The following is a 144,179-nucleotide window of genomic DNA, read 5'->3' as shown; positions in this document are numbered from 1 at the left end:
GTCTTTGTATTAATTTTGGCGGGCAGAGATCTCTGCAGGGGCGCTTTGTCTTGTAACGGAGCCGGTGATAACTTGAACTGGCCTTCCTGGCCGATAATGTCTGTTAATGTCCTTTGCATTGTCACCGCGGCTCGGTTCGCATATTGATCGGTCCGGACATTTTCCTTGATGGCTGCTAAATGGTTTTTCCTTTGTACAATAAATGGGTATAAGTGTTTTTACATTGTCCGCCCATATCTTGATGGGCCCCATCCTGTACTTATAATCCATTGAATATGTATGCTGTTGCTCTGAGTTTCGGTTCCCAGATACTGGCTTTCGCGGGTTTACTGTCTTCAATCCACAAGCCTGTCTAGCTTGCAGTAACAGAAATAAACTGGTTCAGAAACTGATCACGGGGCCTGGTGGCCATTTTGTATGCCCTTTTATCAAAGGTTTTTCTGTGCAAGCTTACTTTGGTCAATAAACAGTCTTATTTTATCCAGTTTTCTTGCGTGATTTTTGCTGAAAATTTTCGAATCTTACAGTTTCATACTGAAGGCGTTCCAAGTTAGATTAGCAGCTGAACTGACTAGCTGGCTGATGTAATAAAGGAGAAGTCTGGCAGAACAAAGACCATTGCTGACAGTTGGAAAAAGCATATTTCACGATGATTGGGGGAGTGAAAGAAGGCGAGGAGGCCATGCATTGAACAATGGGCCGCCAATCAGGGACGTGCGGTCAATACTTGGAATGGAAGGAGAATAAATGAGATAATCAAGATATGATTTGCGAAGATGTGGTTAAGTGAACGTACATTGGATAAGAGCTAAAGAGTAGAAAAATGGCAGATGCGGAAACAGGGCAAATGAGATAAACAAGATGTGTTTTGTGGAGATGTGATTAAGTGTACATGACTTGGACAATTAATTGGCCAAGTCCCGAAGATGTGAAGGAAACAAGCTGCAAGATTGTATATAAGCCAACAGCTTGAATGTAAAAATTAGACTCTCATCTCGGCTGTGGCTGAGAGAGCCTCTCCCTGCACGTGCTTGAATAAAGATCACTTGAAACCAGTACACGCTCGTCTCCGTCTGCTTTGGGGCAGAGAGAAAACCCCCAACACATACTAAACCAGATTTGAGTTTCGGTGTCCAAATGAAACACTTCACAACATGCAATGAGAGTAGTGTACTGGCCTCGCTAGACGTGCTCCTATCTAGTTATCCAGCAAGTTAAACACTCATTCACATAATTCCTCGTGAAGCCGTTTCGCTGTTTTAAAGCTTTACTTGAACAAATTTGTGAAACTGTAAACAAAGACAAAGTATGTTTTGTACATAAACTGAGTACTATACATTCGATATTACATAAGATATAAACATATTTACAACAGTAGAATAGACTAATTGTATAACTAACTAACATTTGGACTGTACTCCTGTAAATATCAAATATTAACCTTTTATAAACATAGTGTTATCAAAATACTACGCTGACAAAGTTACTATCATGCTAACAGACAAAGATACTCACAGATATTGCACCTGGCCTAACATATGAGGTCAGATTACATTGGATTGAGAATCCCTCATGGCAGATTCTCCATTGCTCTGCTAGGTTCTTTCTGGAATTCTACTTCCTGGATCAAACAGGAAGAAAGGTAGAAAGGTCAAAGGACCTCTGCTACATACAAACACTGCTAACACAATAACCACCACCAGAGGGTGCTATCTGCATGTAAAATATCCATAATGTCCATAAGTCCAGAACATCACTGCTATACAATAGCTACCACCAGAGGGTGCTATCTGCATGTAATAAGTCCAGAACAAATAGGATTGTGTTATTTAATGTATATCTCGCAACCAAATAAGTAGAAATGAAATTAGAGCAAAAAAGTGTAACTTTATGGCACAGCCAATTACTTAAAACAAGAGATGTTTTATTTAGCTTTTCCTTCAGTATGGAACTCCTGTAGTTTGAAACTGGCACTCATGTTTAAGCATTGAACAAAGCTTTTGTGGATAGCTGTAGCATTATCTAAAAAAACCCAACCATATCATTAAGTCTACTGAGGAGGTAAGCTGATATTACCTGTGTGTTTGGAACTAAAGAAAAACTAGAAAACAATCTTCTAAACATAGCGAGACTTCTGCAGAAGTAAGTTTCTCTGGAGAAGTAAGATTTTTACTATCTCAGTTTGGACCAGTGTATTGCACAAGTGTACAGGAGCTGGAAACAGCGGTCTGGAGTTTCCTCCTTGGGCATAAACCGGAGGTTAGAACTGAAACTGCACCCGAAGCTGCACCCATTTTGCCAATGTCAAGTTACATCCAAATATCCTCGCAATCTAACGCGAGGATACTTGGCCAATCCTACACCAATCTTAAAATGGGCATAAATCAGCGGATTCAACACAAACAAGGAAAGTGCAGAACCCAATCCATATATTTATTCTTGAAAGTTTATGAAAATTTAAGTTTCAACTCATTTCACCATCATTCATGCACATCAGGCACAGCATGTTTAGGAGCCTGCAATTGGGAAGATTTTCAATTTTTAACATGAGTAATGCCATAAAAATGCATGAAAATAAACAGAAAATAAAGAGCAGGTGTCAGTGAGAATAAATAATTCTAAAAACGCTCAAAAAATTGCAATAAAACACCAGAAGAGTGACTTTCCTTCCTATTGCACCTGAAAATCTGGTCGCAAGATAAAGAGACCCTCTGAACAAATGCAATTGGAGGATATTTTTGTAGCAGAAATTGGTTCCAGTGAAGGACTTGATGGATGGCCGTAAAAGATTGAGGAGACTTGGATGTATTGTAGTTCCGTGCATAACTCACTTACGCCCAAATGGTCACGACCTTTTTTAAGCCACGTAATTGGTTTGCGCCCAGATTACGTGGGGGCGATTTTAACCCAACTTGCCCCCAGCAGAAACCTGGTGGGTGGGCAGTTAAAATCGCCCTGGCTCTTATCTGTCCGAAAGTCGCCATGATCGCAGCATCTGCAATTTTAACCTGCTCGCCTGAGCAGGCGGCAAAGACACGCGCCCAGAGCCAACCGGGTCCTTCTTTACAAATGCATGTTGCGGCCTGATGGTTATCATCACTGCTCTGGTGTGACCCACAGACACTGCCAGCTGTAACTATCACTGAGAGTAAGCTTTGAACAGCTGAATTCTGAACACATCACTTTACGATGAGACATTCTACTTTGAATTAAGATTTCCATTAACTCCAGAAGGATTCCAGCTTTACCTTTTACATATCACTATCACAGTTCATTTGATCATTTGTTTACAAAAAAAAACTTAATGAAAATATATTTTCCACAAGATTGATTTGCCTCTTATTTGTAACGTTGTTTTAGATGCACTTTAGCATTGGATTAAATATACAATATTAAACTGGCTGAGCACTGAAGAAAGAGTGTTTGGGGAACATTTAATGCTGGAGAATGAAATGTCATGCCTGAGTTAGAAACTCTGTGTAATGAGTGAATAGAAAATGTTTTATGCATTCTAATGAGGAAATCTAAAAATAAATCCAAGAGAGGAATTTACTAGATTTAATATAAGTAAAACAATAGTAATGGAGAAAATAATGAGACTGAAGATAGACAAATCTCTGGGACCCGATGGTTTCTATCCCAGGGTATTAAAAGAAATAGGTGAAGAAATTGTAGGTGCCTCTAGTGATGATCTTCCAAAACTCTCACGATTCAGGAATTGTCCCCTTGGATTCGAAAATTGCCACCGTCACTCCATTATTTCAGAAGGGTAGGAGAGATAAACTAGGAGATTATAGGCTTATTCATCTAACGTCAGCTGTGGGGAGGTTACTAGAATCTGTTATTAAGGACAGAGTGACTGAGCACTTGGAAAAACTATGAGCTGATCAGAGAAATTTGTAATGGGTAAGTCGTGTCTAATGAACCTAGTTGAATTTTTTGAGGAGGTAACTAACGTGGTAGATAAGGGAGTGTCCATGGATGTTCTTTATATAGACTTCAAGGGGACTTCGATGTAGGAATAGAGAGCCATATATCCAAGTTTACTGATGATACCACAGTAAATAATGTAGATGGGAGCAGAAAGTTACAAAGGGACATTGATAGATTCATTGAGTGGGCAAAACAGTGACAAACAGAGTTCAATGTGGGAAAATGTGAAGTAATCCACTGTGGACCTATGATAGATACATCAGAGTATTTTCTAAATGGTGAGAAACTAGGAATTGTGAAGGAGCAGAGAAATTTAGGGTCCAAGCACAGAAATCACTAAAAGCCAGTGACAGGCACAAAAATAATCAAAAAGGCTAATGGAATGTTGGCCTTTATATCGAGGGCTGGAATACAAAGGGGTGGAAGTTATGTTCCAGTTATATAAAGCTCTGGTTAGATCCCATTTAGAGTACTGCGTTCAGTTCTGGGCGCAGGATCTCTGGTCGGGGAGCCTAAAACCAGGGGGCACAACCTTAAAATTAGAGCAAGGCCATTCAGAGGTGATGTCAGGAAGCACTTCTTCACACAAAGGGTAGTGGTAACCTGAAACTCTCTCCCCAAAAAGCTGTTGAGGCTGGGGGGTCAATTGAAAATATCAGAACTGAGATTTGATAGATTTCTGTTAGTTGAGGGTATTTAGGATTATGGAACCAAGGCGGGTAGATGGAGTTAAGATACAGATCAGCCATGATCTAACTGAATGGGGAACAGGCTCGAGGGACTGAATGGCCTACTCCTGTTCCTAATTCTATATTTGTTTCAAAATTATGCTTGATCATATTTTGCTCTGAAAGAGAGCTGACTGTAGTTATAGACATTGCAATGAATATAGTTGACTCCAAAATACCATAGACTCTTTGATATAGCTTGCTCTAAATCTAGATACTGTGCTGCTTATCTGAATTAATCTTGTATTGAAATTCCATATCGTGAGATTATATTTTAAAGATTGATTAAAAAGATAATTGCATTGAGTTTATTTATTTTGAGGGGAATCCATATAGTTGCTGTGACATTTGCCTAAGAAAGTAGCCTTTTTGCAGTTGAAAGATCTTTAGAAGGAAACAGATGGTGTGATGCATGTTCTTCAGAGAATTGTCCACAAAACTCTGAATATTTTCTGCGTATACCATTTCTAACTTTAATAAAAAAAGCCTTACTACTCTGACAATTTCACATTACTGTAAATCCCTCATGATTTGTTGAATAGTTGTTACGAATGCAATATCTTGATTGAATCACAAATCAATCGGTGTCAGATAGTATATCTATTTATCTATCACATTAGTGTTTAACTAGCTATCCGTATCAGAGTGTAGCTGGTTTAAAATTGCCATCAGATGGCAAGAATTTTACTTCAGATATCAGATGAAGATTTCTCTCGTTCCCAGTGGCCATAAGCCAATGACCAGCGGTATTACTGCTGTAAACTTGCCTCGCATGAATAACGAGAGGCATTCCAAGAAACAGCAGCAGCCTTTTCACCAATCAGAGGAAATTCCTGTCCTAACTGTGATGCATGATATGCAAGACTTTTAATTATATAGATAGATTACTACCATTATGTGAAGAAAAATGGTCAAAAACTGATTTGACATTTTAAGTTATGAAAAGGTTAGCGATGTTTTTTAAATGTGGATAATAATACAAACATTTGGTGGTTGCCATGGTGATGCGACATGTTCTATTAGTGGTCCTTTGTTTTAGAGGGCTCAGTACGTGGTGTGATACTTAGGGCTCGATTTTGCCAGGCCCGAGGAGGCCGGAATGGAGGCGTGTGGGGTGTTAAAATTGCAAAAAGTGGCGGGCGGGCGGGCGGGCCCGACCCCGCCTCCATCCCGCCTCCAAGCAATTTTCCCAAATGTGTGGTTTCTGATCCCGTCTCTGTCCTGCCTCCAAGAGGCGGGATAGGCCCTTAAGGCCCTTAACAACCACTGAATTGCCTCTATAATCCCATTTTGAGAGGCCTTTCTGATTTTAACACTTTTCCAACGTGATGCACGCCTCCTCTGAAACACAACGGTGAAACCTGACGGTAGCACAATTGGACTGCTGACTATCAGCTGCAGCTCCACCATTAAATAGGAGATTTGATCAGCCATCATTTGCAGGTGGCAGGACTTTGTTGTCTCAGGTCTGGGGGAATTTTTAGCAGGCATAACCATAGCTGTGGAAGTTTGGAGTCTGACATCCATCTCCAGTGTGACCTCCTGGGAAACCCCTCTCACCACCTTGACTGAGCACTTCCTCAACTGAGGCATATACCAGAAGCATGGTCTTATGTTCATTAATAAATAGACATTCTTATTATGAACACAGCTAGCTTCTAGCTAGTCATTTATTCAGTACACATTCTCTAGGTACAGTATCTGTAGAGATGCAGCATGTGTGCTCCTGTGTGCAGGCTGCCATCTTGACTGTTGCCTTGTGGGTAGCCTAGTGCCTCATGGGTAATGTAGTCTTAATATCTATACAGCTGGGTAGTGTAGTCTTATATACATACAGCTATATACAGCTCTACACAGCTCTACGGCTCCACCTAGTGTCCACTATAGAATGACATGTTATTGATCATTACATCCCCCTTTCTTTGAGGTTTAACAAAATCAATATCAATCAACTTTCAAGAAAACAATAAAGATAATATCAGTAACACTTTTGTTAGTACTCTATAAACATAAACATTTTCAAAACAGTCAACACATTTTCAAAGATTTACATTGTACTCAAAGATTAAGTCTATCAGGCTTTTTTACTTCACGTGTGGATCTTCTCAACACGGGTAAGTCTGATGTGTCTTCATGAGATTGTTCTGGCGGTGAATGACAAGATGCAGTTGCGGCATTGTCATCAATCTGGTCTTGAATAGATCGAGGTCTCCTTGCGATCTTTGCTTGGAGAGAGTTTCAGTGTTTCCTTCACTCTTCATGCCATAACTCTGAATGTAGTCAATGCACTCTCGAAAAACTGCTGGCAGCTGGATCCCATCATACAGCATAGTCCTCTCAGCAGCCTCGGCTAATGGAACACCAAAGATTGGCCTGAGGAAAGAAGGAGTATCCACCGGAACTGCTTCCTGCTCTGGTGCAGGCTTCTTTTTCTTTTTCTCTTTCCACTGCTTAACAACATCTGCTGCAGTTATATCTTTGGACTTTTTCTCCTTGTGTTTTTCCTCTTTGTGCTTTTCTTCCTTTGGCTTCTCTTTGACCTTAAAGTCTTTTTCTTTCTTCTTGGAGAAACTAGGCTTTTTGAAGACATGGATACCCTTTGGCCTTTTCATCCTTGATGGGCTCTCTGCTTCATCACCTGAGTCATCTGGTCTGCTTATGGCACAGTTTATACGGTAGACTCTCTTGACCAGTTCTAAGTCTTCACAAGTTTTGTCACCTAGTATCGAATCAAGTCTTTCAGCCACAACAGAAAACATGAGATGATGCACTTTATCTTTGACTGTCACTTTAAGTCTGCATACACCTAAGCTATCTATTTTCTGTCCATTATAGCTTTTCAGTAGTACTGACTTTTTCTGTATTTTGGGCTTTTCTTTCATATTTTTTATGTCACTCATACTGATTAAGTTTGCTTTTGCCCCAGTGTCCAGTTTCAATGTAACTAATGCTCCATTTATCTGCAGTGGGATCATCCATTTGTCCACTTTTACTGCATTGACTTTATGTTCAGCATTGTCCATTTCTGAGGGCTGCACATTTTCTGTATCTTTTTTGATATCATCACATGACACCATTCCTACAAAAAATGTCTCACTTAAATCAGTGTCCTCAATCACATTAACTTGTTGCCCTTTCTTAGTTTTTACTTTTGAAAAGCATTGTTTGGCAAAGTGATTCTTTCCATTACACTTTGTGCACATTTTTCCAAACGCTGGGCATTGTCTTAACTGGTGTTTGTAACCACAGCGTTTACAATTAAAAATTTCATCCTCCGATTGCTTTTCATTTCTGTTCTGCCCACGTTTCTTCCCCTTGTAGGACACAGCACCAACAGCAGCATTATCACTCATTACAATCGCATCATTATTGATTTCACTGAAAGTCTTCACGTGCTTTCGAGCTAGCTCGCTGGCTTGGCATATTTTCACTGCATTTTCCAAATTTAGTTCGGTTTCTCTCAACAGACGTTCCGTGACTTTTTTATCATGAATACCAAACACAATCTGGTTACGAATCATGGATGATTTCAGCTCAGAGAAATTACATGTCTGTGCTTTCAGTTTCAGATCAGTTATAAAGCTATCAAAAGTCTCATTTTGTTGCTGTGTCCGAGAACGGAAGATATATCTTTCATACGTCTCATTCTTTTTGGGAGAGCAATGTGCATCAAATTTTTTTAGCACATCTTCTAATTTTTCTCTGTTCTCCGCTGGATTAAATACAAATGTATTAAATACCTCTATCGCCTGTGGGCCTGCAACCGTGAGCAGCAACGCTATCTTCCTTGCGTCTGGCTTCGTACCAAATCCGATGGCTGCAATGTAGAGTTCGAATTGTTGTTTAAAAGTCTGCCAATTGTAGTCGATTTTTTCTGTGAGTTTCAAACGCTCTGGTGGCTTCAAATTCTCCATGTCGCTTTTCACAATTTTCAGCAGATCTTCACCACCCTGGTACCATCTTATGTTCATTAATAAATAGACATTCTTATTATGAACACAGCTAGCTTCTAGCTAGTCATTTAGTCAGTACACGTTCTCTAGGTACAGTATCTGTAGAGATGCAGCATGTGTGCTCCTGTGTGCAGGCTGCCATCTTGACTGTTGCCTTGTGGGTAGCCTAGTGCCTCATGGGTAATGTAGTCTTAATATCTATACAGCTGGGTAGTGTAGTCTTATATACATACAGCTATATACAGCTCTACACAGCTCTACGGCTCCACCTAGTGTCCACTATAGAATGACATGTTATTGATCATTACACATGGGAACCATTTATTTTTTTTCCTCCTGGACATCAGATGAGGACGAAGGCCAGCTGTGGCAGCAGCAGAACCATGAACAACAGCAGCACCAACAGCAGCAGCAACAACAGGAGTGCCAAGCTGCTGCTCACCCACCTGAAGCTGCACAGGCCAGAAGGCACCAGCGCGCGACCACATTGCTGCCCGGGATGCAAGGGATGCACTCATCTTGGCCAGATTTGCTTAGCCTGCACAATCAAACAATTTTGTCTCGCACCTTCTTATCAGACCATCGACAATGGCCAAGAACCTGCGGATACCTCGCACTCTGACCACCATACTGACAATTGCAAGTAATCCTAAGCCCTCAATGTGGAAGTCCCATTAGCGAAATGACACACGCCACAACTGCAACAGTTGCCATCAGAATTTTTATTTACAATAACCAACTGATGGCTTTTCATCATTAAACATCACATTTCACCCAAGTGACTACCCTTGTGACTATTTGTGCAGTATCTTTCTCTTACGCGTGCTCCTAAGTGGTGGTTCCCCCTTGGCATCAGCAGATGTGGAGGCCCCTTGCTCACTTTCTTGCTGCTTGTGTCTCGACACCTTTGGCGGGCGTCCTCTGGGGTTGCGAACCTGTGAGGGCTCGGCAACAGTCTGCTGCTCCTGCGGCTGTGCAGGGGTTGAGACGCCGATCTCAGTTGGGTGGGGACTCTGGTGGGGCTCTGACCGAGGGCTCTGCAGTGGCATGGAAGTGTGAGCGCTTGGAGAGGAGCCCCCACTTCCTTGCTCTCTGCCACCAACATCCCTCTCATGGGTCAGGCCCACCTCAGCACTTGCAAGTGGCTTGAGAGCACCTTGCTGCACATCAGGGGGGCCATGGGGACCCGTATCTGCACTGGCAGTCCTACTCAGAAGGACTTCCATGAAGGTCTGGTTTCTCTGTTCAATAGCTGACCATCGCTCCTCCAGAGATGTCAGTCTATTCTGAACACTCACCATGTTTTCTACACTCTGGCGACTTAGCTCCTCCATGGCCGTAGCCATCCTCTTGTCTACTGTAGCCATCCTTTCCACGGAGGTTGCCATCCTTTCCGTGGTGCTGCGTTCATGCTCCAATGACTCCACAAAGGCTCTGCTCATGTTCGCGATGGACTCCTCCATTCGCTCCACACTCATAAGAACATAAGAACATAAGAAATAGGAGCAGGAGTAGGCCAATCGGCCCCTCGAGCCTGCTCCGCCATTCAATAAGATCATGGCTGATCTGATCCTAACCGCCAATCCACTATCCCAGAACCATCTCCTGAATCTAACAGAATTAGACACACGAAATAGGAGCAGGATCAGGCTACACGGCCCCTGGGCCCGCTCCGCTACCCACAGGGCCATGACCGATCCGAACCTAGACTCATGTCCAATTTCCTGCCCGCTCCCTGTAACCTTTAATTCCCTTTACTTCTAGGAAACTGTCTATTTCTGTTTTAAATTTATGTAATGATGTAGCTTCTACAGCTTTTTGGGGCAGCATATTCCATGGACCTACCACCCTCTGAGTGAAGTAGTTCCTCCTCATCTCAGTTTTGAAAGAGCAGTCCCTTATTCTAAGACTATGCCCCCTAGTTCTAGTTTCACCCATCATCGGGAACATCTTCCCCGCATCCACCCAATCCAACCCCTTCACAATCTTATATGTTTCAATAAGATCGCCTCTCATTCTTCTGAACTCCAATGAGTAGAGTCCCAATCTACTCAACCTCTCCTCATATGTCCATCCCCTCATCCCCGGGATTAACCGAGTGAACCTTCTTTGTACTGACTCGAGAGCAAGTATGTCCTTTCTTAAGTATGGACACCAAAACTGTACGCAGTATTCCAGGTGCGGTCTCACCAATACCTTGTACAACTGAAGCAATACCTCCCTATTTTTATATTCTATCCCCCTAGCAATGAAAGCCAACATTCCATTGGCCTTCTTAATCACTTGCTGCACCTGCATACTAACCTTTTGAGTTTCGTGCACCAGGACCCCCAGATCCCTTTGTACTTCAGTACTTTCCAGTTTCTTGCCATTAAGATAATAACTTGCTCTACGATTTTTCCTGCCAAAGTGCATAACCTCACACTTTCCAGTATTGTATTCCATCTGCCAAATCTCTGCCCACTTACTTAGCCTGTCTATGTCCCCTTGCAGGTTTTTTATGTCCTCCTCACTCACTACTTTCCCTCCCATCTTAGTATCATCTGCAAACTTTGATATGTTACACTCGGTCCCCTCCTCCAAATCGTTAATATAGATTGTAAAGAGTTGGGGACCCAGCACTGACCCCTGCGGAACACCACTAGTTACTGATTGCCAGTCTGAGAATGAACCATTTATCCCAACTCTCTGCCTTCTGTTAGATAGCCAGTCCTCTATCCATGCCAGAATATTACCCTCAATCCCGTGATTTTTTATCTTAAGCAATAATCTTTTGTGTGGCACCTTGTCAAATGCCTTTTGGTAGTCTAAATACACTACGTCCACTGGTTCCCCTTTATCCACCCTATATGTTACTTCCTCAAAGAACTCCAGCAAATTTGTCAAACATGACTTCCCCTTCATAAAACCATGCTGACTTTGTCCTATTAAATTATGATTATCCAAATGTCCTGTTACTGTCTCCTTAATAATGGACTCCAAAATGTTACCTACCACAGATGCTAGGCTAACCGGTCTATAGTTTCCAGCCTTGTCTACTGCCCTTTTTAAATAAGGGTGTTACATTTGCAGTTTTCCAGTCTGCCGGGACCTTTGCCGAGTCCAGGGAGTTTTGGAAAATTATTACCAATGCATCCACAATCCCTACCGCCACTTCCCTCAAGACCCTAGGATGTAAGCCATCAGGTCCAGGTGATTTATCCGCCTTGAGTCCCATTATTTTACCGAGTACCACTTCCTTAGCGACCCTGGAGACAAAACCTGCCAGAGACTCCTGCACCTGTTCCTGGAGTTCCAGCACCGCTGTTCTTCTGGATGGACCCAGAGGCAGAGGGTCGACATGCAGCTGAGCCGAGCTGGGAGAGTCCTGCGCCCTCCAACTAGGACTCTCCACTGCTGTCCCTGTCTCCACAATCTGCTGATGCTCACTTGTGAGCTGTGATACACCAGGTGACAACACTACTCTATCTCGCGATGGTCCCACCGAGGTGTGAGTGTCTGCGCTGGTGCTGGGTGCGGTGAATTCTGCTGACACTGCACCCTCAAAGGTTGCAGCTTCCTCTGAGGAGTCTGGAGGTTCAGGCTGTTCCTCCTGGATAGTGGGGACGGGTGCTTGCGATGGTCCTGTGGGGGAGTAAAGGAAAGAGTCAGAGATGTGAGGCCAAGGTTACATGCACATTGCATATTGCAGATGATCATAAGTCCATCTGTTAGAGCTTCAGAATCATTATCAGCGACTCATGCAATGTCAATGAGAGAGATGAAAAACTATTCTGTCACCAGCTTTCTCTGATGCACCCGTCTGTCCCTCCCCCACTTGCGCATCGTCCTTGAGTCCCACGATCTCCAGGACCGCCTCCTCCCAAGGGGTGAGGTGGGCTATTGAGGGTGGCCCTCCTCCTGTCCTCGCTCTTTCCCTCTTATTGTGAGCTCTCTTTTCCTGCAATGAGGGAGGCAAGTGGAGTTTGAGTGAGAATGAAGGAGTGAGTGTAGAGAATCCATAGCATAGATGCTTAGAAGGAGACAAAGATGGAGTGAGGTGGCAAGACCAAGGACCCTCCCTGTGTTTTGTAAGTTGTTTTCATAGCATCACAGTGATAGGGAGTGTGCGGGCTGCATAGTCGAATAGTTAGGTGAATGTGATCATAGAGAGAGAGGGAATGGATAAGGGTGCAGGAATGTCAGTGTCAAGTGGGATGTGGAGAAAGAGGTTGCTAATGCTGAGCGCTGGTGAGGAGAGGCAATGGGGATCAGATTGAGGGTGATGGGAAAGTCATACTCACTTTTCCAGTGCGCAGAAGGTCATGAAACCTCTTCCTGCACTGAAGCCAGGTTCTGCGGATCAGCGACAACGAGTTGACCTCCTGGGCCACCTGGATCCACACAGCCTTCGTCTGCTGGGGAGGCTTCTTCCTCCCTGAAGAAGGGAAGAGCACTTCCTTATTAGCTCTTGCTCCCTCCACCAAAGCTTGCAGGGTGGCGTCATCAAATCTGGGAGCAGACTTAGGTCTCCCGCTGCTCACATTGCCTCCAGGTCCCTCTCACAGCAAAGGCCAAAAGATTGGCAGTCTGCAGAAGAAGCAAGGCTTCTTGCAGACCTTAAATGCAGCAGCAATGATGACGTCATCGGAGGCGAGTTTCAGACTGAAAAAACGAATTGGGCCATGGGTTCCCACACACTGGAACTCAATTGCCCAATTAGGTGAAAAATCGCATCATTGTCCCACATCGATTTGGAATCGGGTGGATAACACGAAAAGCGGATGACACGACCCCAGCCCGCCCCAATGACAAAATCCAGACCTTAGTGTTGTGAGGTGAGCTCTCAACAGTCACAGAGCAGCACACGAAGAGTGCACAAGTGGTAGGGACTGTAACATTTGTTTCCCACGTGTGTGCTATTTTCTTCCTGTTGTAAATGCACTACGTGAAAATGAAAATAATATCATTAATGGGACATTTCTCCCATTCCTTCACACAGAAAAAGGTCATCACAGCTCAGAATCTGGGTGATGGGGCTATTGCAATGCACTATTGCTTTTCATTTCTATACATTTCTCCCTTCTATTCCTTCTTTTCTTGATTTTCTTAGTCTTTACATGCAATGTGTGAAAGGCATTGGTGTGTAGTAGAGGAAGCCAGCAATAGGAAAATTGCTCTTAAATATCACATCCATGCTTTATCAACCTTGATTCTGTGGAACAATGCAGTTTAAATTGATTTTTAAAATAAATCCGGAAAGGACAAGCAAATGATCTGATTTGAATTGACCTTTTAAAAGATGTGCATGAGTAAAGTGATATAAATGGCTAGACATTAAAAATGAGCTTCCACCAATCTTCAAGTTTAACTCCTCACAGTAAATGTAAATGAGAGGCTGCTGCCATTGCGTGGTGGCCTCACACAACTTGCTTACATTATTCTGACCTTTCAGCAGATGAGGATGTAAATCAGAATCTGTCAGCTATTTACTCAACACAAGGAAATCACTGTTGGAAAAAACAAACCGTAATATTATGGTATATGGTAGATGTAACATAGAATTACCTGACCATGGTAAAGGATAGCAAACTGAGAAAAACCTTGACAATGTACAGACTTAGTGAACATAGCCTGGCGATCGAAAAAGGTAGACACAGGCAGACCCGGCTACCAAGAGAGGACAGGATATGCTCTCACTGCAGTCAGGGAGTGGTGGAGACAGAGATGCACTTCCTCACAGCTTGTAGAAAATATCAGGGCATAAGGGAGAACTTCTACCCAAAATTCACAAAAATATGTCCGGAATTCAGAAATTTGAAGGACGACCAAAAACTCCCATACCTACTAGGGGAAGAGAGAAATTGTGTAACACTAGCGGCACACTATGTTACAGCTTGCCATAAACAGAGGGACAACCACTAAATATAAGAAAAGAGTATATATAAATTATATGAAAGTATATTTATACACTCAGGGATATATCTGTTTATACACTGTATGGATAGATCTGTATTTTTGTGTACAAACATGAATGTTTTTCGATGCTTTGGCAACATAAGATGTAACTTGTCATGCCAATAAAGCGATTTGAATTGAATTGAATTGAATTGAATTGAATTACATAGAATTTTACAGGACAGAAACAGGCCATTCGGCCTATACCAGTGTTTATGCTCCACATGAGCCTCCTCCCACCTTACTTCATCTCACCCTATCAACATATCCTTCTATTCCTTTCTGCCTCATAGTTATCTACTTTTCCCTTAAATGCATCTATGCTAATCGCCTCAACCACTCTATGTGGTAGCGAGTTCCACATTTTGATCACTCTCTGATAAAGAAGTTATCTTGATTTATGTGGAAAGCTCACTTTGATTTTTTGAGTACATTGTCAGAATATTCTTGAATATTCTTACTACATTAAGTCCTGATCAGTCCTATTAATTAATATATTGTATAATAAGATTTAGAATTCCACATGCTTATAGATACGATGTATCTTGGCCAAGGATGTGGGATAGGACTCTATGGTGTCAATCATGTCCTCCCCTTCCTCTTCCTCTATGGCTTCATCCTACTCCGCTGATCTGATCACGATATTTATTGAGAAGCATTAGACATAGCGTTGGATGCCAAGGAACCAGCTGTACAAATATGAAAGTCAAAATTATGAACATTTGTGACATTGAGCTCAGGTTTCAGCTTAATTTAAGGAGCTTTTTTTAAGACAGCTGTATGTTATTTTTATTTTTTCTTGGGATGTGGGCACCTCTATACCCATGGAAGTAGAAGCAGTACAGCATTGAATTTCTATGCCATTGGCTTTTGCCAGTCAAGTTCAGCTGCTGTGCATCAGGCAGGCGACTGATGAGCTGTTTGCCCAACCTGGTCTCCTATTTTATGGACCCAATGGGCAGGATTTTCATTGGGCCGTGGAGGCGGGATTGGAGGCGTGTGGGGGGTTAAAATCCTGAAATCGGGGGGCACGAACCCATCCCGCCTCCATGCCAGTTTTAAAGGAGGCGGATACCCGACCCGCACTGGGACCCGCCTCCCCGAGGCGGGAAGGGGATTAGTGCCAATTAACTGCCTGTTAACAGGTAGTTAACAGGCAGTTTTTAGCCTAATCCCTATTTTCATTGGTGAAATGTGAGATTCCCGACGGCTCCAAGCCACGCCAAGTTAGCAAGGCGGGCCGTCGGGATGAAGGGCTTGGAGGGGTCAAGATGTCCGGTGTTCAGGTGAGTGATGGGTGCATGAGTGCAGAGGTAAGTGTGTTTGGTGTGTGTAAAGTGCTTAAAGAAGTTTTACTTACATGTACTTACCTTTACAGCCTTCCTTCCTTCAGGTCTCGGGAGTCCCTCATCTCACTGGCTCAGAAAGCAGAATGGCCGCGAGCTGTCAAAAATTCCAGCATTCAGCTTTCTGTTCCGGAGAGATCTCTAAATCAGCCTGAGAGGAAGGAATTAACCTGGAGTACAGATTGTCAGTGTTTGACAGCTTCAAACAGCTGTCAAACGCTGATATTTCATCTGTCAAAAGGTCTTGACAGATGAAATATCAATCTGTGACGTCACCTGTTGCCGGGTGGCCCTTAATTGGCCTGCTGAGCCCGCTGGGCGGGCTCAACAAGGTCAAAGTCAAAATTGCGTGGGTTGGCTAGAACTCGATGGAGGCTGGACTACAACCCCGAAAGTTGTAGTCCCACCTCCTACCCGCCTCCTCAATGAAAATCCAGCCCAATGACTCAATCGGAGATGGCGGTTGGATTATTTTCAGAATGGCAGGGTTCCCCAGGATTCATTGGCTGTGGACAGGACCTATGTGACCATTTAAGGACCATTCGTAAACGTCCCATCATACATTAACAGGAAAGGGTCTCACACCTTCATTGTTCAGCTAGTTTGTGACCACAGACATAGGAGCATGCATATAAACATGCGTTATCCTTACAGCTATCATGTTGCGCTCCTACAGAGACAGTCTTCTGTAGCAGCTCTGGTAATGCAGACTGTAGGAAAGTATCCTACAGATGGCTTCTGGGGGATAAAGGGGTTGCCCTTGCAAATATGGCTCATGGCCCCAGTTCGGAGGCTCTAGTCTTCATTCCTAGCCATGGGTTGTGCGGGCTGGTTAGATTCCAAGCTATAATTCCCAAGAATAGACTCCAAATTGTATCTGGGATTTCCGATAATCTTCTGCCAATGTTCCAGCAGCTGATTGGGAGAACCCCTAAGGAAAGTCTTGATGTGAATTTCGATGGAAACATCAAGATATACAAAACAATTTTAAATATACAGGAAACTTTTTTTTATCCGGCATCGACGGGACCAACGTGGTGCCGGTTCATCAAAAATTCCAGATAACCGAGAGCTATAGTAAAAGATACGGAGAGCTGAGAGCTCCGTATAAAGCAACAAACCCGGTTGCTTTGCAACAGGTTCAGAACAATGGCCACAAGTTCCAAGCGTCTCTGCAGCTTAGCAACAGCTGCAGCCACACCCTTGCACAGCAACAGATCGAGGAAGGCAAGTAGAATATGAAGTAAAACTTACCTGAACCTACTCCTGAATTTTGCCGGTTAACCGAGATTTCCGGTTATTTAGGTGCCGGTAAATCGAAAGTTTCCTGTAATTGAAAATCTTAGGCGCCTATCAAGTAAAAGCTTTTCCACAGTTTTCAAACTACTTATACAAAAGTCCTGGAGTGTACAGAATGCGGCCTCTTTTTTAAATTTTGCTTTGATGATACTCATTAAGTTAGGAATGAAAAATTAAATGATTCTATCGAGAGTGTTGACCAAATGTTTCTCAAACTGAGAAATGTTCTTTCTCATATTCCATATAATGGTACTGTGGCAAAGCCACTAAGAGACTCTCACAGTGATTTGTATAATTGCCTTTAATCATGATTATTACCTTTCAGTGTTAGCTCTGGTTAAACAGAGCTAGATCGACAAAATCGCGATCTGACGCGATGACGTCATCACGTGGGTCATGTGACGTCCCCAACGGCGGGAAACGTGATGACGTCATGACGTCAGAGGTAGAGGGTGTGGCCAGCCAGTCCTCGTGTGGAGATATAGAGAAAAGACCTGTTTAGAGCTTCTCCTGCATTTTCTTGTTTTGTAAAGTTTTAATACATTAAACTCAGTTTGTTAACTTCCAGTGAGTTTACAGATTCTTTGCTAGGAGTGCAGAGACTCCTACATTGGTGACCCCGAATCCTCGCGATCGTTTTTCGCGGTGAACGCAGAGAACGGGCCAGTAATGGAAGACAATGCAGTGGCCTTGAAGCTCCCCCAATTCTGGGAACAACAGGCGGCCTCTTGGTTTGTGCAAGCCGAGGCGCAATTTGAGCTCCGCAACATCGTACAGGACCAGACCAGATATCTCCACGTGGTCTCCGCCCTCAAGAGCTCGACGGCGTCGAGCATCATCAGCCTTCTGGAGAGTCCCCCGAATGCTGACAAGTATGTTGCCATCAAGACACGATTGCTGCAGGTATTTGGTCTTACCAAAGCAGAGTGCGCTCGCCGGTTACTGATGCTACCAGGGTTAGGTGACTCCAAACCCTCGGAGCTTATGAGCCACATGCTGACTCTCCTGGGGTCCGAGCCCCAGTGCTTTCTGTTTCGCAAGCTGTTCCTTACTCAACTCCCCGAGCAAGTCCAGGCGGCCCTCGCCCGAGCAGAAACCGCAGACTGCGTTGCGCTCGCCGAAGAGGCGGATAAGATTTATGCGGTCCGGCAACAGTACTGCGCCCCGCCACGAGGAGTCCGACCCCGGCTCCGACCAAGGCGCCTCCGATGACCGGTTATTGCTACTACAACGCTCGTTTTGGACCGAAGGCCCGCTGCTGCCGCCCACCATGCAGTTTCGTTACCAGACCGTCCAATAGACCGCCACGAGTCAAGCACGCCAGTCCCGGTACTTCCCCCGCGGCCACGATGGCGATCGGCGCTTCCGGGAATCTCACCTACTTAACCAACTCCATCTCGGGCCGTCGTTTTCTATGCGACACGGGGGCACAATGCAGCATTCTTCCCGCCTCGGTCATCGACCTTCGCTCCGGCGGACGGGGTCCCCCCATGCAAGCGGCCAATGGGGGTTCGATCCGCACTTGCGGAACGCGACTCGTCCAAGTATGTTTCGGTGGACAGTTTTTCACCTGGAATTTCGTCACCGCTCAAATCTCGCAGGCCCTGTTGGGTGCTGACTTTTTGGGCGCCAACAACCTGTTGGTGGACGTCAAAAATCGACGCCTCATTTGCGCCGCCACACTCGACGATATTTCAGGGGCGCGCAGCACGTTTGCGTCACACACGATTTCATGTGCGCAGCCACAGCCCGACGATTTCGCCCGTCTCCTCGGGGAGTTCCCCGAGCTGACGACGCCCACCTTTTCGGCTCCGACCATCAAGCATAGGGTGGAGCATCATATTTCGACTACCGGCTCTCCCATTTACGCCAGGGCGCGACGTTTAGAGCCCAGCAAGCTAGCGGCAGCGAAGGCGGAGTTCGCCGTGATGGAGCAAATGGGGATCATCCGTCGATCCAGTAGCCCCTAGTCCTCCCCGCTCCACATCGTCCCCAAGCCTGGCGGGGGATGGCGGCCCTGTGGTGATTATCGCCGCCTCAATGAGATAACGACGCCTGACCGCTACCCCATTCCCCATATACAGGACTTCTCAGCCCATTTGGCAGGGACGTCAATCTTCTTGAAAATCGACCTCGTCCGTGATTACCACCAGGTGCCAGTGCACCCTCAAGATGTCAAAAAGACAGCGGTAATTACCCCCTTTGGACTTTTTGAATTCCTGCGAATGCCCTTTGGGCTTAAGAACACGGCGCAGGCGTTTCAGCACCTCATGGATTAAGTCCTGCGGGACCTTGACTTTTTATTTGTTTATTTGGATGATATTCTGGTTGCCAGCACCTCCAAGGAGGAACACCTTGAGCACCTTCGGGTCCTTTTCCGACGACTGCAGCAGCACAGCCTCATCGTTAACCCGGACAAATGCCGTTTCAGCCTAGCGTAACTTGATTTCCTGGGCCACCGCATAACCCCCGCTGGGGCTATACCTCTTCGAGTCAAGGTGGAGGCAATTGCGGCGTTCCCGAAACCGAAATCCGTGAAAGCCTTACAGGAGTTCCTGGGGATGGTGAATTTCTATCATCATTTCATCCCCAGGGCAGCTCAGCTCATGCGTCCGCTCTACGAGGCCCTCAGCGGCATGACGGGAAAGGAGCCAGTGGTATGGTCGCAAGACATGTATCGCGCCTTCGAGAAGATGAAAGCTGCGCTCGCCAATGCGACCATGTTAGCAGACCCCCTGCCGGAAGCTACCATCGCCCTCACGACGGACGCGTCAGACTACACGGTGGGGGCCGTCCAGGAGCAGTGGGTCGCCGGCGCGTGGCAACCTCTGGCCTTATTTAGCCGCCAGCTACAACGGCACGAGCGCCGGTGCAGTACTTTCGATCAAGAGCTGTTGGCTTTGTTTTTGGCCATCCTCCATTTTCATTTCCTCCTCGAAGGACGATGTTTCATCGCGTTCGTGGACCACAAGCCATTGATGTTCGCAATGGCCAAGTCTGCGGAACCATGGTCGGCTCGGCAGCAACGGCAGCTGACGTACATATCGGAGTTCACCACCGACATCCGGCATGTGGCCGGTAAGGACAACGTCGTCGCCGACTGCCTCTCCCGTGCCGCCGTCCAGGCTGTCCAATTGGGCATTGACTACACACAGATGGCGGTTGACCAAGCGGATGACCCGGAGACCCAGGGTATTCGTTCGGGTCCAACCAGCCTCCAGCCGAGGGATGTGCCGTTCCATTCCGCAGGTACTACTCTGCTCTGCGATGTTTCGCTGGGTGCACCCCGTCCGATCGTTCCGTCTAAATGGCGCCGAGCGGTTTTCAACGCCATACACGGCCTATCGCATCTTGGAGTGCGGGCATCGCAAAAGCTGCTGGTCTCCAAATTCGTATGGAGGGGAATACGCAAAGACGTCAGAGATTGGGCGAACACTTGTGTTGTTTGCCAACGGGCCATGGTGCAGCGGCATGTCAGGGCCCCACTTGCCACTTTTGAGGTTCCGGAGCGGCAATTTGATCACATTCACATCGACTTAGTGGGCCCACTTCCACCTTCCCGGGGCTTTACGTACCTTTTGACAATGGTGGATCGCACCACGAGGTGGCCGGAGGCAGTCCCCATGACGTCCACCACCTCTGCGGATGTTGCTCAAGCTTTCGTTTCATCATGGGTAGCCCGTTTTGGTGTCCCTGCGGATATTTCGTCGGATCGGGGGCCGCAATTTTCATCCGAACTGTGGAATGAAGTGATTTCCGTGTTGGGCGTTAAGCTCCACCGCACTACGGCCTATCACCCACAAGTGAACGGCTTGTGCAAGAGGTTCCACCGTTCCTTGAAGGCGTCACTCAGGGCCAGCCTGCTGGATGCATCCTGGGTCGACAAACTGCCGTGGGTGATGTTAGGACTGCGCACGGCACTGAAGGAAGATCTCCAGTCGTCGGCGGCGGAGATGGTTTACGGGCAACTGCTTCGAGTCCCAGGTGAATTCCTGCCGTCCCCTACGCGTCCATGGTCCGCGGCCAGGCAACGAGAGACCCACCAGGATGCGGCCCGCTGTTTCCGCCCAGTTCCGACCTCACAGCACGGTTTGCCTTCGTCCAACGTCCCGGGGGAGTTGTCGAAAGCCAAGTTCGTGTTTGTGCGCCAAGACAGCCATCGTGCCCCGCTCGCACCTCCTTATGCCGGGCCTTTCAAGGTTTTGCGGGCAGGGGACAAGAGTTTTGTGATTGACGTCGGGGGCAAGCCGGATCACATCTCTGTCGATCGCCTCAAGCCTGCGCACCTGGACCTCGAACGACCGATCGAGCTGGCGCAGCCTCTGCGCCGCGGCCGGCCGCCAGCCGCCGCCGCACCTGACAGCGCCGTGTTACCTACCAGCTCGCCGCCCGCTCAGCGTTTTCCCCTCCGGGAATTTAGGAGTCGGTCCCACAGACTTGTCCGACATCCTCAGCGATTGACTCCTTCCGTTAAAGACAATTCTGGGGGGGGCATATGTGGCAAAGCCACTAAGAGACTCTCACAGTGATTTGTATAATTGCCTTTAATCATGATTATTACCTTTCAGTGTTAGTTCTGGTTAAACAGAGCTAGATCGACAAATTCGCGATCTGACGCGATGATGTCATCACGTGGGTCATGTGATGTCCCCAACAGCGGAATCGTCATGACGTCAGAGGTAGAGGGCGTGGCCAGCCAGTCCTCGTGTGGAGATATAGAGTAAAGACCTGTTTAGAGCTTCTCCTGCATTTTCTTGTTTTGTAAAGTTTTAATACATTAAACTCAGTTTGTTAACTTCCAGCGAGTTTACAGATTCTTTGCTAGGAGTGCAGAGACTCTTACAGTACAGATGTTAAGGTACCTAGTTCACAAGCTTGTGGATATGATTTTGAATCCTAACAGTACTCAGATCTATCAGCCCAAACTCTTACTTTGAAGACCTTTAGTAGAAACACCACAGTCCTATTGGCATCATGAAGAAGTAGATGGGTGCAAAAGTCGTAAACTATTACCGACAGGCTCCAGGAGTTGTTTCAGATGCTATCCAGAAGAAACAAATGAAGAAAATTAAGAACTACAATCTGAACTATTTTCAGTGGGGAAAAAAACCCAAAATGCATTGAAGGGGAAGTTGCTTGGTGTTATGTTCTGACACTCTTTCGGTGTTCTGCCAGCCCTGCTGGAACAGCATTGGCTGGCTTGTCAGTAGAGCCATTAATAATTTATCTTTCATTTCATTCAAAGAGATAAGGTAGCAGACAACAAAAGCAATTTAAATTTTAATATAACCCTGTCTGGGTCCTCCCAGACTTCTATTAAAACTAAATGAAGATTTTCAACAGAAATGGACAAGCATCCACGGCTGGGATCAGCTAGGTATTAAAGAGCTAAAGATCAACCTTTTATTCATGTATCCACTACATTACAATTTCATCAAACCTGACTTTTAATCTATTTTTGTCATTACAACATTAAACCAAAAGAACTGTGATTTTTATACATTGGTTGCTTCATAAATTATCTTAAGATTTAGTTGTGATATTTTCCACAAAGTTTGAATTATATTTTTACAGGGAGTGTAAGATTTCTATTTTTATACAATTTCTTTTTCACTTTGGAAAAATTGCAGTAACATAATTTCACTTTGGAGAAAACAAACCTTTAACCTTTGTGGCTTTGGCTTAAAATTCAGAACAGGAGTCAAAGCAATGACGATCTCCATCACTCAGTAATTGGGTGATTCAGTGGTTTAGAACACCTTTGCACGGCAAACATTTTTGCAACTTGGAGTTAGGTTAAATTCCACTTCAGGTAGATAGGATGAAGGTGTCTATGCTAATGGAAGTGTTGGGAGGTGCACTGTGTCATAACAATCCTGTTTCTCACCTCATATATCTAGGTCGAGAAATTTGATCCACTGCGCCAGTTTTTCAGGCGCAAAATGGGTGCCTAAGGGTCCAATTCAGGAAGCTCATTATAATATTTTAGAAAGGGTCCTACATTGGTTCTAGGACCCTTTTGTGAAATTGGTCTGGCCCAGCGCCTGACTCACTACTTAAGAACATAAGAATTAGGAGTAGGAGCCTGCTCCACCATTCAATAAGATCATGGAAGGTAGCAGAACAGGTAGATAAGGTGGTTAAGAAGGCATACGGGATACTTTCCTTTATTAGCCGAGGCATAGAATGTAAGAGCAGGGAGGTTATGCTTGAGCTGTATAAAACACTAGTTAGGCCGCAGCTAGAGTACTGCGTACAGTTCTGGTTACCACATTACAGGAAAGATGTGATTGTAATAGAGAGGGTACAGAGGAGATTTACAAGGATGTTGCCAGGACTGGAGAATTTTAGCTATGAGGAAAGATTGGATTGGCTGGGATTGTTTTCTTTGGAACAGAGGAGACTGAGGGAGGATTTAATTGAGGTGTATAAAATTATGAGGGGCCTAGATAGAGTGGATAAGATGGACCTATTTCCCTTAGCAGAGAAGTCAATAACCAGGGGACACAGATTTAAAGTAATTGGTAGAAGGATTAGAGGGGAGTTGAGGAGAACTTTTTTCATCAAGAGGGTGATGGGAGTCTGGAACTCACTGCCTGAAAGGGTGGTAGAGGCAGAAACGCTCATCATATTTAAAAAGTACTTGGATATGCGCTTGAAGTGGTGTAACCTACGCTACGGACCAAGAGCTGGAAAGTGTGATTAGGCTGGATAGCTCATTTTTGGCTGGCACAGGCATGATGGGCTGAATGGCCTCCTTCTGTGCTGTAAATTTCTATGGCTAATCTTCGACCTCAACTCCACTTTCCCACTCAATCACCATATCCCTTGATTCCCTTAGAGTCCAAAAATCTATCAATCTCAGCCTTGAATATACTCAACGACTCAGCATCCACAGCCCTCTGAGATAGAGAATTCCAAAGATTCACAACCCTCTGAGTGAAGAAATTTCTCCTCATCTCGGTCTTAAATGGCCAACCCCTTATCCTGAGACTATGCCCCCTAGTTCTAGACTCCTCAGCCAGGGGAAACAGCCTCTCAGCATCTACCCTGTCAAGCCCTCTCAGATCTTATATTTTTCAATGAGATCACCTCTCATCCTTCTAAACGTCAGAGGGTATAGGCCCATTCTACTCAATCTCTCCTCATAGGACAACCCTCTCATCCCAGGAATTACGTGAGAAACTTGCCCAGCAACTCATAGGGCTAACAGTCAGCAAGGAGCCTGCAGGAGCGCTATTTAAAGGCTCATCCCCTCAAAACAGTTTAGTTGCTGGTTTGTCCTCTTAGTCTGCTAGGTAACTTCAGTGCCTTATTTTGGTTATTTTCTGCATTCCACAAGTGAATTGTGACTTCTGGGAAAAACTTTGTGCTGGTGCTGGACTGCTTTTGTCCACTTTGCAAATGGGTTATTCCAGTCATGGGCAGCCTGGTAGGAGGAGGGGGAACAGCGAAGAAGGCAGGAGAGAGCAGGAGCAACTGGGAGAAAAGGGAGGGAACTGCACAGGAGGCCATACTTACAATGGGTCTTCAGGGAACACTTCTCATACCTCAGCTTCACCAAGAAGGCTAGCCCGAGGTATGTCACCTGCTGCAGCCACAACTGGAGCCCCAAACCAGGGCATGGACAGCACTGCCTGTGGTTGTCAAAGTCTCCGTGGTCCTTAACTTTTATGCCACAAGGTTGCCCAGGCTACAGCAGGTGACATCAACAACATCTCACAGTTTGCTGTGCAAAGGGACCATGCCGAGGCTCTCTACACCAGGAGGAACATATGGGCTGGATTTTGTCAATGGGGAGCTTTTGGAGGCAGGACTCCCAGTTGTTGGGTTTTAGTCCTGCCTCCATCGACTCGTGGCCAACCCACGCTATTTTCCCTTGATTGACCTTGTTAAGCTCGCCCAGTGGGCTTAGCAGGCCAATTAAGGGAAAGCCGGTTACAGGTGACATCAGCGAGTGACGTTTCATCTGTCAAGAGCTTTTGACAGATGAATTGTTATCATTTGAGAGCTTTGTGAAGCTGTCAAACACTGACAATCTGTCCTCTAAGTTCAGTCCTGTCGCTCAGGCTCACTTGATCTCTCCTGAGCAGAAAGCAGAGGCTGCAGCTTTTGACAGTTCAGCGGCCATTCTGCTTTCTGTGCCGGTGAGATCAGGGACTCCCGAGACCTGAAGGGAGGAAGCCTGCAGGAAGAAGTAAAGGTAAGTAAAACTTATTAAAACATTTTAAACACACCTCACACACTTACCTCTGCACATGTGCACCCATCACTCACCTGCATCCCGGACATCTCGGCCCCTCCGACCCCCGCAGACCGACAGCTCGCCTCGCTGACCCTGGCGAGGTTCGGAGCCATCGGGAAGCCCACACTTCAGGGCTGAAAATAGGGATTAGCCAAAAAACTGCCTGTTAACTACCTATTAACAGGCAGTTAATTGTCACTAATCCCCTTCCCGCCTCGAGGAGACGGGACCCGGCGCGGGTCGGGTACCCTCCTCTGGGACGATGGCACGGAGGCGGGTTGGGGGCGGGATGGGTACCCGCCCCCAGGTTCTGCCATTTTCCCGGCAGTCCCGCCTCCAAACCCGCCTCCCCAGGGCTGGCAAAATCGCCCCCTCATCACATTCTCTGTGGACACAGTGACGCATTCCCAGCCTTTCCCAGGGTCCCAGGTGCCACGGACTGCATCCACATTGCCCTGCGTGCTACCAGATTGCCAGCTGCAAGCAAATGAGGTCCAGGCATCAAAATGGCTCGGGCCTCACAGCAGTTAGAAGAGGTGGGCAGTGGGTGTGCTCGGCTCGCTGACTGCCTATTGTGCATTGAAATTGAAATTAGCCCTTAAAAATTATCATTTGAAATGGTTGAAACATAATTATGAAAATTTTAGTCCATTCAGTGACCACGAACATGTTAAACAGTCCCTCTCCATTTTTCATTTTGTTTAGTTTATTTTGGTTGTTTCTGAAGCTTCCATCACTGATGATCACTAAAGCTCTTCACTGTGCCTCAGATTTGGATTTTTCAATGTAAACAAAAGAATTGGAGAAACATTAGCAGCCCGAAATTGTTCTTTTAATACAAATCAGGAGAATTCCCCCATAATTAATAAATGAAATCTGGGAAGGTATGGCTTTGAAATGTGCGATTTCTGAGAATACAATTTGATTACTGAGAAAAACAGACTTTCTCCTGCTTTTTGTTAAGAGGAATTTCATTTTTCAGATTGCAGCTTATTTACTTCACACCCTATTAGGTAGAATTGAGTGCCGTCTTACATCTTTGCTTTTGCCAATTACCATGGCAGCCTAATGGGACACTTTTATCTTTGTGCCAGTGTGTGGAAAAGTACTTAACATTTAGAACCTAATTGCTTTGGAAATAAAATTAACTAATTTCATAGCAATATCAATGACAGCCTAATGAAATACTAATAATACATTTAAAAATGGGATTTCAGTTGCTAATGTAAAATACTTGCATTCTATGACGTGCACCTGGTATAAATTCTCCCCTGTCATATTAATAAATGTCAAGCACTAGTAAACTGAATGTAATCTTTCAAGAGCAGCATGAAAGATAATACTACCAAGGTGGAGTAAGAATGCAATATAAAGTTAATAACTTGCAAAGCTAATGTTCCTTGTCTTGTGTAAGAATTCTTCAGCTGTATAATTTTTTTCTGGATAGTTATCAGATCAGAGAGCAGGTTCCTTATTGGCAGTGAGCAATAAGAATAAAAGGGTTGTCTTGACCTGGTGCAGCTGAAATATGTCTCTGTACACGATTTCGGCAACTCTTTTTCAGGTAATTGTAACTTACCATTTGTTACACATGGAACACAGGATTACATATAAGTAATTCTTTCAAATGTAAGAAGTGTTTTGTCCACAGTAATGGAAGATCTGTGTATACAAGTATTATAGAGTCATAGAATAGTACAGCACAGAAGGAGGCCATTCGGCCCGTCGAGTCTGTTTCGGCTCTTTCGAAGAGCAATCCAGTTTGACTCACTCCCCGCTCTTTCCCCATATCCCTGCAATTTTTTTCTTCTTCAAGTATTTATCCAATTCCCTTTTGAAAGCTACTACTTAATCTGTTTCCACCACCCTAACAGGGAGTGCATTCCAAATGCTAACCACTCGTTGCGTAAAATAGTTTTCCTCATGTCGCCTCTGGTTCTTTTGCCAATCACCTTAAATCTGTGCCCTCTTGTTATCGTCCCTTCAGCCATTGGAAACAGTTTCTCGTTATTAACTCTATCTAAACCCTTCATGATTTTAAACACCTCTATCAAATCTCCTCAGCCTTCTCTGCTCTAAGGAGAACAACCCCAGCTTCTTCAGTCTATCCATGTAACTGCAATCCCTCAACACTGGAATCATTCTAGCAAAGCTCTTCTGTACCCACTCCAAAGCCTTCATGTCTTTCTAGATAGATATTTCTGGAACCATACCCATGGTTTAACATGCCATACTGAGTTATTTTTGTGCCTTCAAGAGATTTACTAACCAACAGAGCTACTTTATGATATTTATTGAATTATTGATCTACTTGGTGATTTGAAAATAAATAATTATTTTTGTATGATTTCCCCATGTATTTGAGATGGAATTTGCCACAAGATCACTGTTGACTGGTGCACCGTGGCTGCAGTGTGTACCATCTACAAGATGCACTGCAGCAACTCGCCAAGGCTTCTTCGACAGCACCTCCCAAACCCGCGACCTCTACCACCTAGAAGGCAGCAGGCACTTGAGAACACCACCACCTCCAAGTCACATACCATCCCGACTTGGAAATATATTCCTTCATCGTCGCCGGGTCAAAATCCTGCAACTGCCTACCTCGCAGCACTGTGGGAGTACCTTCACCACACGGACTGCAGCGGTTCAAGAAGGGGGCTCACCACCACCTTCTCATGGGCAATTAGGGATGGGCAATAAGTGCTGGCTTTGCCAGCGATGCCCACATCCCGTGAATGAAGAAAAAAAAAGAAGAAAATATATTAAAGGAACCTAGAGGGAACTCAGTCAGCTCAGTTGAATGTGGTGATGCCCTAATTCCAATGGCCAGGGTCTTTTTACAGCATCAGATTTATGAACACTGATGAGGATCAAGATGGACTTAAGTTTTTAAAAATTATTTTTAGTATATTTTCAGTGCACTTTTAATATTATTTGTTTTTTATCCAGTACACACTTTTTTTTACAAATCAGATTAGAGCTTTTTTGTATTTTTTACAACTCGTATATGTTTTTTGATTATATTTAAAATTGTAAAACAGGAAACTCACTTCGGGCCAATAATTCCTCTCACCCACACAGACCAGTACATTACTGAATTGAAAGAAGGATCATAAGTGCTAATAAACTAAAGTAAGGGTTAATTTGTTTTTAAAGTACTAGAATGTCTATGTGAACATAAGCCACAAGCAAAGTACACTATGCTGAAACAATTTGGCTACTGAATGCAATAAAGGTTTTATAATAGAGGATATGAAGTTATAACCCCAGGCCCAACTAAATGTAATTCAGTTAACATGCGCTGTTAAAATGTGACTCTTTATCATTTACAGTCTGTCCCTTATACTTGCTGCATTTTGCTGCAATATCTGGGTGAGTAATGTTTGGTTCCTCAATCAGTAGTCAGCAGCATTCAGGCACTGTTGAAATTCTGTATAGCTCCTGGAATCGAACCGAAAGAAGCTTACATTACACACAATAAGACAGCATTCAGATTCTTGGATTTCAAACAATATGACAGTGCCATTTCACAGCACAACACTTGCACAGATGGAATACCTGCAGATGGGAAGCAAATCAAATAAATGCATCTAATTCAGGTGGCTAAGATTTGTACCTTATTTTTATTTATTTGTAAAAGTCCTATTTTGAAGAGTATAAATATTGTAAAAGTTGAGCCAATATATTGTGTATTACCTTCGCTGTGTTATGGAGGGGGAAGAGGAAAATAGTACTGTACTAACTGAGAAAAGTCCTCACATGTACATATCTTCAGTGTGGCTTACACTCAGCAATCTTCATATACACGGGGTGGGAGGAATAGCAGTTTAATTACACCAGTTATATATACAGTAAACTCTTGTTTAAATGGCACTTTATCATCTGGAATACTTTAATAACCGGCAAAATAGATATATCCCAATACAGAACACCACCTCAATAACCGGTAATCTTGCCGATTCTACCATACATTTAATGGAACATTCTGTAGGTGAGTACAGCACAGTACATTTCTTGATTTTTAATTTTTGTTTGTGTTATAAACTGCCTTGGTAGGTATACCTCTCTGTTATCCAGAATTTTTCACCAACCGGCACCATCCTGGTCCCATAAATGCCAGATAAGAAAGAGTAATGAAGAACTATGTTAGTGGATTTGGAAAAAGTTTACTTTTGGATGACTGTGCAATCAAAGGTTGGTAGATAATTTCATGCATAGATATACCTGTCCCATTCCTAGATGCAATCAGGTATGCTGTTATGTGTCTCTAATGCATCCTGAACATGCTAACATGTCTTTCTAGGTTTAAAAATGTATTTTTAATTTAGTATATCTTATAGTCAATACCTATAATAGGTTTACACTTCTAAAGACAGTACAACTGCAACAGTTCTTTAGCAGATTACACTACTCCATTGGGAAATAAAATTTCAAACACCACTTGTTTTAATAATGAGACAGAATCCCATTTTAAGATCCATTTGTTGATATGAAGTGGTCTGGGTGCCCATTGATGTGAAAAAGGCAGCAGAGGTCCCAAATCATATTCTGATCCTGTTCCAAGCTATACTAAAGCCAGATGGTGTGAGACCTCCTTGGGGAGCCCACCCACACTGCTCGGATTTGTCATTGTGTGGAGTATAATTCTAGTGCTGCTCCGGTGCTACCCTGGATCTGCTGGGAATTTAAAAAACTTACTGCAGTCTCTTTTAAACTTTTTGAGATAGTGAACGCTCTCACCTACACTCTCAAAACATAAACAATTTATTGTCCAGGGATCAGAGGTCTGTTCATGGGTGCAAGCAATGAGCAGAGCTCTCTCTTTATGTGTACAGTGCAATTTGCAGCAAAAGATACAGGGGGAAAAATTCGGTACCGTAGCACCTCCCGGTAGCATCAGCAGATGGCGCTAACGGGGCGCTAGAGCATTATCACCAGGGCGAGGTGAATCCAACGCCTCCACCAAATCCTGCCCCCCTGCAGTGCTGCCACTAACAGTTATCGCCGGGATCCTCAACGCCAGGTGGATCATGACGTCAGTGAATGTGCAATGCTCACTGGCCACCCAATCTGCAAAATTGATTGTCGCCACCTACCTTAGTGCCGGGAGCAAACAGCGACAGGGAGAGCTGGCGTGAAGCACCAGGAAGCTGGCTCCAGGGATGTTATTTAAAGGGATCATCAGTAATGAGTTGCAGCAGTAGGTTAGTGGAATTTCAGAGCTTTCTTGTCAGTTTCACATAGTTCAACAGTCTCATTCTGTAATTTCAAGGTTATTTAGCATCAGGAGTGTTGTGGCAACTAAAAAGTAGCTACATTTATTCTTTAAAAAGTCAAACTGCCACACTTGGTTACATTAATGGGGGCTGTACTGGTAGTCGACCTCGCCCTCCAGGATCTATGGTGGAGGAAGCGGAGGCAGCGAGGAAGACTGGAACATGTGGCCAGAGGGAGGAGGAGGGCCATCAGGGCTCTCAACAGGAGGCCTTACACTCCGAGGGTATTCCAAAAGCACTTCTTCTACCTCCAATTAAGCCAGGAGCAGTGTATTAGAAGGCTTTGCTTCACCAAGGAGGTAGTCACAGAACTTTGCACCTCCTGTAACCAGTCCTCCAACCTCAGATCAGGGCGACCACAGCTCTCTCGGTGGCAGTCAAGTTCACCGTTGCCCTCAATCTCTTTGCCAGCGGATCCTTCCAGTCTGCAACAGGAGACATAGCTAACATCTTGCAGTTCGCCATCCATTGCTGCATCTGGGAGGTCACAGAGGCTCTCTACAGTAGGAGAAGGGACTACATTTCCTTCGCCATCACCAGAGAGAAGCAGGGCAAGTGTGCATGTGGCTTTGCCAGGGTAGCGGGATTCCCCATGGTGCAGGGTGCCATTGACTGCACCCATGTGGCTTTGCGGGCACCACATAACAATCTTGAGATCTTCCGTAACTGCAAAGGCTACCACTCACTTAATGTGCAAATGGCGTGCGAACACAGACAGCTAATTTTCAATGTCAATGCCCACTATGCTGGCAACAGCCATGATGCCTTCATCCTGCACCAGACTGCCAGCACTCTTCCAGCCACCACGTCAAGCTAGCGGCTGGCTGGTCGGAGATAAGGGCTATCCGCTCTCCACCTGGCTCATGACTCCCCTTCGCAACCCCAACACTCCTGCCCAGCACTCATATAATGAGAGCCATGCTGCCACCAGGCACATCATCGAGCAGACCATCGGCCTGCTGAGGCAATGGTTCCGCTGCCTTGACTGCTCGGGAGGAGCCCTCCAGTACTCGGCTGAGTGAATGTCCCATTTTGTGGTGGTGTGCTGCATGCTCCACAACTTGGCCATCATGAGGGCCCAGCCCTTGCCACCAGGGATTGCAGGATCACCTCAGTAGGAGGAAGAGGGAGAGGAGGAGGAGAATGATGATGAGGAAGATGAGGAGGAGGAGCGAGGGAGGAGGCAGCCACTCAATCGGCATTTCGGAAGAATGGTCCGTGACCACCTCATCAGACTGTGGTTTGATTGAATTAAACCCCAGATCCCCGTTGCTCACCACATCCCTATCATTCCACCCCTGTTGCAGGCCATATCACAGTGCAAAAATGAAATGAGAGACACCACAAAAGAATCCAAACTGAATTAATAAATTTATCAAAAATCAGTGAACACATATTTAGAACAAAAATATTAAGTATTCACCCTTGTGCAATCTCTTAGTACCTCTCGTTACTATGCCTTTGCCTACTCTAGTGCTCCTACGAAGTGTTGGCCCAGTGGCTGCAGCACGGCTGCTGGAAGGCTGCTGAGTGTCCGTGCAGGAGACTTCAGATGGCCTTGCAGGACGCCCTCGACCAGCTCTGGGTCTGGAAGGCCCGGCTGTAGACTGCACCACCTCAGCATGGGCGGCAGCAGTCTGGATGACAGGCAGTGACAAGGGCAATGCGGAGTGCCAGTGGTGGGAGCAGGAATGCTGTGATCCTGAGAGAGGACAGCAGGCTCCTGCTCCACTGACCCACTGCCACTCCCCTGGAGCAGCACTTCAGCATCCCGAGCAATCTGTTGGAGCACAGATTTTTGGCCTACTGCGACACCGTGAAAGCCCCGGTCGATGGTGGCAGGCCCAGTCATGATGGCAGCAGTCAGAGCTTGCGTGGCATCAAGCTGAGACTGCATGAGAGCAGTCTGAGATTGGATGCCACCAAGCATAGATTGCATTACAGCACTAAGAAGTTGCGTGGCTTCTGCCTGTGCTGCAGAGGAAGCTGCCAGATCGCCCATCACACGCGGCACCAAGTCTGGGTCGCCACGGTCTCTCTGGGAGTCTACCATCCTTTGCAGACTGGAAATGATGGGCCCCATGGTGTGCGCAGAGCCTTGTGCAATGTTTGAGGCGGACTCCTCCATGCTCCTTATCATTGCTGAGAGATTCTCTGGCACCCTTGTCATTGCACCTATCATCTCCGTGTGTATGGTGATCACCCTTCTTCTAAAGGCCTCCCCATCGAGGTCCTCATCTGAGTCCTGTGCAGCAGAACTCGCCCTCCGGGGAGCTGGCCCTCGAGCTAGCCTTTCCCCCTGGTCTTGCTGCAGCCCGCTCGTCCCCGGTGCATCACCCTGTGCGGATCCCGCTACTATACTAGCCTCTAAAGAACGCGTGGTGCCAGTATCTGAGCTGGCGCCTGCGGGTGAGACATGCAGTGACGCGGTGTGTTCTTCCTCCTCTTCTCCCGCCTCACTCTCAATGGTGTCCTCAGGGACAGACTGTTCAGCTGCTTGCTCATTATCTGAAAGCATAAAGGCACAAGAGTTGGGTTAAGGTGAGGGGAGGGGGGCAGGAAGGGAGAAATGCATGCATACAGCATGATTAGCTGGAAAGTGCAAAAGGCTTGTGGGGTGAGGGGGAAGTGGGATGTGAGAAGAAGGAGTAGGGATGAACATACCGTTGTTGTCCCCAAGGGGGTCAACATCGCCAGTGGCCACGGCACCCACCTTCTGATGCCCAATAATCTGCAGCACTCTATTTTCCAGCACAGACAGTGGTTGGGTGTTAGCTTATTCCCTGCCTGCACACTCCTGCTCCCTCCTGTTGTGAACCATTATGGCCTGCAAGAGAAAGGAAAGTGTGTGAGTGAATGTGGAGCAATGTGTTTGGGTGATGTGCCTGCCATAGTTGAATAGCTGTCATTGTGTGCAAGGTGTGAGACGTGGGTGTGAGTGTTGGTAGGTAGAGATTGTTGGTGGGTGAGTGCTGGGGAAGTGGTGCTTTGGGCAGTGTGTGAAGACTGGATCAGATGGTGGTATGTATCATTTGTTGAAGCATTCACTCACCCTGACCACCCGAGTGAGGTCATTAAATTTCTTCCTGCACTGTGTGTGGGTCCTGGGGACCACAGTGTTGCCCAAGACATGCTGCGCTACCTCCCTCCACATGGTGCAGACGACTTGCGGCGAGGGCCTCCTGCCACTTGCCGGGTAGAGCACTGCCCTCCATCTCTCCACAGCAAACACTGACGCCTCCACTGATTGATCGCAGAATCTGCGGGCTCTCTTCTTGGGGCCTGGATCTGCCACGAGTACAGCTGCTTCAGTCCTCCGGTTCCTTCTCCTTGTCCTGCTTCTGCTTGCTGAGGCAGCTGCACAGCCAGCAATGCTGAGAATTAGGTTCTGCAGCATCAATGAACCTCCCCTTTAAGAACTGAAAAAAGCCTGTGGCCATTATGACTTGCGATTAAACTGCACTTGATATTGGTCCACCCTTTGAGTGTAACGCCAATGAGCTTGGGCTTAAAGACTTGAATTAGGACTCCAATCATTTCTTTGAGCAGTGAGCACGAATTTTGCCTGCAGTCTAAAGCATTAGCGCCCGGCGCTAATTCTCCAACTTTTTAATGATACTGCCAATTCCTGGGCTATAATGAATTTCTAGCCCACAAGTGTTTGGTTCATAGCAGACTCAGTCTGCTTATTGAAATTGCCTGCCTGCTGAACGGCAACAGACAATTGAAATAACTGAGATTTTAACTTATGTGGATCAAACTGAATTAGAAAATTAGAAGTGATAGAATGCGTATGTTTTTGTTTCTTTGCTAGTCATAGTATTGTAGATGGCATAGAGGACAAATTGACTTTTTACTTTCCTTATTGTCCTGAAGAGATGTATTAAATAGAGAACGGGTAATGAATTGCAACAGGTTCTGAATTTAAAGCAAGAATTTTTTTTTAGAGTTACTCCCCAACAGCTGTGGATAAACATACTGCATCTTACGGCACTGAGACGTATAGATAAGAACAATACCAGGTGTGATCCCTCCTCTATGATAAGTTCTTGTCTCAGCTGTGATTGTCAGCATTGCAGGAAAGTTACAAGTGAGATTTATGATCAAAAAAGTAAGTCAAATTGTAAATATATGTATATTTTTAAGAGTGACCAAAATAGGTGGGATTTTTAAGCCAAAATGAGTGTCTCTCCAAATGAGGGAGTTTTGATAGACATGCACAGCCAAGGAGCCCACAAACAGTTACTGATACCTGAAGACTGGCATGGTATTAGAAGGCCAATGTTCCCCAAGAACCTAAGCTCAGCAGCAATTGCCACCTTCAGAAAAGATACAAGGAAAAAAAAGACGGAAATGTGTCGAGGGAAAAATCATGCATTTCTCATCTACAACATTGTATTTTATACCTTTGTTAGAAGTAATGAACGTGAACCATACAGACCAGGGTGATCCCAGGCTCGAAGCTTTGGCTGTGCTATTGACTGCTCTTAGCTGGGTCAGTGGTAAGGCCGCTACAATTAGCTTCAGTGCCCCTGGGTTAGGGGAGTGAAAAATCAGTCGGGGTTCCCATTTCAGTTTGGACTCAGCTAATCCTGCCCTTATGGTCAAACTGCTTACGGTCAGGAATCACACAGTAATAACGGCAACTTGGAAAAGTACTGGAGGCTGTCAGCATCTGTGGAACCGTAGCTCAGCATCACATCAATACCTCCGGGAGAGAAGAGAAGGGGAGAAAATTGACAGGAAAATAACAAAAGATTCAAAGTAAAATAGTTTAGATGGCTTATGGCAACAAGTTACATGGCTGGACCGAAGAGCATGAAACTATTTTTCGAAAAGAAGTAAGGGCAGAATATATTACAGTGCTAAATCATTGTGTAATAGAATGATCAGAAATTGATCTTCTAATGAACTATTGCAGGGAGTTACTGGAGAAATCAGCTGCGGAATTAACCTGTGCCAATATCACTGACTCATCCTTTCAGGTAGGGGGTTGTGCCCAGAGTCAGTTGTGGCTCAGTTCATAGCACTCTCGTCTCTGAGTCAGAAGGTTGTGATTTGAGGTCCCGCTACAGAGACTTCAGCACAAAAATCTCAGCTGACACTCCTTACAGTACTGAGGGAGTGCTGCACTATTGGAGGTGCCGTCTTTTAGAGGAGACGTCTGCTCTCTCAGGCGGACGTAAAAGAACCTGTTGCACTATTTCGAAGACGAGCAGGGGAGTTATCCCCGGTGTCCCTCAATCAACATCACTAAAACAGATTATCTGGTCATTATCACATTGCTGTTTGTGGGAGCTTGCTGTGCGCAAATTGGCTGCCGTGTTTCCTACATTGCAACAGTGACTACAATTCAAAATACTACATTGACTGTAAAGCACTTTGTTATGTCCTGAGGTTGTGAAAGGCGCTATATAAATGTAAGCCTTTCTATTTTATTTTGGTGCAGAAGGACCTAAGAAGGGCAAGAAAATAACTTATAACTGGGGAATATCATTAAAATGAAAAACAATCCTGAAGAGTTGTTTGGATTGCACTTATGATGGTGTCAAATGTGTTCTAGCGGAGCAATGAAAACATTAGGTCAGATGGAATAAAAATAGAAAATGCTGGAAATTCTCAGCAGGTCAGGCAGCATCTGTAGAGAGAGAAATAGAGTTAACGTTTCAGGTCCATGACTCACCTGAAGCGTTAATTCTGTTTCTCTACAGGTGCTGCCTGACCTGCTGACTATTTCCAGCATTTTCTGTTTTTATTTCAGATTTCCAGCATCTGCAGTATTTTGCTTCTGTATTATGTCAGATGGACCCTGACTGACGAGCTTTGAAACATAGTTTGAAAGGAATTAAAAATAAGAACAGAATAACAATTAACATCAACTCAGTTAATGTTTAATTTAGTGACTGTAACTAGTATAATTACAAAATATGCACTTTACAATTGTCAAATAAAGAAATGTAAACAAAACATGTTTCCGCACAAAACTTTACATTAATTTAGTTCATTCGAATGTCCCAGCACATGAATAATCTTCCCCTTTGTAAATTCAAATTGTAATCTCGTTGTGTTCTATTCTGTTTAACGGCAGCAAACCTTTCTCAGGAAATATATAATACAACTTACCAGCTTGAGGGTCTCCTCACTCCTCCACTCTACTGTTTAACAGGCAAAATATCCAAAGTTAGTAGTTTTGAGTAGTAAGCCTGGAAGACTAGTTTATAATGCAAAATCAGACAGCAACCTCTGGGACTACGCCTGGGGATGGGATAATCAGAATTTAATGGTTTTGATTAAATAATTAACATTATTATTTACAAGCCAAAGTAAGTTACCTTTTAATTACAATTCCGTAATCGCATTTATGGTCATTTAATGATTTCAAATAAAGCTGTTGGACTATAACCTGGTGTTGTGTGACTTCTTTCATTTAAAATAGATTGCGTTTTTTTTTGTTGCCCTGGCAACTGCTTCACGCCACCGCAGGGATTTCACTTAAATATATTTGTATGTATTTCCCTTTTGATCGGAAGGCTTGGTATTTGATGCGAGCCGACTGCGGCTCTACGAGCATTTAAAGGGGCAGGAATAACACTGGGACAGGATAGCCTGGAGTGGGACCGATCAGTGGCTCTACCGCCGATTTCTCGGGGAAGATTGCAAGAGGATGCCTCAGCAACCTTTAATACATCCAGACCGAAATAATTACAGGGAAAAAAATCGCACTTTTGGTGACCTACAGATTGTAAATTCAGGGTAAAAGGGATCTGGCAAAGGAATACCGAGGCACCCAAAACTTGTGTCTTGACACATTTACTACAACTAGGATTCATGCTGTTCAATCGAATGTTGTTTCGCAAATTGTTACAGAAGATACACTTTCGCTTTTAGTGAGAGTTTGACCGCATCTTGGGTAGCCTCTCCAGTTGTTGAACTCACTTTTGGAAATGTCATTGGAAGCTCTGTAAGATAGCAAGATCGAAGAGCCGGATGGAGTCTGGGTCATGGTCAAGTTGATAGCTGAAGAGAATCGGTCCCTGTAGCTTTTCTTCATCCTTTTTACAGACCTGTACAAGTTCCCTATGAAACAGTAGCAGAGAGGGTTGAGGCTGGAATTGGTGAGACCCAACCACTGGGCAAAAGATCTAACGTGAAGGATCCAGCCTTGGTGAGCATCATCTTGCTGAGCATTGGGCATATTAAAGTCGATCCAGATATCAATCACATACAAGGGCAGCCAAGACAAGGTAAAGAGAAGGACCAAAGCAACAACTATTTTGACAATCTTCTTGCGTGTCTTCAGCCTGGAGCTGTTCCCTACTAAATGTCTCTTGTTGCCCTCCTGAAAGCCGTCATGGCTGCTCCAAAGGCGCCGGGCAGTTAGAAAACAAATGATGAGGTTGAAGAGCACAGGGAAGCCGTACAGAGCGCAGAAGAGTAAGAAGTTGTAGCCTTGCCTTAGTTTGATATACGGCCAGCTTTCTGTGCACACTGGGATAGTCAACCTCCCGTTCAAAAGCACCAAGTTTTCGGTTCTATTCATAAAGATTAAAGGCATGCAGAGCCCGGAGGACACAACCCAGACGGCAATTATCATCCAAAAGATCCTTCTCCAGGTAAAGAAAGACCTGGCGTTGAGAGGGTTATGCACACTGTAGTAACGGTTGAGACTGATCACGGCAAGGCTGAAGACGCTGGCGGAGACTGCAACTGCCTGGACAAATGGGACAGCTCTGCACATAAAGTCTCCGAATACCCAAGCGTTGTAGACCTGGTGCCCAAGAGTCACGGGCATGCAGATACACACCACCATCATATCGCAGATAGCCAGGTTGACCAAGAGACTCCGGGTAGCTGTAGTTCCAGCCAGTCGGTTCCTTCTCTTCCTGGTGAGGACCCTCAAAGCCATGATGTTCCCCGCTAACCCAATGATGAAGGACAGAGAATAAATGACCTCCAGGACAATGGTTGTGGGCTCATAGCCTGAAAACAGCAGATTGATGTTTAAATGGATCGTCTCCCAAAAGCTCAGGTTGCTGTTGGGAGGGAATAAGGAGAAATTCCTGGGAAATCCTCCAAGTAATTCCAAACTGAACTGGGTTTCATTCATGTTCCCAGATTTCGTTCACTGAAGCACTGATTGGCAAAGTTTGTCGAGCTCACCTTTACCAAACACTGCCGTTCCCTTCCAGCTGTGAGACTAAGCCGAGTGCCTTACCCAGTCCTGCCTCCTGGACAACACGGACCCGGCTCCTCACACCGAGATCCAGGGAGAATGTCAAGCCTTCAACACGAACAGTAGCAAGCTCGTCACATCAAAGGGCTGGATTCCGACTGAGGGGGATCACCGAGACTTTCTGCTGATTGGCATGGTGCTGATCCAAAAGTTTCGATGAATACATGAACCTTTCTATGTCTTAGCAAAAGTATCAACAACAAAAAACATTCAGCAGCCTGATCGCGTCAAGCGAATGATGGAGCTGAGAAAACTTCCCCTCAGTTCCTCAGAGGCAAGCTGCCGGCTGTATCTGACAGATAGAACTGTTCCTCTGCAGTGACCAGACTCAGGAGTGAGGAGATGGTCTGAATCTCGCTGGAAGCAAGCGAAGTTCCTCTTAGTCTTGGGTAGGTGGCGATGGCGAACAAACAAAGAGTCCAACATCAACTCGCCCTCTAGACATCATTTCGCTCACTCATTTGGGTTTTTTAAAACATTCTTTTTCTTAATCATATCTGATTTTGTTTCCACCATTTTCACTGTTTTCATTTATGGTTACGACAATGGTACTGTGAGTTCAACTTGTGTTTGGAAATCTGTTTTACACTGGCGCGTTTCTGTCTGGAGATATCTGTAAATGTGATGGACAATAAAATCAATTCAAGATAATAAGGTTAACACAGTAGTACAATATCATGGTTATCACCGCCATACAGTCCCATAACTTCTGATTTTAGGATTAAACCCAATTAAAGCTGATAATTACTCTTAAAGATTTGTTTTGCCTCTCCCAGGAGGTCACAGGGCTCCTGGTGTCTGTGGAGTCTGGGCGGTCATGTTGCTTCGTTGCTGGTCTTTATCTATCCGTCTTTTTCCTATGTTTCTATTATTGCACCAGGTGAAAAATAAAAGCGAAGAAGGAATATCACAGATTAGGGTGATTACGTTCATTTATAACACTCCCTCCCATCCTGCACAATCACTGCAGTATCGTTTGTTCCTGAATTCATTTCAGTTCCATGGTTGGAAAATTCCACTCATGAAGTAATCAGGAATGAAGTCGTTTCCACTGCTTGTAGGTTCCAAAATAGAACATTCCAACCGTTTCCAAGTAACATCGTGGTGTTTATTCTTGTCGAATTACTTTCATGCCAATTTTGCAGCATGGCCAGGCCTCGAGTGCATGAGCTAATATACGGCCGCGCAACATAAATGCTGAGGCTGCAAGCTCAGACTGTCGTTCGTCACAATTAATGCATTCTACATTGTAATCACTGCACATTTTGCGTGAACTGAATTTAATCCACGTGAACAATGTTTACTTTCAGACTCGTTTGATCTACAGTCCCGAATGCAGCATTGCAACATCAGAGTCTAGATTTCCCAGGAAGGTTTCCTTATTCCCCCGCAACAGCAATCTGAGTTTTTGGGCTCTATATTTAGTGAAGACTCGCTGGCCTAGGAACAATTAGCGCCACAAAGTAGAAAATGACAGTCTGTTAACACTGAATGCACAGCTGCATTTCAACTTGCACCTGCAAAAAAACACCAGAATGCGACCTTACAGATTTAATCTCTAGTGGCACACACGCCGGCATGGACTGGTTGGGCCGAATGGCCTGTTCCTGTGCTGTATATCCTGTGTAATCCAATGTAATAAAGATCTGAGAGGGGGGTGGGGGAATCCACTACAATATTAGAGTGTGTTCGCAAGTAAATTCAGAATTTTACAATGGGCTCTTTGTATTGCAGGAAGCACTTACACTTCAGTACAGCTTGATCTAGACGGAAGTTTGGAGAAAATGAACAAAATGGTCCAGAATATAACGAACATTTCAGTGATGTTGCTTATTCTATTGATGTATATCAGGTAAAAGATACAAGGGAAAAAAATGACAAAACTGTCACTTGTGTGAAATTACCAAGTCCAGATCACTGCCATTAAATGAAAAAGTCACTAAGACAAAATCTATTTATTTAAAGACACCAATAAAAGACTGTGCACGGGCAATGGTTATTTATATTGCCCATTTGTAATTCGTGCTGGAATTGAAAAGTGTAGGGAAATATTGCTTTTATATTTCTTCCTCTTGTTCTCTGACACTTTACTGCTTTTAATCTGTCAAATTTATAGTTTACTTTACAATTCTTATAAAGTGGAATTACATAGAAACATAGAAGATAGGAGCAGGAGTAGGCCATTCGGCCCCTCGAGCCCACTCCACCATTCAGTGAGATCATGGCTGATCATCCAAATTCAGTACCCTATTCCTGCTTTCTCCCCATATCCCTTGATCCCTTTAGCCTCAAGAAATATATCCAACTCCTTCTTGAATATATTTAATGAATTGGCCTCAATTGCCCTGTGTGGCAGAGAATTCCACAGGTTCACCACTCTCTGGGTGAAGAAATTCCTCCACATCTCTGTCCTAAATGGCTTACCCCTTATCCTTAGACTGTGACCCCTGGTTCTGGACTCCACCACCATTGGGAACATCCTTCCTGCATCTAGTCTGTCTAGTCCTGTTAGAATTTTATAAGTTTCAGTGAGATCCCCTCTCATTCTTCTAAACTCTAGCGAATATAAGCTTAATCGACCCAATCTCTCCTCATACGTCATTCCTGCCATCCCAGGTATCAGTCTGGTGAATTTTTGCTGCACTCTCTCCATGGCAAGAACATCTTTCCTCAGATAAGGCGACCAAAACTGCACACAATACTCAAGGTGTGGTCTCACCAAGGCCCTGTACAACTGCAGTAAGACATCCTTGCTCCTGTAGTCGAATCCTCTCACTATGAAGGTCAACATACCATTTACCTTCTTAACCGCCTGCTGCACCTGCATGCTTACCTTCAGCGACTGGTGCACAAGGACACCCAGGTCTCATTGCACTTCCCCTTTTCCCAATCTATTGCCATTTAGATAATAATCTGTCTTCCTGTTTTTGCCACTGAAGTGGATAACCTTGCATTTATCCACATTATTCTGCATTTGCCATACATCTGCCCAATCACCCAACCTGTCCAAATCATACTGGAGTTTCTCTGCATCCTCCTCACAGCACACACGCCCACCCAGCTTTGTGTCATCTGCAAACTTGGAGATATTACATCTAGTTCCCTCGTCTAGATCATTAATATATATTCTGAATAGCTGGGGTTCTAGCACCAATCCCTGTGGTACCCCACTAGTCACTGCCTGCCACTCGGAAAAAGACCCGTTTATTCCAACTCTTTGCTTCCTGTCTGCCAACCAGTTCTCTATCTAAGACAGTACTTTACCCCCAATCCCATGTGCTTTCACTTTGTACGCGGGACCTTATCGAAAGCCTTCTTAAAGTCCAAATACACCACATCCAATGGTTCTCCCTCATCTATTCTACCAGTTACATCCTCAAAAAATTCCAGTAGATTAGTCAAGCATGATTTACCTTTTGTAAATCCATGTTGACTTTGTCCGATCCTGTCACTTTTTTCCAAGTGCTCTGCTATTACATCTTTTATAATGGACTCTAGCATTTTCCCCACTACCGATGTCAGGCTTACCTGCTTACCCTGTTTTCTCTGTACCACCTTTTTTGAATAGTGGGGTTACATTAGCTATCCTCCAATCCATGGGAACTGTTCCAGAGTCTATAGAATTATTTCTAGGGCCACTTCCTTAAGTACCCTAGGATGTAGATTATCAGGCCCTGGGGATTTATCGGCCTTCAATCCCGTCAATTTCCCTAACACCATTTCCTTACACATACTGATTTCATTCAATTCCTCCCTCTCATTAGACTCTATGTTCCCCGACATCTCTGGGGGGTTATTTGTGTCCTCCTTTGTGAAGACAGAACCAAAGTATGTATTTAATTTGTCTGCCATTTCTTTGTTCCCCATTATAAATTCCCCTGATTCTGACTGCAAGGGACCTACGCTTGACTTCACCAATCTTTTTCTCTTCACATATCTATAGAAGCTTTTACAGTCAGTTTTTATGTTCCCTGCAAGCTTACTCTCATAATCTATTTTCCCCCTCTTAATTAATCCCTTTGTCCTCCTTTGCTGAATCCTAAACTGCTCCCAATCCTGAGGCTTGCTGCTTTTTCTGGCCAAATTATATGTCCTCTCCTTGGATCTTATGCTATCCCTAACTTCCCTTGTTAGCCATGGTTGAGTCACCTTTTTTGTTTTATTTTTATGCCAAACAGGGATGAACAAATTCTGTAGTTCATCCATGCGATCTTTTAATGTTTGCCATTGCCTATCCACCGTCAACCCTTTAAGTAACGTTCCCCAATCCATCCTAGCCAACTCGTGCCTCATACCGTAGTTTCCTTTATTTAAATTCAGGACCCTAGTCTCTGAGTCAACTACTTCACTCTCCATTTTATTGAAGAATTCTATGATATTATGATCGCTCCTCCCCAAGGGGCCTCGCACAACAAGATTGCTAATTAATCCTTTCTCATTACATAATACCCAGTCTAAGATGGCCTGATCTCTAGTTGGTTCCTTGACATATTGGTCCAGGAAACCATCCCGTATACACTCTAGGAATTCCTCCTCCACAGTATTGTTACTAATTTGGTTAACCAAAGGGGGGAAACAGCACAGAATGTTTTGTCATTTGCAGTCACTTCTGACCAGCAAAAGATAAAATAAAATGAAGATAAAACTACCAACTTTTGATACTTTTATTTTGGCTATAAAAAATTGACACAAAATCCTGAAATTATAGATCCTGGAGATCAGAAACATAACAGATGTCAATTAGAGCCCGTGGTCACAGAGACTTTAGATTTTAGGAACAATGATAAACATATTTGAAAGTTTTCTCGGCCTTTGTTTAAGTACATGTGATTTACATTTATTTTACTCTTCTGCGCATGCAAACACGTTTGTGATTGTCAAGGCAAGAAGTGAAAATGCTTGGAAGTAGAATCTGTTTCCATATTGCAACCAATAACAGCATCAAACATTCAAAATCACGCATTGTACCAGCCAGATATAAAATGGAATTCACATTATATTGCCTCAACAGTAGACTTAAATTACAAGCTTTGAAGAGCAGACTTTGATGCATGAGTGTGATTGCTCTATTCCCAGTATTGCAGATCATCATTAAATTGCTAAATTAGCCTTAATGTGCAATTAGGCTTCGAATGATATCTCCCATTTCGTGTAATCAATAACTGTAACTTGTGGGGAAAGGCCACTTATTGGCAGATTGGATTTCCCTCCAATTCCTACACACGAGGGAGCTTCAGACATGGGCCGGGTACCCCCTGTCACTGAAAGGGAAAGGCTACCGGTAGCCGTTCCCTCTGAGAAAGCTGCTTCCCTGAGATATGGGTCACCTCAGGCCTTAGGCTCCAGGGGAACTATCCCAGCCATCCACCGCTCAACCTCATCTCACTCAGGGAGAATACGTTTTATGAAGCAAGTATCACCTGTGCACAGTTTTTTTATGCAGATGCTTTCAGCTTTTGAGGGTTGGGATGAAAGCAGGAGATGTCTTTTATGAAGGAACTTGGCAGAAGTCTTTGACAGTAAAGGACTTTTTGAGGGCGTGAAGTGACGTTATTTAGTGAGTGAGCCTGTATTTATTGACAGCAGTGAGCTATCAGTTGCACCCTGCTTTCATTGGCCACTGACTGCTGGTTGTCCTGTCCCACACCCTCTCCTCCAATGCAGCTCCTTCATGCTGTGGGGAAGGAAGCCCTTCCACCCTCTCTTCATTATTATCGCCTTCAGCTTCTGGAAGCAGCAAGCCACTCTTCATTGTCATATTATACAGAATGCAGCAAACTACAGTGATTCTTCTGACTCTTGCTGGGCTTATTCCAGATTTATCCAGGCAGCTAAAATGGGACTTGAGAATTTCTATAATCTGCTCTAAGACACTTCTTGTAATGGCATGGGCCTCTTTGTATCTGTTGTCTCCCTCTGTCCATAGCAGCTTATTAGAGTCATCAGCCATGACTGCAAGGGGTAGCCTTGATTATCAATCAACCATCTGGATGCATTCCTCCAACTCATGAGAGCTGGAATAGTAGCTTCCTGGGTATCTGGTATTGACTAGCAGCATAAGATAATTGGCATTGCACAATAATAAAATGAAAACCTTTGTTATTCATAAAAGTGTTCTTTGCATCTGTGGGAACCTTGCCAGTCTGTGGAACTGGGTAACTCTTTCTCTTTGTTTGCTTGCTTCCATTGGGAAAGTTATGAATTACGCAGCCGTTCGGAATAGAGCTTTGGTTACCTTCTTGATGCAGTGGCGAGCAGCTATAAGAAAAAACTTTTTTACGCAGTGAGTGGTTAGGATCCGGAATGCACTGCCTGAAAGCGTGGTGAAGGCAGATTCAATCATGGCTTTCAAAAGGGAGTTGGATAAGTACCTGAAAGAAAATAATTTGCAGGGCTACGGGGAAAGGGCGGGGGAGTGGGACTAGCTGAGGTGCTCTTGCAGAGAGCTGGCACGGGCTCGACGGGCCGAATGGCCTTCTTCTGTGCTGTAACCATTCTATGATTCTATGATTCTATTTGACTAATGTGGCAAAGATCATGCTGTCTGGGAGGAGCCAGGTACAAATAAATTCAAGGCAGTGGTGACCTTGACTGGTACAGACAATGCTGTTCTGGTGAGGGTGGGCTGCAGGCCTTAAGCCAGTAATTGACATATTGCCCTAATAATATCTGTGGGGAAATGCAGCCTTCTGAGGCATTGACAGTCAGACAGTGTAAGTTTGTAGACATGGTGAATGGGTATTAGCACTTCAAGAAGAGCTGCCTTCTAAGATGCATGACCTGAAGAGCCTTCAATCTAGGCTTGCTCTTCTCCTCCTCCTCCTCACAACATATTTAGAGGTATTCCCATTGCAAAATCTATATTCCCAATGCAATACAGTGCTTTGAGCAGAGCTGAGTTAAACTAGTAGCAAAAGACCTGACTGACCCTTCAAATAGTACTAAAGAGATCGATATGCAGGAAAAATAACGCCAACCTTCAGTAGCAGCAACAAAATGGCCTCCTTAATGTGGTATCCGCTTCAGGATACCTTCCTGTAGCTCGTAGTGCCGCTTATATGGTGGCGCTAATTGTTTGAGGTGCGTTTGGGTGGGGGGAAATTGGAGGCAACGGGTTGAAGGGTTATCTATACCCCTTTACCCCATTTATATGAAGCCAATCAGGCAGCTCATGGGCCTAAGGGGCTACCACATTTTTAGCAAGATAATTCAAGTACAGTATTTTAGTGGCGATAACCTCTAAGAACCTATTTTACCGCCCCAAAACAGGCAATAATTCAGAGGGAATTCCAGATTGTTATTTCTAAGCTTTTTCAATGTTGCAGCTGCTCAAAAATGTAGAAAGTCTCTTTGTGTTTGAAATGATCTAGGTTTTATTTGAGAGTGTGATTATATTTAACAAATTGCGGAGAAAAGTGCAATTGTTAGAGCCAGGTTGCAATAAATCAAAAATAAATCAAGGAGATTCTGCTTAGACTGGGTGTCCCCTTTGTTTTGTTCAATTAGCCAAAGCGCACGGTGAAACAGAATGTTTAGAGAATAGTTACTGATGGAAAATCTTTTATGACATTTGTTTCTGAAAAAATTAATTAATTGATAAACTTACCTTCCTCCATAAATCCTGTTACCCTAGGCTTCATTTTAATCAGGAGTGATAAATGTGTCTCCAGACTGGCCATAGTATCAATTCTGAATGTCACACCCATAAGTCAAAGATGAAAGGATATCATGGCACCTCAGGACGCCTGCATCAGCCAGTTTACAAATCACACTGTTGAATAATCAAGTGTGACAATTGTTATTACAAGAGACATGGCTTAAAATCTTAAAATAATTATTGCTGCCTGAAGCATTTGTTTTATATGGTTTAAATGCATCGTTGACACAATGTTTGGTTCCACATGTACGCTGACGACACCCTGCTCTACATCACCACCGCCTCTCTCGACCCCTCCACTATCGCTAATTTGTCATTTATCATCTCAGCCCCAGGACATCGCTGCAGGAGTTCCTCGGGGCAGTGTCCTAGGCCCAACCATCTTCAGCTGCTTCATCAATGACCTTCCCTCCATCATAAGGTCAGAAGTGGGGATGTTCGCTGATGACTGCACAGTGTTCAGCGCCATTCGCAACTCCTCAGATAATGAAGCAGTCTGTGCCCATGTGCAGCAAGACCCGGACAACTTTCAGGCTTGGGCTGATAAGTGGCAGGTAACATTCGCACCACACAACTGCCAGGCGATGATCATCTCTGACAAGAGAGAGTCTAGCCACCTCCCCTTGACATTCAAAGGCATTACCACCACCAAATTCCCCACTATCAACATCCTGGAAGTCACCATTGACCAGAAACTTAGCTGGACCAGCCACATAAATACTGTGGCTACAACAAGAGCAGGTCAGAGGCTGGGTCTTCTGCAGCGAGTGTCTCACCTCCTGACTCCTCAAAGCCTTTCCACCATCTACAAGGCACAAGTCAGGAGTGTGATGGAATACTCTCCACTTGCCTGGATGAGTGCAGCCCCAACAACACTCAAGAAGCTCGACACCATCCAGGACAAAGCAACCCGCTTGATTGGCACCCCATCCACCACCTTAAACAGTCACTCCCTCCACCACCAGTGCACCGTGGCTGCAGTGTGTACCATCTACAAGATGCACTGCAGCAACTCACCAAGGCTTCTTCGACAGCACCTCCCAAACCCACGACCTCTGCCACCTAGAAGGACAAGGGCAGCAGGCTATTGGAAACACCACCACCTGCAAGTTTCCCTGCAAGTCACACACCATCCTGTCTTGGAAATATATTGCCATTCCTTCATCGTCGCTGGTTTGAAATCCTGGAACTCCCTCCCTAACAGCACTATTGGGAGTACCTTCACCTCATGGACTGCAGCGGTTCAAGAAGGTGGCTCACCACCACCTTCTCAAGGGCAATTAGGGATGAGCAATAAATGCTGGCCTTGCCAGCAACACCCACAGCCCATGAATGAATTTTTAAAAACTGCTTGTCCGACATCCAGTACTGGATGAGCAGAAATTTCCTCTAACTAAATATTGGGAAGACCGAAGCCATTGTCTTCGGTCCCCACCACAAATTCCATTTCTTAGCCACCAACTCCATCCCTCTCCCTGGCAACTGTCTGAGGCTGAACCAGACTATTTGCAACCTTGGTGTCGTATGTGACCCAGAGATGAGCTTCCGACCACATAACCACTCCATCATCAAGACTGTTTACTTCCACTTCCGTAACATCGTTCGACTCCATCCCTGTCTCAGCTCATCTGCTGCTGAAACCTAATCCATGCCTTTGTTACCTCGAGATTTGTCTATTCCAACACTCTCTTGGCCAGTCTCCCATTTTCCACCCTTCATAAACTTGAGCCCAAACTCTGCTGCCAGTATCCTGACTTTCATCAAATCCCGTTCACTCATCACCCCTGTGCTCGCTGACCTACTTTGGCATCCGGTCCGACAACGCCTCAATTTTAAAATTCTCATCCTTGTTTTCAAATCCCTCCATGGCCTCATTCCTCCCGACCTCTGTAACCTCCTCCAGCCCTACAACCCTCCGAGATCTCTGTGCTTCTCCAATTCTGGCCTCTTGCGCATCTCTGATTTTACTCGCTCCACCATCGGTGGCCGTGCCTTCAGCTGCCCTCAGCTCTGGAATTCCCTCCCTAAATCGCTCTACCTTTCTTTCCTCCTTTAAGACGCTCCTTAAAACCTACCTCTTTGACCAAGCCTTTGGTCACCTGTCCTAATATCTCCTTACGTGGCTTGCTGTCCAATTTTGCTTGGTAACGCTCCTGTGAAGCACCGTGGGAAGTTTTACTACATTTAAGGTGCTGCATGAATGCAAGTTGTTGTTGAAGTATTCCCTCAAATGTATTTGCTCTTCCTGTTTTTCATGTCCCATACCATGATAGTGATTTTCTGCTTCTCTGGAAGGACTGGATGGTATCAGGACTAAAAACAAAGACAAAGGGCCCCACAGTTTGATGAAGCGATGTGCTGTAAACGGTGGTGTAGCCGAGTGCTTTACCCTGTCACAGGGGAAACATCTCAAAAACAGCTGACACTGCGGGTTCACTTAGAAGGAGCACTAGGTTACGTAGCCATGCACCTCAAGGAGCACCCTGGGAAAAGTGGACAACGGGGGAGCACCGTGGTGGTAAACGATAGACAGTCACAGTTACACTTTTTTGGTAATAAGGCACAGTTGAAGCTACATCACTGGTCCATTTGTGCATTTTTATGTAGCTGAGAAAACAAGTGTGGGTAGGTACACTGTTGGCTTGGGAAGAGGGCGCAGTTTTGGCCGCGATGATTCTCTTTCTGTTCAGCGTGGGACGGAGTTAGTAGATGGAAAGGTGGAAGGAGGATTTCTGCCCTTTGGTAGGAATCAGTTGGTGATCTCTGATTTCAGATCTCTGAAGAGGGCCAGGCAGATTTCCTCAGCAGCTGGCCAGGAGGTGCCGTGGTTGTTCGCTGCCACCAAATGAGAACTGTTGCAAAAACGGATTCACAACAGTCAACATGCCTCTATCAGTAAGTGAACAAAACTAATAGTTTTCTGCAACAAGTACTGAAGCAGCAAAACCATTTTTTTGTTCAGAAGCCAGAAACAAAGCCCTCTCTTGACAATACCAGCTTGTCCCTTTAATGCAGATTGCACCGAAGCAGCTGCTCCAGAAATGATAGCTCCAGGAGCCCCTGAATTACATCAGCTCTTTTACAAGAAATCTCCGTGCAGAGACATCTGGCGATGATTTGCGTGTAATTTATATTGCTGCCCCCCTCTTCGGCGCAGTCAGGTGCAGCCACCAGAGAAGCAGGGCAGGAAATTCAGGGTTAGTGCTATTTAGGTACAGAATGGGAAGAAAGGATTAGCGGCCAATTTTCCTGAATGTAGCTAATTGAGCACTAAACCCAGGAAAATTGGCCCAATAATATATTTTGTTTGGTTCCTTTCCGCTTGCATCTCCCAGATCACTGAACCTGCTTGAAAGCTTAATGAAACAAAATTCCAATTTTACTCAACCTAACTGACTAGCAGCTGGGCAAGAGAGAAAGGGAGAACTAGAGGCGTGTGTGTACGTGTACGAGAGAGACACTAAAGCTCTAAGAATACAAGAATTTGAGAAACAGAGAAAAGTATGTTATGAAGAATCTATTGTAATCTTAGATCTAAATAGCCCAAGAGTGAAACTTTCTATACCTGATGTGTTTTCACCTTCTGTGTGTATATAGTAGAATGTACAGAGTGGCATTAATGAAATACTGGAGAAATGGTGCAGTTTACAGGAAAACCTTGATCAGAATATGGGAGGACGAAGCACTGAACGCAATTATACACTCAAAATTGTAATCTGCATTTATGGATTTAAAATTTAAAAAGAGATGAATTGATATAGTGCCTTTCACAACCACAACTATCGGACTGAGGGGAAAAAAGCCAGTTCTATAGTTAAATTTGCTTTTTGGGTAGAAATCGCTACCTCAAGGCATCAAATCAATAGGAAATAATAAAATTAATGTAAAAACAAGTAGTTCTCATTTATTATTTGTTTCATTTGACAGTAACTACTCACTTATTGGATCTGAATGAATTTTCACTTATTGAAAAATTGCCACACTTTAAAATGACCAGACAAATAAATTCACCAGGAATCATTAGAGGAAATGAGAAGTGACAAATCCATAATTGAAAGCCTTATTCTTGCAATATACAATTAAAAACACATATATGTCACAGGGAAATTAACCTGGTGAGAAGCATTTTTGTTTTACTTTCCAGTAAAAGTTTACTGCCCACATGAGCAGGCTTTGATTTCACTTGCAGTGACCTCAAGAGGTGTTAAGTGGAAAGAGGGTACTAGTTTAAGTGACAGAGCGAATCAAAAGTGAGAATCAACTTACATAAAAACCTACTTACCAGTTATAAAGTGGAAATGGCAAACCCTAACTGAAGGCCCCTATTAAACCTTTTAGACAGATATAGATACACGGTGTAAGGGACATTGCACAGGGAATAAAACAGCCAAAGTGGTGCTAAGAAAGAATAAAATAACAATGTAAAGAAAAACCACACATGTCCAGTATGAAAGCTGTAAGGCAAATTCAGAAATAAGTATAATCAAGACAACAGCAAAAAAGCTGCAACAGACATGAATGCCTAGAAATTGGTTCAGGCAGTGCCCATGTTTTGGGTGAAAAACAGGCGCTTAAGTGTCCAATATGGCATGTACGCGCTCATTCCCCTACCCTCCCCCCCCCCCCCTCCCCAAGGAGAGTGCTGCACGCCAAATTGATTAGGGTGCCCCGAGGAGCAGGGTAAAAATTTGTTACGGCCCATTTTCAGGCACATAAGTGATAATGCTTTCCCAGCGCAGCCAGAACAGGGAGGCCCGAGGCTCAACAGAAATTGTCCTTCGGGCCTCATTGACGTGAGCTGCCAGCACCTATTGTGCATCTAGAGTTAGCTCACACGTGTGGTTGGATCAAACACTTGATGCTTACCTCGCCGGCCTCAGCTAAGTCCTGGGAGTGGTGGGGAGGAAGCAGGGTTGGAGAATGGGAGGAGTAGCCCACTGTCGTGCTGTGAAGCTGGGAGGAGCATTTCTGCTCTCCCCGGCTCCACAGGTAAGTTTTTAAAAAATTACTTGCATTTTTTCCCGTGGCCCTTTAAAGATCACTGGTTAGGCTCCTGTAGAATTGTAAAAGCTAATCAGAGCATGCACAGCGCAATGGAAGAGAAAATTCAAGATCACAGCATGAAACTTTCAATGATTGAAATAAGGAGTACTGTCTATTGTCAGTTCTCTTTATACTTCATCATATTGTACTGTGGAGCAAGCCTTTAGCTTAGTGGTAGTATTCCACCTCTTGAGCCAGAAGGTACAGGGTTCAAACCCAGCTCGAGACAGTTCTGGCAAATGGAGCTTGGAGCTCTGGCTCTTAATTCTGGATTCTAGTGTAACGTCTGGAGTCCGGTGGGTGGTCCCCCACTCACTGGGTTGTGGGAGCCCATAAAATCCGCTTTCTGTAGGACTAAGCACCCTATTGGCTGTGTAAGACGTGTGGAATTACCCCTCGCCCCGTCCAACAGGTTATAGAGTTCAGACTTGAGACTTATGAGAAATTACACCAGACACACTGGTTCTGTCTTTAACCTTTTATTGTTCCTAAGACAGATTCAAAACCCCAACCACTGTTCGAGCAGTTCACCAATAATATTACAGGAAATCACACATACACCTGCGGATGATCAGTCCAGCGTTGATTGTAGGTCCTCGTAAGCGAAAAGACTGGCCAGGCCCCTCCTTCCTCTGACTGCAGCCTGATCCCCGTAGGCGAGATGACTGGTCAAGCCCCCTTCTTCTGACTGCAGTGCTGATGTTCTTATAGCCACTGTGCTTTATACAGCGTTCCTTGTCTTTTGTATTAAATCATTCATTCAGAGATAGTGAAATGTTCCTTTAATGTTGGTCTGAGCTGTCAAATGTTTACATTAACTCACCCTGTGTGGCCTCTTCTTCTTCTTAGGCAGTCCCGAGGATGACTTGCTTCCACATTAAAAATGAGTTTGCAGGTGACTGATTAGTCCAATGCGAGACCTACAGTCTCTGTCACAGGTGGGGCAGACGGTGGTTGAAGGGGCGGGTGGGTGGGGTGCTTGGGTTGACGTGCGCTCCTTGCGCTGCCTGCGCTTGGCTTCCGCTTGCTCCCGGCGAAGAGACTCGAGCTGTTCGACGCCTTCCCGGATGCTTCTCCTCCACTTTGTGCGGTCTTGGGCTAGAGATTCCCAGGTGTCGGTGGGGATGTTGCACTTTTTCAAGGAGGCTTTGAGGGTGTCCTTGAAGCGTTTCCTCTGCCCACCTGGGGCTCTCTTGCCGTGCCGGAGCTCCGAGTAGAGCGCTTGTTTTGGGAGTCTCATATCGGGCATGCGGACAATGTGACCCGTCCATCAGAGCTGAGTGAGCATGGTCAAAGCTTCGATGCTGGGGATGTTGGCCTGAGCAAGAACACTGATGTTGGTGTGCCTATCCTACAAATGGATTTGCAGGGTCTTGCTGAGGCAGCATTAGATACTTTCTACAGCTGGTATTAAGAAGGTTAAGGCCATGGAAGGAACATTCATGTTGTGGCCTGTCATTAATCAACCTATGAATCCTTCCACTAATTCACTATCCTCCAAGGAAAGAGTGTGAAGATACGAAAGAACACCATCATATAGCAATTATTCTGTACCTTCTTTAATATGGAGCTCATCAAAAGTTAGCAATCAATCAAGTTAAATGTCAATTGCTCGGTAGTTTCATCTGAAAAAATCTTAAATGAGATTCTTACCTTCCAACACGGTCAAGAAAGAGATGTACCCAAATTACTAATCACATGCCACAGCTGCAGGTTTGAGTGGTATGGGGAGGTGGATGAATCAGTTTATAGGCCACAAGTCATCCATAATTATCCAGTTAATAGCTGATTGGGGATTTCTTTTATCACTTGCATTTGGTTTATAAGATCTTATGGAATATATATGAATAACAAATATTAAGCATAATTATTAAGTGTGATAATTCACACTATATAAATGGGGATTGTGTACTGATAATGAGGAATGAATGAAGATTAAATATAGTGTGGGACATATATTGATGAAGACTAAGCATAACACACTATGGCAGTGAGGATCCCAATCCTGTGGCACTGCTAGAACTATGCCAGAGCAGGAATTGTGCCCGACACACATGATCAGAGTCTGATCACACAGGTTTCAGGGTCCGCCCCTTTGCATAAAACAGGTGTGCGCTGATGCCAGCATTGGTACATCTTTAGGGCCCCCTGGAGGGGAGGGAACTAAATGCAGTAGTTGCCAGCTGTGGGTGGGCAAAAGCAGTTATACTATCGTAAAACATCAAAGAAAGGCTTGCATTTATATAGCACCTTTCATGACCTCAGGATGTCCCAAAGTGTTTTACAGCCAATTTCATGAAGCGTAGTCACTGTTGTAATGTAGGAAATGTGGCAGCCGATTTGAAGACAGCAAGCTCCCACAAACAGCAACGTGATCATGATCAGATAATCTGTTTTTGTGATGTTGGTTGAGGGATAAATATTGGCCAGGACACCGGGGATAACGCCCTTGCTCTCCTTCAAAATAGTGCCATGGGATCTTTTACATCCACCTGAGAGAGCAGACGGGGCCTTGGTTTAACGTCTTATCCGACAGTGCAGCACTCCCTCAGCACTGCACTGAAGTGTCAGCCTAGGTTTTTGGGCTCAAGTCTCATGGAGTGGGACTTGAACCACACAACCTTATGACCCAGAGGCGAGAGGGTTACTAACTGAGCCACTGGCTGACAATGTCATTTGAAATGGACCCAAGTGGGCCAATTACACGTAGGCTGCTATTTATCTTCTGGAGAGTTTCAGGTCATGATCCTGAAGCAGCGGCAAAAATTCCGGTGGATGATGCCATCTCAGCCATACCCCTTTCAGATGCCAGGCTTCTGGGGGAGGGAAAAACTACCATCTGCCCACTGCTCCAGAGGAAACTCCCATTCTTCAAGGTGGAGACCCAGCATTAGCAAGCCTTGGCCCCGTTTCCCATCCCTGCCTGACTTTGCTTGCTGAGATTACCCTACAGGCACACTTCAGGCTGAGGGGATTTGGGGACTATGGGGTAATTCAGAGATTTCATACTTCAAGCGGGGAGTGGCACTTGCAGAGAGATTTGCAGCCCCAATTCTCTGGCCCACATTCCCTGTTTGTGTGGGATTATTGAATTACCCCTTATGCTTTAGCCTCTCAAAATAAAATGTGGGTACGTTGGGGGTAGCCGCCACTACATTGCTGGATAAACCTGGTACACTGGCTGACAGAGAACAGTTTGAAAGCTTAGTTGTATGGAGGTGGGAAGAATACCAACAAGCAAATGTGGCAGCAGTTTGATAGAAAGTGCAGGTTCTAGTGGGAGCTGTCCTCACTTGCTGGTGCTGAAACCGTGACCAGAATGGGTCTAATCTATGAAAAAAGATGAAAGAGCGCAGACTTTAACTGTTGGCAAATTTCTCTACTCAATAACAAAATCTGCATCAAATGATCACTAGTGGAGTGTGTTACCATTTTCATAGTTTCAAGTCTTTTCAGTAGAATTTTCTGTTGAAAATACCAATAATCTTCATAGATAAAAAGTGTTTTTAACTCTGATGCCTATCTTCCCATGTACTTAGTGGAACAGATTTTATTTTCATCTCCAATGAAATCAAGTTTTTTTAATTGATTTTATAGAAATTGATCTAGTTAAGTATAACTTTATCCATCTATCAAAAACGAAGTCTAAATGATATCACTGTTTTACGCTGAGAAGTGACACTCACACTTACGAATAAACACTTAACTGTTTAGAAAATGCCATAAACATGCTGTCAAACTTCAGTGAATGACATAATCCATAGATAAGTTAAATGATGATAGGACTACAGGAATATGAATGTTCAAAGCTTTTTATTGCATAGATTGTAGATTATGAGTCACAAATAAACCTAGAAATGGGAAATTTCCCAGTCACTATCGCTGATGGCACTGGAGCAGAATCAGGGAGTCAGGAAACCCAACAGAAATCAATCTGTCCAGATCTCCACTCATTCTGTATCACGTGTCTGTTTCTGTTTGGGTTTTAAGAGCGCTCACTGAAAATAGGTGAGAATTTCACTTTAATATAAAATATGTTGTAATGAGGTGCCTGTGAGCATGCGTGCGATTTACCAAGATTGTCACTGGGAATGCCCTGTGCCTTGAATTTGACCTGGAAGCATACATTTCCTGCACTGGCAAGAAGTCAGCATTTAAAGGGTGCTAACAGTTTTTTTAAAAATATCAAAGTAGAAAATATACTTAGACTGGTGCTAGGTGTTACTTTCAGTCTATTTTGTGTCTGGTTATTTTTGCAAGTTTTTACCCAAATCATTAAGTTGGTGCCATGGATTTATGGACCACGAGACATTCTCCTGGTATCTGGCTTCCAGCCAATAGGGATGACACTACCAGTGACCATCAAGGTCACCACAATCTTGAAAGTTTATCCCGTGCGCTCATTCCAAATTTCCACAGAGGACATTAACAACATCTACCAATCTGCAGTACATCAATGAATCAATCAGGTCAATTATATCACTTTTCCCACAGCCAAATGAGAGAGTTGTGCTATGTTTTGCATGGTAGATTTCTCCAAAATCCCAGGTATCAGTTATGAAACCACGTGGCCCAGTGACTCGTGTACAGAATTACATTGTCTTTATGAACCACAAGGTATTAATGTGCAGGTTGTCTGTAAACCACCAAAATAGGATTATGAGAGTGAGTGCCCACTTTCCAAGCAGCAGCCATTGAGGTGGTCATGGGCAGCAGCTAAGCAGAGATACACCGACTGTACAGTCATCTGGATCACTAACAAAAACAGAATAAGCATCTTGAGACAGACCTGGGCTATTCTTACATTATAGCCCCAGCAAGGTTTCCAAGATCATTGAAGTTTGCTGCATGCACTATAATTTTGCCATCACAGGCCACATGCATGCAGCAGATGATGGAGGACATCCACCTACTGCCAAGAGCCGAGCAAGACAAGAAGCCTTAAGAGATTTCTGTGGAACCACATTTGACAGTCAGTGACAAGACCCAAATGCCTGATCCACCCAATAAACAAACAATCCTTTCCACATGTTCATTTGAATGAAAAAACACACCCTCACCAACATTAGCTTAACTCAACGATCCATTCCTTTCTTCTGCTGTTACCTTTTGCTATATCCCAAGAAAACTTGTGATGCAGTTGAAATATTATAACTAATTTAGTATCTTTATAATAGATTAGTGTACAAGACTAGCATTTCTTGATACAGAGCTCTCCCGTGGTGATGGTGCATGTTTTGTGTGCCCTGGAACCTCATGTGATGCTCCCCCAGTGGCAGACGCCAAGTGCTTTCCTTATGGATGTCAGTGGGGGCCACTTAGGATTTAGGCGGCCTCCTTGTGCTCGGGCATGACATGGCACTGCAATTGGCTCAGCCATACCCGCTGCTGCAGGAGCTGCCTGGTTATGCTCACTTTCTGGCACATGTACTGCCATTTGAACGGGGTGGTTTATCTGGATGTAACACCATTCAAAGGGGCAACAGCCACTATGCCTACTGCTTGGCACTGCCTCACCACTCCCACTGATCTGTGGGCAGTAATAAAGGAAATAAAAAGCCTCGAATAATGCTCTCACCCTCTGATTCCACCAGCACATTGAAACCAGGTAAGACAGCCAGTTGGAGTTTGGAAATCAAGGTCCCTTCAGCAGTAGCCTGAGCATTCATAAGAGGCACTAAAACTTGATTTTGGACCCCAATCCCTGACACTCTTGTGACAATGGCCCTGGAGTTGCCATGTGCACCCTGTTGGACTGCAGTTCCAATAAGCCACAACTGCACAGATATAGTTACCGGATTCCTCTATACTTACACTTAAGACATAAAGGAGATGCCAATTACCCTACAATGACTAAAAAAAATATTAGTGCTCAGATAGGACCTTTTTTGTGAGAAGCAGGCCCCATGAGGTCCAGATCCCAGGGCTCTGCAGCTGAGGAAGGACATGAGCTGACCCTCTGGTCAACAGGTTCCTGCTCCTCCTCGGTCTCCAATACCTGCTCTGGTTCATGCAGGCTTTTTATTCATTTCTCTCCCAAACTAAAAAGATACTCTCAGCATTCCTGTTTTGGGATGATCTGTAGTTCATACAGCCAGACATTAGAAACTTTAGAGTGCTCACAACTCTTTATATTTAGCAATTACCATTCTGAAGTCAGTTGCCATGGGAAACTAAGTAGAATTTACTGCCCTTCATGGCATCATTATTTCCCTCCATTTAGCTCTACACTCAGCTTGCTTTTCCATTTATATTCCATTCATGAAGTAGCAAAATCAAGTAACAATGAAAAGGTAAAAGAGATGTTTCTGGTAAATGTAAATTTGATAGCAGAATGAGAACTTTTATTCTATTCTTTTTGTGATGATCATTCTAAATGCATTAACTATCTTGCCTTCATTGATCAAGGAGCCTTTTCTATCTCATTTATTACATAGAATTTAACCATGGACTGAAGAAATTCATGCGTTGAATGGAAATTGTTTTCCAACCACATTGCAAAATAAATAAATGGGCCCTTAACTTTTTTTTGTGCATTTGGCCCACACAGGTTTTGTTTTAATGCACAGGTGTACAAGAAACAGAAAACATGAATTAAGAAGAAAATTAATCTGGTATCTATTATTTCACTGTAAATAAACTACTAGCGTTAATTAATTATGCTGGCTGGCTTTGCCTAGATAATCTTACAGTTTATAACAAATTGCCAATATCTCACTTTTAAACTATAAACCACATGACTTTTTTTTTTAAAAGGAAGGAGAGGGTGGCATAAGAATTAAGACATTGAAATACCTCAAAGATACTTTAACTCACTGAACATTAACTCCATCTTGCTTCTAGCTTATTCTTTTTGCATTCATGGCCTCCAGATCTACACCCACAGTTCAAGTTAAATAACTTGCTCATTTTCCAACTAGTCATGTCTTTCAGCATTTTGCTGCCCTGGATTATATCCAGCTATCAATTTTCTTTAAAGGCACTTTTTTCTGCATATCCTCAATACTTAGTGGTTTATATCTCGCCATCATCCTGATCAGTTTCTTCTTCTGCCTCTATTTTGTGTCAATGGCCTATTCTAGGAGAACTATGGTTATCCACAATGCGTCGCTAATCAAAGTTAACTAATTCATACACCCCAATGCTCTCCTCCCTCAGAACCTGTCAACTCCCTTCTTAAAGGATTGTAGCATAACCATACTTAACCACATCCACCCATCTCCCCTGCTCCCTTCATCATCATCCCCAAGTGCAATGAGCTCATGCATTTCTCCATCACTATGGTCAAGATCATCTGCTCAGTTGCCTCTGCTGCTTCCTCCCTTCTCCTTGCCCACCATGACAAACCTCTCCCACCCCCGGGCTCCCCCTCTGCTCTAGCCCTGAACCTGTGTCTCTCTTTAGTTTCTCTCCCATTTCCCCTTATCTCCACTCCAAGCTCATTATGCCCACACTCCCTTAACCTCATTCCCATTGAACTGCTAACCACCCATGCCAGCTGTGGCTCAGTTGGCAGCACTCTCGCCTCAGAGTCAGAAGGTTGTGGGTTCAAGTCCCACTCCAGAGACTTGAGCACAAAATCTAGGCTGACACTCCAGTGCAGTACTGAGAGAATGTTACAGTCGGAGGTGCCGTTTTTCGGATGAGATGTTAAAACCGAGGCCCCATCTACTCTCGCAGGTGGATGCAAAAGATCCCATGGCACTATTTCAAGAACAGCAGGGGAGTTATCCCCAGGATCGTAGCCAATATTTATCCCTCAATCAACATCACTTAGAAACAGATTATGTGGTAACCATCACATTGCTGTTTGTAGGAGCTTACTGTGTGTAAATTGGCTGCCACGTTTCCTACATTACAACAGTGACTACACTTCAAAAAGACTTCATTGGACATCTGCGCTATATAAATGCAAGTCTTTTTTTTCACCCAACTTTCCTGGTCTCAATAAATGGTTCACTCTGCACGAGCAGTGTCCCCCTCCACCCCCTTTCAAAACTGCGGTCATCTCCCCCCCCCCCCCATACAAAACCTACCCTTGACCCCTCTGTCCTTGCAAATTACCGCCCCATCTCCATTCTCCCTTTCCTCTCCATAGTCCTTGCTTGTGCCGTCTAAATCCATGGCTATCTTTCCCACAACTATGTTTGAACCTCTTCAATCAGGTTTCCACTCTCACCAAAACATCTCTAAACCAAGTCACAAATGACATCCTTTGCTACTTTGACCATAACGCGTTATCCTTCCTTGACCTCTCTGCAGTCTTTACCATCTCCTCCATTGTCCAGCTAAGTGAGACTGCCCTCACTTGCTAACACCTTTATCCAATTGTAGTCAGAGTATCTCCAGAAAGTGATCTATCCTTGGTCCCCCTCCTTGTCCTCATCCATGTGCTATCCCTTGGTGTCATGGGGTCAGCTTCTACATGTATGCTGATGACATTCAGCTCTACCTCACCACCACTCCTCCTCCTCTTGCCCCGTCCACTGCCTTGCCACCAATTCCATGCCCCACCCTAGGTATTATCTCAGGCACAAGACTGGTTGCAATCTCAGCATCCTATTTGACCCTGAACTGCATTTCTGAAGCCATATCCTCTCAATCACAAAGTCCACCTCCACCCACCTGCTGCTGGAACATTAATCCCCGCTTTTGTCACCTCCATACTCGACTATTCTAAAGCTCTCCTGGCCAGCTTTCCACCCTCCGTAAACTTCAGCTCATTGAAAATTCTGCTGCTTTTATGCTATCCCATATCACCCTGTCCTCACTAACCCACATTGGCTCTCGGTCCTCCAAAGTTTCAAATTTATAATTCTCGTTCTTGCATTGAAATCCATTGATGGCCTCACGCCCCCCCCCCCGCTATCTCTGTAACCTCCTCCAGCCCTACAACCTTCCGAGGTCTCTGCGCTCCTCCAATTCTGGCCTCTTGCGCATCCCCGATTTTAATTGCTCCACCATTCCCGCAAGCTGCTGACAAAGCGAGTCATGGAAACAAACTCCTTTTGAGGCAGGTATGAGTTTCACAAAAGTATCATTTGATTTTACTCCATTTTTCAAGCAAAGTTCAAGTAAGTGAAAAAAAATTATACACAAAATTGAAGCTTTTTTTATTAAATATTTCCAAGGAAAATATTAACAGTCACCAAAATTATAAATTTACCATTAAACAGTTCTGTCATTCTGACAAAACGTTTCCTTAAACCTTACACAGAAAATAGTTTAAAATTTGGAAATGCCTTAATTCAGCACACCAGTTTTAGCTTTCCTTATGTCAGCTGTCACCAAATGCCTATGTAATAAAAAACTCAGATCCTAACTTAATAAAACCCCTCACCCTTGCTCCAAGTCCTAGTGCTCAATGTATTCGTCCAGCATCGAAGGGCAAGGAATAGTTAAGACCCAATGTATATTTAAACAGGGTGCAACTGGTCAACAGCAGCAACGCACAACGGGCTGGAAGCGAGTCGGTAGCTCGGTTTACATACCGCCCGATTTTCTTTTTCCAATTCGCTATCAGCCCGTTTTGCACTACTGCCGTTGACCAATTTCACCCCCTAAGAGTCTGTGAGCACATGTTTGTATCTAGAACATCAGTGCATTTCTACACTGCTAGTTATCATTTTAATGGCAAAGAACAAACCACTGCAGACCCTTGTGAGAGTTATGGCTAGTGATCAGAGTGCCTATAGTAATACAAATGCAATGAAACTACTGTACATGATTGCTTTATCTTTCCCCAACACTGATGCTGCACTCAACTTCAGAGTCAACTGGATAAAAATAAGCTCAGCTAACAAGAACTTTTGATTGCATGCATTAAATTTCACTTAAACAGAAGTCATTTCCAGCACGGAGAACTTTTGCCTCAATTTTATCCTATAACCAGCCACACTATTCACTCGTGAACCAAATGTCATGTAATTAAAAATAAAAACCAGAATATAGCAAGGAGCTATTCTTAAAAGGTAAACTGATGCATCAATTTCCTTCAGCAATACAGATTGTTGTTCCTGGGATTTACATACTCGCTCAGCTGTTAAATACATTTAAGTTTTGTTTTTTAAAAATGATTGTATTGTATCATGCTTTACAGATTACTGTAACAGCAAATGAAGTCAGAACAATTTAAATGCTGTGAACTTAGTTTTAGAAGACATTTGCATTTCTTTGATGCTTAGCGAAGCAAACCCAAATTTAAGCTCACCTGCAAAATTTACCAAACAGTTGTGAAATATTTCTTCAGTTATTGTCACCGTGGCAATGCACAGGGCCATCTCCAGATCAAACTTTGCATATGCAAAGGTAAAAAGAAAAACAGCAGCGTACCTTCAAACGTACACTTCCAGCAGATGATTTTGATTTGGTTCCTAGTAGTTTTTCTTGGGTCAGTAAGGTTTGCACACACAAGCTCATGTGCTAAGTGCAGTAGAGGTTAGCACAGTTTGCAAAAGCAGTTTGGGTACAACACAGGCTTAGTACTGATGAACTCCTTGGAGGACTGCAACAGCAGGTCTAAAAATAAGACAATATTAGAATTTGGTAATTTCTTTAAAATGTCAATGGGTCTATTTCATTTTGCAATGTGTGTGTGGGGGGGTTGCTTTTGCAGATTATTGTGGTTGTAAGATTCATACTGAAAACCTCTCTCTCTCAGATGCTGCAAATGTCCTCAAAAGATGAAAGATGATCAATTGAAATCTACCAAGCACTAGGACCTAGTGGAAATTTTTTATTTTTAAAATCAATTAGTGTAATTTCCATCTGTAATTAGATCGATTCTTTTACCTTTCTTTTGTACTTCTACTCTCCAAATATTGAGCAAGCTGTATACTTTTCTGTATTCATACGAGGAGATTTAAAATAGTTATGGGAAGTGTATTTTTCTTGGCGGTTTCAACTGTCGCTGGTAATTGTCATCTTCCATTGGCACATCGACTAATGGTAATCAGGATGCCAAAACTAAATTAGCTAATTGGGACACAGAGATACTGGGCTGCAATCACAGCTAGCAAAATGTTGCTAATTGGCTGGAATACTTCTCAAATTTTTAAAAAAAATAACTAATACTTGGATGGTCAAAGAAGTATTAACCTTGAGCCCTGTGCATAAATATATACATTTGAGTGTGTGCGCGACAGACTAGATCCCCATTTAATTCACTAGAAAGAACGATTTCTTCAGGGATCCAAATGTTCATGAATTCTGTCTCCGTTCTCCAGTATTCCCTCTTCCATTAATTTCCATTTCACCCTCTTCTCATGTTTAGTTTTGAAGAGTAATCCATGTCCTATCAATAAACCAAAAGGCAACAATTCATTAAAAACTATATTATGACTGAAGTTGATGGAATAATTAATTTCTCAGCTGTGCACAATTCTGGTCCACACAACATAACCAACAACATCTTGCATTTATATAGCACCTTTAACATAGAAAAATATCCCAAGGTGCTTTACAGAGGCGTAATCAGACAGAAATGGATGACAAGACAAATGAGATAGGAGGAGGGGCGACCAAAAGCTTGGTGAAAGAGGCGGATTTTAAGGAGGGTTAAAGGAGGGGAGGGAGTTGTTCCCCTGGCTACACAAAAATCCAAGTGTAAACATTTTCTGTGGCTGAGCAGCCAGCAGCAATCCCTTTATGTACCATTGCTTAGGCCGCTGAACACCAGGATATATGGGTGGAGTATGTGCGGCTCACATTCCACCCACATATCCCTTAAAATTGCCACGGAGGTCTTAACTACGCCATTAGGACCTCGATTTGCATGGAAAAATGGCCTACTGCTCTCCAGGTGTGGGCTGCTTGCAAAACAGCAGCAGCCGGAGGGTCAGCGTTAACGGAAGGGTAAGTCTACTGAACCCACTTTGACCCTCACTGCCCGGTTAATGCCAGTTTTGGCGAGTTAAAATTGCCTCCATGAGATTTCCAAAAGTCTCTGAATAAAGAGCCGTCAATCAATCAGGTTCCAAAATGCAGAAAGGACTTGATAAGCAGATGTTCACCTCGTCTAAACCCGTGGGATGAACATCCACGGAAGTACACCTGCTCGACCTGAAAGGTCAACTCTACATTCCTTTCTCCACAGATGCTGCCCGACCTGATGAGTGTTTGCAGCATTTTCTGATTTTAATCCATACAACAGGGTTCAATGCTATACATAGTCCTCGGCTTTTACTGACCTGCACAGTCAGCCATTTCTTTGAAAGCTTTCTTCTTGCAGCATCCACGACACAGGTTGAAGATGCACTTTGTCCCCTATAGAATTGATCAGATAGATGGGAAGAATATAAACACTAAGATTCAGAAAACATACATAGAGCAAATACAACACGTACATTATCTATATATATTTGCAACTATCTAGGTAAGAAGTGAATGCAATGGACTGAATTACTTTCCTACTAATCAATACCTCGGTTTCTGAATTTATTAAACTCAAAAGCTCTGCAAACACCAATATAATTTGCTAGCACTGAGTTTTGGTTTCTAGCTTGCAGCTACAAAACTCGAAATACATTTTTGCATGACAGCCTTACTGTTGAGCTCTTTCCCCAACCTGCCAAATTTGGAACTTAAGTGAGATGTATGGCACTATAGGGTTGTGATATAAAATGTAATTTTGAAATATGTATAATCGCAAGTCTCATGACTAGAAATGTAAACTGTGATCTGTGACAATTAAATGTAACTTGTACATCCGAGTACAGGAGATAGGGAGTCTAAGGGATTAGTAGGAAAGAATCCTGTAAATCCCTGCCTAAGGGATTTCTCTAGGAGGCTATGTATAGATCATTCCTTTTTGAAAGGCATTCAACTTCTACCACATTTAGCATTATGACCACTCTGGCAAATTGAGTTGCATGGATTAGAAAAAATTGAAACCGATTCCAAGTTCTTTTTCCTTCTAAATTCACAGTCGCCTCACACGCCAAACATATTTAAGGATACAGTCAGGCTGTAGAGCTAGAACAGTGTAAACTATAATAACTAAAAGGTAAAGGATGATCGTCTTCAAATTCCACGATAGGGGTGGTGTTCACAACAAGCCTTGTATGGTTTTATGGCATTGAACTGTTACAGTTCTTGATGATCCACATACCCTGCTAGGACTGTACATGGTTTTCTTCCTATTTCAAAGGGACTGTGTGTGAAGAATTGACGTGGATGATGTGTAATTAAAGATATGAAGACAGAAGTTGATTTTTGATCAGTACAATAAAAAGTTTTCTTGAGGTTTTTTTTTTGACAACATTGTATTCATGGAGGTGAAATGTCAGTGTGGGAATGAAACATTCTTCTGCTTTTCAGTAGCAATATGGTCAGATAAGACCACACAGTATAGGGAAAACAAAAGACCAATACTGTATTCTCTCTACCTCTCTTTCCTCCTTTAAGATGCTCCTTAAAACCTACCTCTTTGACCAAGCTATTGGTCACCTGCCCTAATTTATCCGTATGTGGATCGGTGTCAAATTTGTTGTCTTAAAATACTCCTGTGCAGCGCCTTGGGACATTTTACTATGTTAAAGGCGCTATATAAATACAAGTTGTTGTTGTTGTAGAGATTCTGTCCTTTTTACCAGTATAACTCAATACATTCTTTAAATATACAGTATTACAATTGTTCAACTCTTCCCTTTTGCTCTGATCTCCCTTGCTTACTTTAGATGAATAATAACAATGAACTTAAATCTTGAACCAATCACAGCATGTATTTCTCATCTCTATTTTAAGGAATGCTAGCATAATTATTTTTGCTAAATTTGTTGTTTATGGCCGCTGTCAGTAACTGGCTGGTAACAAAGATCTTTGCGTCTAACTCCTATTTTAGTGTTTGTGCTGCAGCAATATAGTGTTGATCTTCCAATATTAAAGGAACTGGAGATGCAAAAAGATTTGATTGTTGACAAGTCAGTAGCTTTCTTTTAACATACACTTTTGCTTCAGAGCACCTAACTACTTCTGGTAAGTATCATTTGGAGAGGCAAAGGAATGTGTGGGATTCAGTAAGAATTTTAAAACTAGGAACTAGAATCAGCCAGTGGTCAGGTTGGACTCGGCCACAATTAGTCCATTTGGAATATGTCAAAACGGGCTGCTACTTAAGATGGCATCAATGAAAAATGGTGCGAGAATCTTGCAAACTAAACTACAAATAAAACTTAAGAAACTCAATTAAACTTCAAAGGAAATCCCTCTCTGAGCACCAAGACTGCAGGAGAAAGTTTTAAAACTAACAGTTAGAAAGTTCTCTATATTGTGATTATGAACTTTTCTGATGTGGATGAGAGATCAGTGGGACAATGGGTAAAAAAAGGACCAGGAATATCATAGCTTTCCAATGAGAAGCTATTGCTTCATTTTAGCAAAACTTTATTGCTCCAGAAATTATTCCTCTTTGACCCAAATTTACAACAGATTGCAAAATTCAGTCCATATCATCGACTTCACTTCCATTCGACATTGTTTTTAAATGTGTAGTTTCATAAAAAGACTTGCATTTATATAGCGCCTTTCATGACCTCAGGACGTCCCAAAGCCCTTTACAGCCAATGAAGTACTTTTGAAGTGTAGTCACTGTTGTAGTGTAGGAACACTTCAGTACTGTCCAAAACTGTTCTCAGAAATAAGTCTATTTGCAAATTACTATAGTCTGAATTTTGATCTGTTCTGAATCTCAGTTTGCATGTTTATTGTGTTAAAATAACTGTTACCTCAGGTAAAACATTCTTGTAAAACAGATTATAGTGTATGTACATGCACCCTCCACCTAAAGATACTTGTAGGGTCATATCTCTATTTTTATATTACTGCTAGCAGGCTATCCCGATTGTGGAAGACATCAGAACTAAACCGCAATTATCAAACTTTGTGCACTGGTGGCTTTTGTGCTGAGTCACAGGAGAAATAGGAACTGCAAGTCTAAAACCCTACATTACAGTACAAATACAATGGATTTTTATGAAAAAAACTTAATACTAGAACATTTCATCATATCTCAATGTAATACCGTACCCAAGGGGCACTACTCAGTACCAGTAAAAACACAGGTAGCGATAAAGATACTGATGGAGGTGCACTTCATCATAGACAGCTGAACATCGGATATTTCTACTGCTTCTAATTATTTAGTTGTCTCTCCATTTGTGTGTAGCAAAATTATTCTCTTCCTCTCTTATATAGGTATGACCTAAAAGTATTACCCATTCTTTCCTTCGACATCCTTTACGGCAGCCTTTTCTTTTAAAAGAAGTGAATTACTCATAACACTGACTGCTAATCTTCATCCATTTGCTCCTGCCAATCACCAAGTCCAAGCGACCAAACAAGGTCTGTTCAATCGTCCACTTTTTGCTTTTTAAGTTCTTTATTGTAAATTCCAGGTGAAAACAAGCTGTTTTAATGGGTTTTGAATTCAGACAAGAAGGTGCGGCCAGATACCGATTTAATCATTGCATCAAGTTAAACTGGATCATAAATTACGGGATAGCAAGTGCTGACACCAGCTAAATGGTCACAACCACAATATTTATCACCAATGAACGTTTCTCAATTCTTAAACACCCAAAAATCAGCGAGAGACAGAGAGATGCGGACAGTCTTGACTACATATTCTTCCCCAGGGTGAGAAAGACTGGGAATAGCTGCCACAATATGTTAAACATGCTATTCTTTCACCTCCAGGACTACGCCTAATTCCAGCAGAGACTGATGGAACGACATTCTGCTGTCTGTCATGTGAATCGAGTTTTCCAGACTCACCCCAATTCCTGGTAACCAAAAATGTTGTAATGGGAAATCTCACTCATAAACCACATGAAGGCTAGTGAAATAAAAAGCATCAGACAGGGTACTCTTCGGAGTTTGGGCTGAGCAAGGGGAGCTTTAATGTGCATCTAACCATACCATACCTGCCCTGAGAGGGCCTAACATTAACACAAGCTGCTCAAAATGAGAATGTCTCATTTCCAAGTGCTAATTTCACTCAATTGGATAAGAACAAAATCTACCCTAAACATTTTTTTTTTTTTTTTAATAAAAAGTTTCAGAAAGATGATTCAATTTACCATGCAATTCTGTACTAAAAGTAATCATCATCATCCACCATTTTTATTTTTTTTTTATTTTTCAGCTGAAATCTTCTGCCTGGTTTAACAGTCTCCTATGAGAGGGTTTCCATTTGCCTGCGATGGACTAACACTTTTTCCCTTCGCAAGGCACCCACTTACCTAAGCCCAGTGGTAAAAGGTTATCGACCTGAAACGTTAACTCTGTTTTTTCTCTCCACAGATGCTGCCTGACCTGCTGAGGTTCTCCAGCATTTTCTGTTTTTTATTCCAGTGAATTTAGGTGTAACTAGGCAACAGCAGAGGCTTAGGGGCCACCAAGTGTCTCGAAGAGTACTGCTGAAGTTAAAATGGCTAAAGCCATGCAGGCTATCAGAACAGACCACTGGTAAGCTTCCTGATGCCTGTCCAGCTAAGACCATCCTGTTGGTTATGGCACTGGATTGCAGGGTTAACTGGAGCATAGTGGGAAGAATCCCATCCCCCAGGACAGTTCCCAGCAATGGCTGTGGTCCTGCTTAACCAGGTGCGTCATCTTGAAACCAATTCAATTCCAAGAGGACTCCACTTCTCTTCCCCAAAAAGGATAGCCTTCAAAATATACTTCAGTCAATTTTTAACCCTTCTCACAGGGAAAACAACAGGTGACAGCAGATCAGCCGTCTGTTTTACGCCCCATCCCATTCTCCTTCTCATTGAACTTGACTGTGCCGGTATAATGTTGCTTCAGTATTTTTAAATATCACATCATCCACTTTTGGTACAGGCTTACTCAATCTTAGAAATCAGTTTGTCATACGAGAACAAGTCGTTATCCAGCTGGAGGAAGTCACAGGAGAACAGAGAGCTTGAAGGGGAAAACATTTTGTATGTGGAGGATGGACTAAATATAAAGAATGAATGAACAAACCAAAAGGTAGGCAATTCAAAATACTTCCCCATTTGTTCACCTTCCACATACAAATCAATTATATCAAAGCAGCACATTAACAGACGTAGGAAACTCTGGGGCTTCTGTGCCCCAAACTGGCCTTAAAATTAAGTCAAAATCTTAAGCTGTCATATCAAGACAACAAGACTTGGTTAATAACATGAAAATTATTCATGTAGCTACCTTGCAGGTATAGTTTAGAGACCTTTTCATTATGTGTCTATGACACAGACAGTACAAGCTGCCCTCACAAACCTGCCATTAAGCAACTTCATGTGCTTAGTGTTAAGGTTTTGTTCGGGCTCATTATTGCTCATTTTTCTCCAAGCACCTTCGACACAACAGTATGAATAACGATGATGATACTAAGGAGAGGTAATTTTAAAGAGTCTGTGCTGTTTCAGAGAAATACTCCCGCCAGAAACACTAATCAGAAATTCGAGGGCACACTGCCCAAGCTTTTCAACCATTAATGGACAGAAAATTACAGTGCACGCCTCAATTTTCTAGTTGCGCTGCCAGCCAGTGAGGCGGCTTACCAGCAGCACAGCCTCATAAAATTGCCTCTTAAGAATTCATCAATGCCCAGACTCAATGATAATACAAATGCCACCACGCAGTTCATATTTAACTGCATGAAACTCAGCAAAACCAACAGCTGAAAAGAAATACAAGGTAGATATAGTGTTCTCCATACCAACCTCCAGAGATGTGAACCAAGTGAACTGACTTGAGCCCTCGTTGCACTGTGCTCATAAAGCAAATGTTTAAGCTGTTCTCTTCAACCTTCAATAAATTGGATTTTTTTCTGCCTAGTTTCAAAATAGGTTGATTAAAAAGCCTGTCATCTTGAGCTTTCAGATCTAGATCATAACAGCAATTTAACAAATTTGCTTCAAAAATGCATAGTGGAACAAGGGTGCAAGTTATTTTGTGGAACTCGAATCTGGAGGTTGGCAAAGATGCATTCAGTGTGAAGAGAGGAAGAAGTCTGTGCTCAGCGGGGGGGAAAGAGGGAGCAGCAGCAATATAAACTGGTGTTCAACAGGGCTAAGAGCATGGCAGAGGTCCACAATGGCCACAAGTGACCCACAGGTTATACAATGAATATCCCTGCTCTAAGGAAGGAGTCAAACTACAATTAGAATATGCCTTTACCTTAGTTGATGGGTTCTCGAACATCTAATGCGTAATATAAAGAAATAAGTTCTAGTCTTCTATTTAACCATAGATCGCTTAATATTTGAAAAAGACTTACATTTATTATAGCGTCTTTCACAACCACCGGACATCCCAAAGCGCTTTACAGTCAATTAAGTACTTTTTGAAGTGCAGTCACTGTTGTAATGTAGGAAACGCGGCAGCCAATTTGCGCACAGCAAGCTCCCACAAACAGCAATGTGATAATGATCAGATAATCTGTTTCTAGGGATGTTGACGGAGGGATAAATATTGGCTAGGACACCGGGGATAACTCCCCTGTTCCTTTTCGAATAGTGCCATAGGATCTTTTACGTCCACCTGAGAGAGCAGACGGGATCTCAGTTTAACGTCTCATCCGAAAGATGGTTTATGTAAAGTTTGGTAACTCATTTTTTTTTTTTTTTTTTTTTAAATACTCTTGTCTATTTTCTCATGTCCCCTCCTTAGGGCATTGACTCCTGGCCAACCGTTCTACAGATGCCAGTTGCTTTCCTGTACCACCCCCAACTGGCCATTATTCATATATGAGCCTTTACAGTGAATGCCAGCAGGCTACTGGATCATGGGAAGCATCACAACAGAGTCCGAGTCTTCACCCACCATCCACACACGCACACTTTCAAGCAGTAGTCACTGGGTAGCGGACGGAGGCAGGAACCCTGGCCAATTTTTCCCTTCCTAACCCAAGGGCTCGCAGGTTAACTAGCTTCCCAAGTGTTACACTGGCTGAGATGGTACAGACCGGAGATGAAACCTGGGATCTTCCTGGTGTGTATGGCTCAGTTTCTCACTGGATAAACTCACCGAGTCAATGGGGCATGCTTACCTAAAGTTTTGTTACGAAGTTAAACAAATCACTGAATTCAAATTAAGTTTTGTTAAGAGCATCCTGCCCTACCAGTTAGTCGTTGTTTTAGTCTTTTCATTAGTTCATTGCACATAATTTTCAGGTGCCATAATATTTTGTAAATTAATGCAGCAACAAGGTAATAGATACAAACATCCTGATAGATGGCACAACCATTGAAATATTGAAAACAAAGCTTATGAAAAGCAAGTTTAAATTTAATTGGTGGACTTTAGCGAGTCCAGAAGAAATTAGAGAAGTGTTCGCAAATAAGATTTTTGTGATTGTTCACGAGGTATTCTTTCCACAGGTTAAAATCTAAATCTGAAAGCTTAAGATGACAGGGGGAATAGAAGAAATCTCAACTTGCTGTTTTATTGACATCATATAGAATGGATATACAAGATTGGGCATATTTTAGGATTAATGGCTACTCTGGTTAGATTCTGGCCATGAACCTGCATAGCACGTAAACAAACACACAGACCTCTGGGGAGGTGTGATTGGCAGAGAGGGGGTAGGGAAAGTCAACTCCAATGGTACCCGCCTCCTGTCGAAATGCTTAGAACCTGGCCTTGTCATAACCAACACCGTGTTCCGTCAGAGAGACAAGTACAAGGCTTCATGGCAGCACCCTCGCTCCAAGCACTGGCATCTACTGGACTACGTCATCATCCGAGCGAGGGACCGCAAGGACATCCGCATCACCCGCGCCATGACAGGAGCAGACGACTGCTGGACAGGCCACCGCCTAATCCGCTCTATCATCTCCATCAATGTAGCCCCAAAACAGCGGCGGCAACAGAAACAATGCCGCAGGAAAATCAACGCTGGAGCACTCAAAGACCCTGCTAAGAAAGCCCTATTCAGCCTGCACCTCACAAACAACCTGACGACTCCCAGTGATGCAGAGACACAGTGCCCACAGCGTCTGGTCTGCACTCAAGGCCTCCATTATCAGCACCTGTGAAGAGACACTCAGTCACTCGACCAGGAAATACCAAGACTGGTTCGACGAGAACGACTAGGAGATCCAGGAGCTAATAAGCCGCAAGCGCAAGGCATTCCTGATCTGGAAACAGCAACAGAACTCGAGAGCAAGAAAGCAGCTCTACAGGCACCGGAAGGCAGAGGTCCAACAAAAAACCCGTGACCTAAAGAACAGATGGTGGGTGGAGAAAGCGCAGGAGATCCAGCAGCTAGCCGACAACCACGATGTGCGTGGATTCTTTAGCGCAGTCAAGACCATCTACGGCCCAAGCACCCAAAGCCCTACCCCACTGTGGGCCAAGAATGGCGAGGTACTCATCAAGGACAGAGAGGTAGTCCGTGCCTGCTGGAAGGAGCACTTCAAAGATCTCCTTAACCACGACTCTGTCTTCGACGCGAGTGTCCTCAACTCCATCCCGCAGCATGCTACCCGCCACCATCTCAGCACAACCCCAGCCCGGCATGAGGTTGAAAAGGCCATCTGACAACTGAAGAACAAGGCGGCCTCAGGAGCAGATGGAATCCCCGCCGAGGCACTAAAGCATGGCGGAGAAGCACTACTGGTGCAAATTCATGAACTAATTTCTCTTATCTGGGAGGAGGAGAGCATGCCAGGGGATCTCAGGGACACCGTAATTGTGACCATCTTCAAGAAAGGTGACAAGTCCGATTGCGGTAATTACAGAGGAGTTTCCCTGCTGTCTGCCACAGGGAAAGTCATCGCAAGAATCCTCCTCAATCGCCTTCTCCCAGTGGCCGAAGAGCTCCTCCCAGATCCGCAATGCGGATTCCGCCCACTAAGGGGAACAATGGACATGATCTTCACCGCACGTCAATTACAAGAGAAATGCAGGGAACAGCATCAACCGCTGTACATGGCCTTCTTTGATCTCACAAAGGCCTTCGACACCGTCAACCGTGAGGGATTATGGAGTGTCCTCAAATTCTGCAGCCTTCAAAAGTTCGTCACCATCCTCCGCTTGCTTCACGACGACATGCAAGCTGTGATCCTGACCAACGGTTCTACCACAGACCCAATTCACGTACGAACTGGGGTCAAGCAAGGCTGTGTCATCACACCAACGCTCTTCTCGATCTTCCTTGCTGCAATGCTCCATCTCACCCTCAGTAAGCTCCCCACCAGAGTGGAGCTAATTTACAGAACAAACGGGAAACTGTTCAACCCCTGTCGCCTCCAGTCCAGATCCAAGGTCGTTCCATCCTCTGTCGTCGAATTACAGTATGCAGACGACACTTGCGTCTGTGCTCACTCGGAGGGCGAACTCCAAACCATCATCAACACCTTCACCGAAGCATATGAGAGGATGGGCCTTACACTAAACATCCGTAAGACAAAGGTCCTCTACCAACCTGCTCCCACCACACAATACTGCCCCCGATTATCAAAATCCACGACAAGGCCTTGGACAACGTGGACCACTTTTCATACCTCGGGAGCCTACTGTCAACAAGGGCAGATGTCGATGACGAAGTCCAACACTGCCTTCAGTGTGCCAGTGCAGCCTTCAGTCGACTGAGGAAGAGTGTGTTTGAAGACCAGGACCTCAAACCCGGCACTAAGCTCATGGTCTACAGAGCAGTAGTGCTACCCGCCCTCCTGTATGCCTCAGAGACATGGACCATGTACAGCAGGCACCTCAAAGCACTGGAGAGGTACCACCAACGCTGCCTCCGCAAGATCCTGCAAATCCATTGGCAGGATAGGTGAACCAATGTCAGTGTTCTCGCTCAGGCCAGCATCCCCAGCATCGAATAGCAAAATACTGCAGATGCTGGAAATCCGAAATAACAGAAAATGCTGGAAAAACTCGGCAGGCCAGGCAACATCCGTGGAGATTAGGCACTTTGCAGCCTTCCGGACTCAATATCGAGTTCAACAATTTCAGATCATAACCTCGGCCCCTAATACATTTTTACTTATATTTTTTTCCACCCCTTTGTTTTGGGTCTTCCCTTCCCCCCCCTTTTCCTTTTTTCTCTCTCCCACATGGCAGCTGTGTCTCATCCTGCTAGTACACTTCACACCTAATCTCAGCCGTCTTTTGTCTCCACTTGTCCCATTACCATCTCGTCTGGTTTTGAATACCTCTTACTGTCTCTTTTACTTCTTTTGTTCTTTCGCAGCCCTGCCATCGATCTATTTTATTTCCTTTCCAGTTTTGAAAAAGGGTTTCGACCCAAAACGTCAACTCTAATTTCTCTCCACGGATGTTGCCTGGCCTGCTGAGTTTTTCCAGCATTTTCTGTTGTTATCCCCAGCATCGAAGCTTTGACCACGCTCGATCAGCTCCGATGGACGGGTCACATTGTCCGTATGCCCGATACGAGACTCCCAAAACAAGCGCTCTACTCGGAGCTCCGGCACGGCAAGAGAGCCCCAGGTGGGCAGAGGAAACGCTTCAAGGACACCCTCAAAGCCTCCTTGAAAAAGTGCAACATCCCCACCGACACCTGGGAATCCTGGCCCAAGACCGCACAAAGTGGAGGAGAAGCATCCGGGAAGGCGCCGAACACCTCGAGTCTCTTCGCTGGGAGCAAACGGAAGCCAAACGCAGGCAGCGCACGTCAACCCAAGCACCCCACCCACCCGCCCCTTCAACCACCGTCTGCCCCACCTGTGACAGAGACTGTAGGTCCCGCATTGGACTCATCAGTCACCTGAGAACTCATTTTTAATGTGGAAGCGAGTCATCCTCGGTTCCGAGGGACTGCCTAAGACGACGACGTAAACAAACACATCTTACCTTAGGGTTTCCACACTGTTCACATTTCATATATTTAGCTGAAAATAAAAATTAAATATCGTTAAAGTTAATACAAAACAGATTTCATTATGTTCATGTGTAAGTTCACAAAACTTTTGAAAACAATAACATTAAATTACAAATGTAAAGCTAGACCCCAGTCTTAGGAGTTTGCTGATCCTTGCAATAATCTTTAAAAGTGCTGATCGAACATCTCCATTACACCTCAATTCCCTAACAAAGTTCAAAAGTGTAAGGTTGAACTACGGAAAGCAGGAATAGTTCATTCTAATGTTGCAAATATGAATCTCTATTCAAACTCATCTCTACTTTTCTACCCCACAATGTATTACCAATGCTTTCTGTAACATAATGGGCCAGATTTTTCTGCCATTAGTCTCGTGTTATTTATGCATAAATGGTACAGCAACTTCAGGCAAGGAACAGAAGGGCTGCTAAACTCAAATATCCAAAAGTTGGAGTCCGAGTTGCTCCGCTCTGCCATTAGCTTTGTGAAAACGGTATCTGCCTCACCACTGATATGCATTGAATGGCGTGTGGTTGCTGTTTTTGTAGATACAAACTAAACTTGCCACAGATATTTAGGGCTAGCAATTACAAGCATAAGCACCCTTTTAACAACCTGTTAAGTGGTAATGACTGCCAATCAACCTTTTAAATACAGGGTTTATATATAGGGACAAATACAAGAGAATGCAGGAGGACATAGACAGGTTTGGGAGGGGGGGAAAAGTATGTCAACTACAGATAATTATGAAGTTGTACATTTTGGGGGAAAATAACGAAGAATTGAAATATATCATGTTAAGATTTTCAATGGAGTGAAGGTTCAGAGAGATATAGGGATGGAGATATATAGATCGTTAAAGCAGAATGCAGGTGCAAAAAAAAATCCAAAAGGATAAATTAATTCTGGGTTTTATATACAGGGGCACTGAATACAAAAGCAAGGAGGTGATGATGAATCGGTCCAAGACATCACTGAGGCTACATTTGCAGTTTTGGGAACTCCATTACAAAAAGGATATTGGCAGCACGGAGAAGGTGCAATATAGAATAAGTAGGATGATACTTGGGATGAGAGGATTGTTATAAGACCTGAAAAACTATATTGTATTCACTGTGGCAAAGGATGTCCAGGGGGAATCGAACAGAAGTATTCAAAATTATGAAAGAGTTTGAGAGGATAATTAGTGAAAGATTATTTCCACTGGTTGATGAACAAGGAGGCATACATTTAAATTTAGTACCAGAAGCAGAAAGGAAGCAGCTAGAAAAATGTTTTGCTTTACACAATTATTAGAATATGGAAAGCCTAACCACAAGGGCTTTCGAAGTTGAGTTAATCATAACACCTACGAAGGAATTACATGCACTTGAAAAAGAAAAAAGGGAAGTTGGAAAAAATCTTTACACAGAGGGTGGTCAGAATTTGGAATTCTATGCCACAAATAATTGTTAAAGTAGAGTGCATAAATTATTTTAAAAGGAAATTAGATAAAGGGTATAGGGAGCAAGAAGAGTGGAATTAGGTGGCTCGTGGTGAATAACAGCACAGACTTGATGGGCTATTGGCATGTATCTGCGCTATAATATTCTATTATTCTGTGGTATGGAGAAAGAGCAGGGATATGGGACAGGGAGCTAGCACAGGCGTGATGAGCCGAATGGTCGTCTTCAGTGCTGAAATTTTTGATTCTGTGTAAATGTCATGCCTTGCTGCCCATTCGGCCTGAAAAGGCTCCTTGTGGTTTTCTTAAATTTCGTACTGGTCAACATTCTTACTATAATACTACCTGCCTTCAATTATACGGCCCTTTGATGCTACTGCTGATTGCTGTATTTCAGTTGATTTCAATTTTTTGCTCTCTGCATGTTGGGAGTTATTCACACATTTCAAAAATAACAGGTTAACATTTTTTTTTAAATCTGCCACTAGCAAATGTCTCCCATGTCTCACAATTAAGACAGAACTTAAATGCTTTAGCAGGAAGTCTTGTATTTGAAAATGTGCAATCAGGTCTTTTGTCACAGATTTAATGAATAACAACCGTAGAGCTGATCTCACGGTTGGGAGCGAGGAGCAGCGCTTGCAGTTTGGGAATTAGCAAGCCCACAGCTCATGCTTTTCCGACCACTAATTTTAAAATGGGCCTGTGACTTCCTGACCTGTCATCCCTGCAAGTGCAGCTTCGCACTGGAGCCCCAAATGCCCATTGCAGCACAGCAAAAAAAAGTCCTTTCACTCCAATGGGAGATTCCAAAAGATGGGCCTAGAAATTGGGGTGTGCCTGAATTGGGTGCAGCACACGCCTAATGAGGCCTGTGGCAGGACCACACGAAACAGCTCCACCGGCCTCATTTCTTTACTACCAGCGAGTTGCGGGCTCCAGTCGCGACCCCAGAGGCAGCTCGCCAGGCCCAGGAAGAACAAAGAACGGACGTGGCACCAACAAATTTCTAGGCCATGGATTTCTAAACTGGGCTAGAATGTGAACTATACTTAGTAACCTCTTCAGACATGGGGATAGAATTATGAACAGGAAGAGTCTCATTAAAACAAAACCTTCTGGCAGTAAAATCTCAGTCTGTTGCAAAGAAATCATTACATAACACTCCTTCCTCTCCCTCGGACAGAGAGAATTTGGTATGGCAAAGTAACATTTTATCGTTGTCAATCTGCCTAGGTAGAGTAAGGCCAAAGAAATTACTTGACCTTCTAATTTATACTTCTATCTTAATTATAGATGGACAAAAGCTACTGTCGACAGATAACACAAAAGAGTGCATTTCCTGCAAACAGCACGACAATGATGTGCTGCATTAATGCGGTTAGGATTTTAAATTTGACAACTGAAAGCCCGGGCAATTTCCATGCAGATAATCTAATTTATTTCATCATGCCATTTGAGGCATTTTGAACTCCCAAGGTTATCTCATAATTTCAAATCTTAATCCTCACAGGGGTGCACCATAATGTTCTATTCCTACATACCCAGAAAAAATACATTAGAATTATTCATTTCCTAGTGAACTTACTTACTTACCAGAGATGCAAATTTAACAAATGTTAGCATTTGTTCATTTTAAGTTGCAAAACACTTAGCTTTATATTTTTGTAGAATACCAATTTTAGGAAATAAGCAATGTAAGGCATTAGAGTCTAAAAGCAAAGTTTTTCGGTCTTTAAAGCATTCATTCTTTCACTGACCTATTCTCTGCGTGCTCTTTCTTTTACTGTATAACTTTTAGATAGAATGGTTATTTATTGTAAGAATTTCAAAGATTTGAGGCAAACCAAAATCAATGTGTAAAACACCATCGCCTGGAATTTCCTCAGGGGTTCTCCTGATCGCCCAATTATAACATTGGCGGATGATCAACTGAAATCCTGCGGAGTTTCCATCAAAGCTACAGCGGCCGTTGGGAGAACCCCCCCCCAGGAAATTCCTGGCGTATGCATTCCGGCTGATACTACCCAGCTGGAAGCTCCTAAAGTAGTGAATAGGTGGCATTTTTATTTATGATTGCTTGCAAAAATGAATTAAGCTCATGAACTGGAAAACAAAATAGGTTAAAATTTGAACAGGTCTGGCAAGCTCTGTACTCTGAATGAGGGTGTTGAGGTCCACAATTACTGGCATCTGGATTGAGACTGCTTAAAGCAATTTCTATACAGCGAGCGAGCGAGCAAGTGAGTGGACTTTCACCCTCTTGCTCTTAGCTGGGTCTGAACAATGACAACAACTTGTATTTAAATAGCGCCTTTAACATAGTAAAACTTCCCAAGGCGCTGCACAGGAGTGTTTTAAGACAAAAAAATCGACACCGAGCCACATAAGGAGAAATTAGGGCAGGTGACCAAAAGCTTGGTCAAAGAGGTAGGTTTTAAGGAGGGTATTAAAGGACGAAAGAGAGGTAGCAAGTCGGAGAGGTTTAGGCAGGAAATTCCAGAGCTTAGGGCCTAGGCAACAGAAGGCACGGCCACCAAAGGTTGAGCGATTATAATCAGGGATCCTCGAGAGGGCAGAATTAGAAGAGCGCAGATATCTCGGAGGGTTGTGGGGCTGAAGGAGATTACAGAAATAGGAAGGGGCGAGGCAATGGAGGGATCTGAAAACAAGGATGAGAATTTTGAAATCGAGACACTGCTTAACCGGGAGCCAATGTAGGTCAGTGAGCACAGGGGAGATGGGCGAACGGGACTTGGTGCGAGTTAGGACACGGAGAGCCGAGTTTTGGATGACCTCAAGTTTACATAGGATAGAATGTGGGGGCCAGCCAGGAGTGCGTTGGAAGAGTCAAGTCTAGAGATAACAAAAGGCATGGGTGTGGGTTTCAGTAGTGGATGAGCTGAGGCAAGGGCCTGATATAAAAGGGCAATGGTGGGTATCGTCACTGGCAAAGGAGCATACACTAAGGCAACCCCGATTTAAAATGGACTTACAAAGTCAAGGAAATTAATCCTACTTTAAAACTGGCCAATAAAGTGTCCAGTACCTCAACACTCAGCAACTGACCATTATAGATTACCCACACTAACCCAAGAAGTCATATGCACAGTTTGGTTCTGTGCAGAAACCCAGAATGAGTAGCACTTAAAGTATATTCTGCCACTGGCTATCTACCTTACACCGTGCCTGGTGACAATGCAGGTGTGATAACCTGCTATATACCCATTCAATTGGACTCTCAACCTTCAAACAAATTCCAATTTAAGAAAACTTACGTTTCACTGAGGTATCAAAGTTTTTGTTTGGGTTTCGGGCTTTCTTTTTCTGTTTATTCTTCGATAGGAATTCAAGATTCCCCTCCTCCTCTTCCAGGGCTCTTTTTCCACAAGATTTCCCACCTGTATGTTGTTGTCCATTCTCGGAATTAACACCCTTTGGTCTGTTAAGCAGAACAGGAATAATATTGGTTACAAAGTAAACAATTTCAATTCAATGTTCGCGGTGTTGTGCCCTGCCCAGGAATTCGGGTCTCCACGGGGTACTCACGCGTAGGCCCAATGGAAGTGCCGGTTTCCTGCATGCACTGCGCATGCGCGGGAAACCGGCACTTCCGTTCCCCTGAACGAAGAGGTTCAGAGGTCAAACACGTGCGCGGGAGAGGCAGCGCGTGCGCATTGAACTTACGTTTTTTTTGCAGGTTTCTCCGGGAGGGTAAGTCTCCAGAAGTTAGACATGTAAAAAGCAGTTGCAAGGCAAGATTTAGTGATGTTTTGGGGCTTATAGTATTTATAAGTTTGACAGCCCTTCCTGTCAAACTTATGAATGAAGCATTCCCTGCTCAGATTGGCTCCCCATGGCCCACGTGATCCCAAGGGACGCATCGAACTAACTGCGCCCCTGGGATACGCAAGCACTGCGCGCCAGCAGTTGGAGGAGGCCCAGGATCGCAATTCCACGGGGGCCCACAGCTCAACGGCCAGCGCACTAGGTAAGCGCAGGTTGGGGGGCTTGCACCCGCAGGAAGCCCCCGACCCAAATTTCTGGGCCATTATCAGGAGCTAGAAGGAAGGAACTTAATCGGTGCCACTTTGAAACCTGTGCAAATAATAAGCAGGAAATATGAACGCAGAGTATAGTAGAAATCATACTGTATTAACATGTCCAAAACACGTGGCATAATTACATTTTATTTCATGGTTATTAAATATCTGCTAATCATATATTTTATCCGTAATATAACATTTTTAGAATAGTGGCACATCTCACAGGAGTATCAACAGGATGTGTCAGTATGTGGGCCGCATACGTTTCCCCCCAAACCCCAGCACGATAAGTTAAAATCTCTACAATGAGTACATGCCTGGAAAGACAAAAGAAAATTAAAATAAATAGAACATCTGTTAGCCTAGGCCCACATTCACACATCTCCTACTGCCTAGCCTAGGATCAGCCGCTGGCCTATTCCTTTAAATAGTGATACTGAAGAAGGAAGAGGAAATAATTTATTGATAAACGAATAAAATTCAAAGCGCTGCCTCAGCCCAAAGTTGAAGATGTGGGAACGATGAGTCACAAAATTATGTTGAGAGTTCAACCCATTCCGCTGTACAAAGAAAAGAAAATGCAAACAGCTTAAAATAAGCCATCAGAAAGTGTGAGTTGCTTCCCCACAGGGAGGCAGAGAAAACCGTTAAGGCAAGTCACCCCAGGAAAGTTTTGCTAGAAGCACTGACAGAAGCAAGTTGCCGGTCTGTACTCTTAGAGAATAGGGGGTGGGAAGAGATGGAAATTGGGTAGTGGGGGGCAAGATGGGGAATGGGGGCTCGGGAGAGATGGAGGCTGGGGAATGGCTCTTGGGGAGTGAAGGAGAAAAGGGAAGAGAAGGGGACTGGGGAAAGAGAAGGCGACTGGGAGTCGGGCTCAAGCAGGGGGTGGGTGGGAACCATCATTGTTTGCAGAGCCAGGAGCAGCAGCAACAACATGGAGTGGGAGCAGCACAGAGAGGGGCAGCCAGTAAAGTGAAAGAACCGAGGAGGTAGGTTGTTAAACTGAGGGCTATTGGACCATGGGATCCTTCACCACATGGCTTTTGAGGTAAAGACTAATATTTAATATGAAAGAGAAGGGGATAAATATCTGACAAGGAGGAACATAAAAGGATCTGGGGGTTATAGGAGAGAACGCCAGCACCGGGGGCTGACGGCCTCCTCCTGTGCTGAAATTTCTCGGTTTCCCCCCTTTGCCTGCTCACAAGTGGCCCCCTGGTTCTTGGAACTTCTCGCACAATAGCCATTGGCGCGAAATCACGAGCAAAGATACTCAACTACAGAGGACCCAGCATTTACAAGGTAAATGCAATAGCTATGTGATCAGATGTCATGAGATCATGCCTCACATGATGAGATGTCATGTGATCAAACTTCCAAGAACGCCTCCAACCAGAGTTAGCAACGGTGCAGTCCTTCAAACTTCAGTCTGGAGCAGTGCGCCATCCGACTTCAGGTGGTGGAATCCATATTTTTCCCCACTGCTGTAAAATATTATCGGGTATTTCTAATTTAAAACGGTATTAAGTGCAGAGCTGAAGAGCACAGGTGCAGTGTGTGAAAGCGGCCGCACAGGAGGAAAGCTCCGGTCAGAGTGTGAGCAACAGGCGCGACGTGCGAACTGAGCACTCAAAACCCAACCGAAAACGTGCACGTGGCTGGAGCCAGCGGGAAAAAGTAAAGCTGCGACTGGAGGATCATCTCTCACTCCTCCAGTGAGTAGTGAGCTGCTAACAGTCCCCTAACACAGAACTTCAAACATTAGCAGCTGCAGTGTTTGGCAGGAGGGGGTCCCGGACAGGGGTCTGCAGGACATTAATTCCCCCTGGGATCTGCCAGGCACTCTGGCCCTACTGCAGGCACCTGTGCCAGCTGCCAACGTAGCAGGACCCTGGGATGGCAATGAACTGGGAAACCCAACAAACAGAAAATAGAACTGAAATCACATTCCCCGCTGGCAGGGCTCCAGAATTAGGCATGATCGCAGGCGAGGGTTGAAAAAAAAAAGTACGCCACAGGAGATATAGCCAATCCCGAGATATTTGGCTCATCCGGTTTACTGTACACACACTGACCATTTTGAAAATAAGGACACCTGCAAATAAAGGACACCTGATGCAAGTCCTTTAGGTGTCCCTAATTTACAAGTTTCACCGTATATGATGACTAGCTGTTCTAGCTGGAGAAAATGTGGGCCAACTGACATCATGGAAAAATAGGGTGGTTGGGGGAGAGGTATGAGAGAGGAATTTCTCACACTTCTGGATAGGGTGCGAGAAAAAGCTCCTTATCTTGGTAATCAATTCCTTTGTCACATCTAGCCCCCAACATCACATTTTCCACCACTCTCTTTCTTGTCCCACTCTTTTATCAATATTATTATCACTACACTCAGTGCTCCTTGTTTGTTCTGTAAATGCACTGTACCACATGCTCTTGTTCCTCCCTACATCCTTTACTATGTTGAAATCAAGACTTGTCATATAGTCTCCTACTTTAATTCATTCATTCCTAGAACCTCTGTAACTGTGTAACCCATTCCCTCCCTCAGTCTTCCCTTCCTCCTACAATCTTCAGCCTTTTAAAGCCCAAGCTCGTCATCGCCTAATCACTACTGCTTGATTTGTCTTGTCGCTTCTTTTACTCTGTTAATCTCGGTGGTGACTTGCACTATGAAACTTGGCCCGTCACTAGCCAGAGTGCAGTTTTCTACCCGTCATTAGGAACTGGGTGTCAATATTAGATGAATTTCTTGAATGCTTGAACTGTATATAGTTAGGCCACAGCTAGTCACCATATTACAGAAAAGGTGTGATTGCACTAGAGAGGGTACCGAGGAGATTTATGAGGATGTTGCCTGGACTGGGGAATTTTAGCTATGAGGAAAGATTGGATAGGCTGGGGTTGTTTTCTTTGGAACAGAGGAGGTTGAGGGGAGACTTAATTGAGGTGTATAAAATTATGAGGGGCCTAGATAGAGTGGATAGGAAGGACCGATTTCCCTTTGCAGAGGTGTCAATAACCAGGGGGCATAGATTTAAAGTAATTGGTAGAAGGATTAGAGGGGAGTTGAGGAGAACGCCTTTAACCCAGAGGCTGGTGGGGTCAGGAACTCACTGCCTGAAAGGGTGGTCGAGGCAGAAACGCTCATCGCATTTAAAAAATATTTGGATATGCATTTGAAGTGCCGTAACTTACAGGGCTACGGACCAAGAGCTGGAAAGTGGGATTAGGCTGGATGGCTCTTTTTTGGCGGTCACAGATATGATGGGCCGAATAGCCTCCTTCTGTGCCGTAAATTTCTATGATTCTAGGCCAAAGGCTCTTGAAGGTCATTGCTTTTTTCTGCTTTATATTCATTGAGGTGAAAAGCAAAGTGCTACTGCAAATGCTCGGAATTAGATTTGTTCAAATCAAGCATTTGAATAAAGTTCATTTTGAAAGACAATTTGTATTTATAAAGTGCCTTATAATGTCGCAGAAATGTCCCAAAGTGCTTCACATATAACTAGTGACTTTGAAGTGCCGTTAATTATATATAGGTGAATCTTTCCTTCTACTGTGGTTATATGACAGTCACAACATTCCCCATCTCTTTCAATCAGAGCTCTCGCTTCTCACTTAAGGATATGTAGAGAGAAAGGTACTATACAAATTCTCTCAAACTTGTCACATAATCAAATGAAAAATGTCTTTTGCTGTGCTTTAATAAGCTCATACGCTTTATACGCTTTCATACTGAGAAGCTTAAATATATTTTTAAAACTGCAAAGAATTACATCAATATTGAAGGGTCTCAAGATAAATAATAATCCCCATAATAAAAACTGGCTTTGAATTTGCATGATTCCAGAATACTTTATAAATTTCAAAACAAAGGATTCCTCTAAAATTATGCTCAAAATCCTGAATCTATGGGTGGGGGGAATTTTAACCCACTCTGCCTGGCAGGAACAAGACGGCGGGGTCTTTAAAATGAAGCACTCAATCTTATTGCCCAGTTCCAGCTGGCCGCCGTTTTAACTACTCACTGACACACCCATCAGACGCATGCAGGAGCCTCGTATATGTACGCATCAGGGTTCAGTCAATAGGAGCTAACTGCATTTTAACCAAGGCCTGAGTGGGGAAGCTGCTTTCCCGCCAGGTGAAAGGGGGTTGGCAGTCGTTGGGAGGACGAAGAGGCCCTCCAAGGCAAGTGGATATCTTTCCTCTGTGGGGCCAGGAAGAGTCAGAGTGGCCTTCCTTCCCTCCCATGAGATCCTCCCAAAACCCCCCTCCCACGACTTATCCGCTTGCCGGAGGCCACCCGACTTCCACCTAGGTGTGCTAAGACACAGCCCAGTCTCATGATGGAAGCACTTCCATATCCTTGCGACGCCCAGAACCAATGCCCACTCTGGTGCTAGAGAGCAAGGTGAATCAGACTGTCCTGGCAGATGCCAAGTTGTTACAGTCTGAAACAGGGCCCGCTCAGGTCTGAGCCCGCTAGTGGTTGCTAACCATGAGCTTCTCATGAACCCTTGAGTGAGCCACAGCAGCCTCCCTCTTCCCATGTTGCAGCCACTGTGGGAGCACCTCGTAGAAACATTAGAAGTTTATACCCGGGTGAAAGGGGTGAGAAGCAAGCCTTTATGTAAGCCAATAAATCTACAAAGCCATTTGAAATCTGTGTGTGCAGAGCGTTCCTGTAATAGCTGGAGACCCTGCAATGTTAGTTGATATGAATACAAACCTTTGGTCTTTGAACATATGCTGTTGATTGTAGGGTGGAAGGATTTGGATATTTGTTAAACATGATTGTTAATCTGGGAGCGTGAATTGTTCACTTGAAGCTCTCTTCAATGAGATGCTGCTGACAACAATGGACCCTGTAGGACCCTTCCGCTTCCTCACCATTCTCCAGATCATCGCTGTCCTCTCTCTCATCATGCTGAAGGTCCTCCAACAGTAGTTCCATGTACTGTCCCCATTGCAGAGCAGTTATACAATCATACAGGACACGCTTTCAGAGCTATATTGCAGGAAGCCACCAGACCGGTTCAGGAATTGTTGTTTGAGGACGCCAATGGTCTCTGATGATGGGTTTAGTCGACCCAAGCATCTGACTGTAGCGGAGTTTCACAGGCCAAGAGGAGTCATAAGTCAAGTGCGCAGGGGAGAGCTCTTGTTCCCAAGTAGCCAGCCTTTAACTTGCTGTGCAGGGGCAAATAGTGGAAGTATAGACAATTGACACAATACTAATACACAAAAGCATCATGGCAACTGCCAGGAAAGCAGGCACAGATCAGCATATGCACTGCTGGTCATACATCCGTTGCACATTCTGAAGGCAGTCACACTGTGTGAAGGAGCCAGAGGGCAACATGGGTGCAATTGATGACATGCTGCACTTGGGCCGGGGGAAGGGGGTAGTGGGGAAATCCTGAAACTGTGCAAACACCAAAGCCCTATCCTGCTACTTCCGGGTGTCCGTGGGGAAAATAACAAATACTTTAGCATCAGTTGCCTGTTTAATACAAGCATGGATGGTAGACTAACTAACATTGCAGATAACCAATCTGGCAGCTTGGAAGGAGCCAGGGGCAAAGAAGTTCAGAGCTGCAGTGACCTTGACTGCAGCAGGCAATACTGTGCTAGCTGCAGCTGCTGGCCACCCTAGAGAACTGAGGCTTTCTTCTGGAATGCTCCTCGCTCCTCAGAACCGCAGGTACTTTGTTCTGGGCCTATAAACCCTGTTGAGAGGGCAAGGATTCTTCCGAACATACCTCCTACAGTTTGCTCTCCCTCCAGCCGTGGCAATTTGATTCATTCTCCTCCCCCAAGAGTGGGATTCCTAGAAGGACCCCGTCATGAATCTTATCATTCATGAAGAAATGACTCATGAAATAACACTGGGCGGCCAGATGGTGGCGGCGTCCAAGGAGTATAAATACTCGGGCGTGGGCCCAGCTTGCCCAGGGCGTTTTTGTAACCAGGAACTAGTGATGTAACTAGAATCCCATGGTTGTGAAACAGTTGATTAAAGCCTTGTTTTATACTCAACCAAGTGCTTAGTGAGTTTTCTTACATCAGACCCCGATCAAGAAACTGCAATACCAGAACCTCTCAACAATTCCGAATCTACCTTAGGGGCTATAAGCACTTTCAATTCCTTGTAACGTCAAAAAACCCAGAATGCACTTCAAGTAAAATATCTCCAAAAACTCTATATAGCTTTACCCGAGAGCAACTAAGGATTTTTTAAATAGTATCTGAAATGGCCACCTCAGGACTTGTGCTGCCCATGGTTGGTGAGCAGGAGCAGGAAGTGGCTGTAGTCAGGCAGTTAAGGTCAGAAAATGGCATCAGTTTCATAATGACGTCACTTGACCCCGATAGCAATATATTCATGAGGCTCCAGCCCATTCCAGATGGGAGTTCTGGCCAGCAAGATTAATGTCCCGTGGAAAGTCAGGCCAGTTGTAGAAGTACCGGTGAGTGGGCAGGAGGAACAGACATTTTACATTCCACCCACTACAGTATTTCCCTGGTTTTAAATGCCAACAAATATATGATGATGAAAATTGCCTTCAGTCTCAAACAAGAAAAAGCCAAAGTAAATAAATGAACCAAAACTGCTGTCAGCTTGTCAGTGATTTACAAGAAAAATCAGCTTTTCTCCCCACTGGGATTGGAAGGTACTAGTATCAACCAATCAGCCCCAGTACTTGGAAGCAATTTATCAATCAGACGTTACTTGTTTCACCATTAGTTGTGTACAAACTTGAGGCAGAAGTGTTTTCAGATAAGTTGATGGTTTCTGAGCACTGCAGTTACAGGTATGGTCATTTAGCATTTGTCCCTGAAGAATTTGGGGCTGAATTCCATCAATCGCCCACCATAACTCCACCGAAAGACCAGCAGAATGCCCAGGGAAACAGCATAAACAGCTGACACTGGGAAACCAGTGGAACCACCGTGGAATTTCAGTCCCATTATTATATATAAATAAATTTTTAAAAAAACCAGTTGCAGAAGCTTTCCTCCCAATTGACCACTTAGCATGCATCACAAAGCTCAATATAGGTTACAGCTGCTATGTGGCTCTCTGCAACCATTTTTTCTCTTCCAGTAATCTTTTTAAGGTTACTAACCTGGATGGTTGACTTGATTTTTCATTACATACTTCATTTATTTTTTTTTGAAATATAAAGTAATTGTCCTAAAAAAAATTCTTCTCCTTTCACGCTCTCTGACACTAATTATTGTACACTACGGAGGTAGGTCACCAATGGAGTCAGTGAAGTGATGCGAGTCACAACGATGAAAGCAGCAATGATTGAAAAATTAGTTGGGAGCTATTAGCTGACTTGTGCAGCACAATTCTCAGTATAAAAAATAGTTAAAAAGGAACATTCTAGGGAAAATCAAATTCAAAATCACGCTCTTAAAAAAAAAAAGTAAATTAGAATTATGAGCCTTCTCTTACAAACTTGGAGTTTAATATAGAAAATTAAATTTAACATTACTTTTCTTTATTTTTTAACTAAAGTACTTCCAACAAATCAGGACTGCCGCAATCATTACTCAATTATCGTGTTCAATTTCAGAGTCCAAAACATGCACGATAATTTAAGAGTGCCGCTTTCATTCTGTGGGGCAATTTTTAAACTTATTGCCGGAACTTAGAACTGGCATTATTGCAGGTTGGCCAACCATTATAGAAACCTATTGACAATCCGTGGTTCTGGAACGGCCGCCTGTCCCACGACGGCAGTTTCACAAGTTGAAAATTACCCGCCCTAACTTCAGCACTACTGTATTTCAGCAGAATGCTCGGCATCCATTTTGATTACGCCTCTTTGAAGCCTCTTGTGGCGGTTTTCTATGTTAAACGTGCTATATAAATGCAAGTTGCTGTTGATTTTTGTTTAACATACAAAATTTTACATGTGCCCAAATAAGGTCTCAAAGAAAGACAGCAATCAGGAGGAGTTTTCAATGCAACCCGTTTTCAGGTACTGCAATCCTCAGTAACAACATGCTCACAACAATGTATGTGAATTCTCATAGCCTCTAAAGTAGTTTGCTCAGAAATGTTGGGGATAGATGTTAACTTTCGGGTGGCTGACTAGTGGAGTGGGGGGTGCGGGAGAGGCAAAGCAGAGCAGGCAAAACCAGGGTGGCAGCAGCCTGCAGTATATTTGTGGAGCCAGGAGTACAAAGTTTTGGGGCTGTTTTTGGAGTGGCCAGCAGCAGTCTCTTTAAGGGCCGCTGGTTAAACTGTTCAATACCAGGACATCATGGGCTCGAATTTCCAAGTCCCGTGGAGGCCGGTTTGGACGTGGGAGTGGTGGGAAAATTGCAGAATCGGGGGGCACGAACCCATCCCGCCCCCAACCCGCCTCCGTGCAAATGTCCCAGGAGGCGGGTATCCGACCTGTGCTGGGAGCCGCCTCCCCGAGGCGGGAAGGGGATTAGTGTCAATTAACTGCCTGTTAACAGGCAGTTTTTTGCCTAATCCCTACTTTTAGCCCTGAAGTGTGGGCTTCCCGACGGCTCCGAACCACGCCAAGTTAGTAAGGCAGGCCGTTGGTCTGAAGGGGTTGTTGGGGTCGAGATGTCCGTTGTGCAGGTGAGCGATGGGTGCATGTGTGCAGAGGTAAGTCTGTGAGGTAAGTGTAAAGTGTTTTAATAAGTTTTACTTACCTTAACTTTCTCCTGCAGGCTTCCTTCCTTCAGTTCTCGGGAGTCCCTCAGCTCACCGGCGCAGAAAGCAGAATGGCCGCTGAAATGTCAAAAGCTGCAGCCTCTGCTTTCTGGTCTGGAGAGATCTCTAACTGAGTCTGAGTAGAAGGACTCAAGTTAGAAGACAGATTGTCAGTGTTTGACAGCTTCACAGAGCTGTCAAACGCTGATTTTTCATCTGTCAAAAGCTCTTGGGTTGGCCACAAGTCGATGGAGGCGGGACTACAACCCAAAAAGTGGGAGTCCCGCCTCCATTGACAAAATCCAGCCCCATGTGTCTGTTAAATTAGGACCCAGATTTGCATAGTAAAAGGGGCCTACCACACGAAACAGCAGGTGCTCCGGCCGCCCACTGAAATGTCCCTTTAAAAATGACGGCAGCCAAGGCATTGGCATTAATGGGGCAGCAAGTCTACTGACCACATATTGAGGCCATTACCGCCCCGTTAATGACAATTTCAGCTGGATAAAAATGTCCCCATTATCCTTGGTTCAAGATTTCCATAAAGTATTGACAGAGGTTTCCCCTCTAATTACTCTGTCTCTGGAGTGGGCTTGAATCAACAACTTTCGGACTCGGAAGTGAGAGTACTGCTATTGAGCGAAGGCCGGCACCAAGCTGATCTAATTAGTAGGAAACTAGTTAGTTGTTAACAAGAACAAGCAACAAATATGGAGGTACAGAAAGAGTGGATAGTGAAGTGCACTGACCTTTCACCTCTGGGGTCCAGGTTCAAATTCAGCCCTGACCATTATGCCCAAAAATCCTCTGTCCTCAACTCTAATGTCACATGTGAAATTATATTGGGGCAGCTTCCACTCAATTCCTTGTGGGTGTGAGCCAATAGCGCAAAATTGCCCATAATCCAGTACTGAGACCACAAGGACAGCTGTTGTAAGAAGTGGAACTAAGAGCTCTTTGATGAAAATGTAGATGCTACAGATCAATACTCTGATTTAGAATAGCAACAAATTTCCAACTCAGCAACATCCTTTAATTATACTCCTAAATCTTTTGCAAGAAATATATTCATAATATTGACTAATATAAAAATATATTGTGTGGCGAGCAGCAAGAAATCAGTTTTAAATTATGTGCTAAAATTTATGAGTCTTTGCAGTGTGCAAGAACTCAAAACTGTTGATTCCACTGCATGATTTAACTACTCAAGCATCTGTTGAAGAACAATTCAAACTAATACATTAAAGCCCATGTTAATCCAAGGATTCTTGAATTCTAATGCCTTGAAGAAAACTTATTGTTCAGACACATAGGACACTGTATACTGTATTCTGTATTTTTTCAATTACAGTGGGTACAAACCAATGGGTCCACTTCACCTGAAATATCATTTTCAAAGTAATTGTCAGAAAAGAGATTCCAGTATCTTGCATTCATTTTCCTGTTCACCAGGGGCATGGCAAGTGATTATTAAGCTCGGACTCATCATCCAATACCATTTTGAGTGGCACAGCATAGCAACGGTGAATTTAATGGATTTAATAACAATACCGACTGTGGGCATAATTTACTCACAATGTACCATAAAAAGTAGTTTTACTTTGCGCTGCGGAAAACAAATGCAGATTTGAAAAAGAAAATGAAAAGACAGGTTTTGAGATGGTTTTGCTGGGTACTGCTTGGCAGTGGAAGCAAAAAGATCAAACAAAACTGATTTTTGCATCGCATCCAGTCCACCCATGATTTCTTCAGATGCATTTCCTAGGAGCACCCCATGTATCCATTTCATAGATTTATGGTGAAGGCAAGTGCACTTTTTTAAATTTTCATAATTTATAATTAGATACAAGGCAAATTATTTCATCTGAGTAATCCTAGGGACTGAAAAAACCTCTCCAAAATATAAACAAACACACCTAAAGGCAGAATAATCTTCATCTTCACCGCCATTTTAATAGGAGATAATGGGACAGAAAATTAAGTGGCATTCCATCACGCCAGGTTCTTGCCTATTTTCCTGCGATTTGGATTTTTCTCCAGAAGTGATCCCCATATGGGCAGTGGTAGTGATGAACTGACCTCGTAGGTCACATTTTCGGTCATTACCGCCTTAGCAATGCTGGACACTAACTAACAATACCTGTAGGCAGGAAATGTCCACCGTAGCCAAGGGAGGAAGTACAGCATCAAAATTTCAAATCATGAAGGCAGGATGACTAGTCAATTGCAGTATAATGGAATGGCAACTCCAGACGGTAGATTTTGCTATATCACACTAGGAATTTAATTTTTTTTAAATGAGTTTTGCCTGCGGCCCTTAAGCTGGTGCATTTCCCAAGTGGCGAGTACAGGTGGGAATATCGCTGGGAGCTTGCCAAATCTTTTTAAATTAGGCCGAACCTGGGATAGAACCTGGAGTCAATGGTGGGTTAGCCAAACTAATGCTGGCAGACCTACCAAGAGGAAAATCGAGACTTTATTTTGTTATTTAAAAAAATACTGAACAGTATTATGGACTTGCATTAAAAAAAGAACAAGCTGATCAGTTCGGGACTCAGAAGACAATAAACATTTTCTCAACCCTATGAAATTTCATACCAGAGAATGGAGAATTGCATTTCCACAGTAATAATTTACGACCTAGCTATTATGTCACACATTATTTTTCCATGTATGTACTTGGTAACCCCCCAAAAGTTTCATTAGGATTATTCTCCAGCCCCCCATAAAAATTTACCATACTGTTCCGGAGAGGGATTAACAATATAACATTTCAGTTGATTGGGTGAGGGAGGATTATGTATAGCCTCTGCTTAGTGACTAAGGCTCCACAGATACCTTCAGTATATCGTACCATTAAAGGAAATCACATCATCATTCAAGCATGCTTCAGCAAATTAAAGCTGAGAGTGCTGACTGCAGAGAAAATGCTAGAGAAAAGATTTAACCAAGACAAACAGGGAATTTCAAACAGTGGCTCAATGAAAACAACTCGTCAGTCAACTAGTAACCATCATGTATAGCGTCCACTGCCAATTTATTAAACATGTAATGATATTAAAGAAAGTAGTACTTCGAGTTGATTGTTATTTTAGTGACCTGAACAGCAGCTCTAGAAAATGTATCATACTGCTGTAGGACACTTATACTTTTTTTAAATGAAGAAATGTATGGTTGGGCATTTAATAAGACAATCTCCATAGCCTATCATCAGGGATATCTCTACCATTTTTTTTATTCATGGGATGTGGGCATCGCTGGTATGGCCGGCATTTATTACCCATCCCTAATTGCCCTCAAGAAGGTGGTGAGCCGCCTTATACAAATGAGAGGCTTGCTAGGGCAGTTAAGAGTCAACCACAATGGGCCGGATTTTCCGACCCCCCACGGGTGCGTACGAGCTGTGTACAGCCATAGGGGCCTCGCAAGTGCCGGTTTCAGGCATGCAAAGCACATGCGCTGAAAACTGGCACTTCCGATCTGTCAAGATCATCTGCCTGCCCAGGAAAAGTGCCTCTGCGGGGGGAGAGTTGCGCTTTTTGCACAACTTCCGCCCACTGAAAGGCCATAGAATTCTTACGCCTAGTAAAAGCAAACGTAAGGCCAGCTTTTACCAGCTTAACAGTGTTGAAAAATAGAAAAATTAAATGATAACTCATTTATAGATTTAAAATACTCTTCAAAAAGGTAAGTTTATTTTCAGCCCTGCAAAAACATTTTTTAAAAATTCATAAAATGTAAATTTATTTTAATTATGTAATAACTTTTTAAAAAATGTTTTAGTGTGTTTTTAAATGTGATCCCCATTCATACTTTTGACAGTTCTGTCCCTACAGACCTGTCAAAAGTGTAACGAGGGATTCCCTTCTTCCATTGGCTCCCCGTGATCCCAGGGGCACTTGCAAACCACATGCACCCCTGGGATACATGGGCCTCTGCGCATTTCCAACAGGAGAGGCCCAAGATCGGAAGTATTATGTCCGTGTATAATTGAGACACGGACTGCAGGAGTTGGTTATAACAGGTCTTTACTGAATGGAGGCAACCTGGAACTACTATGCAAATGTTACTACACAGGCTTATATACAGGGGTGGTCACTACTGGTACTGCAGTATACAGGGGCTGCAGAATATAGTTCCTTCTGCAAAGTACATACACTACAATTCCTCCCCTTTTAGCTAAACAGTACATAACATTCGATTAACAATGAAATAACATATTTACAATTGCAGTTGCTAGATACATTAGTTGAAGTTAAGCAATTATAAGTTCAGTCTTTGAGGAGGCTTCCTGATTCTGTCTGGATAACGCCTCTTTGGGGTATCAGGTTCTTCTGGCAACGTTGAGTCGGGATCAATGTCGTTGTTTGGTTCGTCTGCTTCCAATATCACCGATTCTGAGGTAGATGCAATTGGTACTTCGGTTTCATCGCCAGGTGTATCAGATCGTGGTGTGGAGTTGACGTTTCCCAGTGACTCTAGAATCTGGTCAGCATGGCGTCTTACAATACTCTCTCCAACGTCCACGGTATACATTAGAGGTCCTTGCCGTGTACAGATCGTTCCTGGCTGCCATTTCTCTGTGCGGTAGTCCCGGGCCAAAACTGGTTGACCTATCTTAAAACTCCTGGTCGGCCTTTCATTCATATTCTGAAACTGCCTGTTCTCCACATCTCTTCTGATGTTTGGCTTAACCAAATCCAAGTGGCATCGTAGTCTTCGATTGAAGAACATCATGGCTGGAGTTTGGTTGGTAACCGCATGTGTCACATTCCGGTAGGCAAACAAGAAGTTATCCACCTTGTGCTGTAGGGGTATATCTTCATTACACATTGCCTTGATAGCCTTCTTGAATATTTGAACGAACCTCTCGGCCAATCCATTAGTGGCTGGATGATATGAGGCGGATGTGTAATGCTTAACACCATTGTTCTTTAAGAACTTCCGGAACTCTTCAGGCACAAACTGTGGTCCATTGTCGGAGCAAATCTGTTCAGGCAGCCCATTCCTGGCAAATATGGTTCGTAAGACTGTGATAGTTTTTTCTGTGGTGGTTGAGGACATTTTTATTACCTCTGGCCACTTTGAATGTGCATCCACCGCAATTAAAAACATCGAGTCCATAAATGGACCAGCAAAATCAATGTGCACCCTTTGCCATGGAGATGAGGGCCACTCCCATGGATGTAGAGGGGCTTGTGGTGGGGCGTTTTGGACCTTCTGGCATCCTGTACAGCTCTTGGTCATCTCTTCGATTTCTCTATCGATTCCCGGCCACCACACAAACGCTCTGGCTAAGTTCTTCATTTTTACCCCTCCCAGATGACCCTCATGAAACTCATTGAGCACTCTATCCTTCAATTTGGGTGGAATTACTACTCTGGATCCACACATCAAGGTTCCTCTGCACACTGACAGCTGTTCTCTTCTCGGCGAGAATGCTGGCAGCAGTGGTTCGCCATGTGCTGGCCATCCCTTCACCGTTAAATCATAGACCCTGGAGAGTGTCGGGTCATTTCGTGTTTCCTTTTCTATGTTTGCATTCGTCACAGGGAGACATTCGACTATGGTCGAGTGGAATATCTCCACTGGATCCACTGCAAGTTCTTCTTCCACCATCGGCAACGGTAGGTGCGACAATCCATCAGCATTCCCATGCTGTTTAGTTCCTTTGTACTCGACGTCATATTGGTGTGCCCCTAGGAAAAGGGACCACCTCTGTAGCCGTTGTGCTGTCATTATCGGTACGCCCTTCTGAGGGTTGAAAATGGAGACAAGAGGGTGATGATCAGTAAGTAGAGTAAATTTCTGACCGTGCAGGTAGTGATTGAACTTCTTCACCCCCCACACCAGGCTGAGGGCCTCTGTGTCAATCTGGGCGTAGTTACGCTTGGCTGAAGTTAACGAGCGTGACGCAAAAGCTATCGGCCTCTCTGAACCATCAAGGAATTTATGTGACAGTACCGCCCCAATGCCGTAGGGAGACGCATCACACGCCAGTCTTATCGGTAGTGATGGGTTGTAGTGAGCCAATACTTCTCTTGAAGTGATTAGGTCCTTACTCTTCAGAAAGGCCCGCTTACATTCATCGCTCCATTTCCATGCTACTCCCGTTTGTAGTAGGGCGTTCAGTGGGTGCAGAATTGTGGACAAATTCAGCAAAAACTTATGGTAGTAATTCACCAATCCGAGGAATGACCTCAGTTGCGACACATTTTCAGGCGCTGGAGCCTTAACTACCGCTTCAATTTTGTCAGGGGACTTATGTAACCCCTCTTCATCAATCACGTAGCCACAATACGATATCTGTTTCTTAAAAAACTCGCACTTGGGGCGATTGGCCCGTAGCCCATGTTCACGTAGTCTAGTGAGCACCTGCTCTAGGTTGGCAAGGTGTTCACTGTCATCTTCACCTGTCACTAGGATTTCGTCCAAGTAACACTGAGTCCCCGGAATTCCTTGCAGGACTTGTTCCATCGCTCTTTGCCATATTGCCGGAGCTGATGCTGCTCCGAATACCAGTCGATGATACTGGTAAAGACCTTTGTGAGTGTTTATCGTGAGATACTTCCTAGAGGATTCTTCAACCTCCATCTGCAAATACGCTTGTGCTAGGTCAATTTTTGTAAAACGCTTCCCTCCAGATAGTGAGGCGAAGATATCTTCTATCCTTGGAAGAGGATATTGTACTGTGAGAAGGACTGGGTTCACCGTCACCTTGAAGTCCCCACAGATGCGAACCTTCCTTGGCTCCTCAGACTTATTGTTTAACATTTTCTTCATGACAGGAATGATGGGTGTCGCCCACTCGCTCCAGTCTACCTTAGATAACACGCCTGCATTCTCCAGATTCTCCAGCTCTGCCTCGACGGCTGGGCGAATTGCATATGGTACCGGTCTTGCTTTGAAAAACTTGGGAATTGCATTCTCCTCTATTTTTATCGAGGCGGTTACACCTTTAAGAGTTCCCAGTTCTTGTTGAAATACCTCTTTGGCGTTAGCTAAGATTGTTGACAATCGTCCAGGAGTGACGTCGTCATCCTTTTTACCAGCCACCGTCAGTGCCTGAATGGAGTGCCAGTCTAAACTTATCTTTCTGATCCATTCACGTCCCAATAACGGTGGTCCACCATCTTGCAGTATGTACAGATACAATTTCTATCTTTCCTTGCCGTTGTATTCGACAGGCACCCTTATTTTTCCTCTGGGGTATACTTTTTGCCCCGTTTACGTCTTCAAGACAATGGATGTCTCTTTCAAGGGTATGTGTGAGAATAGCCGCTCGTAGTCTCGTAGGCCCGACCACTCGGAGCAGCAGAGAGCAGCGAGGAGGAGCCCGGCTTAAAAACCGGCGGCAGTTGCGAGGCCCGACCACTCGGAGCAGCAGAGAGCAGCGAGGAGGAGCCCGGCTTAAAAACCGGCGGCAGTTGCGAGGCCCGACCACTCGGAGCAGCAGAGAGCAGCGAGGAGGAGCCCGGCTTAAAAACCGGCAGCAGTTGCGAGGCGTACCAAATCAACAGCAGAGGAGAGGGATAAATAGTAATCAGTGTGTGACGTCACCAGGGAGCAGCTGGTGCAGTCGGGAGAGCAGGAGGCCAGTAACTCTTATATAGGTGGAGCTGTTGCTAAACCCGAAACACTACAGTGTAGTGTCTCCCACCCTTCCACCTCCTCTAACCTTTTAGGGGTTAGGGGAAGTTGAAAAGGTAGGTTCAATTTATTTTATTTCAGGAGCCTAACCTAGGTGGAAAAGGTTCCAGGACAGGAGGCGGCAGTGAAAATACAACACCAGAAAACAGGTAGGTGACTGGTTGGTGAGTACTTTCACAAACTTATTCTAAGTAGAATTCAATAATTAAGCTAAATCGTAGTAAATAAAAAGGTATTGTAAGGGTTAAGTCATGGAAGGGCAGCTCAGACCCGTGTCATGCTCCTCCTGTGCCATGTGGGAAATCAGGGACACTGTCCCTGACAACTATGTGTGCAGGAAGTGTGTCCAGCTGCAGCTCCTAGCGGACCGCATGGCGGCGCTGGAGCTGCGAATGGACTCACTCTGGAGCATACGCGATGCTGAGGATGTTGTGGATAGCACATTCAGTGAGTTGGTCACACCGCAGGTAAAGGCTAGCTCAGACAGTAAATGGGTGACCAAAAGGCAGGGTAAAGGCAGGAAGGTAGTGCAGGAGTCACCTGCGGTCATCTCCCTCCAAAACAGGTTTACCGTTTTGGGTACTGTTGGGGGAGATGACTTATCAGGGGAAGGCACCAGCAGCCAGGTTCAGGGCTCTGCTGCACAGAAGGGCGGGAAAAAGAGGGATAGGGCTATAGTGATAGGGGATTCAATTGTAAGGGGGATAGATAGGAGTTTCTGTGGCCGAGACCGAGACTCCAAGATGGTATGTTGCCTCCCTGGTGCAAGGGTCAAGGATGTCTCGGAGCGGGTGCAGAGCATTCTGAAGGGGGAGGGGGATCAGCCAGTTGTCGTGGTACATGTAGGTACCAACGATGTAGGTAAAAAGAGGGAGGAGGTCCTACAAGCTGAATTTAGGGAGTTAGGAGCTAAATTGAAAAGTAGGACCTCAAAGGTAGTAATCTCTGGATTGCTACCAGTGCCACGAGCTAATAAGATTAGAGAGAGTAAGATAGATAAGCTAAATACGTGGCTTGAGCAGTGGTGCAAGGGAGAGGGATTTAAATTCTTGAGGCATTGGAACCAGTTCTTGGGGAGGAGTGACCTGTACCAAGGGGACGGTCTACACCTGAACTGTGAGGGAGCCGATGTCCTCGGGGTAATATTTTCTAGGGCGGTTCGGGAGGATTTAAACTAATTTGGCAGGGGGATGGGAACCTAGGTAGTGGAAAAGAGGGAAGTCATATGAAGTCAGAAATAGATGGTAGAAAGGTGAGAAGCAATAAGCAAAGGAGAGAAACACAAAGGGCCAAACTAATTCATAATGAGAGTGTGAAAAAAGCAAGCCTGAAGGCTTTGTATCTTAATGCTAGAAGCATTAGGAACAAGGTGGATGAATTAGTTGTGGAAATAGAGGTAAACAAGTATGATTTGATTGGGATTACAGAAACGTGGCTGCAGGGTGGGCAAGGCTGGGAACTTAACATCCAGGGATATACAATATTTAGGAAGGATCGGCAAAAAGGTAGGGGAGGTGGGGTAGCATTGCTGGTAAAGGAGGGGATTAATGCAATGGAAAGGAAGGATATTAACTCGGATGAAACGGAATCTGTATGGGTAGAAATGAGAAATAGCAAGGGGAGGAAAACGTTAGTGGGTGTGATATATAGGCCTCCAAATAGTAATATGGAGGTGAGGGAAGGCATAAAAAGGGAAATTAGAGAAGCGTGCGATAAGAGCACAGCTGTCATCATGGGTGACTTTAATTTACATATTGATTGGACTACCCAAATTAGTAAAAATTCTGAGGAGGAGGAATTCCTGGAATGTTTTCGGGACGGTTATCTGGACCAATATGTCGAGGAGCCGACTCGAGATCAGGCCATTTTAGACTGGGTATTGTGCAATGAGAAGGGACTTATCAGCAATCTTCTTGTACGAGGCCCCTTGGGTCAGAGCGATCATAATATGATCGAGCTCTCAGTCGAGATGGAGAGTGAGGAAATTGAATCAGAGACTAAGGTCCAGAACTTAAATAAAGGGAATTACGAGGGTATGAGACGGGAATTGGGTAAGATTGATTGGGTGGTGTTTCTGGGGGGATTGACAGTGGATAGACAATGGCAAGCATTCAAAGATAGAATGGAAGAATTCCAGAACATGTTTATACCGGTTTGGCATAAAAATAAACCTAAAAAGGTGACTCAACCGTGGATAACGAGGGAAATTAGGGACAGCATAAAATCAAAAAAAAGGGCATATCAACTGGCAAAAAAAAGCACCAGACCGGAAGATTGGGGGCAGTACAGGATACAGCAAAAGAGGACAAAGGGATTAATCAGGAAGGGGAAAATAGAATACGAAAGTAAACTTGCAGCAAACATAAAGACAGACTGCAAAAGCTTTTATTGGTATATCAGGAGGAAAAGACTGGTAAAATCCCAAGTCGGTCCCTTGCAGTCCGATTCGGGAGAATATATAATGGAGAATAAGGAAATGGCAGACCAATTAAACTCATACTTTGGTTCTGTATTCACAAAGGAGGACACAAATAACCTCCCAGGAATATCGGCAAACATAGGGACTAATGAGAGGGAGGAGCTGACAGAAATTAGTATCTCTAGGGATATGGTGTTGGGTAAGTTGAGGGGACTGAAGGCCGACAAATCCCCGGGGCCTGATAAACTACATCCTAGGGTACTTAAGGAGGTGGCCCTGGAGATAGCAGATGCTCTAAGGATCATCTTCCGGAACTCCATTGACTCGGGAACAGTACCCGTGGATTGGAGGGTAGCTAATGTTACCCCAATATTTAAAAAGGGGGGTAGAGAGAAAGCAGGGAATTATAGACCAGTAAGCCTTACATCGGTTGTGGGCAAAATGCTAGAGTCCATTATTAAGGATAAAATAGCGGAGCACTTGACAAATGGGGAAAGGATCGGACAGAGTCAACATGGATTTACAAAGGGTAAATCGTGTTTGACTAATCTGCTGGAATTTTTTGAGGAAGTAACTGGTAAAATAGATGGGGGAGAGCCAGTGGATGTGGTGTACCTTGACTTCCAGAAAGCCTTCGATAAGGTTCCACACAAAAGATTATCATGCAAAATTAAGGCTCATGGAATTGGGGGCAAAGTATTAACGTGGATAGAGAACTGGCTGGCGGATAGAAAACAGAGAGTTGGAATAAACGGCTCGTTTTCGGAGTGGCAGGCAGTGACCAGCGGGGTGCCGCAAGGATCTGTCCTGGGACCCCAGCTGTTCACAATATATATAAATGATCTGGATCAGGGAATTGGATGCAATATCTCCAAATTCGCTGACGACACTAAACTAGGAGGAGGGGTGGGCTCTGATGAGGATGTCAGGAGGCTACAGTGCGATTTGGACAGGTTGGGGGAATGGGCGGATACGTGGCAGATGCACTATAATGTGGATAAATGCGAGGTTATCCACTTTGGGGGTAAAAACAGGAGGGTAGATTATTATCTAAATGGCAATAGATTGGGAGATGGGGAAGTGCAGAGGGACCTGGGTGTTCTTGTGCACCAGTCACTGAAGGAGAGCATGCAGGTGCAACAGGCGATTAAGAAGGCAAATGGTATGTTGGCCTTCATATCAAGGGGGTTCGAGTATAGGAATAGGGATACCTTACTACAGCTGTACAAGGTGCTGGTGAGACCGCATCTGGAGTATTGTGTACAGTTTTGGTCGCCCCATCTGCGGAAGGATGTTCTTGCCATGGAAAGAGTGCAACGGCGATTCACCAGGCTGATATCTGGAATGGCGGGAATGACCTACGAAGAGAGATTAAATAGTTTGGGCTTGTACTCACTGGAGTTTAGAAGATTGAGAGGGGATCTCATCGAAACATATAAAATTATGGCAGGCCTGGACAGGCTGAATTCAGAATGTTTCCAATGGCCGGGGAGCACAGAACCAGGGGCCACAGTCTAAAAATAGCGGGCAAATCATTTAAAACAGAGATGAGGAAGAATTTCTTCACTCAAAGAGTGGTGAGCCTGTGGAATTCCCTGCCACAGAGGGCTGTGAAGGCTAATTCAATAAATATTTTCAAGAGAGAATTGGATATATTTCTGAAGGCTAAGGGGATTAAGGGTTACGGAGAAAAGGCGGGGACGGGGTACTGAACTGGTGAGATCAGCTATGATCTCAGACGAAGATCAGCCATGATCTCATTGAATGGCGGAGCAGGCTCGAAGGGCCGAATGGCCTACTCCTGTTCCTATCTCTATGTTTCTATGTTTCTATGATTCATGACGGTTAGAGCTGATCCTGTATCCAATTCCATTTTGACTTGGGACCCTGCTATCGTGAGGGTGACCCAAATGGTTCGGTGATCCTCTTTTGCGATTACGTTGTGAAGTTTGAGACAGCTTAGTCTCTTGTTCCCAGATTCACTATCGCTCATCTGGTCTTCGGAACTACTGTCCGTCATCTTTTGTACTTTCCTGTACGGTTCCTTAGTAGCCTTTTTGTTGTCGTCGGTCTTCTTCCCAGACCTGCAAACTCGTGCAATGTGTCCCATCTTTCCGCATTGCCTGCATATTTTGTCCTTGGACCAGCAGTCCTTCTGGTCATGGGTTGTTCTGCCGCAGCAATAACATTTAACATTTTGCAAATCCCCGTGTCATTTCGTGGGTGCCGTATTCCTGTGGCTTTTGCTGTATTTCCGCAGCTCCCCTTGCTGCTGCTTCATACGATACTGCAACGCTGAAAGCCTTATCTAGCGTCAGCTCTTTCTCTGAGAGTAACCGCTTCTGGGTCCCTTCACTCAGGAGTCCACAGACAAATTTGTCCCGTAAGGTATCTGCCAGTCCTGCTCCGAACTGGCAGTGCTTTGATAGCTTGCGTAGTTCCGTAAGGTAATCAGCATTGCTCTCATCTTTATGCTGATTTCTCCTGTGGAATTTAAATCTTTCTGCTATCAGCAGCGGTGTAGGATTTAGGTGTTCCTGTAGGATAGCAACAATTTTGTTAAAACTCTTCGCCTTCGGTTTGGCTGGAGTAATCAGGTCCCGCAATAGGCCGTACGTTCTTGCGCCCATTAAGTTTAGCAGTACCGATGCTTTTTTCTCATCGGCTACTTCGTTTGCCTCGCAATATACCTCGACTCTTTCCACATACGTGGTCCAGTCTTCTATTGCATTATCGAAGGCAGTGATATTGCCAGTCTTCGGCATCTTGGAAATCTAAAATGGCGCCTCCTGCGCATTGCCTTCTTCCCCGATTTAACAAAATGGCACCTCCCGCGCTTTGCCTTCTTCCCCGCTGGATTAAGATGGCACCTCCCGCGCTTTCTGTCTTCTCCGCTGTTGCTGGCGTTTTATGCCTTGATGGCAACGCCCTATGGTCTTCGCGCACTTCCCCGCGCGCTGCTGCTAACGCCGCTCTCTGCGGTTCCCGTGGCAAACTGCAGCTCCTCGCGGCTTTCTGCGCGTTTAATTTTTATTATTTCCCCGTCGTCGGAACAACCCTGCAGGACTCTTGCCTCCCTCTTCTCGGGTCTGTATGCTGCCCGGCTTCGTAGCACCGGCCGCGCCCTGTGTGCTCCACCCTCTCTCTCTCTCCTCTTCCCGACAACGCTGCTCGGCCCCGTTGCAAAGCCACCCACTCGAGCTCTAGACCGCCGCAGCCCAGGAAGGATCAGTGTACTACCTGCCACCGGCCCGATTATCTGAAGCACCATCAACAGGATAACCAAGCCCCGCTCTCGACAGCCTCTCCTGCAAATCTTCAACTCCGCTGACTCAGAGGCGGATGTCCACGGTCGACGCCCGTTTCTTCTGTTTCTTTCTTCTTTCTGGCCTCGACCTCTGATAACTTCGCTTCAGGGATGGATCCCCATGAGGTGGTGCAGACTGTAGGTAAGTTTGTATCTGCTCGTCGCCAGTATTATGTCCGTGTATAATTGAGACACGGACTGCAGGAGTTGGTTATAACAGGTCTTTGCTGAATGGAGGCAACCTGGAACTACTATGCAAATATTACTACACAGGCTTATATACAGGGGTGGTCACTACTGGTACTGCAGTATACAGGGGCTGCAGAATATAGTTCCTTCTGCAAAGTACATACACTACAGGAAGCCTCGGGATCTATGGAACCAGCAGGGAGGTTCGTAGATTTTTTTCCGATCGGAAGCATCCGCCCGCAGGAAACCTCTGATCGGAAATTCAGGGCCACTGGTCTGGAGTCCCGTATAGGCCAGACCAGGTAAGGACGGCAGATTTCCTTCCCTAAAGGACATTAGTGAACCAGATGGGTTTTTACGACAATCCAGTAGTTTCATGTGGTACTAGCTTTCTATTCCAGATTTATTTAATCAACTGAATTTAAATTCCCCAGCTGCCATAGTGGGATTTGAACTCATGATCATTCGTTCCAGTCTCTGGATTACTAACCCAGTGACATGACCACATTGCTACCGTACCCAGAACCTGATTTCTGAACAATCACATCAACTATCTATGGGAATCCACATGACATCCTCTTGTGGAAGCTGAAGAAAGAACATGGCATATCTCTCTCTGTAGAGTTTGACAATCAAAACAACTCTTTTCTTTCCCTTTCCCAGTTGATAGGAATTTAAAGTCAATACTTCTAATTGAAGAAAGCTGTAGCAAACTGACAGAACACTACAAATTACAATTAGTGTTGCAATTCTATACTGAAGTACAATTGCAACTGCATATTAAAAAAAATTGGAAATGAAGAAATGTCGCTTTCTCCTTTTTAAAATTGATAAACCAAGGTGAAAATGAGGACACCATCTAAGTTGGAAAGAGTAAAAGAGATTAAATAAATCCAAAAGCAGTGATTAGGTGACGCCAGACTTGCGTATTAAAAGCCTGAACATTGTCGAAAGTAAGTAGTGCCACAGTTCTGAGGTCCTGGAAAAGAATTAGAAGAGATAATACCATAAGTCTTTGGATCCTCTTCTTTGGGGAGGAGTTCCAGTGTTGCTGGACTTCTGCCCACCCCTGAATCCGCCCCATCCCCAGCCCATTTCCCTGGATCAGGATTCATTGGCAATGCATGGTGGGCTCCCAGCAGGATTCCCGCTGCCCACCAATGCTAAAAGGAGAATCCCGACAGTGCTGCAGCAGGGAAGCTGCTGCCGCCCCAGAACAAGCAGAAGCAGCTCGCAGACAGCACCAAGATTCCCCACTGAGCCAAGGTCTCCTGCAACTAAATGCTGGGGCTATATTGGAGAGGGGAGGCCATTACAAAGCCCCATCAATGGAAACGAAAGTCAGGAGAGGTGTACAACGGGCGGCCGATCCAACATCGCCCGTTTACACCATCACCAAAAGTTAAAATTACCCCGAGTGCTTCTTCCCTCCTCTCAACAGTCGGAGATTTAAAACTCACCATTTAATGAATACATGGCAGACATCAGCATTTTTGTGTCTGATCCATGTGTAACCGTTTACTGCCAAAAATCAGTGCAAGCTGAGCCTCTCGCCCTTAAAAATGACCTCCTACCACTAATGGAAGTGGATTCAAACTCTGCGTGCTATAGGTATATGCCACGACTGGAAACATTTCAAGTAGTAGCGGCATTCAGGTAGGACTGGCATTGAGGGGTGAGAGAAGTCTAGATTGGGGTTTTGTGTGTGTGTTACTTACTGCTGTACCAGTTTTGCTTATATTATTGGATAATTAAATGATTCACTTCAGTCGTTTACCACATTAAGCTGCGCTATTATCTTCAACTGTGTAAGATTAAGGAATTATGTGAATCACAGAATGTAAACATCATCTACTATGATTTCCAGCATCTGCAGTATTTCGCTTTTGTGTCGTCTACTATACTGTTGTTCCTATCAGTATTTTAATAGGTTGAGCAAAAAAGAAAGTAATTTTCCTTCACTGTAAATCATTTAGAATGGAACAATTAATTATGACCAAAATTTTAGTGCTGATTCTGCTTCGAGGGATCCTTTAATCACCGTAAAATTGAAAAAAAAAATCGAATCTTCTCATGGAGTTCAGTTCCAGCCAAATGCTGTCCTATGTTCCAAGCCTCACACTACTCAGCAATTAAAGATTTCTTTAACTATTTTTCCAAGATTTCTATCCCTCCCCCAGTCAACTGTTGCTGAGGCAGCCACAGATTTCGCACTCTCAGGCACCTCTTTCTAAAAGCCAGTCACTTGTCATTTAGGAGAGGTGTCAGTATGGGGATAATTTTAACTTTGGTGATAGGGTAAAACAGGCGATATCAGTTTGGCCGCCTTTGTATCCCTCGCCCGATTTTCCTTTTTATTGACCTCAATGGAAAGGAAAATCAGGCAAGGTGTATATCAGACAGCCGATGCGATATCACCCATATTACACCAAAAGTTAAAATTATCTTCACTCGCTCTGTTCTCACCCCCTCCCCTCCCCCCGCTCCCATTCAATCAAAATGAGCCTGCATCATTCCAGCTTTAATACAATAGCAAAATCTCAATATCGAGTTCAACAATTTCAGATAATAATCCCTGCCCCCATTTTTCATGCTGTATGATTTTGCCATTCCCATTTGCAACATTTTCACAGTATGTTCTTTCAATTCTTTCCTCCCCTCCTAACCCCCGCCCCCCCCCCCACCCCCCGTCTCTGCACCTGCTTAATATCTGTTACATCTCCAGCTTTTTCCAGTTCTGATGAAGGGTCCCAGACCTGTAACGTTAACTCTGTTTCTCTCTCCACGGATGCTGCCTGGCCTGCTGAGTATTTCCAGCATTTTCTGTTGTTATTTCATTCCAGCTTTAAATGTTAGCCCCTTTTTCAGTGAGAGTATGTCACTAATGTATCATTTTCCAGTAATCAAGATGAATGTCTCCTTAACTCAGGTTACAAATATGCCTGGCAGTGCAATGCTCTAAATACACTGTAAAGCTTCTCATACCGCCTGCACCGATGTGTGGCCACTGGACGCAGCAATGTTTGTATTTATGCAATACTCTAATACATATTAAAAGATCTCCCTTACCCTGGTCGGACATAAGGCTGACAAATCCAGTGAGGGAGAGGCAAATGGTTTTCTCTAGCCTCTTCTTCCTTCCAATTAGATATTTCATCCTACAGAAATTAGGAAACAGTTATAAACAATAAAGTTTGCCTTATACACATCTTTGCATAGCATAATGCAAGAAAATTAGCACAAATGCTGCAAGTCCTTGCTTATTAAGCAAGTCAAAACTATCCTCTTAATGGTAGATCACTTACTGTAAGTAAAATCTTCCTCTTGTTTGAGTGAAGTTCACCTCCACATACAAATAGGAAAGTGCCTCCATGCACTAAGCAACAAAATCACTCTTAGGAACACAGTCACTTTAAATTACCCACATTTCTATTCAGGTGCCCGCCTCCAAACCTGGCTAATTCACAGCCTCTTTCTAGCTTTCAAGACTGACACTTTCCTGACTCTGATATCAGTACTGTGGAGTCACTGAACTATATGCATTGGACCAACATTATTTAATCTGAACATAAGACTGTGTGTAGCCTCATCCCTTGTTTATAATTTAATCTGAACATAAGACTGTGTGTAGCCTCATCCCTTGTTCATATCCAAAATAGTTTGAGTTTCATCAACTCCAGAAGTAAAGACTGATATTTATGCCACACTTCCTGGCCTATTTTCTCTCCTGTCTACCTTCTCTCCTGAACAATTTCTGATGAAGAGTTACACCTGAAATATTAACTTGTCTTTTCTCTTTCTAGATGCTAAATGATCTGTGTATTTCCAGAAATTTCTATTTATTTATTATTTCTAAGAATTTTTCTTTTTTATTCGTTTCCCCTCCCCCCTCTGTCACCTCCAGACTCGACTATTCCAATGCTCTCCAGTATGGTCTCCCATCCATCACCCTTAAACCACACCAAGTCCCATTCACCCATCACCCGTGTTTGATTACCTACTTCGGCTCCTGGTCCCCCAACGTCTCAAATTTAAAATTCTCATCCTTGTGTTCAAATCCCTTCATGGCCTTGCCCCCCTCCCTAAGACCTTACAACTCTGCCCCAAGAATATTACATCCTTCTGACTCTAGCCACTTGTGCATCCTCCATTTTCTTCACCCCAATTTTTCTTTTGGGGTGAAGAATGCTGGTCCAGCCATGTCTTCAGTTGTCCAGGCCCTACACTCTGGAATTTCCTCCCCTATCACAGGCCAGTGAAACTATTAGGGTTTTTTTTTTGTTGTGACACTGTGTTCACACAGATACCTCCTACACTTCAGAGTAGCTTTTAGCACTAGCTAAGCAATTTTTATTCAACATTATATAATTATAGATTACTTAAAAAATAAATTCACAAACAGCAATCTTATTCAAAATGTGACAATGAAACTGAAATACAGCTTCTCCTCCGTTCACCCTCATGCTAATCCTATAAGGATTAATGGCAGTTAGTGCTTGGTCACATGGTGCAACTCAACAGTCAAAAGCAGCTCCACTGTAAGATGGTACCACGTTGCTCTTAAAGCCAGAGCATATTAGAAAAAAGTTCTGGTCCGACTTGTCCCTTTTAAGGAATTTGGAGGGAAGATTTCCTTTTCAGCTGAGCTTGTATTATTACTGGTCCAGCCTAATTTTACTCCATAATATTATGTAGAGTCCTAACATCACGGTCTGTACATCTTTACATGAAAAGAACGTTTAACCTGTCTCGAGAATATGTATGTATCAGTGCAATTTGTTTTACAGAATATATATCTACATTTCCCCTTGGATGAACCTGCAGGAAGGGTTTAAAATATATATTTACTAGCTGGGGAGCCCCGCGTTGCGAGGGCAATTTTGGGGCGCTTGGTCTCCCTGCCCCTGTGTGTCCCCCCTCTCCCTGTCATGTCCTCTCCCTGTCCTATCCCTCCCTCCCCTCCCTCCCCTGTCTCCCTCCCTCCCCTACCCCCACCCCTCCCCTCCCCCGCTCCCCCACTCCCCTCTGTCCCTCTCTCCGGCCCCTCCCCCTGCCTAGCGCCTGAGGTCCTGAGCGGAGGTCCCCCGCGTATCGCGCGGCTGATGGACGGCCGCTGTGGGCGGGCGGTGCATGCGCAGTCAGTGCGGGCGGCGCGAGCCCCCCGCGATTTCCCGAGGCTCCCCCCCCCCCCGGCGATTTCCCGAGGCTCTCCCCCCGGCGATTTCCCGAGGCTCTCCCCCCCGCCCCCCCCCCCCGGCGATTTCCCGAGGCTCTCCCCCCCCCCCCACCCCGCGATTTCCCGAGGCTCTCCCCCCCCCCGCGATTTCCCGAGGCTCTCTCCCCCCCCCCCCCGATTTCCCGAGGCTCTCTCCCCCCCCCCCCCGATTTCCCGAGGCTCTCTCCCCCCCCCCCCCCGATTTCCCGAGGCTCTCTCCCCCCCCCCCGATTTCCCGAGGCTCTCTCCCCCCCCCCCCCCCGATTTCCCGAGGCTCTCTCCCCCCCCCCCCGCGATTTCCCGAGGCTCTCTCCCCCCCCCCCCCGCGATTTCCCGAGGCTCTCTCCCCCCCCCCCGATTTCCCGAGGCTCTCTCCCCCCCCCCCCGCGATTTCCCGAGGCTCTCTCCCCCCCCCCCGATTTCCCGAGGCTCTCTCCCCCCCCCCCCGCGATTTCCCGAGGCTCTCTCCCCCCCCCCCCCCCCCCGGCGATTTCCTGAGGCTTCCCCCCCCCCCCCCGCGATTTCCCGAGGCTCTCCCCCCCCCCCCCGCGATTTCCCGAGGCTCTCCCCCCCCCCCGCGATTTCCCGAGGCTCTCCCCCCCCCCCGGCGATTTCCCGAGGCTCTCCCCCCCCCCCGGCGATTTCCCGAGGCTCTCCCCCGCCCCCCCCGATTTCCCGAGGCTCTCCCCCGCCCCCCCCGCGATTTCCCGAGGCTCTCCCCCCCCCCATTAAATTGTTATTTAATTCCCTAACACATTATTAAAATATTTACCTTAGTTCCCTAACACACAAAGTGTGGGGGAAAAAAATTGTGAAAAATCAAGATGGCAGCCACTCACCTCGGTTCAGAAGGATAAGGCCCGCCCACACACGCACCGATTGGTCGACCGGTCAGGTCACCGAAGCGTAGGATTGGTCAATCGTCGAGTCACTCGACACTCAACTGTAGGAAGGAACCCGCCGTCCGATTGGTCGACCTCGACGTCACACGGTCGCTAATGAGATGGTAATGAGCGGAAGGCTGAACGTTTTTCGGATACCGCGGGCGCGGTTTTTGTCCGGCCGAAATGTAAATACACCTATGACCGGTCCGGAATCGCAAGCTTTCTTTTGAGGCAACGCGCGCATCGGTACGCTCTGTAACTTTCAAACGTATAGAGAACGGACAGACAGACATCGGGACAGACAGACAGAAGAGCCGCTTTATATATATATATATATATTATATATAGAGATATATCAGTTAAAATTTAGAAATTCTGTTTGGGTTCAACAGCACAACTCCACTTGGGTTTGCCATGTTCTTGCATACCTGACACTTCCGTTTAAGTTCTTTGTTGACCTCTGCAATGGCCTCCAGAGTCTTCACCTTTGCTAATTCCTCCCTCAATTCGTGGTACACCTGCAGCCTGTGAAAATCAGAAATCTTGATTCAGTACAATCCATTAGCTGCCAAACAAGAGAAAGGGCAGTACACCAGAAGGTTCTATTTTTAAAAGCATGATCACTAGTCCAGCTGGGAGAGTTTTACAGGATCATAAAAACAGAAAGCCAGCTGGTGGTGAAGCGTTCAGTATTCGGGAGCATGGGCTTCCCATCTTTGTGTATTTTGTAAAGTAAGGGTCAACACTTGATACACAAGCTGCACTTCTAATTTTAATAATGGCCTCAAGTTCACTTCAAATTCCAGATCATGCTGTAATGTTCTATTATTTCTGAAGCAGCTTATTAGATAAATCAAATCTGCAGATCAGCAAACTGACAGAAAATCCATCTAATCATATCAGTACTATACTAAAGTTACTTCAGACTCCACTTCACGATAACATGTACATAAGCCTGCTAACATCTGCACTCTACTAATGCAGTCACATAATTATTCAAGGATCCAATACTTCCCTCATTTCTTGCAGAATAAATGGAAAGATCATAATGCAAAATGAACCTCCCCCCTCCCCAAGAAGACTCCACTCTGACCTAAAGAAGCTATGACCAAGAAAAGGAGCCATCATAACATTAATTCTAAAAGTAGATATATTTATCAGCGAATTTCTTTTGTGCATGACCAGACTCCATCTACACAAACAATGCGTCATTCACTTACATTAGTTCACAGGTCTGTATTTATCAAAAAAAAAGTTTATTTATTTTACATTAGAGGAGATTTGATTTTTAATTTTATTACCACAGATCCATGGAAAATGACAGTTCAGCTTAAGCTAGTTTTTCCACTTCACCTCAGGAACAATCAGAATCCTTTCCAGCCATGGATACCAATTGAAAGGCATCAGTGACTTGTCAATTCAGCATTGATCCTCTTACCCAGACAAAATTCAGCTGCATTTTGGCTTCCACTTGTAGCTCCATAAATAAGAGCCACTGTCGCAGTTTATCCATGAATGATTTTTTTTCTAAACTTGCCCAGGATAATTGGTTAATCCTGAAATGAAGTAGGCCCAAAGTCTTAAAACCATTAAAGAATTCTAAACAGTTTCACCAGACCACAAACAAGGATGTGTACAACAACTTACATTTACGCGCCTTTAATGTAGTTGAAGTAATAAAACTCACTACGCACTTGGTTTGAGCATAAAGCAAAGCTTTAATCAACTTGTTTCAGAACATGGAGGTCTAGTTGTACTTCACTAGTTCCTTGTCTTACAAAATGTCCCTGGCAAGCTGGGCCCACGCCCGAGTATTTATACTCCTTGGACGGCGCCACCAGCTGGCCGTCCAGCGTTATTTCATGAGCAGTTTCTTGATGGAGATTTATAACAGTAGTAAAACGTCCCAAGGAGCTTCACAGGACGTACATGCAACAGTGGCAGTTTTACTGTTAAATAACCACTTTAGGATCTCTGCCTGGTGCACGGTATGGTGGGCACAATGGGGCCGTATTCACTTTTATTATGAAAGGACCCGCTACCAGTATGTCCTACTGGGGGCATGCACTGGTAACATATGCAGCATCTCGTGCAATCTAACACCCCAATGACATTGTCAATTGAAGACTGGAGCAGGCCCTATGTTGAAATTGCACTTCCAGAAGCTAGTGTAGATCATATGCTTTCTGTGATCTAATCAGACTTGGTATAATGGATTTTATGGCAATATTGAGTCAGAGGCTGTTCAAAAGTAAATTCACAACATTTGTTTCAAATAACACTTTCCACATAAATCACATACAATATCATTCAGACATAAACTCCTCCATTGAGAGACAGTAGTAAAAATAGAACATTTTCAATTTGAAGTATGGCTTAGATTAAATCAATTTTCACATAAGTGAGGTACAATAGGTTTAACTTATTTTAGAGAGACTGCAGCTGGAGCACAGTAACAGCAACTTGCATTTCTATAGCGCCTTTAACAAAGGAAAACGTCCCACAGAGCTCCACAAGAAGGTAATCAGACAAAAATTGACACCGAGCCGAGACATTAGGAACCACTTCACTGCCTCCCTGGCTTCAAAAGCCTTCTAAAACCCCACCCCTTCATCATGCCCTTGGTCGCGCCCCCTCCCCCGCAACTGTTCCTCAATTTCCTGCTCATTTACCACCTTTCTGCCATACTAAAGCCCCAAAAAAATGCTTTCTTTTACATGAGGAGCATTAAATAAATGCAAGTTGTTGCAGAATAGAAAGATTAGAACTTATCTACAATTTACAACAATTTTCAAGTCAAGTAATAATAGAACTATAAGAGTCTGTACTTGAGAGTCAGGCTTAAAGGATAGGCTGTTTCAAAAGAGAGGAATATATAATCCAGTAGGGTGGTGATAGGACTAGTGGAGACAAAAGACAGCTCTAGATTAGGTGTGCAACGTCTTTTGTCTCCACTAGTCCCATCACCATCTCGTCTCGTTTTGAATACCTCTTAATGTCTCTTCACTTCTCTTTTGTTCTCTCCCAGCCTTCAAACTGGCCTTTTAATTTGTTTCATTTCCTGTGTTTTTTCAGTCCTGACAAAGGGTTTCGACCTGAAACGTTGACTCTATTTCTCTCTCCACGGATGTTGCCTGGCCTGCTGAGTTTTTCCAGCATTTTCTGCAGTATACTGTACTTGGAGTGGTGCAGAACAAAAATGAAATTTGCATGACATCCAATAACCAAAGTAATGCTTGTGCTTTATTTCCTACATAGGTTTTTATAAATTATTAGGCACTCTGATACACAAGGCACATGGGAGCGATATTCCTCGCCATTTTTGGTTCATTGGCAGTGTATAAACAGCGCAGAATTTTCTTTTCGGACAGGAAATTACACCATTAAAATGCTTCCCCAGGTTCCCTTGAGCTTTTCATCCTTCCCACAATCCGTATTGAGAGTCCCAATTTACCTCATTACAAGAAACTTTTTTTTATCCGGCACCGACGTGGTGCTGGTTCATCAAAAATTCCAGATAGCCGAAAGCTATAGTAAAAGATACGGAGAGCTGAGAGCTCCGTATAAACCAACAAACCCTGTTGCTTAGCAACAGGTTCCGAACAATGGCCACAAGTTCCAAGCATCTCTGTAGCTTAGCAACAGCTGCAGCCACACCCTTGCACAGCAACAGATCGAGGAAGGCAAGTAGAATATGAAGTAAAACTTACCTGAACCTACTCCTGAATTTTGCCGGTTAACCAAGATTTCCGGTTATTTAGATGCCGGTAAATCGAAAGTTTCCTGTAATATTTATTAGAATGAAGGTCAGTGGTGCTGCAGCTCCAAATTTCCTGGTTTTACACACTTAACGCTCTCCAGGTAACTTAGACTGAGATTTATATGGTACAGCAGCTACCAGAATCAGCTGATACAGGCGAAAGTAAAGAATTTTTGAGGCAGAAGTGTCTGAATAGCGAGTTCTGCTGCTGGGAATGATTTTTCCAGTGATTTCCCCCCCCCCCCATTCTGCCTACAGAAACCGGGACTTACTTCTCACTGCTTCTGACAGGGTTAGACCAGCGGACGATTTTCGCATTCCCTGACCCACAGTGAGGGCTTCTTAGGAGCAACTACGGACATTCCCTTCTGTGCCATTGTCATGGAGGAGGAGCAGCGCAGAATGGAAGAGAGAGTAAGGCAACATTTAAAGAGAATGCACGGCACCAGATATTATAACCCCCCCCCGTAGAATATACAGACAGCGTAGGTCATATGAAGACCTTTCTGAGGAATTGTGCACGAGAGTGTACTTCATCAAAAAAACAAGGGAGCTCTGCATGGCGACCTTCAGCCACGCTCATCTTTTCGCACTGCTCTCTCAGTGGCTGTAGAGGCCACCACCACCCTCAATGTTTATTGCACAGGCTCATTTCAGGCAGACACAGGAGGACACTGTAATATCAGCCAGACTGCAGCATGGCCACGTATTAGTCAGGTGATTGATGCACTCTACAGGAGAACTGTAAAATTCATCACCTTTGGTATCACAGCAAGGCAGCAGCCAGATAGAGCCATTCACTTTTACAGGGTGGCCTAAGGACTTCCCCAAATCTCCTAAACTACCCCAGCAGGAAGGTCTTCCACTCCCTTAATTTACAGACTGCACGTGACAACAAGCAGGGGATCCATCATGTCAATGCTCAATATGCTGGAAGTTGTCATAATATCTTCGACCTTTGAAATTCATCACTCCCTTCCCCTTTAAGGAAGAAAATCAGGTCAATTGGATGGATTCTAGGTGAAAAGGTCTAGCCTCTGCTCACATGGATAATAACCCCAGTAAGAGCGTCCCTAACAGTAGCAGAAGAGCGCTACAATGAGGCAAATGCCTCTATAAGATTGGTCATCAAGAGGTCCATTGGCGTTTTAAAGGCGCGTTTTCACTTCCTGGACAGGTGAGGAGGGGTTCTTCAGTATGCTTCAGGTCATATATCACGAATAGTTATGACCTACTGTGCTGTGCCCAATTTCACCATTCAGAATGGCTGGACTTTTGACATTGTTGGCAAGTAGGCCCCAGCTCCACTAGAGTCAGAACAATATGGGGGGGGGGAACATCACGATGACGAGAACTCCTCAGTGACTGCTGCAAGGTGCATCAGAAGCACATCTCATCACTCAAGTCTTCTCCTCTGTGTAACACAGTCTACCATTGACACCACCGCTTTATCTTCTTCTCCCCTACTTTCCAATATAGGGACAGTCCCTCAATCCACTAGAAACATAGAAGATAGGAGCAGGAGTAGGCCATTCGGCCCCTCGAGCCTGCTCCGCCATTCAATGCGATCATGGCTGATCATCCAAATTCAGTACCCGGTCCCTGCTTTCTCCCCCATACCCCTTGATCCCTTTAGCCTTAAGAAATATATCCAACTCCACTACCCATCCTACAACATGACAACACATCAGCCCTCTTTGCCTCTATAGAAGCGTGCCAATAATCATCATTTCAGTGAATAAGTCTGCACCAAATAAGTGCACCCTTTCTTGTAGGACTCCAACCTCCATGAATAACAAAGCATGAAACCAGTGCACATTTAATACAATAGCAAAGTGTACACAAGTCAACCTATTCTTTCCTAACACCTTGCTACCTCTGGATGCCAACACAGGCATTTCTTTCACCTATTCTAGTGCTCAGGTACAACCCGAGAGCTAGGAGGTGATTAGCTATTCACGCTCTACAAAAGGTTGCCCCCCCCCCCCCCCCCAACCCTCGTGGCAACTTGATCCTGGCAGGGAGCTACTGTTGGCTGCACCTTTGGAGCTTGTTCCTGGGCAGCTGTTGTCACCTTCCACGTTCCACTGGCATGGTGCTCTGAGGGATAAGGCCAGAGGCCTGGAACGTGCTGTCTTGAGAGACAGCAGTATCAGGCAGGTGGACTCCAGCCATTGCCATTCCACTGGGGCGTGAATCTGTGGCACCAATGATCAATGGGACGGCTGATCTAATGGCAGGTCCTGAAAGCGCCAAGACACAGCAGCATTGCATCACAGTTGCCATCGTCTGGAAGCCGCTATGCAGGCTGCTCTCTATTCTCTACCCTACTGCCACCAGAGCTGCAGTCTGTGCTTCTGTGGTGCTTGGACCCTGGCTGCTTCTTAGCTGGGGATCTGCTGTACATTCCAGTGAAGCTGCCAGTCACTCCACTGGTTCCTGTAATGAAGACAAAGCTTTCAAGATGTTCCTGCAGATAAGAGCCGCACGTATCAGTCACTGCACATGCTCGGAAATTGACCTCAAAGCTTACAAATAGGTATGATGTTCCTCAAACATCCTTTTTTCCCCCGTGAGTTCTGGGTCCCAAAGCCTCTAGTAAGGTGACACATCCTCACCCATTTCCCTGGCTCCCTTGTGCTCTGTGAATCACAGAGTGCCACATGTTCACTAACACTAGAGGGCCAATTTTAACTCAGGGCGGGAATCAGGGGCCGAAGTGGGCAGTGAACCATCAACACCCCCACCCCCCAAAGCACGAGGCCTGGGAGATTTTAAACTCAGTTACACACTGCGATTGACTCTATCCGCAGCCGGCGGAAATTAAGCCACCGCCGGCGTGTGCGAGTTAAAATTGTTCTTTGGTGGGGGTGGGGGCATGTCCAAGGTTGGCAAAGAGGGGGGCCCCCCAAGGTATCCTTGTACTCTTGCTGGCTCACAAGGAATCGTGAAAACTGAAGGCCAGAATCACCTGCTTCGGGAGACTGTGCGTGGTTAAAAAGACTTGCACGCCCCGATGATGTCATCAGGATGTGATGCTGCCATTTAAATAAGGTCCCTGCTCCTCTGGGGCGGGCAGCCTTCCCATGTCTGGATTCAGGCAAGAAATTGGGGGGGGGGGAAACTTGTTGGGAGTGCGGCATAAACCCATGTCTTGTCACCTTACCGGGCGGGGTAGGTTTAAATCAGCTCGTATCTAATTGTTCTCTAGGTGACAGTATCCGAGCTGCTGTCTGAGAGCGCGTATTGACAAGCGGTGACATTGCAAGGTTTGGGGCAGAGAAACATAGGGCAGGATCATGCTCCGGGGCTCCTCTGTGGCCTGGTCCTCATCATCCCCGTCATTGTTATAGTTGGCGAGGAAGCAATTTTATTTCCCGTTGCTCTTTATCAACATCTACCTCTCCCCCATGATCCTCTGTCCCCTTGTGGCTGTGATGGATCAGCAGGAAAGGAGAGTAGAAGCTAAGAATGAGTGAACATTACCCCCTTGGGATTAAAGAGACACAGTAGAGGGTGGAAGGTTGTGTCTCTGTGCTGCTACACAGGGATGCGAGGGCGATAATGTAGGTGTTCAGTCACTAACCTGGTGCCGGCAATATGCCGCCAACTTCGTCATCTCTCATGGCAAGAGCAGAGTACCTCCCCATGAGCTTCATTGCCTTCTCCTCATAGGGCATGAGGGATTTGAAGGTGGGCATGCCCCCTTTGGTGGCTTGCTTCTGGTGGGTATAGTGCGTCATCTTCTCCTGAAAGAAGATAGAGCAAGTGAGGGGAAGGATAGCAGTTGAGAAGTGTGTGCCAAGTGGCATGGGAGAGCTGAAGTAAGACATGTGGAGGTATCGGCCGGTTAAAGTGGAGGAAGGCGTTTCAGGGTTGTGCATGTAATTGCTATTAGGAGGGTTGCTTAAAAGAGTGAAGTGTGTGCTGGTGCCCAGGGAAAGCGTCCAGTATGTTACCTTGCCTGCCTTGGTGAGATCGTTGAACCTTTTTGGCACTGTTGTGCAGTCCTGGGGGTGAGGGAGTTGGCATTCAGTGCCAGTGCAATGTCATTTTGGGTGGCATGAGTGATATTCCTTGCTGGCATGCACACCCAAGAGTTTGTGCCTCCTAACTTCAATTTCCTTCAGGTTTGGAGGTCTGAGTCGGTAAAGGTCTCCTCTGACTTGGCATGCCCTGCTGCCTTGGCTGGCTGCTTGGTGCAGATGTCCCTGCTGTAGACATAAGGGTCAATTTTAATTTGGGGTGGGAATTGGGGTTGCAGGGGCCGAAGTGTGCGGTGATTCATCCATGCCTCCCCAGAATGCGAGGCCTGGGAAATTTTAACTCCCGGGCCTCATTTGTATGCCCTGACACTGACTCCCACTTGAGGTCATCGGGAGGAGTGGAAAGTTGCGGGGGTTGGGGGGTGTTCGGCTCCCTCCAGAGACCCATGGAAACGGACCCCAGGAAGGAGGAAAGGGAGGGGGAAATCAGCAAAAATCGCAATTGGGGGGAGCCTGGAGCAATGGAAGCCTAAGGTATCCTTGTGGGGACAGGAGGAGCACTCTTTAACTGCTCCTGTGGTCAAGGAGGAGCAAAAGTTTAAAAAAAAATAAACTTACCTGGGCCTCCTGTGGTTACTATGCTGCCTGCCGCCACCTTTCACGCGGGTCCGAGATTTTGCGGACGTTTTATTGGCACTCCAGTTTCAATGCATTTCAGTTAATTACATCGGCCTTGCAGTCCAATGGATATGCAAATGAGCTGACCCAAGAAACTCATGTAACTACCCCTCCAGACCACTGGCAGCACGAATCTTTTTCAAATGGCGTAACTATGGTGCCATTCACAGAGTGGAACTCAGCCCTCGTATATTTGAATTGGGGCCAAAATTCCTCAGTGATTTCTCCAATACCCCATATACATTGGCAGGAGACCGAGGGGGTGGGGGGGGGGGCTTCAGGCCTACTCCCAAAAAATGGTCAAGATCTGGTTGAGCAGGCCATTTCCAGGAATTTCTGAGCTACTTTATAAGAGGCAGAACATCCGCCTATCGCTTTCAAGGTTAACGTCATTGGGGGAGCTCCTCATAGCCTAGCTCAGTCAGGACCCTGTGTATCTGTGGAGGCCATTAGTTGAGTGAGTTGAGACATACTAGACTCGGGATGGACAACTGTGGGCTCCACCTGTAGGGTCCAGGTGAGGGAAGTGGCCTGGACCCCTGAGGAAAAGGTGCTACTTTATCGTAAAAGTTTTCAGATCAACTCCCTTACACAGTCAGGACGTGCCTGTACTGGCGTTTGCACTCGTCTGGCCCTTGTAAATTAGCTGCCCTCCGGATTTTCGGGGCCATTGAATATAGTTATTTTGGAATAAAATGCGTCAACCTTGGCTCCGTTAAAGCACTCTCTCTTTGGAGTAAAAAGTTTGTATGTTCAAGCCCTACTCCAGAACTTGGACACACAGCGCAGGTGTAATGAGGGAGTGCTGCACTACTGGAGGTGCCATCTTTCAGATGAGACTATTAAACACACGTTTTACAACCATCTGCTCTCTCGGGTGAACATAAAAGATCTCATGGCACTATTCGAAGAAGAGCAGGTTATTTGGTTTGTTCACGGTGTGTAAATTGGCTGCACCTTTTCCCTACAGTACAAAGGTGACTACACTTCAAAAGCATTTAATTGGCTGTGAGGGCTTTAGGACGTCTGCGGTCATGTAAGGCGCTATATAAATGTAAACTCTTTCTATTTCTTAACAAATAACTGCATCAGTGATTATGAGCACAGTTTGAAGTTAGTTATGATTACATTTATCTTTTGATAGATCACACATCCTTCTCCAAAGCATCACCTTCATTGTCCAGCTCCGTGAGATAGACCTTGCTTGCTTCCACTATTACCAATTTGATCATATCCAGGGCATCTCTAGCAATAGCTACTCTTTTAATCCCCTCAAGGTCACTTCCAGAGACCCTCAAGCATCCATCCTTGGCAATTCTTCCTCATGTAAATGCTGCCTTTAGTGACATAATCCAAAGCCACGGGTCAGTTCCCACACGTACGCTGATGACGCTCCGCTCTATCGCGCCACAGCACTATTGACCTTTCCACTGTCACTTGCTGTTAGACTGCTTGCTCAACATCCAGTCTTGGGTGAGCATAGCTTCCTCCAGCTAAACATTGGAAAGACTGAAGCCATCGCCTTCGGCGTCCACCACAAACTCCATACCCTCGCCACCGACTCCAACCCCTCCTTGGATGCTGTTTCAGGCTGAACCAGACCTTGGCATCCTGTTTGACCATTATTATCAGATTATTATTTGAATGGTAATAGATTGGGAGAAGGGGAAGTGCAGAGAGACCTGGGTGTTCTTGTACACCAGTCGCTGAAGGTAAGCATGCAGGTGCAGCAGGCGGTTAAGAAGGCAAATGGTATGTTGGCCTTCGTAGCAAGAGGGTTCAAGTACAAGAACAAGGATGTCTTGCTGCAGTTGTACAGGGCCTTGGTGAGACCGCACCTTGAGTATTGTGTGCAGTTTTGGTCGCCTTACCTGAGGAAGGACGTTCTTGCCATGGAAGGAGTGCAGCGAAGATTCACCAGGCTGATACCTGGGATGGCAGGAATGACGTATGAGGAGAGATTGTGTCGATTGGGCTTATACTCACTGGAGTTTAGAAGATTGAGAGGGGATCTCATCGAAACCTATAAAATTCTGTCAGGCCTGGACAGACTAGATACAGGAAGGATGTTTTTGATGGCCGGGGAGTCCAGAACCAGGGGTCATAGTCTAAGGATAAGGGGTAAGCCATTTAGGACTGAAATGAGGAGGAATTTCTTCACCCAGAGTGGTGAACCTGTGGAATTCTCTGCCACAGAGGGCGGTGGAGGCCAGTTCATTAAGTATATTCAAGAAAGAGTTGGATATATTTCTTAAGGCTAAAGGGATCAAGGGATATGGGAAGAAGGCAGGGACCGGGTACTGAATTTGGATGATCAGCCATGATCTAATTGAATGGCGGAGCAGGCTCGAAGGGCTGAATGGCCTACTCCTGCTCCTATCTTCTCTGTATCTATGTATTAGCTGAGCTTCCAACCTCATAGCCCTTCCATCACAAAGATCAACTACTTTCCCCTCCATAGCATGACCCACCTCCACCTCTGCCTTCTGCCACCGAAACCTTCATGCATGCCTTTTGTCACCTCCAAACTTGATTACTTCAATATTCTCCTGGGCAGCCTCCGATGTACCGCCCTCCAAAACTCTATTGCCCATATCCTTGTGCCAAGTCATACTCGCCCACGACACCCATCTTTGTTGACCTACATTGGCTGGTCTGGTCTCCTAAAATCTCAAGGCGGAACCAGAACCATAGTACTTGTGCTTGTGTTTAAGTGGCCCCACCCCCTCCTCATCTCTATATGAAATAAGTATCAGCAATAAAAAAGATATTGTACAACAATAACTCGTGTAGTGCTGCAGTGAAAGTTTCTGGCGATCACAGTTGCCAAAGTTACTCAGGCTAGAAACATAAATGATAAGTTAAATTAACAGGACTTTATATAAAAAAAAACCTCAGCAATTGAATGCCGTGCACAACACGTCACTACATTAAGGACTGATTTCAATTAGACTGCATTCAACAGTATTGTGCAATTCCCTGAAGTAACTGAAAATGTGAGGTTATACTAAATAATATATACCTAATCAAACTGAAAGGAAGTAATCTGAAATCCTTACAACCTCCTGGACACCAAATTGTTTCAATTATGAAGGAAAAACTAAAATCAAATCAACGCCCAAAGCAGAGCAAGACCATAGATGATCAAACTTGCAACGCCTTCACCAGCTCACAAACTCTGCTTCAGGTTGATTGCTTGTTGGTACAATGATCATTTCAGAAAGAACTATGATGCTTCAACAATTCAGAAACTGTCATTTATTCCTTCTGTACTGTGGAAACTTTTGGTTTTCAAATTGATCTGTTTCCCAACACAGTCCGCTATTTATTGTTATATTGGGATGAAATAAATTAAAAACAGCAAATTTTCGGTTGTGTAAAATGTTCTAACTATGATATGGAGAAGACGAAGAAATTCCGTCAGGTTGTTTTGACTCACTGCTTCAAGTCTTCTTCAGTTTTCAGTAAATCCAATAAAAAGTCACTGATTACTAAAGGCAGTGAATCAAAATGTCCTTGAAGAACTCCCAACCACATAGAGCACACCAGAGGGCAGCTGGCACCCATGGAACTGTACCCCCAGCATGAATCATCTCTTCAGGACAGGAAAAAAGATTGGACCACAGCCCAGTAAGTAACATTGCAGGATTGCCACGATATTGCACTTAATGATAACATATTACAGGCAAAAGATTATTTAATATAGATATATGGGTAAACGGTTACAATTAAATGAAAATATTTTTAGTAGTTCTATAAAATTCTCCTATTTGTAGATGATTCCAGTTTCAAAAATATCTATGATGACTGTATTAATTAAAAGCCAGTCCTCTCACTAATGGCAGGTTGTGTGACCGTCTGAGATAATATCTACTTAGTGAGGTTGTTCAGTTTTCAGGCGTGTAAAAGTATTGGGAATAAAGCTCATTCTTTCCTTGCTGTCCAGTCTTACCATGTATAAGAATACAGGACTAGAGAGATTACTTACAGAAGTGGTCAATCTTTGAACAATACTATTATGACTTTCCTTGCACTTTCATGAGTAAATCTTCAATGTCACAGAAGACAGACCAGCTGGTACTAGCTTTGCTATCTGGAGTAGCGCTATCTACACAGTTCAATAAAGCTTAGGATGTTATCTACATTGCTCACTGTGAAATGATTAATCACTATGACAATATCAAATAAGCCAACACCGAAGAAAATTTGTTCATTGACTCACGTGTGATGCCAGAGTTTGAAGAGATGAGCTCTGACAAATGAAAGTGGACAAGGGTGTTGGTTGACAATCTCCAAATACTCTTCTGTTATCTCCCACACAAGAGGCTTGTGGCCTTCAAAAAGAGCTGGGTTGTGTAGATTTCCCTCTGTCAGAAAAAGGTAGAAAAATTGGAGTTTTTAAAATTACATTTGTTTATTTATAGTCTTTTACAGACATACATTTTTCTGTCAATTTTCTCCCCTTCCCATCCATCTCTCCTGAAGCCGCTGAGTTTTTGTCAAGGTGCAGTTGAGGTGGTTGTTATTTATGTGTGAGCCTTGACAATGAACTACTAGACCATGGTGGGTGGGAACCACACCAGAGCTTTATCCTGACATCAACATCAGAAACAGAAACTTTCCTCAGTCATATTTTTTTCTTTGAGCCCAATTTTGCCTCCATAATCAATCAGAGGCGCCAACTGGACTGTCACCAATCACTGCCCCCGCTGAAGTCAAGCAGGTCAATAGTGAGTGGGGATCAATCCTGGGATTTTCCTGGTCTGTACAGCTCAGCTACCCAATGGATAAACTTGCTGAGTCATAGAGAGCCTTGGTCCAGCTTTTAACTCATTCTTCAGAACCATGTCAAATTAATTGGAGGATGCAACATCTTAAAATACTAGTACAGGAAAAGTTCTGATATCCGGCACCGACGGGACCGAGCTGCTGCCGATCTATCAAAACTTCCGGATAGACCAGCGCTAATGTTGAAGGATAGGAGGTTTTCATCTCCGTAGCTGACAACAAACACTGTTGCTTAGCAACAGCTTGTAAACACTCGGCCCGTACCTTGGAAGCGTCTCTGAAGCTGTTGCTAAGCTACAGAGACGCTTTCCAGAGCCTGACTGTTAAAAAAATGCTAGGCAAAGAAAAAAAACCTAACCAAAACGGCTGCTGATTTCTGCCGTTAGATCGAGGTTTCCGGGCATACAACCTCCGGATAAACCAGTTTCCTGTATAAATCCTGGTAAAACTTGATACATTTACAGCCAGTGTGTGCACTGTACTTTACACAGAACCTTATGTCACATAAAAAAGTGTTTTGTTTAACAGTAAGAATTCTGTGCAGGCTCATTTAACAGCTACAAAGCACAAACTCTCGATAATTATTCCACTCAGAATGCTTTTCGAAAGCGAAACATGGTATCCCTCACAATGGAAAAAAAAAATAGGAATTTGTTGCAGCCTGGACATCAGTACAACACATGATTAAGAACATAGAGGCATTTATGGCTTCAATTTGTTCTCAAGACTTGCAATGGTCTCTGGCTCAACCACTCACTGAGGTAAAGCATCGCATGCTCCAACAGCCCTCTGACTAAATGTCTCCGAATCTCTCTCTCACTCTCAGTGACAATTTTAAATTGATGACTCATTGTCACTGATTTCCCAACCAGAGGGAATATTCTTTCCCTATTCACTATCAAAAACCGGAATAATTTAAAAGGCATCCAATAGAAATAGTTTCAGTATCTCGAGTCTCTCCTGATAACTATAATACAGGCCCAGTGGTTGTAGTGGGTGGCCTTTTCATCCTGAGGTCATGAAAGCTAGCTCAGACTAACATACCATAGCCATTTTAATTCTGCTGGCATGGTCTTCCCTTTATTTTCCCCATTTTCTCTTTTTTCTACTTTTACTTTAACTGTACCTCTAGCTGGTATGCTATATTCTAACTGTTGTGTAAAAAATAACACACTTTAGCAATCGTCTCTCCCCCACTTCAGATTTTCATAGAATCATACAATGGTTACAGTACAGGAGGAGGCCATTCGGCCCGTTCCGGCTCTCTGCAAGAGCACTTCAGTTAGTCCCACTCCCTGTAGCCCTGCAAATTTTTTTTTATTCAGGTACTTATCCAATTCCCTTTTGAAAGCCACGATTGAATCTGCCTCCACCACCCTCTCGGCAGTGCATTCCAGATCCTAACCACTCGCTGCGTAAAGAAGTTTTTCCTCATTTCGCCTTTGGTTCTTTTGCCAATCACCTTAAATCTGTGTCCTCTGGTTCTCGAACCTTCCGCCAGTTTCTCTCTATCTACTCTATCCAGACCCCTCATGATTTTGAATACTTCTATCAAATCTCCTTTCAACCTCCTCTGCTCTAAGGAGAACAACCCTAGCTTCTCTAGTCTATCCACGTAACTGAAGTCCCTCATCCCTGGAATCATTCTCGTAAATCTTTTCTGCACCCTCTCTAAGACCTTCACATCCTTCTTAAAGTGCAGTGCCCAGAATTGGACACAATACTCCAGTTGAAGCCAAACCAATGTTTTATAAAGGTTCATCATAACTTCCTTGCTTTTGTATTCTATGCTTCTATTTATGAAGCCCAGTATCCCGTATGCTTTTTTAACCGCTTTCTCAACCCGCCCTACCTCCTTCAACGATTTGTGCACATATACCCCCAGGTCTCTCGGTTCATGCACGCCCTTTACAATTGTACTCTTTAGCTTATATTGCCGCTCCTCGTTCTTCCTACCAAAATGTATCACTTCACACTTTTCACCGTGTATTCTAAAAATGGAACTCATACTGTACAAAATTGACCTCTAAATGGCCAAATCTATCTCCAAAGGCCAGTTTTACACTCATTTGAGGCTTAGAACTGCAACGGCTAACATGGTGACCCGATTCTAAAGCATCAAACTTACAGAGGACGAGTTACCTCATTGATAGATCCAGTGCAGTGATCAACCATCACTACCTCTCCAAGGCTAAACTATTCCAGTCACTACTTTATGAATAAAATGGTTTAATTTTTTTTCAACCAACAGTAGGGAAGAAATAAAGACTCTATTCATCTTCCTCATTCATTTTTACAATGTTTTGAACATAACACAAAACATCCCATTATGTTCATTCAGTGTCAATACAGGAGACAGATTCTGAGTGAACATTTAATACAAAAATGCCACTTTTAGCATCTCTGTTGAACTTTTGATGAGCCAAGATATTTGCTGTGCCAGCCCCAAAAGTGAAGTATAGCTAGCCTAACCTTGATAATGCCAATGTAAGTGAGATCACATCAAAGTGGTGGTCTCCCATCAATGACAGCACCATCAGAGCAGATTAACTTCCTACAATGTATCATAGCACAATTATACTATTTTCCCAGCATACGTGTTAAAAAAAAATTTTCACACAAACCCAGCACAACTGTTTGTTTCATCTAGGGTTTGCCTTTTACGCAAATATTTGTTTGTGCGCTTCTCCTTAATTGGCATTAAATAGGTCAATGTTTTAGGTATATTGGGATATTCTGCTGCAAACACCTGTAACATGTTTACTTCTTATAATGAATTAGCAGCTAGGTTCTGTTTTTAAACTTAATTGACGAAAACATTCTGCCTGAAAAACCACAACTGAAGTGGCTCCTAATCAGGACTTTGATTAGAAAAGGCAGGCCGTTGACTCACCTAGAATTTGCTTTTCTGGGTACATTCATTTTTTAATTTCAGACCCAGAGCAGGACAACTTTACATACCGAATAAAATTCCCTCTATTGAATCCCAAATGACCAACAATCAGAACAATGAATGAAAGTACACAGAAGAAGATGGCCAACCATGTGTGCTATTAAAATGAAGAAGCACCAAACAGTAAGAGATTTACTGCTGTTATGGAATAAAATGTGTGCTCCTGTAAACGGGTTTCAATAAAATTATAAATAAGCTTAGTTTTTGCTCAGCGTTTGTGAAGTAACAACTCGGATGAAGTACACGGTACAAGTGCTGCTCCCCATTTGGTTTTTATTTACTGGCAATAACTGAATGGGTTCTGGTTAATAGAAGCTGTTGTTACAATACAAATATCTTCCCATGTTTGTTCTGGTTATGGAGTGTCCTTGTGCTGAATTGCATCAAGGTGCAGTACAGGAAAAATGCAAAACATGTTGGACATTACAGCAAGAGTATGCAGAATCAGTACCAAAGATCCATGCTGACACTGGAACTGGTGAAGATTCAAATCTGTATCTTTTTTTAAAAGGGCCATATCAAACAATGACTTCTCAAATCTGAATCTCAAATTGTGTGCATCCTGTGCTTTATATCAAACAGTTCAAGATTCTGTAAAATGGCACATAATCCAGGAATACAAAGGGGGGGGGGGGGGGGGGGGGGGGGGGGAGAAAAAGGGCACATAATGAACTGACGATTAACTTAACATTTAACAGTAACCCAACGTTGCAACCAGGTGGATTTCAGAATTTCCATTTGATTTCACTGGGACAGCAGGCGGCAATTGCACACTCGCCAAAGCAGAGCCTTGACAAGAGTGCTACTGCACTGAAGGCTAATGCCAGGAATGTAAACAGATAAGAATGCACAGTGTGTGTCAAAGTACATTATTAAACTACAACATTTTCTATCCGGTTTAAATTAGTTTTGCAGAAATAAATACAGATTCATAATCCTTTAAAAATAAACATCTTGGGCCACTTACTATCAGGATCCAGGGTTCCTTAGACAACATCCCCCTCCACTGGACATTTTTTTTTTTTTTTTTTTTAATTACAAAAACAAATTCACAGCACTATTTAATAAAGTTATTGCCAATTGTTTTCCTCTAATTGTTTAAAACCTGCTTGTATACTTTTGCAAGTATGCAGCATGAAAATTTTGTTATACTTTTCTGCTTGCTGGAATTTCCTGCCAAAACCTCTTCACCTTGCTACTTCTCTCCCCACCTTTTAAAGTCCCTTAAAACCGTGCCTTTAGTTATCCCTCCGCTTTCTCCCATTACTGCTCTGTGTCTGTACTCTAACATAATGAAACATCCCACGGTGCTTCACATTGTAAAGGTGCTGTAAAAATGAAAGTTGCTTGTTGGATATATTCAACTACATCACTGCAGTAATGCCCAAAAAGCCATTTAACAATTAGTTGTTAAAACTTGTGTAATTATTTTCCCTATGGGTTACATTTCAGCTAAATGCGAGCTATTTTGCTGGTAAGCAAATGTCTATTTTAGCTTCTATTTGCCTTGGTTATCAAAGACACCTCCGGTGATTCAATACCACAGCACATTGATATATCAACATATACCAACGGGGAAGGTTGGGAGGAAGCTTGAGTGGAGCATAAACACCGGCATGGACTGGTTTGGCTGAATGGCCTGTTTATATGCTGTATAGTCCACGTAATTATGTAGTGGAGTAATAGAACATAGGTTTGCATTCATTATTATCTATGGAGAGCACTTGATGGGGAAGAAGGATCATTTTTTTTCTTTTTATAAAAGAAGCCTGCTTAAAATACACTTTAAACATGGCCTAGCAGGAGGTCTGTGCCTGCTCTTTTTGTGGGGACTTAAGTTGAGATTTTGAAAAACCCTTGTCCTTATTTGTTCTGCCTTGACAACAACTAACAATCACAAACCTCAGAATGTGTTGTTACCCCATTCGGAAAATAAACTATACTTTTATTACTTTGGTAAAGATACCTGCTTGCCAGCTATTAGTTTGCTACTGTTTTAGAAAATGTCTCTTAATGTTCCACTACCGGTAGCCAACACACAGGACATTTGATTTGTCGAGTCTGCTCAGTTCTCAATTGGGTCTGTGCTGAGTGGGGAAGCACCGGATGAGGGAAAAAAATCAGATGCCGCGCACCCTGGGCACTTGGTGACTGGCCAGTGAAAGGCCAGAGAATAGATTACCTAAACATTCCTTTGACAACGGGGGCATACAGTGGGGAATGGAAATAAGTGTGTATATTTAATGGTTGGTAAAATCCCAATTTTTTTTTTTTTTTTTAAATAAGGGGTACAGTTTTCATATGAAAATTCTGCTTGATCCTCCTGGAAACTATCTTTGCTTTGTTTCTTTTTAAATATTTATCGATGTCCATGGCATTACACATGGGAAGTGAAGATCAAGTGTAGTCTTCCAGTGAAGTGCGATTAGAGGGTGGGGGTAATTGGTCTAGACTGCACAGAATCCCTATTTTACAGTCTTACATTCTGTCCTTATTTTGTATTATGATTACTTTGATTTTATACGATTTATAGTTAAACTAGCTGGGGGAGCCCGGCTTTGCCAGGGCTGTTTTGGGCCGGGCGGTTTAAATGGAGTCCCAGGCTTTGGGGCCTGTCTGTCCCTGTGTGAATCTGCTGCCGGGCAACATTTTAAATCGAGTCCCAGGCTTTGGGGCCTGTCTGTCTGTCCCTGTGTGAATCTGCTGCCAGGCAACATTTCTACCTTTTAATAGCGTCAAAGATGAAAGTGAAAGTACTTATAAAACGTTTTTGGTAAATGTTATGTTATTTTTAAAAGAGATACTAACTTTTTCAAAGCTGGATTAGCAGATTTTGAGCTGGAAGTAGTGAAGCAATAGCTGGCCGATGCCGGAGTTGAAAAGCATTAGTCCCGCCCACAGACACAGCGATTGGCCAACCATCAGGCAACTGAACTGTAGGATTGGTCAATTGTGACGGCACAGGATTGGTCGACCTTGACGTCAGTCAATCAATGCTAATTAGCAGATAATGAGTTTAATTTTGAAGGTTTTTTGCATAACACGCGAACAATTTTCGTCCGACCGAAAAGTAAATATGCTTATGACGGTTCTGGAATCGTAAGCTTTCTTTCGATGTAACACACGTGTAGGTACGCTCTATAACTTTCGAGTTTGTTCAATACAGACGGAATGACAGACAGACAGATGTATCCTTTTTTTATATACTAGCTGGGGGAGCCTGGCTTTGCCAGGGCTGTTTTGGGCCGGGCGGTTTAAATCGAGTCCCAGGCTTTGGGGCCTGTCTGTCTGTCCCTGTGTGAATCTGCTGCCGGGCAATGTTTTAAATAGAGTCCCAGGCTTTGGGGCCTGTCTGTGTCCCTCTGTGAATCTGCTGCCGGGCAACATTTCTACCTTTTAATAGCTTCAAAGATGAAAGTGAAAGTACTTATAAAACGTTTTTGGTAAATGTTATGTAATTTTTAAAAGAGATACTAACTTTTTCGAAGCTGGATTAGCAGAGTAGTTTGAGCTGGAAGTAGTGAAGCAATGGCTGCCCGATGCCTGAGTTGAAAAGCATTAGTCCCGCCCAGACGCAGCGATTGGCCAACCATCAGGCGACTGAACTGTAGGATTGGTCAATCGTGCCGGCACAGGATTGGTCGACCTTGACGTCAGTCAATCAATGCTACTTAGCAGATAATGAGTTTAATTTTGAAGGTTTTTTGCATAACGCGCGAACAATTTTTGTCCGGCCGAAACGTAAATACGCTTAGGACGGTTTTGGAATCGTCAGCTTTCTTTCGACGTAACGCACGTGTAGGTACGCTCTATAACTTTCGAGTTAATTCAAGACAGACAGACAGACGGAATGACAGACAGAAGTATCCTTTTATATATATATAGATATAGATAGATAGATAGCAAAACTTATAGCAATTTGAAGTTGTTGGTCGAAGCATAGACGTTTCTCTGCAGTACAGGCCGAGTTTGGAAATACAAAACTGAGGTGCCACAGTGCCACCACTGACGCGAGGGTGTAATTGCAGCATGACAAGTTTACATAGTCAATTTCCATTATAAACGTGGACATAGCAATTTATAATGGGGAAAAGTTGACAAGGTTTTGGTTTTGTCGATAGAAAATGTTTTGTCAATGGGAAATGCATGCAGACACAAGATTTTCTATTATTATATATAGATGTATCGTAACAAAAAAGAAAAACTTAACGGGTACTTGTAAGCCGAAATCAATCAGGCTAACTAGAATCTAGCTGAAGTCAATTTGCTTTGAACACATACCTGCACTCATTACACCTTGTACGTCTGTTTCCTGAATGCATCGCTCCACGTCACTCAGGTATTGGATGTTGCCATTTGCAAAAACAGGGATGTTCACTTCTTTCCTGCATTGAACAGCATATTTCATTTTTTTTTAGGAAAATCTTTAGTTACCAAACTTGTAGTTAATTATCTGTGTAGCTGAATGAGATCAATTGTAGTGTCTATATTCACTTGTATATATGAAATTTTATATTAAGATCAAAAATTGTTAACTCTCAAAACTATTACAGTACTAGTGCCTCGTTAGAAGACAATCCTATGCAACACAATGTGAGAAATAGATCCAGCTCTTTGACAAAGGAATGAATTGACACAGAATCAACTGCTTTTACTGGGAGCCTAGCTGACAAATCCGTTGTTTGGGAAGAAATCTATCTTCTAATCTCGAGTTTCGCTTGAGGATTATTCATTCTAAGACCGGTGTCCTCTAGTTCAATGCTCACAATCCAAATCAAATAGCCTGCTTCTACGCGCATCATCTACAGTCCTCAGTTTAAAAAAAAAAATCTGCATAATGTTCCCTCCCCATCCCAATAATCTTTTTCTCCAATGTAAACTTCAGGTTTGCAAGTTCCTCCTTAGAACTTATAGCCCTTGAATCTTGGAATCATCTTTTGCACTATTCTCTGAACCCTCTTCAACACATCAAAGATTGTTTTTGTCAATCTAATGTCACTCCTGTAAAGGAGGTGCAATGATAAAGGGGACAATAGAGTAAAACTGAGGAGCCACGGTGGGCTCCCAGGATACAATGCTTGTGAATGGACCAACTGACAATCTTGCAAGTACGATGAGCGTCAGCTCCACATGCTAAATACAATGCTCATCTGGACCTGTTCAGGTTTTCTGTGTATACATGGGGGATTTATGATCAGTATTTATTTTGCATAAAACTTTAGGAGCTATATAAAACGTGATGGATGGCAGCGTGATACTTGATGAGCTTCCATGTTCCAACTGTGTTCTGGGGCCACTAGGATCGAACCATGTGAAAGAGGAAGCTGCAAAAAACCACGCACGGAGTACACACAGTGCTGTGGAGGGAAGGTCAACAGGATGATAGAAATTATCAATGAAACGGTGAAAGAGCTTGAGTTGTTTGGGCGGGATCAGACGCTGATAGAATCCTACATACTTAAGATTGGTCTGTTTCATCGGGTTTTATTACAACTAATCGTAACAACTTTCAAATATGTAAGACCACTTCCTTATGGGGAGATGAAGAAAGGGAAAGGTATTGTGTGAATGAGAATGGGCTAGAAGAGGTCAGCGCTGCTCTTGTAGCTGTCTCTGGAGCTACTGGTCCTTCCTGAAGGTGTGGTGATCTGCACAGGGAAAGTAGCACCATCAAAAAAAATTAAAACACACTGTCATCTAATAGCATTAGAGACATATAGATGGTATTAGAGGTGTGTGTATAGTGCTGGTAGTGTAGAAATAACCCAAATTCAACAATCTCACAAGATTGAAATCACTGATCTTTCACTCTTGTGTTCACATGAAGTTAAAACTAAACTTACTTTAATTTTACTTGCAGAACTTTGATAACATGGCCATGGATAAGCCAAGATTCCACTCCTAACTGTGCATTCCTTCACTCATTTTGCTGATGAGAAAGGTGTAAAGAACTCACTTACAGTACGAGGCCAATGTTGCACTTGTTACCTATTATTTTGTATACTGCCCAGCAATGTTCCCCGTAGGCTGCACTATGTTTTGCGTGGCTTGTTTCTAGCAATGCCCGATCCCTTTAAATTTCTGTGCATGAGGGGTATCTCCAATGTAAAAGCTCGTGAGCGGCCTGCACGGGACCTTGCCGTTTACTACACGGCTGCGCACGCGCGTAGCTTAGAGGAAACATTGCTGCCCAGTAGTATTGGCTGCTTACCTCACAGCTTTTATGTGTTCCCAGTCAGCTACACCGGTCAGGGGCCCCTTTTGTTCCTTGGTACGACCGTGAACAGTTAGCAGCTGAAACAGATTAGAGATTTCTCGCTTGTATATGTATTTTAAAACCATAACATTCGGAAAGCACGAAGGTCAACAGCAGTTGTGTGACAAGCAACAGAATTCTTCTTTTGTTCTAACTGTGCAACATAATGAGTTTCACTGAAATGGACCTGAACAAGCATTTATCTTTATTCCGTGCAAGATTTTGCAGCTCTGTTGACTGTAATAGGATTCATTACATTTGAATATCAGTTTGCTGCAAAGAGACTGCTTCTCATCTTCCACGGGGCCCCCCTTCATATTTACAAAAGGAGCAACATTCCTAAAAAGAGGGTTTAAAATTGAGGCAGTTTTTTGCTTCGAGTCCATACCCACAAGAAGCAGAGCTGGGATAATGGAAACTTGTATAGGGCTCTTCCCACCAAGAGAGAAACTAGACTTTAATCCTATTGGTTGGAGCTAGATTTTAACACCAGTCCCACAGGCGAATGTGCCAAAATTTCCCCAAACCAGTTAATGTAATACACTAATCAGATACTGTACTATAGTGTCGCCGCGTTTGCTTCAGGAGAAAATATCTGAAATTGAATGTAGGGCATTGGGTTTCTGAGTTAATTTTACATGATTTTGAATTCTCCCAAATTCAAAACGTATTGATTCTGGTTATATACAAAAACTAATTTTGTATTTAAATAATGCCTTAGAACATCAAAACATCTCAGTGCTTCAAACAAATGAGTTTTGAAGTGCAATGGTTGCTGGGGGGGTGAGGGTAGGTTATATACAGAAACATTCATTCGTTAAATGGGCCCTCTCCAATCTTCTGCAGAAGTTGGAATAAATAATCATGCATATTTGAATCAAGTCACAGCAGTGTAACATCCTCAGCTCTGATATTTATTTTGAATAATTAAGTTACCAATTTAAGGGTACGGTAGCATCGCGGTCACGTTACTGAACTAGCAATCCAGAGGCCTGGACTAAAGATCCAGCGACGCGAGTTCAAATCTAAATGTGGAATTTAAATTCAGTTTATTAAATAAATCTGGTCAGGCCTATATGTGACTCCAGGCCCACAGCAATGTGGCTGACTCTTAACTGCCCTCTGAAATGGCCTAGCAAGCCATTCAGTTGTACCAAACAAGTATACAGCACTGTGAGAGTAGCTTCACCACATGGACTGCGGTGGTTGAAGGAGGACAATTAGGGATGAGCAATAAATGCTGGCTGTGCCAGCGACGCCCACATCCCGTGAACGAATTTTTAAAAAAAAGTGTGTGAAGGAATACTCTGAATACTCTCAACTGTCCAAAAGCTCAAATTTTGATTTTCCTCTTTGCAAACTGAGAGAAAATGAGTTAAATGTACCATAAATATAGGTTACTCACTGGCTTCCAATTTGATTATATTGTATTGCAGAGTTCGTTACTGAATAATGCATGGCTCTGAATTATGACACAATACTGCAATCAAAAGGGAGGTCAGGAAGTAATAGTACCAAAACTATCTATCATGGAAAATGTAGCTTTACAGGAATAATAAGCATATGTTCTGCTAAATATTTCATAAAGCACATTAGTTTCTCATCCGAAGCATGGAAACTCTGACCATATTATTTGAAGGCGAACTTTCTGGCTCGGATGAGAGCACTACTGACTGAGCCAAGCCAACACCTTTAGAATTACAAATCACCCAAATGTGGGTGATGAACATGTGCCAGGCAACTCCATATTTACTGAATTAAAACCTTCACAACAATCAGGATTATTAGAAGACAAAATATGGATGTCTTTATTTACCTGGCAACCTGCTTTCTCCAGCATCTTTGCATATTGCACAGTTTTACTGACTTCTGGGAAAACCCGGATTTTGCACGTAATGGGAACAGAGATTCTCTTATGTGCCTCAGAAACTGTGAAAGGAAAATTAAATATAACGAATACATATTTCTCATTTGCTGCTACCTTTATTTTCACTCTTTGAAATAAGCAAGCATCTTACTCTCAAGGCCTCTGTAATGCTCAGTGCGCCAGGGTGGCACACCCGCTAGTTTCGGTTCCCTTTTTCTGGTGATGTATCTGTTTTTACTCAACGCATTTCCCAAGTTCCCTGCTAAAATCAGGAATTTGTCATATGGGGATATGTAGCTTTAAAACTGTCCTACCACTCTGCAAAGTATTAGCAGAGCAGTATGTTGTGTTACTGGACCAGCTAACATGCAATCTTTTGTCTGCATCACTGGCCTTTCCTCACTCTTTCCCTCTCTTTACTCCCCCTTCCCATGCCATGTACTAACTGTCGCTCCCAAGCTGGGAAAGATATGGCTTGTGAAGTGCAGTGCATGGAGAATGTAGAACACGGGGTCACAGTCACAGAATAAGGGGTCAGCCATTTAGGCATCAGATGAGGAGAAATGTCTTCACACAAAGGGTTGTGAATCTTTGGGATTCTGTACCCCAGAGAGCGGTGGATGCTCAGTCGTCGAGTATATTCAAGGCAGAGTTTGATAAATTTTTGGGAACGAAGGGAATTAAGGGATATGGGGATTGGGCGGGAAGGTGGAGTTGAGGTAGAAGATCAGCCATGACCTTGTTGAATGACGGAGCAGGCTCGAAGGGCCAAATGGCCTACTCCAGCTGCTATTTCTTATGTTCTTAAGTTTCTGAATGACTGGAAACAGCCTGCTGTGATTAAACAGCTTTCATCTGTAGGGTCTGTGCTGTACATACAAACCACAGGATGACATAATTTCACGGAGTTCTCTCCCCATAAAGATTCTTCAATCGCCCTTAAATTTTGCACTTGCAGCACACTGCACATAGGGGGCAAATGCTACAGTAGGGAAAGTTTGTTCAGTGAGCAGCCTCTACCCACATTAAACATCTCCCAGAACGGGTTTCTGAAACTTGAAGCATATAATGCCAAATACTAAAACATACATCCTAACTCAGCTCCAAGAAATTGAAGAGACAATTGTACAGAATTCTTTGTTTCAATAACGAAGTACTCACGCATTTTGTGTAGCAAGTCCCATTCTTCCTGTAGAAATGCTCCATAGTGCCCTGTAAACAGATCGAATACACAGAAGTCAAGTTTAATTATAGTTAGTCCAGATATTCTCATACAAAGTGACTTCTACTTGATTAAAATAGGATTGTTATTTTCAAGAATGAGGTAGACTCAAAGAGTGGAACATTCTGAGGCCTCATACCAAGGACATGGTCCTCACACGCAGCAGGGAGCTTACTGGAAATACACAGGTTTTTCCACCCATTGATATAAATGAATGAAAAATCGTGACCACATCACCCGCAAATTCCCAATGTCACCTCGCCTCAAAAATTAACCACAAATTAGACTGCAAGTGATTTATGGTGCATCTTAAATCAGAATAAGATCGCAATTGATGCAGTGTCCCACTGTAGCCCTTTTCTGTGGAAAGGGGGAAGCCAATTCAGTTTATGAATAAAAATAAACCTTCGTAATGTAGTTATTGTATTGGCTTTTTGAAAACATATCAAGAATAGAAAATATGAGGCTCAGACTGCTGCTGCTGGTTCCTGCAACTCGGTCAGGAGTTCACGACCCAGCAGAGATCAGTGCTGTAACTGGATGGACTTCATACCATCTCACAGGCCTTAGCTTTCTTTTTAAAGAGTTTCCTGACTTGATGTTTCTTTTCTCTTGCACGTTCTCATATGTAACAAACATATGTTACAGGACAACGGGTTACAAATGGCAAATTAAAATAGCTCGCATTTCCTCTTAGATAACTGCTTTAAGCTAGATGTACATGAAAACTCAGGATGGTCGTCAGATGACAATTAACATTTCAACGTCACCTCCCGAATTTTATCCTCGGTTACTTATAGCCCACCAAACACTCAAATGCTGCACTTCTGAAAAAGTTTACCCTCTTACAGGACTACTCTTCCAAACTCTAAATATATATTTTGTTATTTCAGCCAAATTAATATATAATGAGTAATTTGTAGTTCAGAACTATTTTCAGCTTACTAAAATATAGTCATAGAGTCATACGGCACAGAGGAAGGCCATTCGGCCCATTGCGTCTGTGCCGGCTCTCTGTAGAGCAAACCAGTCAGTCCCATTCCCCCGCTCTATCCCCGTAGCCCTGCAAGTTTATTTCCCTCAAGTGCCTATCCAGTCTCCCCTTGAAAACAGCGAGTGTCTCCGCTTCCACCACTTCCGTCGGCAGCGAATTCCAGGTCCTCACCACTCGCTGCGTAAAAAAGGTTTTCCTCACATCCCCCCTGCATCTCTTGTCCAAAACCTTAAACCTGTGTCCCCTAGTCCTTGCATCATCAACTAGTGGGAACAGCCTTTCCCCGTCTAGCCTATCCAAACCCGTCATAATCTTGTACACTTCTATCAAATCACCCCTCAACCTCCTTTGCTCTAATGAAAACAAATCCAGCTTCTCAAACCTGTCCTCGTAACTAAGATCCCCCATCCCCGGAACCATTCTGGTAAATCTCCTCTGCAATGAATATATTTGAAACTAATTTGTTTTTCTGTTCTATTAAAAAATCTTTCTATGCAATTGAACTTTGACAGTGAGTTCAATATGATTCGTTACTGTTGGCATCTAAAAGATTTCACATCACTTCCTTAATTTATAAGACTACTTGCAAGTATATTCCACCATAAACTGCACTACTATCATTGCACACTAGATGGCGCCCCAATCCCAGGGCTGGAGATATGTGCATATTAATTGCAAAAGAAGATGGTCCATTTTAACTTCAGCATTCCATGTTGTGCGACTGTCTTATTTTTAAATAGAAAAACAAGATACTACTGTTACTATATTAATACAATGCATGAAAGCTACTCACTTGACTCAAACTGTAAATGTTCAGAATAGCTTTGTACAAGTATTATTTTAGGACATCACAATCAAGACTCAACTGCTAATGTGCACAAAGTTCTCACTTAATGACCAGCTCTACCCATTGATGATCTTTACATTCAATGTTTTTGCTGACTGACACTGTGACCAGGCCATTAGATCTTTGGTATTATACACCAGCAAATCCATAGTGTTTCAAGATTAAAATGCCAGGTATTGGGCAATATTCATAAACCGTTTAATCTTTGCTCACATGCTTTATAAAATCACTAATAACTTGCAATATACCTGCTGTTCTAATACTTAACACTCAAGTGCAGCATTTGAATAAGGAAAACATCAAAGTACAATTTTAGACTAAGTAAACTATTTTATATATTATCAGTATCTCAGAGAAAGAAATCTGAGCACATTTTATATTTATCATAGCTTTCAACCATTAAGCTTCAACATTTATGTAATATAGCTGGCTTTTATTGGTTAGTACACATCCTCAAACAAAATACACAATTTAAAAAGCGTTAATGCCTTATTGGTAGCATTTTGATCATTTCTCTAAGCCTTTCAGCTCCATTACAGGTCAACCAGAAATAAAATAAGTCCCAAGATGCTGTCAGTTCAGCCAGCAATTTCTCACATGCTGGATCTGACCAGTGGTGATGCCATTGGCTGGATAGTCAGTAGATTATCTTACATTACGACAGCATCAGTGCAGGTTAGTACGTCAATAGAAATAAACTCCGATACCTCGTTTTGCAATCATCTGTGGGCAGCCCAAGTTCAGATCAATGGCACTGCAGTAATCCTGAGCTAGCAGACAGGCTTGGACAAACACTTCTGGGTCATTGGCACAGAACTGGAACAAAAACGAGTCAGCATTAGAACACAATGATGGCAAGTAATAAAATCAAGCTAATCCCTCCACAATATACAGTGGCAGATTTCTGTTCTTGTACTTGGGGGTTTTGGATGACCTGGATGCAGCGCATAAAAGATTAATGGCTAGAACATCGGTCAGGCTCCATTACAGATGTGTAAATCCTCCTGCTCAATTTTCCTCTCTCTTGCTGCACCCAGGTGATCCAATTGAATCCAAGTGCAAAAGCAGGAAAGTCTTCCCCCTAAAGATCTCAGTACGGCAGTTTGCTAAGTTTGGGAGTAATTCCTGAGAATCAGAGTGGCTAGCAAAGGGTAAAGAAACCAGGAAACTACAGAACAGTAAGGTTTATCATCTGTTTTAGGGAAAGACATTAAGGCAAATTAAAGATCTAATAGCTGAACACTCCGAAAAACATAACTTGTTAAAAAGGACAGACAGAAGGAAGTCCTGTTTAACCTGGAGTTTTTTTGAAGATATTATTGACATTGCGGACAGGGTTTCATAATAGACTTGAATTTTTAAAAAGCTTTTATAGATTTGACATTGGTGTTCAATGGCAAAACTAAGGAGCCACCAAAAAGGAGATGCAGTGTGGCACTGGATAGAAAACGGTCAAACTTTTCAGGCTGGAAAGAGGTCACAAGCAGGGCACTCCAGGGATTAACATACATTAATAATAAGCAAATTCTGTGTGTGCAGATATCAAAATGAGTGGCAGGGCAAATAATGAACAATCCAACCCATTTCAAGATTTTGATCTTTTAGGTAACTGAGCCAATTGATAACTGATGTAATCAAAGCGGATCAGAGTAAAAGAATTAGCTTGTGACCAGGGAATCAAAAGGAGTATGCTGAATGGAAGTGTCACAACTGATCTTGGGATTATAGTAAATAAATGTATGAAAGTTAGCCCCATGCAAATAGGACAAGACAGGAACAGTAACTGGAGATACATATGAAGGAGTTAAATACATTGTGGTATAACCAGGTTGAGGATTTTCCTGTCGAAGTACTAGGTGTACTTTATGACTTTCACAGTGTTGCGTTTCCTAGCATGAATATTTTAGTTCTCATTTTTTCTGTTAATGCACTCTTAAATTACATAAATGCTTTTAATTCAAATCATTAAACAGAATGACATTACAATTTAGAAATACGGGGAAGTATAATGAGAAGCTCAAAGTGCTAATGAGATACGATAGCAAAATACTGCAGATGTTGGAAATCCGAAATAACAACAGAAAATGCTGGAAAAACTCAGCAGGTCAGGCAACATCCGTGGAGAGAAATTTGAGTTGACGTTTCGGGTTTGACCCTTCTTCAAAAGGTTTTGAAGAAGGGTCAAACCCGAAACGTCAACTCAAATTTCTCTCCACGGATGTTGCCTGACCTGCTGAGTTTTTCCAGCATTTTCTGGTGCTAATGAGATAGTTTGACTTTATTCCTGTTGCAGCTGCCCTGGATGCCATACCTGAACAACTAGTGGCTGATCCTCTGCATTCAGCTCGTTGTATAGGTTCTCCTTTCTGTAGTTTGCATCCCGTACAAACACCTGGGCATGAAGCATGGGCGTGTAACAGAGCTGGGCACCATGGCGACGACTAAGCAACCTCCACGCAAGCTCACTCTGATCCACCATTGGAGCAACCACATATCGAGCGCCATTTAGCGTGGTCCTCCAGAAATCAAACCCATGAAGTTTCGGCATCCTGGCTGGGCTGCAAAAATAGCAGGATGGAGCTTTTAAAGAAAGCCTAAACGACAGATCTTAATAGCAGACTACTGCGGCAGACACTGCGCAATAAAAAGCTGCTGTCCTTTAACAGTGTATCTGAACACTGAAATCTGGCTCATGTTAATCTGGAAATTGATTGTTACTATGAACTATTCCAAATCAGACACAAGTCAACCAGAATAAACTTGGCATAAAACTTTCCTACATATACCTCACTCAGTCCAAAACACAGCAGAATCGTTACTTTTTTTGTTGTTGTAATTTTCTTAAAGAATGAACTTGCATTTACATAAAGAAAGACTTGCATTTCTATAGCGCTTCACACAACCACCGGCCATCCCAAAGCGCTTTACAGCCAATGAAGTACTTTTTGACGTGTACTCACTGTTGTAATGTAGGAAACGTGGCAGCCAATTTGCGCACAGCAAGCTCCCACAAACAGCAATGTGAAAATGACCAGATCATCTGTTTTTTGGGGATATTGATTGAGGGATAAATATTGGCCAGGACACCGGGGATAACTCTCCTGCTCTTCTTCAAAATAGTGCCACGGGATCTTTTACGTCCATCTGAGAGAGCAGACGGGGGTCTCGGTTTAACGTCTCATCCAAAAGACAGCACCTCCGACAGTGCAGCACTCCCTCAGCACTGCGTTGGAGTGTCAGCCTAGCTTGATGTGCTCAAGTCCCTGGAGTGGGACTGTGAGCCCACAACCTTCTGAGTCAGAGGCGAGGGTGTTACCATCTGAGCCACTGGCTGACACTATATATAGCACCTCAGGACATCTCAAAGAAATTTCACATCCAATCAATTACTTTTTGAAGTGTCAAATGGGTGTTAATGTAGGCAAACGTGGCTGTCAACTGCAAGGTCTCACAAACAGGAAATCAGATAAATGATCTGTGAATCTTTCTAAGCGTCAGGATACTGGGAGAAGCCCCTACTCCTCTTCAAAAAATGCCATGGCATCTTTATATCCACCTGAGTAGGCAGACAGGGTCTCAGTTTAACATCTCATCTGAAAGATGGCACCTCCAACAGTGCAGGATTCGCTCAGTACTGCACTGGAGTATCAGCCTAGTCCAGGGACATGCATCTTTTTGAATCGGAGGGCTGGTTACACGTGTTAAAACCAGTGAGTGGGCTGCTATTGATACGGCAGAAAATTCACACGCAGTAAGTGAGACCACCCACAAAAAAAGTTCCAGCCCCACAAGAAACCCTCAAACACAAAATTCAAGCCACCTGCCTTTCTATTCCATGCTCCCCCCCCTCTTCATTACTTCTTTCCTTCTCCCACTCTCTCCACCGAAACACTCAAACTGGGAAGCGTCAGGCTCAGCGCTTTAATCTTCCTCAGTCTGGCGAACGGGCAAAGCATGCTCCCTGATTGGGAGATTTATGACCATCATGGAGCAGGCCTTCCCAGTCTCTCGGCCTGGGAAGTTTAAAAGGGCCAATGTTGAAACTGCCTTTGTGCACAAGCGGCCAAAGATGAGAAGAGTCCACAGGGGTTTTGTGGGACAGGTGAAAGGAATTCACGGGCTGGATTTGGCCTGTGAGCTGCATGTTAGATACCCCTTTCATCTGTTCCCTGGAGTGGGACTTGAACCAGTCAAGAGTGCTACACTGCTACCAAATGAGCCAAGCTGTATATTACATCCCCTAATTAGCTTCTTGCAACCACACTCTCCATATTTGGAAAGCACACAGAAATGGCCCAAATTTGCCATAAAAAGGTTCAATTTTACATGGTTATGTGATGCCTAGAAGCAGCCACAAATACTTCTGTCATTTAGATTTTCCCCTGTAATTGTTAGAACCAAACTGATCTCATTGTAAAGTATCAGGGCCATTCAGGGTAGCAATTACACGGTAGCATTTTAAGAAATTGTCTGTTGAATTATTTACACAGGAAGCACTCTACACCTATTAGATTTTCACAGTAATCGGAGGAACATTTTGGAAATGTTTTAATAACGAACAGAGACAGTTCTTTGTATATGTACAAATAACTAGTACTGATGTAGAATGGATTCTAGACAACACAATATTTCCCTTAATACAAATCGCTCTGGACAAAAAAATTGTATTATAACTTTTGATTTAAAACATTTTTAAAGCAATTTTTGGCACGGATGCATGCAAACCTACATTTCTTTTTACTCAAGGGACTACCCGGTTGGGCAAGCATTTGCCACACTTGAAACATGGTCATTGGTTTGTGACATTTATATTTGAGTCCAATTATGTTTTGAGTTACAGAATAATCAAAACAAAACTACAGCATAGAGACCATCCATCTGTTGTGCCTATGCTAGCTCTTCAATTGGGGCTGTTTACTGTGAGCTCAGTTTCCACTTAGTTAATTCCACTTTAAATGACGTTAGTCTCTCCCTCAATAGTGACTTCTGATGAAAGCTCTCCATGTTCTAATAAGCTTGTGTTAAAAACTGTATTCGAATTTCCTTTAATAAAAACAGAAAATGCTGGAAATACTCAGCAGGTCAGGCAGCGTCTGTGGGGAGAGAAACAGAGTTAACGTTTCAGGTCGATGACCCTTCGTCAGAACTGGAAAAAGCTGGAGACGGAACAGGTTTTTAAGCAAGTGCAGGGGCGGGGGGGGGGGGGGGGGGGCGGAAAGAACAAAAGGGAAGGTCTGTGATAGGATGGAAGGCAGGAGAGACTAAGAGATGGTGCAAGGCAAAAGGAGATGGTAATGGGACAAGTTAAGAAACAAAAGATGGCTCTAGATGAAGTGTAAATGGCTCTGGCAAAACTAGAACTCCTTGCCCTGAACTAGAAAATTTCATTCACTTTGCTTCCAATTTCCACCCTTCCCTCACCTTCACATGGTCCATCTCCGACTCTTCCCTTCCCTTCCTCGACTTCTCTGTCTCATTTCTGGGGATAGGCTATTAACAAACATTCACTACAAGCCCACTGACTCCCAAAGCTACCTGGGCTACACTTCCTCCCACCGTGCTTCCTGTAAGGACTCTATTCCATTCTCCCAGTTTCTCCGTCTCTGCCGTGTCTGCTCTGACAATACCACCTTCCATACTAGTGCTTCCAACATGGCTTCCTTTTTCCTCAACCGAGGATTCCCCTCTATTGTGGTTGACATGGCCCTTGACCCGTGTCCATTCTATTTCCCGCACCTCTGCTCTAACCCCTTCCCCTCCCTCCAGGAACCACGATAGGGTTCCCCTTGTCCTCACCTTTCACCCCACCAGCCTCCACATTCAACGGATCATGCTCTGCCATTTCCGTCACCTCCAGCGTGATCCCACCACCAAACACATCTTCCCCTCACCCCCACTTTCAGCACCCCGTAGGGACCGCTCCCTCCACGACACCCTGGTTCACTCCTCTATCACCCCCAACACCCCTTCCCCTGGCACCTTCCCGTGCAAGTGCAGGAGATGCAACACATGCCCTTATACCTCCACCCTTCCCACTGTCCAGGGCCCCAAACACTCCTTCCAGGTGAAACAGCGATTTACTTGTACTTCTTGCAATTTAGTATACTGTATTCGCTGCTCATGATGCGGTCTCCTCTACAATGGGGAGACCAAAGGCAGATTCGGTGACCGCTTTGCGGAACACCTCCGTTCAGTCCGCAAGGGTGACCCCGAGCTTCCGGTCGCCTCCCACTTAATTCTCCGCTCCACTCCCACTCAGACCTCACCATCCTCGGCCTCTTACACTGTTCCAATGAAGCTCGAGGAACAGCACCTCATCTTTCGAATCGGCACTTTACAGCCTTCTGGACACAACATAGATTTCAACAATTTCAGACCATAACCTCTGCCTCTATCCTGTTTTTTTCCCCATTTATTTTATTTATTTTGTTTTTTTTCTCTCTCCCACATGGCAGCTGACTTTCATTCTGCCAGTGCCATTTACAGACCTTCCCTTTTGTTCTTTCTTCTTTGCTTAAAAACCTGTTCTGTCTCCAGCTTTTTCCAGTTCTGACAAAGGGTCATCGACCTGAAACGTTAACTCTGTTTCTCTCTCCACAGATACTGCCTGACCTGCTGAGTATTTCCAGCATTTTCTGTTTTTATTTCAGATTTCCAGCATCCGCAGTATTTTGCTTTTGTTCTAATTTCCTTTGTTCTTGTGGTGATAATACTGCATCTACGGCCCTACTTATTTGTCAACTAATGGAAACCATTCATTTACCCTGTCATAACTTTTCATAATTTTGAAAGTCTCTTAGCTTCCCCCTTAACTATGTTCAGGGGGGAAAAAAACTTGGTTTTATATTGTACATTTATGTTTTGTCTAAAATAATCAAACTGTATAACCAAATAGACTTACTAAACAGTTTGGGCATAGAGCTTTCTATTGTACTCTGGCTATCTGTTAAGATTTTGTTCATGTAAGAAGTGAAACTGAAAGCTGTCAAAAGTACCAGCAAAGTATCAGCCAATCAAGAAGGTGGGTGAAGGTTCAGTTTTGAAAACTTTCAGCAACATAGATGCCATTTTTCCTTGTTCTCTCTCCTTTTCTCTATCCCTCCCTCTCTCCCTTCCAGTGGTGGCATTCTCGTGTTTGAGTCAGAAGGTTGTGGGTTCACAGTCCCACTCCAGAGACTGGAGCACAAAAATCTAGGCCGACACTCCAGTGCAGTGCTGAGGGAGTGCTGCACTGTTAGAGGTGCCGTTTTTCGGATGAGACTTTAAACCGAGACCGCCGTCTGCTCTCTCAGGTGGATGCAAAAGATCCCACGGCACTATTTCAAAGAAGAGCAGGGGAGTTGGTGTCCTGGCCACTATTTAGCCCTCAAATGACATCACTAAAAAAAAGAGATAATCTGGCCATTATCACATTTCTGTTTGTGAGAGCTTGCTGTGCGCAAATTGACTGTTGCATTTCCTACATTACAACAGTGACTATACTCCAAAAAGTACTTCATTGGCTGTAAAGCGCTTTGGGACGTCTTGAGCTTGTGGAAATCGCTACAGAAATGCAAGACTTTCTTTACCTCTCTTCCCCTCTCTCCTCAACCCTCTCTCTCCTTTACGCTGCTTTTCCTTCCCCCTCTTGCCCTTTTATTACTTTGCTCCTTTCCTCTCTGCCCTCATTTCTCCGCTCTCTCCCTCTCCTCTCTTGCCTTCTCCCTGGCCCCCCTCTCCTTTCTTTCCATGCGATTCTCACTCACCTGCTCTTGACTTCGTGTCCGCTCCTGAAATCCAACCGCCGGCCGGTCCTTCCCCTTCTCCGCTCCGAGTGGAAACCAAACCCCGTCGTCGCATTCAGTCCGGCGGCGCAGCACCACCCCTCGGCCGCGCACGGCATTACACCGGCTGAGCTGCGGGGCGGCCGCTGTGTTGTCTCTGACTGCTTGCGCAAGCATTATTCACGCTATTAAAAAGGCTGTTCATTTATCAAGTTGGGACTTGAATTCTCTCCAGACTTTTTGCAATATTTAGTGTAGAAATTGTGGATCACTGTTAAAATAGTAAAATGTTAGTAACCCGGGAGAAGCAGCGAGTTATATTAACAGAATAGTTTCAACAAGTTATATTTTAGTGTTGGCATTATCATGTTTATAAATATGGGAGGATATTAAGCCACAATGAGTGGTGCAGGTAGATATGCACCTGTAATGTTTTCCATAATTTAAAAACTAGCACAAGAAAGAAAGACTTGCATTTATATAGCGCCTTTCACAACCACCGGACGTCTCAAAGTGCTTTACAGCCAATGAAGTACTTTTGGAGTGTAGTCACTGTTGTAATGTAGGAATTGCGGCAGCCAATTTGCGCACAGCAAGCTCCCACAAAGAGCAATGTGATAATGACCAGATAATCTGCTTTTGCTATGTTGATTGAGGGATAGATATTGGCCAGGACACCGGGGATAACTCCCCTGCTCTTCTTCGAAATAGTGCCGTGGGATC

At 44.1% G+C, this 144,179-nt stretch overlaps 2 protein-coding genes across 2 annotated transcripts; both read right to left on the bottom strand.

The window, feature by feature from the left end:
• Positions 1–36,615: 36,615 nt before the first annotated feature.
• On the bottom strand, positions 36,616–39,567 carry LOC147102785 (QRFP-like peptide receptor). Its single transcript, XM_085964062.1, has one exon. It carries the CDS (start codon positions 38,825–38,827, stop codon positions 37,556–37,558), a length of 1,272 nt encoding a protein of 423 aa, XP_085820188.1. The 5' UTR covers positions 38,828–39,567; the 3' UTR covers positions 36,616–37,555.
• Positions 39,568–60,749: 21,182 nt separating this feature from the next.
• dus1l (dihydrouridine synthase 1-like (S. cerevisiae)) lies at positions 60,750–143,607 on the bottom strand. The gene is made up of 14 exons (XM_085963591.1): positions 143,439–143,607; positions 138,005–138,251; positions 136,401–136,509; positions 133,792–133,842; positions 132,580–132,692; positions 130,719–130,801; positions 128,789–128,892; positions 120,989–121,133; positions 108,771–108,867; positions 105,313–105,401; positions 79,216–79,379; positions 74,466–74,503; positions 63,842–63,917; positions 60,750–62,946 (listed from the first exon to the last, which is right to left on the bottom strand). Exons 1-14 carry the CDS (start codon positions 143,573–143,575, stop codon positions 62,837–62,839), a joined length of 1,563 nt encoding a protein of 520 aa, XP_085819717.1. The 5' UTR covers positions 143,576–143,607; the 3' UTR covers positions 60,750–62,836.
• Between the last annotated feature and the right edge of the window lie 572 nt (positions 143,608–144,179).

This window comes from Somniosus microcephalus, chromosome 21 (assembly GCF_052327205.1).
Source record: "Somniosus microcephalus isolate GS21.2 chromosome 21, FLI_Smic_1.0, whole genome shotgun sequence".
Taxonomy (NCBI): domain Eukaryota; kingdom Metazoa; phylum Chordata; class Chondrichthyes; order Squaliformes; family Somniosidae; genus Somniosus; species Somniosus microcephalus.
Note: the sequence above shows the minus strand (reverse complement) of the source record. Positions and strands in the feature narration are given on the sequence as shown.

Coding starts and splice junctions, on each gene's coding strand:
- LOC147102785 (XM_085964062.1), bottom strand. CDS start 38,827: ATGAATGAAACCCAGTTCAGTTTGGAATTACTTGGAGGATTTCCCAGG.
- dus1l (XM_085963591.1), bottom strand. CDS start 143,575: ATGCCGTGCGCGGCCGAGGGGTGGTGCTGCGCCGCCGGACTGAATGCG. Junction 132,693..133,791: donor GGACTTGCTACACAAAATGC/GTGAGTACTTCG, acceptor TTCCTTTCACAG/TTTCTGAGGCACATAAGAGA. Junction 108,868..120,988: donor TTCAAACTCTGGCATCACAC/GTGAGTCAATGA, acceptor TGATTTTCACAG/GCTGCAGGTGTACCACGAAT.